The sequence below is a fragment of the Ylistrum balloti genome, unplaced genomic scaffold (assembly GCF_031769215.1).
Source record: "Ylistrum balloti isolate Yb309-2 unplaced genomic scaffold, AGI_CSIRO_Ybal_v1 Utg370574, whole genome shotgun sequence".
Lineage (NCBI taxonomy): Eukaryota > Metazoa > Mollusca > Bivalvia > Pectinida > Pectinidae > Ylistrum > Ylistrum balloti.
In genome coordinates, this window is record NW_026782359.1 from 59,047 (window position 1) to 203,225 (window position 144,179).

At 34.9% G+C, this 144,179-nt stretch overlaps 8 protein-coding genes across 9 annotated transcripts; 1 reads left to right on the forward strand and 7 right to left on the reverse strand.

Moving 5' to 3' along the window:
- Positions 1-271: 271 nt before the first annotated feature.
- On the reverse strand, positions 272-11,671 carry LOC132556509 (uncharacterized). The gene is made up of 6 exons (XM_060220919.1): positions 11,538-11,671; positions 10,405-10,520; positions 9,713-10,052; positions 8,745-8,939; positions 7,085-7,665; positions 272-2,039 (listed from the first exon to the last, which is right to left on the reverse strand). The coding sequence occupies exons 2-6, from the start codon at positions 10,497-10,499 to the stop codon at positions 1,478-1,480; spliced, it is 1,773 nt and encodes a 590-aa protein (XP_060076902.1). The 5' UTR covers positions 10,500-10,520; positions 11,538-11,671; the 3' UTR covers positions 272-1,477.
- An 8,134-nt stretch (positions 11,672-19,805) lies between these two features.
- On the reverse strand, positions 19,806-25,483 carry LOC132556515 (neuropeptide Y receptor type 2-like). 2 transcript variants are annotated; one of them, XM_060220930.1, is made up of 3 exons: positions 25,101-25,483; positions 24,243-24,341; positions 19,806-21,721 (listed from the first exon to the last, which is right to left on the reverse strand). In XM_060220930.1, the coding sequence occupies exon 3, from the start codon at positions 21,678-21,680 to the stop codon at positions 20,544-20,546; it is 1,137 nt and encodes a 378-aa protein (XP_060076913.1). In that variant the 5' UTR covers positions 21,681-21,721; positions 24,243-24,341; positions 25,101-25,483; the 3' UTR covers positions 19,806-20,543. The 2 variants fall into 2 exon arrangements, with proteins under 2 accessions (XP_060076913.1, XP_060076912.1); XM_060220929.1 differs by lacking the exon at positions 24,243-24,341.
- A 17,309-nt stretch (positions 25,484-42,792) lies between these two features.
- On the reverse strand, positions 42,793-71,143 carry LOC132556514 (soluble scavenger receptor cysteine-rich domain-containing protein SSC5D-like). Its single transcript, XM_060220928.1, has 9 exons — positions 70,323-71,143; positions 54,610-56,267; positions 52,569-52,739; positions 49,556-49,715; positions 47,959-48,102; positions 47,629-47,746; positions 46,310-46,467; positions 45,693-45,787; positions 42,793-44,970 (listed from the first exon to the last, which is right to left on the reverse strand). Exons 1-9 carry the CDS (start codon positions 70,582-70,584, stop codon positions 44,842-44,844), a joined length of 2,895 nt encoding a protein of 964 aa, XP_060076911.1. The 5' UTR covers positions 70,585-71,143; the 3' UTR covers positions 42,793-44,841.
- Positions 71,144-89,672: 18,529 nt separating this feature from the next.
- Positions 89,673-99,130, reverse strand: LOC132556516 (perlucin-like). Its single transcript, XM_060220931.1, has 5 exons — positions 99,067-99,130; positions 97,847-97,935; positions 93,149-93,242; positions 90,792-91,017; positions 89,673-89,737 (listed from the first exon to the last, which is right to left on the reverse strand). Exons 1-5 carry the CDS (start codon positions 99,128-99,130, stop codon positions 89,704-89,706), a joined length of 507 nt encoding a protein of 168 aa, XP_060076914.1. The 3' UTR covers positions 89,673-89,703.
- Positions 99,131-100,921: 1,791 nt separating this feature from the next.
- Positions 100,922-105,342, reverse strand: LOC132556518 (perlucin-like). The gene is made up of 5 exons (XM_060220932.1): positions 105,291-105,342; positions 102,359-102,453; positions 101,946-102,039; positions 101,279-101,507; positions 100,922-100,970 (listed from the first exon to the last, which is right to left on the reverse strand). The coding sequence occupies exons 1-5, from the start codon at positions 105,340-105,342 to the stop codon at positions 100,922-100,924; spliced, it is 519 nt and encodes a 172-aa protein (XP_060076915.1).
- A 2,322-nt stretch (positions 105,343-107,664) lies between these two features.
- Positions 107,665-108,271, reverse strand: LOC132556537 (adult enhancer factor 1-like). The gene has a single exon (XM_060220950.1). It carries the CDS (start codon positions 108,199-108,201, stop codon positions 107,692-107,694), a length of 510 nt encoding a protein of 169 aa, XP_060076933.1. The 5' UTR covers positions 108,202-108,271; the 3' UTR covers positions 107,665-107,691.
- Positions 108,234-114,380, reverse strand: LOC132556520 (zinc finger protein 184-like; the record flags this gene model as incomplete). The annotated part of the gene is made up of 4 exons (XM_060220934.1): positions 108,234-108,241; positions 108,417-112,102; positions 113,228-113,280; positions 114,333-114,380. Coding segments are annotated over 4 exons (3,795 nt in total), but the record flags the coding sequence as incomplete, so codon positions are not given.
- A 9,351-nt stretch (positions 114,381-123,731) lies between these two features.
- Positions 123,732-140,145, forward strand: LOC132556498 (ectonucleoside triphosphate diphosphohydrolase 7-like). Its single transcript, XM_060220906.1, has 10 exons — positions 123,732-123,881; positions 132,156-132,553; positions 133,050-133,200; positions 133,464-133,627; positions 134,341-134,468; positions 135,001-135,215; positions 135,847-136,174; positions 136,437-136,519; positions 136,935-137,096; positions 137,454-140,145. Exons 1-10 carry the CDS (start codon positions 123,874-123,876, stop codon positions 137,686-137,688), a joined length of 1,872 nt encoding a protein of 623 aa, XP_060076889.1. The 5' UTR covers positions 123,732-123,873; the 3' UTR covers positions 137,689-140,145.
- Positions 140,146-144,179: the final 4,034 nt, after the last annotated feature.

Sequence of the window (144,179 nt, forward strand, 5' to 3'; positions counted from 1 at the left end):
TTTTGCAAGTTCTTTAAAATCTTACATATTCTTGAAGTAGTTCTGTATAAACGGTGCATCCCAACCCCAAAGGCGGGAGGAGATATGGAAAATTAAGTTCATGAAAGTCCTTCTTCCCTACAAAGATATTGCCCATGTTTGGTCTGAAACAATTTTTATGAATATTTATTCTGACCTCTGCTTGACCGCAAGAGCTGGACCCAATATGAAAATAATATCAGAAATTGTTTGTCATATTTGAAATTCTTTATTAAATGACTGAATAGCTAGATTAGACCCTTGGGTCTCCAGTTTCTTATTACTTTTGATACCACAAAACAAACCAAATATCATCACCCTGTACCTCCTGATTATGAGTAAGAGAGTAAGAATCCAAGACTCAAGACTCAATGTCACTTATTTTAATAAACTTGATAGACAACAATCAGAGCTTACATATAAATTATCAAGAATCTAGACCTTGTAGAACTTATGAAGTTTTCTTCTTTTCAACTTTGTTACTAAAGTGATTCATGTGGAAAATGTTTTTCTGATGTTTTCACAAAATGTATCCATAACTGAAACAGATTAATCTGTTTTTGAGTTATAGCAAATTTGGTAAAAACGGATATGATATCATGTTGGCCATTTTGATATTGCATTATGCCATTATGTTAAAATGGCAGCCACGTGTAGCACAACATTCTTCTCACACATAGTTTTTATCATATTGTTTCTATTTTACAAAGAACAGATGAAAGATTCAAATTGTCATACAACCTTAATAGTAAATGGTACATCAAATTTACATCCTTAGTGCAACAATTTTCCCAAAAAGGTAAAGAAAAAATAAAGAGGTTAAACAAATTTGACTTTTGACCGACCAGCAAGGACTTTTTTTTACCTTTTTGTTATAATATAAAGACACTAGACATTAGCCACCCAGCGTTTTTACAAATAATACAATTACATGATTTTTGAGGTATCCCCTTTTTAAGATTTCATCCTATGACGACATGGCAGCCATTATGATTTTTTTCCAATTTCGAAAATAGAAGTTCTTATAACACAACCAGTAGCAGATTAGTGTGTGATGTTTTAATGACTACATGGTCACCTTCATCAGACAAATGTCCAGTGTGGAGCTACTAGCACTGACGTACCAAGCATACGAGATGGTAAGGAACCAAGCAACATATTCGCTTCTACTATAATCCTATGTACACTAAAGTTGAAACAATGTGACAAGATGGTAAACAGATTATAGACCAAACAATACACAAGATTGTAATAATGTACTGTAGTCAATTCGGCTATGCTTTGTTTAACACTTGGTCATAGATGTGCGAGAGTCTGTGGCCCTCCTTGCCCCTGTTTAGTACTGGCCCGTTAGTATTAGGAATTCCCTCTGGATTGTTGTTTCGTAATACCGTCAGACATTTCCAGTGAACTACCAAGATTTTTTGTGTGTTTAGTTTACTGCTTCAATCACAATCTTTCAAGAATTTTCACCGTTTTCATCATTCATAACTGGTGAATTGTTTGGATGGTACCTACAATCTGAACTATCTGTTTGCATATTTAAAGATTGTTCATTTGCTTCCTCTGAGGGCATATTTGTATGTACTTGTGTGTATAAGTTTGTGTTGTCCTTTGAGGGTTTCTGTGCCGTTTCCTCTGCGTGCATAGATTTGTTACTCTCTGTGAATACATGTGATGCTTTCTCTCTGGGTATGTGTGAAGCTCCTTGTTGAGAATTGTGTTTTGCTTCCTTAGTGTTTGTGATTGTGTTGGTGTGATTGCATATTGGTGTTTGAGGTGGTGAAGAAGAACTGCCTATTGTTGCTGTCTGTATCACTTCCATTATTTTATCAAGTTTGTCATTCAGTTTCTGTTCAATTTGAGAGAGTCTTTCATCTAAATGGGTCTGGAGTCGGAGTTCAAACTCCCCCATACAGCTTTTCACCACTGTCCTCAATGTGTCCGGTGTAAATTTCTGGCCTCCTGTATCATCATTCTGTGACCTTTGACCTGCCTCCCCAGTGTCTTCTTCAGACCGACTGTAATATAAAAGTGAACAGCACTAAATTCAAACAAATATCAAACCACTGCTATGCTGGAAAGTACATGAAAATGGATTACATCACAGCATCACATACCAATAAACATTGATACCATGTCCATGACCAGGCCTAACTTTGAAATTACAGTTGGATACCCTTTCCCTGACTGACCTACTCATGAATGGTATCAAAGATAAAACTGTACACGGTCTTTGATGTGACCTACATTCAATGATAAATGTTAAAGCTCCTCCTTTACTCAACCTACTATTGAAAGTAAACATTGATACCTTGTCCCTGAATTGACAACCTTTTAGAGGTAAACATTGATACCTTGTCCCTGAACTGACCACCTTTTAGAGGGTAAACATTGATACCTTGTCCCTGAATTGACAACCTTTTAGAGGTAAACATTGATACCTTGTCCCTGAACTGACCACCTTTTAGAGGTAAACATTGACACCTTGTCCCTGAACTGACAACCTTTTAGAGGGTAAACATTGATACCTTGTCCCTGAACTGACCACCTTTTAGAGGTAAACATTGATACCATGTCCCTTAATTGACAACCTTTTAGAGGTAAACATTGATACCTTGTCCCTGAACTGACCACCTTTTAGAGGTAAACATTGATACCTTGTCCCTGAACTGACAAACTTTTAGAGGGTAAACATTGATACTTTGTCCCTGAACTGACCACCTTTTAGAGGGTAAACATTGATACCTTGTCCCTGAATTGACAACCTTTTAGAGGTAAACATTGATACCTTGTCCCTGAACTGACAACATTTTAGAGGTAAACATTGATACCTTGTCCCTGAATTGACAACCTTTTAGAGGCAAACATTGATACCTTGTCCCTGAATTGACAACCTTTTAGAGGTAAACATTGATACCTTGTCCCTGAACTGACCACCTTTTAGAGGCAAACATTGATACCTTGTCCCTGAATTGACAACCTTTCAGAGGGTAAACATTGATACCTTGTCCCTGAACTGACCACCTTTTAGAGGCAAACATTGATACCTTGTCCCTGAACTGACAAACTTTTAGAGGGTAAACATTGATACCTTGTCCCTGAATTGACAACCTTTCAGAGGGTAAACATCGATACCTTGTCCCTGAATTGACAACCTTTTAGAGGTAAACATTGATACCTTGTCCCTGAATTGACAACCTTTTAGAGGCAAACATTGATACCTTGTCCCTGAATTGACAACCTTTTAGAGGTAAACATTGATACCTTGTCCCTGAACTGACCACCTTTTAGAGGCAAACATTGATACCTTGTCCCTGAATTGACAACCTTTCAGAGGGTAAACATTGATACCTTGTCCCTGAACTGACAACCTTTTAGAGGGTAAACATTGATACCTTGTCCCTGAACTGACCACCTTTTAGAGGATAAACATCGATACCTTGTCCCTGAACTGACCTTTTAAAGGGTAAACATCGATACCTTGTCCCTGAACTGACAACCTTTTAGAGGGTAAACATTGATACCTTGTCCCTGAATTGACAACCTTTCAGAGGGTAAACATTGATACCTTGTCCCTGAACTGACCACCTTTTAGAGGGTAAACATTGATACCATGTCCCTGAACTGACAACCTTTTAGAGGGTAAACATTGATACCATATCCCTGAACTGACAACATTTTAGAGGATAAACATCGATACCTTGTCCCTGAACTGACCACCTTTTAGAGGATAAACATCGATACCTTGTCCCTGAACTGACAACCTTTTAGAGGTAAACATTGATACCTTGTCCCTGAATTGACAACCTTTTAGAGGCAAACATTGATACCTTGTCCCTGAATTGACAACCTTTTAGAGGTAAACATTGATACCTTGTCCCTGAACTGACCACCTTTTAGAGGCAAACATTGATACCTTGTCCCTGAATTGACAACCTTTCAGAGGGTAAACATTGATACCTTGTCCCTGAACTGACCACCTTTTAGAGGCAAACATTGACACCTTGTCCCTGAACTGACAAACTTTTAGAGGGTAAACATTGATACCTTGTCCCTGAATTGACAACCTTTCAGAGGGTAAACATTGATACCTTGTCCCTGAATTGACAACCTTTTAGAGGTAAACATTGATACCTTGTCCCTGAATTGACAACCTTTTAGAGGCAAACATTGATACCTTGTCCCTGAATTGACAACCTTTTAGAGGTAAACATTGATACCTTGTCCCTGAACTGACCACCTTTTAGAGGCAAACATTGATACCTTGTCCCTGAATTGACAACCTTTCAGAGGGTAAACATTGATACCTTGTCCCTGAACTGACAACCTTTTAGAGGGTAAACATTGATACCTTGTCCCTGAACTGACCACCTTTTAGAGGATAAACATCGATACCTTGTCCCTGAACTGACCTTTTAGAGGGTAAACATTGATACCTTGTCCCTGAACTGACAACCTTTTAGAGGGTAAACATTGATACCTTGTCCCTGAATTGACAACCTTTCAGAGGGTAAACATTGATACCTTGTCCCTGAACTGACCACCTTTTAGAGGGTAAACATTGATACCATGTCCCTGAACTGACAACCTTTTAGAGGGTAAACATTGATACCATATCCCTGAACTGACAACATTTTAGAGGATAAACATCGATACCTTGTCCCTGAACTGACCACCTTTTAGAGGATAAACATCGATACCTTGTCCCTGAACTGACAACCTTTTAGAGGTAAACATTGATACCTTGTCCCTGAATTGACAACCTTTTAGAGGCAAACATTGATACCTTGTCCCTGAATTGACAACCTTTTAGAGGTAAACATTGATACCTTGTCCCTGAACTGACCACCTTTTAGAGGCAAACATTGATACCTTGTCCCTGAATTGACAACCTTTCAGAGGGTAAACATTGATACCTTGTCCCTGAACTGACCACCTTTTAGAGGCAAACATTGATACCTTGTCCCTGAACTGACAAACTTTTAGAGGGTAAACATTGATACCTTGTCCCTGAATTGACAACCTTTCAGAGGGTAAACATTGATACCTTGTCCCTGAATTGACAACCTTTTAGAGGTAAACATTGATACCTTGTCCCTGAATTGACAACCTTTTAGAGGCAAACATTGATACCTTGTCCCTGAATTGACAACCTTTTAGAGGTAAACATTGATACCTTGTCCCTGAACTGACCACCTTTTAGAGGCAAACATTGATACCTTGTCCCTGAATTGACAACCTTTCAGAGGGTAAACATTGATACCTTGTCCCTGAACTGACCACCTTTTAGAGGATAAACATTGATACCTTGTCCCTGAACTGACCTTTTAGAGGGTAAACATTGATACCTTGTCCCTGAACTGACAACCTTTTAGAGGGTAAACATTGATACCTTGTCCCTGAATTGACAACCTTTCAGAGGGTAAACATTGATACCTTGTCCCTGAACTGACCACCTTTTAGAGGGTAAATATTGATACCATGTCCCTGAACTGACAACCTTTTAGAGGGTAAACATTGATACCATATCCCTGAACTGACAACATTTTAGAGGATAAACATCAATACCTTGTCCCTGAACTGACCACCTTTTAGAGGATAAACATCGATACCTTGTCCCTGAACTGACCACCTTTTAGAGGATAAACATTGATACCTTGTCCCTGAACTGACAAACTTTTAGAGGATAAACATTAATACCTTGTCCCCGACATGACCTGCTTTTGAAGGTACACATCGATACTCAGACTTGTCTTACATTAGAATATACACATAGTTACCATGACTCTGACCTGACCTACATTAGAAGGTACAAATTGATACCATGACTCTTACCTGACCTACATTAGAAGGTACACATTGATACCTTCACTCTGACTTGACCTACATTAGAAGGTACACATTGATACCATGACTCTGATCTGACCTACATTAGAAGGTACAAATTGATACCATGACTCTGACCTGACCTACATTAGAAGGTACAAATTGATACCATGACTCTGACCTGACCTACATTAGAAGGTACACATTGATACATTGACTCTGACCTGACCTACATTAGAAGGTACAAATTGATACCATGACTCTTACCTGACCTACATTAGAAGGTACACATTGATACCTTCACTCTGACTTGACCTACATTAGAAGGTACACATTGATACCTTCACTCTGACTTGACCTACATTAGAAGGTACACATTGATACATTGACTCTGACCTGACCTACATTAGAAGGTACACATTGATACCTTAACTCTGACTTGACCTACATTAGAAGGTACACATTGATACCTTCACTCTGACTTGACCTACATTAGAAGGTACACATTGATACATTGACTCTGACCTGACCTACATTAGAAGGTACACATTGATACCATGACTCTGACCTGACCTACATTAGAAGGTACACATTGATACCTTCACTCTGACTTGACCTACATTAGAAGGTACACATTGATACATTGACTCTGACCTGACCTACATTAGAAGGTACACATTGATACCATGACTCTGACCTGACCTACATTAGAAGGTACACATTGATACCTTCACTCTGACTTGACCTACATTAGAAGGTACACATTGATACATTGACTCTGACCTGACCTACATTAGAAGGTACACATTGATACCATGACTCTTACCTGACCTACATTAGAAGGTACACATTGATACCTTCACTCTGACTTGACCTACATTAGAAGGCACATATTGACACACTGCCCCTGACTTGTCTTACATTAGAAGGCACATATTGACATCCTGACTCTGACTTGGCCTTCCTCAGAATTTGCAATTAGATTTCCTGACTCTGACATGATATGTGTTAGAATGTACACGTTGATAACCTGTCCCTGATCTAACACTGAGGGTATACATGAAGGTAAACACTGATATCCTTTCCCTGACATACATCTGAAGGTAGACACTGATATCCTATCCCTGACATACATTTGAAGGTAAACGCTAATACCCTGTCATTGAGCTACCTTTCAGCGTTAACACTGATACCCTGTACCAGACTTGAGGCTCTTGCTCTCACTCATTTGACATACCTTTGAGAGTTGTTCAACAGGCTTTGATCAGTTCTGCTCTCCGGAGTTTCGTTGTTCCCATCAAGATGAACTGTTCTGGTCTGAGACACTTTGCCACATATGTTTTTTAACATCTGGTACATATCTCCTTCTTCCACCCTATCATTAGAGTTCTCAGGGAATGATCCTACTGCAGAATCTCTTGATCCAGATACATTCAGTGACGGTATTGCGAACATATTTGCCTGATTTGCTGACGTTGAATCAGTTTGATGATGTGTTTCTGTTTTATCATTAGTAACTAAGGGTTTATTTAAATCGTCATTATTATTCCGGAATCCTAATCTAGATGTTCCCGCTTCAGAAATATTCCTTGAATCTGAGTGGTTACCTACCAGAGGAGTATCCCTAAACCCTAACTGGCCAGATTGTGTGGTGTCTCTTTGGATGCCCTGTGAACCAGACTGGGTTGTAGTAGACATGTTAGAGAACATGGACATGAGACCCATTAGCTCCATCATTCCTGGTCGAGGGGAGCCAGCAGATGCCTGTGATGTTTGACCAAGCATTCCTTGAAGACCTGACACAGCACTTTTTTTGTTCTGAGAATAAAGGACAAAACTTGTGTCAAACAAAGTAAGAAAATCCAGATCTGTGCAATTAATGTGACATGGGAATATCTAGCTTAGTTGACCAGTGAAAAAACACAAAATAGGGCAGGTGACCCAGGGTTTTCCATAATTTTGTTAGTTGTAGGCTGTGTAGTGAAAGTAGGAGGCTTGCCTGCCGTGTACGTGTGCGGAACTTTATTACGGAACTGGATTGGTGTAGGCGGCCAAATGATCAAAGTAGCTGTGTCAAATTGGCCGGCAACAAGCTCTTATGGAAAACCCAGTGACACCATATCATTCCTTGACTGAATAGGGAATCAACCACAGTTATCTGGGTGAAATACAAGCTCCTTACCACTACATCATTCAACCATTCAAGGCTGATTACTAATTTGTTGCCCTAGCTTATGACCGAGATCCATGATTACAATATATGTATAACAAGTAATATGATGTAAAATTCACTGATCTAAAAAGAAAATAATTCAAAATAATGAGGAATGATAGTGTGATAAAACATGACTAAATGCTTTTAATATCTATGGTAAAGATAAGTACAAAAATACTTAGTTATTACAGAACAGATATGAGTGTTACAAATGTTAAGGGAGATAACTCCTACAAAAAAGGATAAATTTTTTCTGCAGAAGGATAGTTAACCTACAAGACATTACATAATATTACATAATACATCTTTGGTTATCGTTTGATAGTTAAACAACAATACAGATTGGTGTCAAGTAAGGGGTATGTAAATTTAAGGATGAGTTCACATATAAATTACATGTATATGTATATGGTCAGTTGGGTAGTGCAGTGGTAACAAAGTTGCTGTTCACTTAGGCAACCTTGGATCTGAAAAAAATTTTGGCTCATTTCCCCAAACAAAATGGTTTTCCTCAAGTTCTCTGACTTTCCTATAAAAGTTTGGTTTTTATTTAAACAATGTACATATAAAAGCCAGGAGAGGAAAATCTCGAAAAGGGAAGAAATATGAAGTGATATTGTAGGCTTGTATCAAATTAACACTTTCTAAGATTTCAAAGTTATAAAAAGCTAATTTACTTTACCAGTTGGAATTGTTCCACTGATCTCATGAGCTGTTGTGCTGCTGGTGACATTGTATCTGTGTCCACAAAACTTTTGACTTTATCCATGTTGAAGGACGATGAAACCTCTACATTATCAACATCCTCTGCCTCTGGGTTAAGGATCAGCACAATGTTGTAGATATTGAACCTCTTCATGTTACTGGTGCTAGGAAACTATAATGGAAGAAACTACAGGTGTACACAAGTATAACAATAGAATATATAAATGATTAGTTATGTCGTATTAATGAATCAAGTTAGCCTTCACAGAATAACAGGTGTTTCATATATAATTATGTTTTGGTTATGGTTCAAAGTATCCTCTCGAGAATTAACAGGGGGTATTACTATATATGTACAAATCTTTGACCGTGATAACATCTAATTGATTGATTCTTCTGAACATCGAGGGTAGAATAAGCCAGCTTTTTATATTTAAACAAATAAATATTAAATAATCCCTAATTATCTTCTTCTAGGGAAGTACAAGGGGAGAATCTGAGATATAACTATGACAATTATAACAGCATATTAACATTGTAACACTATGACCCAGAAATGCACTATACAATTTTTTGACAAAGTCAGTATTATTGATAGAAAGACTTCAGAATTTTCCATTCAAACTAGATTTATATAGTCAAAGAATGAGGGCACGGTCACTACAGCATTGACCTACAATGAAGATCCATTAAGGTGTGATGCTCCCTATCTGTTGCGGTTTGTGTTTCTCAGAAAACTAATAAACAGATTAGGCACGGCTGTCATGGTTGGTCAATACATTTTCTCCAATTGTTTTAGATGGCTATCGACAGGCATTCCATATATTATTCAGTAAGGTAGCTACCAGGTACCACAAAGAGTCCCCACCTCAAAATCACCCTTACTGTTCCTAGGACAATCAATCTAGCAAACAAACAAATATTAATATAAGCAGTAAATCATACCTTGAGTGTAAATCCAAATAAGGTCTCTCTGAGTCGGACACGACAACTAAACATGTCACTCTGGTTTTCTCCACCTTCTGCGTCTAAGCAAGGCATACGCTTGCCCCTTGATGTTGTCATGTACCCCTCACAGGTGTCATAAACCTCCAGTGACCTGGATTGACTGATAATGTCCACCCCTAGAACACTGACTCGGTACTGTGGTTTACTAGTTATGGAGAGTGTACAAGGTTCCCTGGAGTCTCCAGTCAGCTGGTCATTACTGGCACATTCCAAGGTCAAACAGCTGTCCATGAAGTTATTAGGGGGGATGTAATCTGTCCCACTGGTCTCCAATGATCTGTAAAACAATATTCAGTTTGAACCTGATCTATTCAATCATTTAACCTGACAACAAAACTGATACATATTCTAAACCTTTGACCACCCATTAAAATACAATGAAACTTTGCTGTAGAGATTATCAGTAAAATTTCCAAAAACTTAACAATTTCAATTTAACTCATTAAACCTGTACTACATAGAAGAAGCCATAATACCAAATACCAATAAAGATGCCAATGGTGACTACATGCCCATTTATCACCATTCCTCAGAGAGGTGAACTAAAGATGTATCAGTATACAAATAATATCATTTCATAGTTTTAAAGATCAGGTTCTATGTTTATTTTCATTGCTCTAACTACATACCCATCTATACTATCAAACAGGTAAGAGACAACACAAGCTGGGTCCTTGTCAAACTCCCAGGATGGAAGGACTGTGCAGTAGTCTACACCAGCCATGGACACTTCAACACCAACACTCTTCATAAAGTAAAGAAAAAATGGGATTTGCATAGTCAAATATATAATATATAAATATATAAGAGTATACAGTATGTATACACATGCATAGAGATAAGGATAAATATATTTGTACTCTTGTAGTAGAACTGGACTGGGCTAGCCTACTGAAAAGGAAATTGTTGCAAGCTTAGAAGGAATTGTTGATTAAACAAGCACAAATCTAGAGAAAGTTAAGAGAAAAATGTTGTATCTTTACATCAATGTATGATCAATAACTATTGCGATATTGTAAACTATATAAAACATTACCTGAATACTAACCATTGCAGGGGTTGCTAGTATTTGATGTTTTTATATAGGAAGAAATTCTAACGATAAGTCTATGACTAAGACAAGAAAAAATCATGGATATTTATTCAGAACCCTTTGGACTACATCATGTGCAAACATGTCAGGTGTATATACAGAGTGGACACTGTATATACACTATATCACTACCTTTATAAACTTGTAGAAATGTTATAATTTGTCTCTATGCTTGTTTGGTTTACTTAATTGACACATAGATTTTAGTTTGAATTCTTCAACTATCAAAACAATCAGTCTTTGATTTTCTGTGTTTATGAAACTCTGTGATGTAAATAGGATGTCTAGATCTGCTCTGCATTAAAAATATATACAACAACATGGAGATATTGAGTGGAAAATCTTGACAACATAAAAGCAACATTTCGACATTCAGGATAAATATATATGTATACATTATTGTATTCTTTATTCTATTTTTTTTCTTTTTTAACAGGTGGACGCAATTTTATGTATCATCACATAGTCAACTCTAATAGATAGTATTGCATTATCAATGTGTACTAGAATTTCATAGGAGACCAAGAACACGTAAAATTGTGAACTGAATATTCTGCGAAGAAAATGGAACATGCAGCCCCGCCCCCGCAGTCTAAGCTTATCCCAGAAAACTATACCAGATGTACAACATATATTTCGCCCATGCTATGTGACCTTGCGCATTGTTACCTTGTGGTGACAGTGTGGTATTTATGGAGTTCCGTCAGTATCCTTCGTGATGGTTATTACTAGCCTATTGCGATCACGACAAATCATCTACATTTATGATAAAGCGAAACGTGATTCCTTGGTCTAGTCATGCTTTCATTTTATTGTTGACACTTTTACCACATAAAAGAGTTCGGTCAGGGGCATGTAAGCCTGTTTTCGCAAACAGTATTGATTATCTCCCTTTGGTCGTATTTTCCAAGGTAGCAATACACAGTTTCTGAGTGTGAATGTACGTGGGTGGTATTTTTAATTTATTATTTTACCCTATTATAACGTTGTTTTTTAAATGACAACAAATAAATCCTTGCTAAATTTGCAATGTCATTTTGAAGCGGACAACTTGGGGCTTCAGAATAATATTTTAGCATGGTGTTAGAGATTACCATTTGAGCAGTCTCCCTCCTGTGTTTACGCAGCAAAAACTAGGTAGAGAAAATTCCCTTTATTATTGTCAGCACGTGTTCATGCTGTGAAGCCGATCTGAGCTGCAGTTTGCTGAAACGTAAGAAGTTTGTTACCACGACATTGGTATTTATTTTCAAACAGGTGTTCAGAGCTAAATTCCTCCTATGAAGTTGTAGTTTTGGATTGAAATTTGTCGGGTTTTTCCCCGCATAAGCATTTGTAGAGTTGGTAACCGTGGCAATCAAAAGTGAAATGTAAAAAGGGATTTTTTTTGGTGGATACAATTTTACATTTCTCTACTGTTACCGTAATTTTCATGTAGTTTAGTACGAGCGAAAACGCACCTTTGTGAAAACAACGTTATATTCCGAAATTACTTTAAAACGTCGTCTGCTTTCAGCATTACAGTCGAGGTCATACATGTTTATAACGTAACAAGATGGATCCGCCAACATAATGGCCAAATCAAACTACCAGCAAGAGAAAACATAGTCATTCTGCTCTCTGGATAGGAATGCGACCACACAAACTAATGCAACAGTGATCAGTGGATCCATACACACAGACAAAAGGTAGGAATCCTGCCTGAAACCGATGTACAAACCAACTTATGCCATTTGGCAACGGGATCAGCAATTACTCTGAGCAATGTCTTTTAGCCACCATCCATGTAAAAGATCATCACAGAAATTTACAATTTGGAAAGGATATCGCTTGTATAAATCGATTCAAAGCTAGGTCTGAAACTCCCACAAAAACCTCCCAAACAGCAGTCACTACACATTCTTCTCCGAAGCGCCCTAGGTCTGAAACTCCCACAAAAACCTCCCAAACAGCAGTCACTCCACATTCTACTCCGAAGCGCCCTAGGTCTGAAACTCCCACTAAAACCCCCCAAACAGCAGTCACTCCACATTCTACTCCGAAGCGCCCTAGGTCTGAAACTCACACAAAAACCTCCCAAACAGCAGTCACTCCACATTCTACTCCGAAGCGCCCTAGGTCTGAAACTCCCACAAAAACCTCCCAAACAGCAGTCACTCCACATTCTACTCCGAAGCGCCCTAGGTCTGAAACTCACACAAAAACCTCCCGAACAGCAGTCACTCCACATTCTACTCCGAAGCGCCCTAGGTCTGAAACTCCCGAATCGACTTCAAAACATGACGGGACTTCGCCTGCTTTATCCATCGACTCTTTTTCATCCCACGGCTGGGCCAGCTAAAGCATAATTGGGAACCTAGAGTATACAATTCGATAAGATATAGACACAATTAACGCGAAAACGCCAAGTTGATGAATTTTCACATACAAAACATTGTGAAAACCACTGATATCTTATGTATTTTCCTACTCCATCTGGACAACCTGTCTCCCAGCCATAACTTTCACGCGAAACTTGGGATGAGGGAAACCGCATCTCCCTTTTCAAATACCAAGATGAAATAGTGGAACGTACAATAAATGGAACGTTAAATCAGCTTAATTTCCTGATGGGCGTGAGATAATAGTGATGCTGGAAATCAACTTCAACCTTGTAATCTGCATTGTAAACGTATAAATTCCCTACCGTCTGGAAAGACTTTTAAAGAGGAATTCAATGCCGTGATCTATGAACTGGAGGAGTGTCTGGACAAATACACGTTTTCACTTGCAGTCTTAATCAGTGGTGATTTCAATGCCTCAGTGTATAGAAACCCTGCAAATGATAGAGCTCAACATTCTCAAAGAATTCGATGATCTCGTACTTCATGTCCACGCCTAACTGGAACGGGGCAACTGTAATCAGTAGTATCGAAATGGTATCCGCGACAATCTAAAAACTACAAACATTATACCAGATATCAACCCAAACCACGAAAGGAAAAAACCTAAAAGACTGAGATCAAAACGAAAACGTAAAATTAAAAGAATAAAACAGAAATAAGTAAAACAAGGTAGCGTGTGCTAGTAAGATAGAAATAAGTAAAACAAGGTAGCGTGTGCTAGTAAGATAGAAATAAGTAAAACAAGGTAGCGTGTGCTAGTAAGATAGAAATAAGTAAAACAAGGTAGCTTGTGCTAGTAAGATAGAAATAAGTAAAACAAGGTAGCGTGTGCTAGTAAGATAGAAATAAGTAAAACAAGGTAGCGTGTGCTAGTAAGATAGAAATAAGTAAAACAAGGTAGCGTGTGCTAGTAAGATAGAAATAAGTAAAACAAGGTAGCGTGTGCTAGTAAACTTGCCAGATAGGCCTGAGAGTGTGTTGGGCCACCACCAATCATGCTAACCAAGTGCTGGTCATGAAGAGCCGTTCCATGAGGGCTCAGAGGATGGCCACCACCAGGAAAAGGCGGAACAGATATCGAGAACAACATGAAGAGCAAAAACAATGGCAAGACATGCTACAATTCTATATGTTAATCCTTCGTAGGCATACTGGAATCCTCAAGACGGACGGGGATTCCTTGAAACGCCCCTGCTGATATACCAAAATGGAACATACAATCCACCAACCACGAGAAAGTACGTCATGTTAGGAAGAAAAAGTCGGATGACATCCTCGAAATTTATGGATGGAATTTTATCAACTCAGCATTACAAGCGTTACAATAGCCTTCTACTAAAGAGACCGGAGGATATATTTTTAAGATTTTTAATAAGACTTTTCAGAATGCAACATACCACCAGTTCACATGATCTTGAGTTACTTTCCGTAAAACTTGTCTGGTATGCTTGAAAATGTAGACTGTTTCAAAAATTAGAACGAGTGTATCATCAAACCTGGCGAGAGTATGGTCACAACCGATGGAAAGGCCCTCATAGTGTCGTATAGGCTTCATGACAGAAACATGCAGTTGATATGGACGAAAAAATGGTCCTTTGGAGGAAACAGCGTATTACCTGATGGGACCAGGCATTCAAGATCAAAGAAGAGAAAAAAAACTGGTTCATGACAAGACACTTAAGCCCACACATGGTGTGTATATATAGTCCCGTGACTGCACTGTGATAGTGAGACATTGGGTTACTCCCATTCAGAAATGGAAAACATCGAATATATTTGTCCATATTCTATATTGGTCGGTCACATCAAACAATGAATGCGTGATATTTTTCCCCAGAAAATTGCCAGTTAAAATCAAACCTTGGAATATTCATTAGCAGGTAAATAGTCATACAGAAAAGACATGAGAAGATTAGAGCTAGAACTTTAACCTTATGAGGTTGGGTCAAAGGTCATTGTACGATATGTTATAGAAGTGCAATATATTCCCCGAAACAGCTGTACAAATCAACACTAGTCTCATAACTCAACAAATCAACCTTTAGCTCATCTGAACTCGATAACAATTCAAGTGCTAGATTCAATGCATATCACATCATGGCAAAATAGTTGGAGTTGACAAAAACTCATTTTAAAGTCGTTCTTGATTAACTCATGTGCTGTTTTATTGTTAAATGATATCTCGTATATCAAAGGAGCACTAGTGCATAGTTCAACAGCGGAGGTGTGAGAACGTAACTTAGATAAATCATCCAATAATATTTCATGATTTTGTAGTTTGTGATTCAATTACCAAAGTGTTAATGTAGGAATGATCTGTGAATATTTCTACCCATTCTGTACATCTATTGGAACAATTGTCGTGTAAATAATTGAGAGTCACCAAACTATGTCTTACTGAATAGAGTCTGTTATTGTACATGAATATACTACATAAGTGGTACCAAACAATTCGAGAACCAGTACCGGAAAATGAGGCTAATCATATCTTGCTATCGTAGTCTGAAGGTGATTAAGGTACTGTAAATAATCTATATTTCGCGTGGGATTTATTTTCGCGTCAGTACGGGAGCAGTGCCAATCACGAATTCAAATTTCTCGTGACAACTTGGCATTCCTTTGTTTTCTTTGTTTTACAGACACTTCAGTTTTACGTGGAGATGCACTAGAAATTAAACATGATGGAGTCGAATAATGAGTAAACTGCATCATGCAGCTGTTTCGTCCTTATGTGTCTTTTGTACAAACTATTTATATTTCTCCACTTGGTGGATATGAATACTAATGTGAACGGTTTTCCCCGATTTCTGTATTCACTATGTGACATTAAAAAGATTGACAATAACTCGAAGATGAAGATCTATAAAAACCGTCCGGATCAACTCCTATAGAACGATCAAACGATCCTCTCTATTCAGGCGATCTATAAACAATAATTTACCTTTCTCTTAAAAGACGTGGTTTCTACTTACGGATATATACATACTAAGCAGATAGATATTGTTTTATGCAGCAATAACAACTCTTTGTGATTTTCTTTTGATGTATTTTCATATCTTTCAAGATTCCTAACAAATGAACATTGGCCCACAACACGAACAATGGCGTAACTAACAAGATATTCCCATTACGGGCACATGATGTCAGGAGCCTTCCGTATTTGCGGATTCCTAATCCTCTGTAGAGTTTGGTGAGGCATCTTTCCAATCAATAACTCTTAGGTAGCAGTTCATTTCCGGATTTTGCGATGTTTATGATAAGTTTTTTTATATTGATGTCTACTCAATTCTAATTATCTGTTCATATCGATCTTCAACTCCAGATTGTTATTGTGTTGTGACGATACCGTACATGAAGTTCCTGCTTAGAAAATTAGAAAATATGAACAAAAGTCATGGAGACTCCAGGAAAATAAAGGAGAATAAAACCAGGTGTTCCAGAAGAGTAAGCCTCTTCTGCTTCATCGACGACACCTGTCATGTCAGCATTGGTATATCCATGTAATGTCACTTTCTAGAACGAGAAAAAGGTATAGAACAACGTGACCAACGGGCAAACTAACGAGCATCATATCCCACAAAGAAACAGAATATTTCTCAATAAGATCACTATGAGGACCGTACAAATTACATCAAGTTGTAACTTTTGAAAACCTGTGTTATGCGTTTGTAAGTTGACATTTCTTGCACGAAAATCGTGAAAATTGGAACGGGCACTTGGATATCGAATGGAATCCAGAAATGGAAAATTCACAATAGGGAAATTCAAATTATTACGCGTATCATACAGTTTGGGGGAAAGCTGTTCATATTGGTGTCGTTTTAGGAAAAGATCGAAATCATCTGCTGATGCAGTAGAGTCTATTGTGTCCTTTGTTTCCAATTCTGGTGGGTATATACGATGGACGTGGTCAATAAATTTCTTGTTATTTAGAAACAATATATCATCTAATACTAAAAGATCCCGAGGTAAAGGCCAAAATAAGTTCGAACAAAAATGTTTGAATCTCAAGCGAAATTTGTCAGAAGTGTCCATATAACATGAAAGTTGTTTTTATGATAAAACACTTCTTACATGTGTTAGTTTTACTAGTAGTAAACCCATGTTAGTTCCGTAAATATAAAAATGTTCGAATATAATATGTACTAATCTGTGATATTCTAATTCTAGATCGACCAAACTTTGACGTTATATCGAGAGATTTACAGAATGTCGACCGTAATATCGTACCTAAAGATATCACAATGCACTCTTAAAATGTATCAGTAGATTACGCAATAGACACAGAAGCGAATAGCACATTCCAACAAAACCAAGAACGGACACAGTAATGCTAAATAATGAATCAAAGTGCAACAGACAGCTGTTCCTTTCCTCTAAGGTCACATGTGATGGAAGAAAATCATGTACTGCTAAGATTTAATAATTCATTTCTATATCTTGTGACACAAGTATCGGATAATCGAATTTCATTGCGTCAAGCTAAAAGCAGAAGCATTTCTAAATAAAATCATGATGATGACAAACACAACTATATCTTTCAGTGGTCGAATATCATTGATATTAATAAATTACTTTACTAACAATAAGCTGAAAACTCACAAAAGGGAATGTAATCCAATATTTTCAATTAGCTCATTAGCAGGCCGTGATTGCTGATTATATTTCAAATAAAGACCTATGAAGGTGAACGATGTGATATCCGAAGGGAATATTGAAAGACCTGACATTCCTTACTACCAACTGTGATTTAATTGATACAACTGGAGGAAGTCACGGTTTGACATCATTGGTATTATATATATACAATTTTGTTTATTCGAAATACCGAATTAATTTAAAACGTTGTCAATCAGTAGGTTAATCTTCCAATTTGACAAAGTGCTCGAGTTTGCGGTATTGTCTCACCAATATGTTTCAGTTGCTTGGCAAATTTGAGTTCAAGTTGTTATTGTTTCAAAAGAAAAAGAAAACAAACACAAAAACAAAAGAAAACAACCCGCCCCCAAAACAAAACCCAAGCAAACAAAACAAAGCATTGCCAATACGAAGACCTGCTCAAGATTCAGTACTTCGTATAGTGCTTTATGGTGAATGTAAGATCTCTCACGGTTCATAGGTCAAATAGTCAACCTTAAACATAAACTATCAACTTTTACCGCTGTCACTCAAGTTCGGGGCGGATTTTCCCATTCACACCCAGAGCGAAGTACGGTGACAGTTTTAACAGTACATACAACAGTAGAATGGCAATCAAATGACTGCTATAGAGACGTAAAGTAGTACCCGTGTATTTGATTACAAAGTGACTTATTTCCTAACTTATTGTTCGCTTGACTGCAGCAGCATCATTAATATTTTACAGCGTATCATATTGAGATGGAGGTTGAAGTACTGTAGACATTAGGCACTTATTATCAGGTGATGTGACGCCGGTTCCAGTGTTCTTCACCAGATATGGATTAATTACTACACTGAGAATCGGTAAATAAGCACACGCCAGCTTTAGGGCTCTTGGCACTACTTAACATCCCCAGTTATCTCATATTTATAGCTAAATTTCTCGTCTTATCTACCACTATCGAGATGGCAGGAATGAAATTGACCAGAATCTAGCTCGAGTAGTGGATTTGTGACATAAATAACTGCGTAATTTAGTAATGTTTGTAATGTTCTTTAAGTTCCCCTAAAAGGCATAACCAAATCCAGGTCTAACGCCCATCTACCCAGATTTTAGCCAACATCTGTAGACACATTAAACGGTATTTTTTAAAAAAAGTTCATCTTTGTATCATTGTTTTTGTGAGATTAATCTTGTGAAACATACGTTTCATTTCTTGAATGGTCAACCAGGAATTAAACCTGCTAATCTATTGTATGATGCGACCATCGCGATTAAGGTTTGATGAAAACAGCATATATCTATTGAGTAATGCGACCATGTACTGACAGAAGTCATCCCGATATATTTCACCACAAAACATCTATGGATAATCCGTTCTATGATTATATACTGCGTTATCGTATTCTAATGTCTGTATGTAATGTCTGTACAAATGTTTTTTAAAAATACGATTCTAATATCTTACCAAATCAGTAATTATTTCTATTTTTGACAGGGATTTTTAGATATTGACTCCAAATAAACAGATTTCACGTCAATGTCCTTCAAACTTCGTATTCTCTTAGATTTGATCTTTAAGCTGGTTTGTTTTGGAAAGGAAACCCAGAACGCTGTAGGAGGTAATGTAGCAGATAGATTTAACGAAGTGGACAGATATCGTATTAATTGAAGCGTTACTTAGATGTAATTGTTGTTTTCTCAATATATTGCTGAAATCTTCTATCAATATGCCTTGCAGTAGGTCATGAAAAAATGAAAGATAATTTATCAGCAAACTGATATAATATCGCCACCATAAGTATGAGAGTTGTCAAGAATACAAAAGAATTTTTTTTCAAAACTTTTTCATTTTCCCTTTACACCGTATCAACATTATCACCTATGTTTGCAACATAATGAAATGTTATTAACAACTAATACAGTAGCATGTTCAGAACGTTTCGATTTTATTAACATATATCAATGACACAGAGAAGCTAAACCCTTGGATTTCGAAGTTGTCCCCGAAACAAGGTCAATGCAAAATAGACACATTTAATAGGAAAAAAACAGACTGTTCATTAATAACGATACTTATAGCAAAAATACAAGCGGTAGCTCAATTTATATAACGGAAATAATTATAACATATATGTACATGTAGAGTATTGTACCAGATTGTGATTTGTCATCCTGGTTTTAATATCTAGTACATTTATTGTCATGACTAAACAAATATATATCCAATTTCTACGGACCACCAACACAAATGTGTCCTATATCATCGTACATTTCGGGGGAAACGGGTGGCATCCGCTGTAATGAAGATTTGTGATCAAACGACATTTTCTCACGATATACAATACATACTAACCATATCTAGGCGGAACTTGAGTACTACACTTCAACTGTACTAAAAACACTTTAATTATAGATAATTACATCCATTTTAGTGTTTATAGCCACATCCATTGATAAAACGTGTGTGCCTTGCACACAATACCACATAAGATGTACTTGTCACAGTTAACATAACATCCTGTTTATACCTGGCGAGTGTCTTAATCTAACGTTAAAACAAACTAAAACAAGTTAAATAACACAGTAATCGAAATGTGCAAAAGAAGTTTGTAACATCTGCATTGAGCAATTTGTCGAAGCTAAATTGGTTGCCTCCGATCAGATTCACTATCTAGTCATGTTTTCACTGTTGCTCGAGTTCTGGCTGTAACTTATGGCGCGGATACTTTGACGTATAGAGCTCCCTGTCCCACTTGTCGACACCGCGTTTTTGCACGCGAAACACTTGAAGATGGCGCGCCGTATTTTATCGTTAATGACACCATAAAGAAAAGGATTGACACATGCGTTTGCAAGGGCGATACAAACTGTAATAATGAGAGCAATTGAAGGAACCTGCATATTATCCATCATGCCATCGATGAGAATTATGACGAAAACAACGAAGATTGGGAGCCACATCAACATGAACAGGAACACAAGCAGTAGTAATGTTTTTATCAATTTCACGTCTCGTTGATCACGATTTTTTCGGGTCTTCAGGGAATTTGAATTTAGTACGTCGACTCTGTTGTGATTATGTAAAATAGCACGTCGTGACCCCACAAATTTGCGAATAATTTTGAAATAGTTCATACTCATGACAGCAATTGGAATGACAAAACCAAGCAAACAACTAAGAACAGTGAAGAAGATAGATGCACGGAACCCACTTGTCTTTGGCCACGACAAAGTACATATAGTGACGTAATCATGTCCGAACAGAAACGATCTGGTGTGAAAATACAACGCAAGTGGAATAAAGCACAACAAGCAGACGACCCACGTGATTATGATAATGGCGACTGCCACTTGTGGGGTCATCTTCTTGGAAGTTGTTTTATTAATACATATATGTCGGTCAATACTAATCACAGTCATAGTCCAGATCATGACCATGGCACAAGTAAACAGAAGGTAAACAAATACTTTGCACACAGCATTACCAAAAATCCAATCACCTGTTAAACGCGTGATTGCAATGAAAGGACTTCCGAATGAAAACAAAATGTCTGCCATTGCCAAATTGGCTATCATGCAGTTGGTAACGGTTCGAGTGCTCTTTGTTTGGAACATCTGGTAAAAGATCAGGATATTACCGAACATGGAAAATAGAAATAGGACAATGAATACCAATGCCTCTATGTAAGGTAGTCCCGACCATGGACGGTTGAATTCCGACATGAACGTGAAAAAGGAAGAGTTCCCAAAACCGTACTCGTGAATGCCGTAGAACCAGGACTTGTTGAAGTATGAGTCCCCCATGGTGATATCATCAGCGTCCTCATTCACTCATTGTTCATGATCTGGAGATATAAATTATTGATTAATAACATTTAAAATTAGCATTGAAGCAATCGATAACATGCAAATATATACATTAACATTACATTTTCAACATTACATTGCCTGTTACTATGGTGACGTTCACGTGGAACATGATAGTTATATATTATAGCAGGTAAAGGCAATTTGTCGAACTTCATTGAAACATAGGGCAAGTGCACGGCTATATTTAGGTCCTTAGCATTACTGACAAGTACTCAAAGGACAAATTAGCTTTAATGTTGAATTCATTATTTGGCTCTACTGTATCGAATTATTAGTTTTATTGAAAAGTGCAATTCACTTAATACTTTTTAATGATATCATTTCCTTGTATCAGCTATGTAAACAGAAAACTAAAACATACAGAAGTATATTGTCAATACTCATCAGCAAAGCTATTTATGACTTCTACGTAAGGTAGACGGAACGTTTGTCAACTTAGAATACAAAATTGCAAAAAAAGATATGATATTTGTATTGTTAATCATTAACAGATTCTGAAAGTTAATGAAATTAACCACGTGTTTAAAAGGAAACATACTGAAGGAACGTAAATCTTCAAATTCCCAACTTCCATTTATAGACAAAGGATTTTTTATCAAACTATTTTGATTAAGACTTTTGTTTAACCAATATGTATGTATCTGCTGTTTGACCGGTTCCTTAAAACACAGGAAGAAGTATTGGAAACTTGTTCATTGTGTCTAATGAAAGGATTAGACGTGAAAACATTTCTTGCTGTACTTGGTCCCTCCTCTTACATTAACGTCATTAACCATAAACAATCACAAAAGGTATAAAATGATAATGATGATAAACAAGAAAACCCAAGTGTAAAATACTGGAAGGGGAAAACAGAAACACCCTAACAAATACTTATTGAAATAGACAACATCATCAATACAAAAGTGACATTCAAGAAAAAACAAACCATCAGCACACTTATGGAAATTACCGTTGAGACACATGTGTGAATTAGAAAACGGGGCATCACAATTTACAAATATGAACTTTAAATTGGTGTGAAATAGAAAGCAAAGAAAACATCGTCAACACACAGAAAGATAAACATAATCTCGATGTTTACGTGAAGGAGGACAACTTGCCCAATATTTGAGACGTGGTCGCCGGATTAAATTAGGTCCAAATGCTACTAAAATCGATGAAAAGATTATTAAAATCCTAAGTTTGACGAGCTTTGAATAACGTACCTCTTCTTATTTTAAATGTCTATACATGTATGCTTATGACAGACCCGTAATTATTGTCGATTGGACCATCAGCAATAATCAAATTCTACGAGAGGGTTTACAGGTATAAGAATTTAGGGACTATTACTATCATTACACTAACAGTCTAACTGGATATTCACGCCACGAAAACGGGCATGCTGTTATAAATCGCCAGATAACTCTTTTTCGTCGGTATTACAACATCTACGATAGGAAAAATAATTCTGACGCAAACCTTGTAGCTGTCTAGCATACTGATTTCATTTCATTCTAGAAGCTATCCAGACAGTCATTCAAAACTGTTTTTTAGTTTAAGTCCTAAATCAAGATAAAGTCATTATTTTGAATTCCCTATCTCCGACATCCTACCAATATAGACAGACAAAACTCCTAGCAGACTTGACAAACCAGATGCACAAGCCATTCTACTGTAAGAATAGACCTAATTAATTAACATCCAAACATAAAATAATCATGTAGGCTGATTAACATTACATAAATATCTATACATGGCAAATTAATGTCTTTGGGAAATATTTCTGATTCCACAAGACCTTTCTAACTTCTCTGTCCAAGCGCCTGTCTACTTGTCCGAACCGATGTAAGAGGACGTTAACTAAGTTAATACTAAGGTAAATACGTTGCAGCTTGTTCAAGTTTACACAAACATTATTACGGAAAAAAGTCAAAGACTTGACATATATAGTTCATTACAGCTAAGTCGAAATCAAACAAATTGTATCAGAATCAATTTTATAAGATAAGGCTGTAATGCCAATGCCTAGCGTTGTTTTGACAACCAAAAATGGCTAGCATGACCAAGAGTTGACTTATGCTAGATGTGAATTATTATGGCAAAACTATGAATTCGAATTGCAAACATCACAGATCAAATACAGAGTTACATTATCAATAGCCTTAACATGTTTTTTTTCTTCTCTATTTCCTTCTCTTGCTTTGCATAAAATGTCTTAACCAATATTGTACAAAAGTCACTCCAGCGAATAGCAACTTTTAACACAAATTCAGATAAGATACAGCACAGTCAAACAATATATAAAATTTCATCATACAGTTGTTTCGTCCTTCTAGGAACTGACAGTGATGCAACGGGCCTAAATTGTAAAGATAGGAGGCGATTAAAGATAATCCTAAGTGATCGAAAGAAATTTAAAAATCTAGATGTGGAGGTGCACTAGTCCCATACTTAAAGTTAATTTCGTATATCATATCTCTGGTCATTTTTGAAAGAACGTAAAGTACATACGTATTTTCTAAATTGTTCCACTATTCGCATGAATTAAAACGTGGCATACAGGTTACGGCAAATATTGGGGACGAATCGTCCACCAGCAGTGTCTATCACCTGCAATCTCGAAAATTGTACAAAAGACACATAAGTGAATAGCTTCTTTGTATACAAATTTGAAAAAGACACAGTCGAGCCAAACAATGAATTAAACTGCATCATACTGTTATTTCGTCCTTCACGGTAAATTGATACGAGATGATCACCTACATAGCATGAAATTACTTATCATGTAGTGTTCTTTATGAAAAAGACTTTCATACCATCTTTTCCGTTGAACGTTGATAAATAATGTTACAGTGATGTCATACATTGTAATTGTATTTGACGTCAACATGGAGATCATTAATTAAAACGAAATGTACTTATTGCTAAAATAATGGACGTTTTCGTTTGATTTCACTTCAAATGTGATAAATAACAGTTAACGAGCACCTTTGATACTTTGACAGACAGTGTGAAGTTCGAGCACAACTTATACCACATATTCCATTCAAGAGAAAATATAGTTATTCATATGGAAAAGTGAATTAGTTTCTTACTTCTTCACTCCCTATAGGATACACGTCTCATATCCCACCTCTCACTGAAAGCTGTACACAAAAAAGTATGCTGGTATGTTACTAATAATATCACGATATAATTACATTACAAATGACAAAGCCTATTGTTTGTTACTTTTTTACACTCTGTTGTGGTTGGTTGTCTATGATGTGGTAATTTCACTGAGAATAGCATCAACGTCATTTTAAATCATACTTCATTAGTGAACTGAAATACAAAATGTTTTAACAATTATAAGCATTACCTACTTACCTGATGGCGAATCTTCAGACTTACAGCTGGGGTTATTCAGCTCAATCACTTCTTACACAAAATCCTGTTTTATATAATATTCAAAGTAATTAATAAGTTATCACCATCAAGAGTTGTTTGATAAAACAAAAACATCCGACGAAAGTATTTTGCCAGCAGAACTTTTTATCAGCAGTAGTTTACTTTTTTTCGGAAAATGCACAGCAAATATGTCGAAGTGTAATATATAGCTGTTTCCGCAGATCTTTTAAAAAAATAGTCCTCGGAACACCATAGGATATCTGATATCTACAGCAGTTTTATCCGTGTTCATGAGCAATATATTTCCTCGTCTCTTGATAAGAAATTTTCTCTGTAAACCAGGCATGTTTCAGATGTCTTGATATGAAGACAGCTAAACATTAGTGCTTGGTGCACGCAATTACTTAAGTATATAAGGATATCCTTTCAGTCCACTTAACCAACACATATCTGTGTCAATCTGGTAATGCCCTCGATAATCACATCTACTTACACCGCCAGGCGCAGAAAATCGCCTACCCATGTAGTCGTGTAAATCAATTGATTGAGCTGTAAATTATTACAGGTAATTTGTCATCTTAAGTTAATATTGGTGTTCAATATCTGCTTGTTATCAGCCACTGTAGCAAAAACGCTTGGGAATAGGACCAGTAGTAAATCTTACACTCAACAGCCAGACTGTTCACGTCATCCTCATCCCTAATAAAACTAAACTCGTTTCAAAATAGATATATTTTAAACAGATAAAAATTAGCGACTCAACTATCATTGTTTAAACAAGACTGTTATACCCAGCACGTCCTAGTCAAGGCTTACGAGTGCAGTTTTAATGATACGATATCTTGGTCGATAGTACAGATATATGGTGCTACCCGTGTCAGAGTACTGTATTGACACACGTTGATTATACCACTACTGGTCTTAATAAGTACCCTTCACAGTTATGTATTACACTGGATGGCAGAGTACTATCCGCCATCCCCGCTCATAGTGTTGATAACACATTAAGCATTGTCGCTTTGATACCTCCTTTTTGATAGATTAAACTGTGGATTGATATATACTTGAAATACTGCAACAACAACAAGAAAATGCCAACACGTCAACATAAGCGTAATCTAACCCCAAATTCATTAAAAGCAGGAGAAAATATGAGCAAAAGAAAGATTTACTTAGACACTCCTGAAAAAGTACAAGACGATTAAGTCTAGGTGTTCCAGAAGTCAGGTAAATATTGGTCAATCCAGGTAAGTGATGTCACGTTCTCAAATGAGAATACGGTATACCACAACAGAGCCAAAAGGTAAACTAACGAGCATCAAACACGTCCAGCTTTATATCGCACAAAGACATATATCCGCCAGATCCGCCAACAAACAAGACATTCCCATGGGAACAAACTGGGTCCCTCTCTTAATTGAATTGTCTTTTTTCCCATACGATTTAAATTGACGTAAAAGGCCATAATGACCTTTATTTTCAGTTTCAGATGTCTTATTTTTAAACAGCGAGAATTTTTCATTGACTATAGTTATCGTATGTAATTGAATCGGATCACAAATCTCACCGAAATTGGAAATGAAGGACATGATAGACTCGGCCTTTTCATACAACGAAATCACATGGACTGTTTTCCATCGAGCTGTAATGATATGCGGAACAATTTCAGTTTTTCTATGGGAATCTTCTATTTCTAGACAGCATCTCCAACATATAGTGTTATAGATCACGATTGTTGTGCAAAATGTCAGCATCTGACATATAAACTCACAACACAGGGTTTCGAGTGATGCAGTTTATGAGGAAGAACTACGGTGTTTGTGATGATCTTATCTGGAAATTTTCTATTTTCTTGTGCGATAAGAAAAAAAAAAGGCTATTCGCTTGGTGGTTAAGTTGTTTTTGGGAATCTGACATCAATCAGCAGAATGACAAAGGTTTACGTAGTCGTCAAAGCAGAAGACTATTACTTCTCCAGAACATATAGTCTTATTCTTCTGGAAGTGTTTCATGTGTTTCCCGTTAAATATGTCTTTAGTTGATGGTTTACCTTAGTTCTAGTTTGAACAAAGTGTTTGATGATACATCGGTCTTTTTGTTAGTAAGAATGTTATGGAAAGTAAGAAGCAACACCTGTTCAGACTATGCAAACGAACTTATGTTCTTTTAAACGTGAAATGTTGTAAAAGTGTATTTTCAAACCATTGAAAAATATACCATTTAGTGTCATCTACGTCAATCCTCTATAAACATGTCAATATTTGTAAAAAACTATGTGTATACCATAATGATCCTTTTTGTAGTTTACATAAATAAAATGTCTTCTATCGATTCCATCACAAATCGAACAATTCAATGCTGTAAAAACTAACGGATATAAAATATTATCCCTTCGAAAGCCTTATGTTAAAGTAAAAGGCAGCAGAACAAAACACCATCTAATCCTCGCCGCACATTTCTCCTCATTTGTAGCGTGTTAGCATGATCATGTTTGGCTTGCTTATTACAAAATGGTGATCTCTGACTACCTGAAACACTGGTGATAATATCGAATGGCGTTGCGTGGTCAAGACAACAAATACATCTAAAATGCGGTTGTAGAGAGCTGTAGCATGGAAAATGGTAAAAAAAAAAAAAAAAACTGTGGGAGGAAAGAGAAATACCTGTCTACGGAAAATATTTCAAGTTCAAATGCTGAAAAAAATGCTTTGGTTGTATAATGTCATAGCGTTAGACCTTATATGATCGGAACACACGTGTATACTAAAGTTATCCGAGTTGTCTTTCTTTCATTTGAGAAACATGATGAAATGATGACGTGTTTTTCACAGTATATATATCTTATATATCTGTTTCGGCCAGTTCTGCTTTTCTGAACGCGCCATCTTGACTTCGACTTGTCAAATGGATAATTAGGTAATGTGGTTTAAAGGACTATTCTTATATTTCCATGTATTTGCCAATACAGCTGTACACATCATAAAATTTGTGTTGAAATGTGATATCCACGAAGTCCACCAATTACGTTTAGACATAAGCTCCCTACATACACAAATGAGGTATATCTTCGGCTTATTGCTGGCTAAACAAGTAAATGTAAAATGTGTGAATAGATGCACTTTAACTCTATCAATAATTCGGAATTTGGTGTAAGGGGGTGTAACTCCCACTGCCTTGTGGATCTTGTCTGCTATATTGTGAAAAATGAATTAAATCAGGGGAATATAGAAGCAGTCCTTGGACATTTCTGGGAGACTCGAAGTGTCCGACGGCAGAATGCAAACGATTTAGGATGTACGAAAGTTATATGACCAACATTTATGTGATAAAACTTTTGTTACGGTGCAGATATTTGACAGAAACATTTATAAAAAGTGATTCAAAAGTAAATAGTTAAATCAAAGTGAAGAAATAGACACTAATTATTTTTCTTGCTACATTTCTTCTTTCACTACAGGTGTCCAATTTATTTAAAAAAATTTAGAATAACAATTTGTTTTTATAGTTGCTTTCTCTATCGTTAATGTTTAAAAAAGTGTTACTGACATAAATTCGTAATTTTCTGACATCCAACTTTTTAAAGATTTCTAATGGAGAATATTTTCTCGATAAAAAGAGAATAAGTTGATGTGTTGTATTTGTTTATCTATCACTGTTATAAAAAGCTAATCGTTGATAACTCTTTACATATTAGTGTATTTAAAAAGCAGCTATATCTAAGAAAGGATGTTTTTCTTTGGAGTATCCTAATATTGGTCAAGAGGTCCGGTGACATATGACACAGCGGTCGTGGTGGAGAAAAAATCAGTGTGCTGGGAAACGATTAAGTATTCACCGAATTCATCCATATATTTATAAAAGTACTAGACTCAAGGAATTAATAAGTAAATAAAAATGTAACAAAATTAAATGAAAAATAAGTCCCGGCTGAGCTTCGAACCCAAGACATAACCACGTTTCTTGTTTTAAACTATATAGCAACTGTACCGTAAATTTATCGACTGTTTCTCCACAGCAGTACTAACTTGCTACTTAAGAAAAGGTAGTTGATACATTAAACTTCTTGAGTACCTGCCGAGTCGTTTAGAAGTTTTTCAATACCGACTCTTTCAAACTCCGATATACTTTCATATCCTCGTGTGATCAGATCATCTAATTTAGCCAACATGTACTCGGATCCGTTGTTGTTAAGTCATTAAAATAATTGTTGTTATATAAATTCTTTATTTATCATTCATCTTTTCTTCAATTTTCACCAAAAGCCATTTTTCAAAGAAGAAGGAGCAAATGGAATAGTATACATTCGAGTTCTTAAAATCTAGGAAAGTGTTTTTTTAGATTCATGTGCTTATTCACGTAAAAATTTGAAATCTAACCTGGTCTTCAAGAAAAATACTTTAGAAAAAACCGTTAGCAACGGAAAAACGCTGAAAATGTTGACCGAATCGCAACATTCAATACGTATACGCTGTCAAGAACCTGGTCCACATGAAAATTTCTCGAATCTAACTTAAAAATACAACGATAGACAACAAATTACGTAAAAACTCAAAATACTGAGATATAGCGCCATGATTATTCTTATACTGAATTTCATGTTCTAGCCTCTTTCCAATCAAACCCAATTTCAATACCTCCAGTGCTAATGAGATGACAAAATAGAAATCAAAGAATGATCAACGGCGAAACTTCTTGTTTTCATTTTTTTTTTTTTTTTTGTGGATGCAGTTTCTTAGATCGGACTGTGTTACTTACACATTTTCTCATATCGATAAATGGAATATAGGGATACAAGCATTGCAAAGCAAATCCTTCTGGACCTTGTTGAAAAAAAAATCCAATGTTTCGGATAGGACATCTGAAGTGATTCTGTGAAGTCCGTGTACTGGTATCGAATTGACACGTGATTATTTATTCAAACTTGTGATCAAAGTTCCTGTACTTTTAGGCAATAATGCGTTCTAAATGATTTCTTAGTTGATAAATTTTGCGACGCCATGTCGACCTATTGAGAATCTCCTATCGAATAACTTTGAAGTATTATGTCGATAAAATATGAATAAGATCCACGGGAGGAAAATCTAATTACTAATTATATACTGTCCACTTAATACACACGGCCGTCTGAAAACGTGACGTCATAACACAACTTCAATAGCCTGTTCTTCATGATCATCAGATACACCCTCATGTGAATCTGTAACAACTGATGTGTTGTGTGCACTAAATTATTTACCTATCATATATTTAAAGGGTCCCGCTACACTATTCCGGCATTCTGTAGCTAATTACCTCTGACACCGAAGATTACAACACTAGAAACATGTCAGTCAAACTCAGTCAATTATCTTTCAAATCAAGTGTTATATGGTAGGAGGATCCTTAATACATGTGTAACCGTTCGAGCTGAAATAGATTATCATTTGTACAGATATCCTGCAGCTTTAAAATCTATTCATTACATGCATTGATATATTTGTTTTAAAGTCCTGACCATGACACCGACATATCCATCACAGTGTTAGTTGATTAATGGGTTATACCTTTGTGGAGGGATTGGGGTTCATTCCGCTAACCCTTTTGAACAAAAGTACTTTATATATTCGCCACCAGCGATTTTGGTAGGCGTGGGACGAGACATGATGTTGAGAATCCAATACGGACAACAGCAACGTGACTCTGTGGTAAAGATAGAGGTCATAGTGACTTGATTCTATCCTTAAGAACTTGTGAAATGAACTCTATAATTGATAGACCTTTAAAGTTGTTTTAGAGGTGTCAAATGATAAAAAAAATTAATTTCAAATCTACGAGACCGTATCATGATATTTTAGTTTTAATTCATAAACACTCGTCCGTCATACTGAAGTTTATCCCAACCGCTTCAAAACCGAACCTGATTGGTACATATATAGTATCTCTGAAGGAGATATGTTCTGATATAGAACTATCGTATTGCTATGGTGTAACCTTACCAAGGGCAGTTGTGTATCGCCAGATCATGAACTGCCAAAACCGTAGGAATATTACAAGTAATGTTGGAAATCTAAGGCTTAATACAGGATGGTAATTAAACTGATCAATATATGTATTGAGATTATTTAGTTGGCATTTGTGGCAATATGGATGCCAAACGAATAAAAGCAATGAATTTGACATTCTCCTGTTGGCATTCATGTCCCCATGAATGCCAACTGAATTTGCCATAGTACACCGGATACAAATTAAGGATAAGAAAACTACATCAACAGTCTATTGTAGATACTTGGGAGATTTTTCTGTCTTACACACGTAATATTTTCTCGGTCTGTGTAAAACGAAAATGAACATGTGATGTGTAAGAAATATATAACTTCTATTTAAAGAAGAACGACATAGTTGTAAACAGACATGATTGACACCATGAATGGTAAGATGTGTCGTATCTACTCCAGTTAACTGAAGCCAAGTGTTGTTTTCCCTTTGTTTTTGGTTCTATGTGGTTGATGCTTTAGACCACGCTACATAGGAAATGCAGCGCTGTGTAACGATTGTCCCCAGGACTGCTGAGTGGTACCCGTGAACATACAGAAAACACGACGGATATGAGTGACGGATAAACCCTGATTATTCAACACGATTATTGAGGCTACACGACTGATTACATTCTGATTGACAGTTATCTGCCCCTTTTAACCCCATCTCTGACCTCTCATTGAATTGAATGTGCCACCCATAGTAATTGGGTATCTCACTACATACCGCGACTGAAGTCACGGCTATATCTGAGGCGTGTTTTTTTACGCCAGTGTTTGCCCTTCATTACTCCCTAGCCTTATTATCATAAAGACTTATCACTAGAGATTACGTCTCATTATTTATCGGAATTTTAAAAAAAATCTGATGTCGCGATATTTGTAACATCAAACGAATACTTGCTTATGTTCCGAGGTTACGATACGCTCAGTTGTGTAAGGTTTAAATACACTTAGTTCACCGTTTTAACAGAAGACAGCGATGATCGAAGATCCTACCCTATCGGGGCGATGGATAGATATGTTTGGTCGTCAATCATCCACCCGACTTTATAAATAATCTGCACTTACATACATGTATGGCACACTGTGCACTAGATGACTTAGGTAATAACCGATATTCTTGTCTTCAGTAGTGAAATAGCACATTGCTACTTGGGAATAACATCTTCAGAGTCAATATTGACTTTTGTTGATTTCTCATTTAAATATATACCATTTGCCACGTTTGACAGGTGAAGTCCTGTACAATTGTTTTCGAGAGTTTTAGTCACAATCGCTGTCATGAATAAAAACAAATGAGTCCCCTTAATCATTTAGAACTTTTGATAAGATCTGTAATTTCATTTTAGTTTGCTTTTTAGATGTTCCTAGTTGTGATCTTCTGAGAAGGAGGCTGTGTCTTCTTGACCCGTTTTCTACTATTACGGGTCAGTGAGGAAAACTTGGCATCATACACACAAAACAACTTTGAAAATGAAATCAGTAATACGGATTTTGTAATTGTTTCGTAAACTGTCTCGGCTTTTATTTCACTTTAATTCTTTTTTTAAGATCCAAAATTGTTTCACTTTGTCATGTTTCCGTCGCCTATAATTTAAAAAAGTTATCTTAAAGTTATCTAAACTCATTGTAGACTACACCCACAGACGCCAAGCTAGGCAAATATTGCCAGGTTAGTTTTCCGCACATCACACGTCTTTAACAGTTGTACTTGATTGGAACATGTCCATGGCCCCAGACAGACCAAAGATACGCACTTAAAAACCCAGTAGTGGGTAAACGGTCATCCTTATCATTTATTTTTAATTTGATCATCATTCTTTTTCAAGCATAACGAAATTTCGATGTGTTACTTGTGTGTGTGTTTAAATACGACTGACATCCTTGCTGCGATTTGTTTTCAATATCAGAAAAAAGAGGCATATGTATTGTTTTTGTTTTGAAAATTTTGAAAAAAATAAGCATTTCATTACACGTATATAAGATATTGTTGACAAAGTGAGAATTAAATTTTTACAGTGCGTTTTAAAAATGAAATCTTTATGAACACTTTATTTCAAATATTGACACTTTGAGCAGAATTATCTGATGTGTGAAGTCCCGAATGGAGTTATAACAGCGTATAGAACCTGCACGACCCGTACTTTAATAAAATGACTAGAAGGAAAAACAACGATAATAGGGAACAATTACCATATGATATGCGTATATAACCGTCTTATCTATAGAAACGATCTAAAGCTCGTAAAAATCACTTAGTTTTTCTTGAATATGATATCTTAGAGCATATTAATTGTAATACAGAATTTCATACAACAATATTAAAAGCATGCTATATCCTCCGATTCATAAAAAGACACAGGAGGTTTAGTAACCGCAAAGTGCAAACGACACTCAAACCACAACCTATTTAAATATCCGGCGGGCATTATATCCGTCTGTTTGCTTCCAAATAAAAGAGTTGTCATATTAAGTTATGGATAAATCGTGTCCAGGAGCTGAAGAATTAAAAAGGCGAACCTCTTGATTTCGTAAAGCTCATAAATATGACAGAAAAGACAATGGGACAGAGATGTGATTCCCTCCTGGGCGGGGGACGGGTAACATATCCCGGCACAGATCGGGGACGTATAATATCCGGACAGATCAGGTCTACGTTACGGCCCCGGTCATAAACCTCCCTTATCGGGAGCATTCGACTGATACTATCGGCGGTACACTTGTCTTCTGTGACGAAGCAAGACAGTAGCCTCCACAAATCGTGCTGATTAATATAGCTTCTTTGAATAGTAATAATGGAGGATTTAGGGAGGGTTGATACCTTGGCATTCGTTACGGTACATTACTATCTCGACCTTTTACACTTGGAGCTTTCCGCTCACAAGGAAATTAAAATAGACACCAGCAGGGCTGGATATGTTTCAATGAGAACTAAAGGGAAAACAATCTAATTTGTTTTGTTATTTCTCTGTATCTTTTGACGTTTATGATCCTTGTATCTCAATCTCAAGAAAACGAGAAGGCATAATAAAGGGTGCAAGTCTATTACGGAACAGCTCTTGTGTGTCTTTCGATTACCTAGAAAGCTAGGTCTGTCAATGTACGACGGCAGTTGTAAACAGTGGAGTGTAGATCTAGTCGATACTGAAGATGTCGTTATCGTACCACGTGTTCTAATCAGTAATCACAGACAACTGGTACCACTCTCTATTGTTATCCTTTAGCTGTTAGGTCATGTCGACATAAGGTCGTGTTCCAACTCACTGAAAATCACGGATACTATTCTGTTTGAAGGGCTCGGTTTTTCCCTTGGTCAGCTAGGTACCATATCAATAATCAGAACAACAGGATCCCCTCCAACTGTTCTATATAGGAAAACAACAGAGAAAGTTAAAAAGAAAAAATAATAATAATAATAATAATAATTTCGTTTCTGATGGCGTAAGACTCTTTGCTCATCAGAAACTTTGTATTTGAAAGTTGTACACAGACAAACAGAGCCTTCCTAAACAAAGGTGTTCCTCAACACTGGCCATATCTGGACACTTTGCAAAACCGAGAACGTCTATAACAACGTTTAACTTTCTAATTCTAAAGAGAAACAATCCTGCTTTCCCAGCCTACCTCGTTCCAAAGAGACTTCAACGAAACGACTGGCATACTGTATCGACAGTGCCAAAGAGACTCCAGCAAAAAGACTGGCATACTGTATCGACAGTGCCAAAGAGACTTCAACGAAACGACTGGCATACTGTATCGACAATGCCAATTAAATAAATAATAAATAGATATGACAATAAAAAGAAACTAGGTAACATTATAATTGACGAAGACGGAATTTATGTATGACAGACATTTAGTTTACTCTTTTATCGGCAGATTCAGAATTTCATCAGTTAAAAGTAGAACAGCTATATTCATGAAATTGTTACATTTCTTGGTCTCACACAGAAACAGTAGGTCATCAGATCAGTAATTAACAACATTGTTTTACATATGCTAAAATGACACAATCCATTAAACGTGACTAACCGACACTGAAATACAGGTAGGAGCAAGGAGCCAACAGAGTCCCCTGCTGTTCTAAACAGCCCGCCCAGGTGTTGCACTGCCATGCCAAGACATTGTTGTATATAATCACACGATGACGTTGTCCCGTCAAAAACGCATTAATCACAGATACTTAAAACAATTAAAAACGTCCACGTAGCTCTTCTCAGGAGTAACTCAGTTCAGAACATTATGAATGTAACATTTTGTACTAGTGATTTTCCTTCAAGCACTAAACCTGTGTAAGTTTAGACCTTTCCATCTGAAAGAGCCCTATCTCTCCAGTGTCTTCAATTAAGTGTCTGCTCTATTAGTTGGCACAGTATTGTTTGTAATGGTGTGTATGAACTAACAATATTCCTAAGGCTATAGTAGAGACATTAGCAATGTGAATCACTGGCTTAGAATTATATTTCACTTACAATAAGTGATTTATTTTGAATTTGATCCTGATGTGAATCCCTAAATTACACAAACATGGGCCCCGTTATATGAATCATCAGATTGTGATGTAGCGAATTTCCATGGTCAACAATTTAACGATGTTTAGTGTTGATATTGAATAACACATGCCCAGATATTTTAGAAATAATTGCCTAGAATCGTGAAAATGGTTGAATTTCTGCCTTAACAATTTCATTATCGAGTTCGGCGGTAAGATACTCCAACAGGTTATTGGCATACCCTATAAAGGAAACCGCCACCCTCTCTTGGTCGAGTCCAGAATGCATTGTAGAGCTTACCATAACACATAAATCTTTAATTTGGTGTTGGAAATTATTTCTTACCTCAGTTCATTGCTATCTGTATTATCCAGAAACAGCTTTCATTATTAGCAGTTAATTTTGTAACATTAAAAATGTTGTTGACTATGCGTTACAGCCAGCATTGATGACTTGTTCAACAAATACTTCGCAGTATCAATGTCATCTATATAAAATTAACTCCTACTTCCTCTGTAATAAACGTAAAGTTTGTGTGAGTAGACACACAATGCTCTATATTGTCTTAATCAATTTGCAACTTCAGATTTATTAACAAAACACAAGAGGAGACACGATAATGTCTAGATATACGCTAAATTGGGGTATCCATAAGCATTTTGTGGTAAAAGATTTGGTGAAAGCTTAATTATGAGCAAAAATGTAGATTTAGTCTAATTTTGATAATTAAGAACAAGGTGGAGGAACAAGATCAGAATAAAAATGAAATACACATTTTTTTTTCTGTATTTAATTGTTAGGTTTAATTTAGTGTGTATATTTCTTTTGCTTCTCACAAGAATAATGTATACGGCTCGCTCGCTACCTTGGTGGTATGGCCATGTATTGTTTCGCTTCATTTGAGAAAACAAGAGATACAAATCTGTTAGGTTATTTGACTGCATCCGGTGAGACCAATGAGGTTTTGTTTCGTGCAAAATAATCACACAGGGTGATATAAATTACAGATTTGATCAGAGAGTGTGAAATAAGACCCTGGCTCGTTCATTCAGTATGTCTACCTTTGCGGTCACGAACAATCTTCAGACATGATTTTTACACGTATGTAAAACATGAATTCCTTTAATACTGTAAATCAAATCACGCTTTTGTTGGTCTAAAACCACAAATTGTCTAGTTTGAATAGCTACACGTCATCCGTCCCTTTAAAACTTCTGCGCTATCTAATACAACAAAAGTTCCTTCTGTTTTGTTACATGTACGATCCAAAACGATCACAACTACCCCTACAACCATCACCACCACCTTTGCTGCTGCTGCTACTACTACTACTACTACTATTACCACTACTACTGCTACTACTACTACTACTACCACTACTACTACTACTGCTACTACTACTACTACTACTACTACTACTACTACTACTATTACTATTACTGCTACTACTTGTACCAATACTACTATTTCTACTACTACTACTACTACTACTACTAATACTACTACTACTACTAATACTACTACTACTACTACTACTACCACTACCACTACTACTACTACTACTACTACTACTACTACTACTACTACTACTACTATTACTGCTACTACTTGTACCAATACTACTATTTCTACTACTACTACTACTACTATTACTACCACTACTACTACCACTACTACTACTACTAATACTACTACTACTACTACTACTACTACTACTACTACTATTACTGCTACTACTTGTACCAATACAACTGCTACTACTACTTCTACTACTACACTACTACTACCACTATTACGACTACTACTACCACTATTACTACTACTACTACTACTACTACTACTACTACTATTACTACTACTAATACTACCACTATTACTACACTACTACTACTACTACTACTACTACTACTACTACTACTACTACTACTACTACTACTACTACTACTACTACTACTATTACTGCTACTACTTGTACCAATACAACTGCTACTACTACTTCTACTACTACACTACTACTACCACTATTACGACTACTACTACCACTATTACTACTACTACTACTACTACTACTACTACTACTACTACTACTACTACTACTACTACTACTACTACTACTACTACTACTACTACTACTACTACTACTACCACTACTACTACACTACTACTACCACTATTACGACTACTACTACCACTATTACGACTACTACTACTACCACTACTACTACTACTACTACTACTACTACTACTACTACTACTACTACTTCTACTACTACACTACTACTACTACTACTACTACTACTACTACTACTACTACTACTACTACTACTAATACTACTACTACTGCTACTACTACTACTACTACTACTACTACTATTACTACTACTATTTCTACTACTATTTCTACTACTACTACTACTGCTAATACTACTACTACTTTTGCTACGAATACTACTACCAATATTACTACTACAACTACTACTATGAACACTACTACTTCTATTAAGATCACCAAGAGGGTTTTTACATTTGTTTATATTTCAAACTTAATTTTCCCATTTACGTGTGGTCCATGTTCTGGTTTTCCAGATGACAAAGGAGGCATTGCTGGGCAATCTGTGTGATGTTGTATGTAACCAACAGAGGTAAGCCCTGTGTTTTAGGATGATTGTTGATATGCATCATTACCTGGAAGTATATCATAAATCGCTAATCATCGTCAGAAGAAAGGATAGACGGAAACGTTTTTTTCCGGAAACAATAGGAAATGTCCTACTGTTTACACTGTTTGGATAGCATTTCTTGAGTAATCTGATCTTTAACAGGAATTCTCTCACGGTATCTTATTCAACCATAGAATTGTCCTGTTATGGTAGATCTTGTTAAAAATGAAATGACAAGCATCATACCTACAGAACAATATATAATGTTTGCTTGCAAAACTCTCATTAGTACCGACAATACGTGCTGAGACATAATATTTAAAATGCTTAAAGTCTTATTCCAATGATAACTTGATTTAAACGAACCAAAAATGTTCTGTATCGACAGTATTATTCCTCAAGTAGAACTGCAATTTCTACAATGATTATGAAACCATAATACTGATACCAGCATAGTCACACTTCTTTCTCGTTTTATTATGTAATGTTGTTATACATGAGAATATTGTCTGGTAAAGATACAAAGTTACTGAAGCTATGCCAAATTTCCAACCAATTGTACATATGTCAAATGTTGAAAGGTGACTGACATTATTCTAATGTATTTTGGAATCTTTAAATAATGCAAATCGACACACAAATGTCGAATGATGCATAAGTCTCTATGTTACTTAGTTATGAGATGGATGTGGTTTCCTATAAAATTAAAACTACTCTGAAGCTTATTGTAACCCGTGAATGTTTTAATTTATATAAAGAGTAAATTTCCATCAGTATTTTGAATTACGACATCTTGTTTTCAATCATGATTTCTTAAAACATATGTGATAATATTAACGAAGAAATAAAATGAAACGAAGGGAATCAATCCAATTGAATAGAGAGTTGTTTTGGAGGTGCTTGGTAATGATATTGTCTATACCTAGGTAATTGGTATATCTGTGGTGTGTCGTCGCGAGGGCTGGTCCCGACCCCACAGATTTTAATGCTAATGTACTTATAATTTGCTCTAATCAAATCAATATGCAACCGTTTAACAATCATAGATTGACGACCTCCAAGTTTTATGGTAATAAGTACATTCGATTAAATTTGACTGGATACGATACGTACATATGGCTAATATTTATATTGAATGGAGACAGATATGTTTCATTAGTCGTGAAAGAAGTCGTACTTAATTCGTGTCAGAATATTTACACAAATCTCTTTATTTTGGTTGCAAATAAGCTTGGTGCTTGTTTAAGAGAATTAATTCATGTATTCATTCGTTCGTTCGTTCGTTCGTTCCCATATCAAACGTTAAAAATTAGTGTTTACTTTAAAAATCACAATATTTGATTGGAATAATAACCCGACGAAGTACTTGTCTCTTTTAAGGCAGTAAGCGCCTAAAGAATAGACATTGTAGATAAAATAGCAAAAGAGCAAAAACTACTAAATATATTTGCTCGCTTTCCCCATTACAATAGTCATAGATCGCCAATGTAATTATGAGACTGTAATTGCAACTGGTCCTGCTGTTGTCAGCCATTCCATGTTTCAGCTTATCCTATTATTGAAACAACGAAAACAATACCAACATGATAACAAACTCTTACTTCAAACACAAATTTGATGAAACTATGGCAACAAAAGAAAAATTAATTACAAGGGAACTCCTTGAAAAGAAAACAAAGAAGATATAAACCAGGTGTTCCGGAAGGGTAAGCGTCTTCTGTCTCATCGACGACACCCGCCATGTAAATCTTAATCAATCTTAGTAAGTAATATCACTAAATGTACTGACTAGCAGCACACACTTCCAGTTTCATATCGCACACTTAAAACGAAACGGATATAATAGAAAATTAAATTATATATCAAGATATTCTTTTAAACGATACATAAAAATATAAACAAATCAAAACTTATTATTTATTTGTAGCACAAAATGCACGAAAGCAAGCAAATATATGGGACCAATTATATTTTTATACGGCTCCTGTAGGCCTTCGTTGTTAGCACGGAAAAACTAACCACGGAAAAACATAGCTTTAAGATGAAGCGATATATCCACATGATATTCAGAATTCAGCAACCCACGTGCAAGTAGTCCAAAATTTTCTCCCAACCAAGAGGGAATGAACATCACACACGTATGACATCGCTATGTGGAGGGCATTCTTCACCATTCTGAGTCAGCAACAGTTAGTCATGCCACACAGCTGAGACGCCGGATGAAATTATGTTTGAAGGAAAGTGGAAATGGGAGGAACTACAGAAACATTCTACATTTTAGATATCAATTAGTTCGACAAGTGTTTCCGTCAAGCTGTATCTATTGAGTTGACAGATATGTGACTAAAGACCACACCTGTCATATGGAGGTGATATTCGTCACTATTTCCGAGACAAAGTCAATCAACATCATAGTTATTACCACAAGGACAAATAGTTTTAAAAATGTATTTACATTTGACTATTTCTAATAAAATGGTTAGGGTAGTTGTTTTGGTGTTATTGTACATAATTAAGGGTATAATGGCTATCTAGATGATTTATTACACATCACCACTTTCGAGATCTTATCAATAGAAAGTTGTATGTTTACCTATGTTATGATATGATAAAACTACTTTCGACCTATAACATTGTTTTCGTGAATTATTTGAAGATATCATATAAATAGACCATTACCTGAATTTGACCTTGACGCCACAATGCAGGTCACAAAGGATAGGTGTACTGGGAACACTTTACAGAAGCAGGTGCTCGTTTCTGCACCCTTCATTTTATGTCTATATAAATCATTAGATTCTGTTTCTTATCTGGTCATACATACCGAATCTATAAAAAACATATAAAAAACAAGGTTATATCCCATTTGTTATCTTTATTATTATACTCAGTATAATAACTTTACAATCGTTTTAGTTATGTTATTTATGTGGCGACGAAATACTCCTACCATATACGTGTTGTGTAAGGCATGATGTTATCTCTTTTTTTCTTTTAAAATGTTTTCTAAATTTATCAAAGTGTTTTTAACGAGTAAATATTCATGAAAAATTCACCGTTCTCTTGAGGATGAAATAGAGTACGTGCTCTATACTGTCTTTGTAAAGTATTATCAGATATTGATGTGCTCTTCTGTAGACTAGTTCTCCTTGTACAGCTGTACATGCCTACATGCACGTATAACAACACATGTTCTATACCTCCTGTAAAGAATCACAAAGGACGTCTGTGCTGCTCACATCCATGTTCGTATCTTCCACCTCCATAGTTTCTGTACCGATGAACAAGTTTCAAAATTATAAACAGACATGCATTCCAGTTGCATGAAAATCGTTTTAAACTCCTCCCGTCATGTTTGAGATTTTCAATGTGCACGTTTCAAACTTCATCACCATTGAAGATTGTTGATCTTGCAAGCGTTTAAAGTCATGCAGCTTCCTGTTGCCGCTGCTTGTCATGAGACTGGTTTATATCTGGTATATTGACATCACGTGCTGTCTAGATGAGTTATCATGATCTGTCCTGGTATTTATTTCGTAACAAAGAGAGGTCGATTAAGGATTAAAACCATAACAAACAGCGATCCCCTGATTAACGATATGTGATATTTTATTGTAATGTTAACAAGTATCGGTAAAAATTAGAATAAACTGCTCTTCACACACCTCCAAAAAGCAAGCCATAAAGACATAGTCGGTACAGAATATCATATGTACACAATTATTTTATCATTATTTTTTGTAGCACAATAATTTGTTGGAAGTATTAAAGTATATTTTCATGTTTGTTTTAATATACAAAAGAATGTAACTGTTGGTTTGTCGGCAAAGGTCTGTAGACGTCTATATATACATTAGCTTACTCTCATACTGACAAAAGTTAAAAGGGACCCCGAGTGCTTTCATCCATGCTGAGGTACATAAAAATGTTATGTATGCATACGTTACGTAAATACCTTGTAAACTTTCGTCTGTGAATGTTACATCGCCACAGGTTTCTACCAGTCCTGTCGTCTCTGTCCTGACGCTGATATATCTTACCACTACAGAGGTTATACTCCAGCCTCAACACATTTCTCTTTTCTGCACATTTTTCTTAATCTATGTATGTGAAAATATGATGTGTTGGTCGATGACTATAATAAACCACCATGTTACATATCAATTAACCATGTATCTATTTTATCATACTAATTCCTGTTCATATTCCCGTTGTATTAGAACAAGATTAGAATAACCGCAGCATATTTCATCTTCTTCATACAGCGCATTGTTCTTACGTTGAATTCTCTTTGTCGATTTGATAATTCAATTCTTGCGCTTATTATCCCTTCTTTTAAAAAGCGTTTATTTGGTCATAAAGATCAAATTATTCTGTGTACGTATTGGTTTGCGTTCATTGATATTAAATTTGCCATGGTATGAACAATGGAATATCGCTGCGATTCTCACTGCATGATCACGTATCGTGGTCTTATTTCTGATATAGAAATCAAAAGAAATTTTAGCTTACAGTTTCATTTATTAGACAAGTTATACACATCAGTAATAAATAAATCCAAATAAAGCATGAAAAACACGTGCGTAATCAATATATACATACACAGTGGTTGTTAAGGAACCCGCTCGACATTTAAATGTCAGTTTACTTATTCTTTGTTCTACAATAGTTCATGGCAATACTGCTACTCATGAACGTGACACTTTCATGACATGATAATGTTTTGATTGTGAGAGACAATAATAACATAGGTAACACTAAAAATTCTTTACTTCATTGTTACAATGATTACGTCACACATTGTTTACATACATATATACATCAACACCGGGGTATGACAGTGGTACTAGAGTGCTATTGTCCACATGTTCTCTTGCGTTCAGAATTAATATCCTTACATTTAAGGAGTGATGACGGCTGTTAACTTATGCACGTCTAATTATAGGTGTGAAATGGTCGAAAAAGGGAAATTAAGTGGTAAGTTGTTTTAAGGCTTCCTGCTGCACTCATTGCCCTATATCTCTGTAAAGGTTTGGCTTAAATACTTGTATTTGCGGTTTACCAAAATATCATTAAGTCTTGAAAAAGGCTTGATTTCTTCAAAAATCTAGTACTTGACCAAAAATATATTCAGAAAAAGCTTTGCATGATGTCACTGTGTTATAAATTACCAGGAAAGAAACATTCTGACGACATATGCCAGGTTTTATTATCCCATTCTAGGACGCAGATATAACAATGTCATCTTATATATGATCATAAAGTATTTATAAAAAAAATATCTTGCAATGCTATATCTATATACTCGAAGGGTCACTAGCTCCTTACATTTCGGTGACAATGTAACTTCGTCCAACACATATAAAACAAACGCAGCTTCGAGGAGATGGTGTCTAATAGACTATATACAACATATACAATTTCAGTTAGTTCCCAGTTTTGGTCATAAATAATGAATTTTGAATTGAATTAAACTGAACTTACAAAACACCCCAAATAAAACTTGTCATGTTGATTAATAGAAATACAATACATGACGATCTGAAACTATTGAGGAAACATATATGAGAAAATTAGTTAGATCTTTATATCTTGATATGATATTTGCTTTAGTTGGTGAGTATGCTATTCCTCGCGCCATACACAGTCAATGGGTTACGTAATGATATGGACAGGTCATATAACCTAGTGTCATGGTTGGTAATACTGCACACAAAATACAATACTAGTTTCATATGAATTGTGAAAATATATTGTTGATATATAGATCACAGCATGTTTGCTTAAAATATTCAACGAGTAAATATTGCAATATTTGCAAAAATATATCTTAATTTGCATTAGAACCACAACTTTACATACTGTACATACTGTTTCACATTCACGTCATCTTTTATCACAGAAATATCAATAAAACACACTCACACAAAAGCAATACACATGACAACTCATCATACTAACTAATGGATTTCAATGGTAACCTCTCGTGCTGACGTCTCGTGGCTAGGTGTGGGTGTTTTTACCCGCCACAGCCTCCACACGGATGCCATTGGTGTGTACTCCACGTGGATGATTCACACTAAATATCAGCTCTATATCTGATGTAAGTAATGCTGTTGGGTTCTATGTTGGAAATAAGTTCCATACAATACAGCTGACATACACAAAATATGAAAGACATTTGGTATTATAAGCTGTGTACCTTATGTTTTTCACTATTATGGACCCTCCGATTATTGTTAGTAGTGTCGGTCACTGTTAACATCACACATGTATGTCGGCCGGCTTATCACGGACAAATGTGTTTCTACACCTGAGTGTTATAATCAACATAAACACTTCTCTAGTTAGTCAAATAATATTCAACATCTATTATACTAATTCTCACAAAGTCTGCCAATCCCAATCACGACTCATTTTATGAAACAGATGCAACATTATGGCATCAAGTAAGAATGATTCCTGAAGATATCAGTAACGATGCGTAGTTATTGGACCTCTCAAAACTTCTAATGGAGTTGAATATTTTGTTTTGTCCCTTGTGTCAGGATCAGTCTAGTAAACTCCCTAGTTTACATTGGTGTATTCTGGCATGGTATCCGGCATAGTCTAACTTGCATGTGATTACATTGTTATCGTAATTGAGTTCTGCTATCAGTAAAGAAGGATTTACCTCGATCTGAAATAAAAAGACACCAATATAACATAGCGCAAAGACATGATCTCTAAACTAAATACGCTTAAAAATCTTACTTTGACCTGCTTCATACACTTAAATTATGGTCAATGCTACACTTAAATTGATTGCGACACACAAACGACATAAGGATGATTGTTGTTCTGGTGTATTAGATTGGATTGTCATCATTCTGTTTGGTTACATGCCATTTCTGAAACGTTACTTTAACTTATGATTCATTATAGCCATTAGTGCCAATCAAAGTATTTAAGATATTCAGGAAATTTGTACTTATAGATTTGTAATCTAGATCATGAATTCTCGCAAGAAACATTTATATTGTTTATTTATACACATCGTGAGTTTCGGTTTTCTTTTAAACCAAGAGATGGATATCATTTTCCAATGTAACAGGACTGACGACAATCTATAGTATCCACAGGGAGGTTAATGTGTTTCTAGCATGACGATATGTCTATAATCGCTGTAGATCTGTGATATTTAAAAGATACTATCTTTATTGCCCGAGAGGTTTTTTTTGACAGAAAACGATTTGCATACTTTTGTAAAAGCGTGAATTCTTGTCTGTGAAATTATTCTATTATGCAGGTAAGAAAGAAAATGTAAAATTAGGTAATGATTACAGCTTTAAAGACAGAAAAGTTGAATCAAGATGGAACCTTTGTTATGCCTTATATAAGGGCTGTGACTATCCTGTTTACCTTAAATACATATTCCCCAGTCTTCAGATCCGTTATATCTATCCACTGGCAGTCTATATCCGCCATGTAGTTATCAGAACAACCGACAGAAATACCTGTAAACATATATAGATATCAACTACATTTACAGAAAAAACAATAAATAGTTATATCACTGATGTTGTCTTTCAAATTCGGATTTAACTACAACAGCATATTAAACAATTACAGTGAAACGTTCCTCATGTAATGTATGGAACTTGTGACAATTTGACATTTCAATGGTTTCGTTGCAATCGAAATGAAATCTTATTTTACAGAATTTCTGCAAATGTACATTTATTGGCGCATTTAAATTTTAGCGCATTTTCGATTTTGTACAAATCAGCGCAATAATGAATTCGCTCTTTCGCAAAAATTGCTCTAATGCAATGATGTTTTAGTGCAATATCGTATCGCGAAAACTGCGAAGATTACCGCCAAACATTTACGTTCACAGTATCAATCGTGAAACCATAATGACCAATCGACAAATCCATTTTGTAATGATAAAAAATGACATCGATCTTTCTACTGTTATTGTATGTTACAATGTTTAATCATACGTGATTCAAAGAGGAATACAGATATTTCATTACCCTGCTGGCCGTAGTTTTGACACCTGTACTTTGGTCGAACCCCACGACCACATTCGGAGTCTTCGAGACAAAAGCTGGCCTTCAGACCCTCGGCCATAAGGTTACCGTTATGGTCCGTGATATCGTAGTGGGCGAATACCTCCATACTATGGTAGTGCCTGTCAAAAATCAGATGTGTTTGATATTTACTAAATATGAAAATTGAACACTAGATAACTTCTTTTTAAAAACAAGACAGGGGTGTTACAAGCAGTTAACACGGGAGTGAAAGAAAAAAGCATGCCTGAATGAACACGTGATCTGTTTTTATTATATCACATTCATCTCGTGACACGCACCTTGATCCGTTATTGATAGGTGCTCAATAGACAATGATTGACATTCTTATTCTTAAACGCGATCATTAAGGAAGGTCCTATCAAACCTGTTAAATTGATCCACATCGAACAAATCGTTAAGACGAAAACCAATCTACCCGTGGAAGATCAGGTTGAATATTGATACATGAGGTATTTACCAAACACGATGTTTTACAATGCGAAACATTGTCACATTTTCTATTATGTCCGAATCCCACGTGGATTTCACAATAGAAAATTCTCGCCTGCCACATATCATAATTGGTATTTGAATATGGTGACTTTAACATGAGACGATATGGCATATTCTGCAAATCATAATTATTATGTACTTAGTATATTGTATTGTTCTTTCTGATATCGATATTAACGTGCTTCGTTGTGACCTTACGTATATTCCCATTGATGTAGTATATGACAGAACCATCGATTATTGACCTTAATCCTAGATATTTGTTAGCGTGGTCTACATCCAAGAACGGGGCATATCAAAGCATAGATCACTTCCTCAAATCCATCGAATTCAATTTTCTTCTTATTATGATTTCTTCAATTTTGCAAATTCATGGAATTAAGGGTCAATATATTACTCATCGAAATTTTGATTGAACTTCCATAACTGGCCTGTTATCCAGGCCTGTCAGTCTTTGCCGGAAACAATAACAAGTGATCCACTAGAAATATATGTAAAGAACAGTCGAGCAATTATGACGTCAAAATAGAAGACATGCAATTTACCGATATTTTTACTTGTACATGTAAGTCTCACGTGCCTCTTTATAGCATGATTTATTATTGATAACATATACGTCAACTCATCCCTGATGTTAATGTTGTGTAATTTCAGCACATTTAACAGACGTCATTTTCTCTCATCTCAGTTTCAAGTGTGTCTTATATTTAAGGCATACACCACTTCCGCCTGTGATTCATGGAAGCGTAAAATGATATTTTACTTACTGATGACATGCGTGCCATTCCCATTCATGGCGTCTCTTGGTCGGATTGAAGTCAGCCGTTCCGCGATTGCTTACAACACTGGAAAATCTCAAGAGTCGTCTCGAACTTCTTCGCCATCCTATCAAACATAATGAAATACGGTGATTGTGCAACTATATTGAACTTATTTCAAACATTGATGAGTAAAAATGTGTGCAAACTAATTTCTTTGAAATCACAGGAAAAACAAATTATTTAGATCTTTAAATATCAAAGGCATTACGTACTCACGGAAATAAAAAGTTACTAGTAGTCTATAATTGTAAATATCCAGACAAACATGAAACCTACCATACGGATTATTTCTTTGTAAAGCGTAAGCGGAGGAAGATAAACACTGTTCCTCCATTGCGCATGTCAAATAAAAAAGTGCTCTATCCTGCAGGAATGCAGTAGTCTCCAACATATATGTACTCGGCTCAAGATCAGGTAATTCTACAATAGTTGAAAGAAACAAACATTTTATAATTATTATTTATTATTATTTATCTATACTGTAAATAAACTGAACGTTTCACTGTTGACGACATTATTACATATGTATTAAATCATTGCCTGCAATAAATATATTATATGGAATAAAACTAAAAACATAAAAACCATACTGTTTTAATATGTTTTCTAGTCGTTTAATCAATTGCAGCACCTGTTTCATACTCTGTGTGTGGCAAGGCTTCATACAACAATATACTAACACGTAGATTTGGCAAATTAACAACAGTGTTAAGTTGGCAGTGAATAACATCAACCGGAACCTTTCCAATAAAGCAATATTATAAGTAATGAACAAGAGAAAATTATAATGTGTCTTTTTAGTGCTTAACATACTATATTCCAGCCTTTATTTCACAAACGTTCCCATTTAATTGCCTGCAATATCAATCTGTAAATTTTACGACCTGTGATAGGCGATAATCGAGCCCAGATGTTCCCGATTACTGTGGAGGTCAATATAAAACCTTCTGGTTTCGGAACACTGCAGAAATCTGATATTTCCTTTTAAATGAACTGCATACAGACCCTTTTGTAAGCTAAATGCAATTTCAGCTTTACCTCAGTGCAAACTAATATAACAACTACGCTCGTTCGCTGTTCATTTCATTTATAATATACATGATTGTCAAAATTTTGTAAAAGCGACAGAAGTAGCTCACATTGCTCAAGGTCCATAGTATGAAATATACTGTTTAAGTCAAAAGTGACTGATCCTGGTGACCTTAGGTTATATTAAGGTTTTATGTTTCATCTGTATTCCTATTATGGCATTTCTTATCTTGATCGAAGTATTCTTTATTAGTTTTTCATGTATCATTTTTTACATAAATATGCTAATGTAAAGTAAATATGTAAAGGTATTTCATTCAGAAAGAAAAATTATGCTATTATCGAGACTGAATATTCTCTTGAGAAATTTCAAAAATCAAAATAAAATTTAAATCAGTATTAAACTGCATGAAAGATAAGATTATATATAACATTAAATACTTTTGTGTCAGTAAATTTATCAGGGTAGGCTATTTTGTATACTATTCTGTTCTAGCAATCATATTTGTATGATAATTTAAGTTTAGAATTTTGATACATTTAAACAGTTCGATATTGAAATTTTGTTCGATGTACCTTACACCTTCCTGGTATCCAGAACGGTGGAAAGGTTTGATACCTGATAAAGATTAATGACAACGTTTTATACAATTCTCTTGTCGACTTGGTAATGAGTTTGTACATGAATATATGTTTTAAGCTCAATTGTATCGATTGATGTAATTGTCTTTTTAAGCACATTATAGTACCTTACAAGTGACAACTTATGATCACTGGTTATGAGAATTAACTTCCTTACATAACATAGTAAAGGAAAACATTAACGTGAGGTTTTTATGCTCACCTTTTGCGCACACGATCCCTGCTACAGAGTCGGCCCTCCTACACCTCATGCCTCCTCCCTCATGTTCCATCCACTGGCATTCATTCAAGTTCTCCTCCTTTCCTGTGCATCTCACAGAGTAGAAATATTTATTCAAATTTCTTCCTCCGAACACAGAAGTCTGATTAAAATAGAACAAATATCTTTGAATTTTCATCATTTCATTCCAATTACATCAGCTAAGCATACCTTTTTCAATAGCAAGATACGAATCAAAAATGTTTCAGCATATCGAAAGGGACTTAAGATACCCTGACTCAGTTTTCATGTATTTGAAAATATGGGTATATCAAAGAGATAATTTTTGCAGATAAAAATACGCATAATGTAACATATATAGAATTTACGATTTTGACATATGTGTAGTATAATTTGAATTTGGGTTCTATTTGAAGTGCCTTGTAAATAACTGGGTGTGATTTTATCGATGAAGATTCATATTTCACAAAAAGAAATGTGTATGGTTTCCCTAAGATCGAGTGAATGCGGAGTCACAAATAACTGTATAAATATCAATAAGCATTTTTCAAAGTATATAACAATATTGTTTTTCTTTTCTAAAAAGAAACACAAAGATGTAAAAAAAATTCAACATTGTGAGTCAGATGAATACAGGTCATTTAAATGTTAAAGCGAAATAATAAAAAAAGACCAAAGAGAAGCTGGACCAATGCTGTCGGTCTTTTAGATAAGGTTTAAAAAGAAGTCATCCTTCTTAAAACTACCAAGTAAAGAACAAGAGACTGACGATCACCAATGCAAAAGACATTATTCATTCAAACTGGGTCGTCTAGGATCAAAGACAAGAGTTCTACTGATCCAGCTCATCACCAGTACATGTCATGCCCTCTGACGAGAAGTACTCGTACATGTATTTTAACTGTTGGTGTAATTACTTAAGCAAATCTACTTTATTAGAGGATTGTGAAGTGCTTTATCACACGACTGTCTGACATAAGAGTTCAGAGCTAAATGCACTGTTTAGCATGTCTGGTTATTTCGATGACCTTGTCAGTGTTTAAATCAGAAATTTTAATAAATTTGTCATGTTCCTGTCTATAAACAATGAATTTAAGATAAGAACACTACCCGAACATGATCATGCTTATTTTGATATGTTAGCGCGATGATCTCGTATCAGTCCAAAGGCTTCTAAAGAGTGTGATATCAAAATAGTTATATCACGATCTTTTTATCACACATTTTGGTGACGTCACAATTGAACTGATTACCTGATATCAAACCCAAGCGGATAAAGAAATAATACATGTTTAAATTCGCCTGAGAATATGATAAATTCATTTAAGTAAAATCTTTGTCCAAAAATAATATAATCAAAAGATGTAAGGAAATAAAAACAAAAATGACAGTATACAAAAGGAAATATTTCATGTACCTCTCTATGATATTAACATACTGTCTAACCAAGGTCGTGAAAGCTAATTATATTTTACTATCTGAAGTATAATTGATAGGTACGTTAGGAAAACAGGTACAACCAACTGTTAGAAAGCGTTTAGCTTATAAATTAGTCTTTATATCTATTATGTGAAAAGTAGGCAATATATTTATATATTGTATTGATAGGCCATTCCACATAGATAATTAACCACGTTGGTCTACAACTGACTCACAGAAGGTTTGTAAAATCGGTATCATTTTGATAAACCGAGGTCATTATACAAATATTTAGAATGCGTCATCAATTAGTCATTATAACGTACACCTGAACAGAACTATTTATGATCACAAGAACAAGTTTTCCCTCTTGAAGAGTTACTCTTTGGCACATCTGAAGTGCCAGTTTTGCTTTGTAATTTTAGACAACTTAGAGTAAAATGTCCTGTAGGCAAGATACATGTACGGTCAATTACGGAAGTATGAGTCAAATGGTTATTGATAATAATGACACTATAGAAAAAGAAACAAACATATGATCATGTCAACGCAAAGTTGACGTCAATAGCAAAGAGATAAATATAAATTTTGAGTTTACAGTCAAGTCATCATCATGGATCTAGTTGAAAGAAAGAAAGAAACAAATAAATAAATAAAACGAAGTGAACCATGGGAAACTAGGAAATAGGATCAATAAGAGGAAAGTAAACTTGAAAAAAGCAAAACGTCGTTGGGAGGGAAGAGTTGATGAGGAGAAAAAAAGAAGCTTAAACAACGGGCGACAAAGTGGCATCAATGATGAGAAAACAGCGCGAGCAAGATAAAAAAATTATCTTAAAAAACATGATTAGGAACCGAGAAGGCATAAAGGAAACGACAAATAACATCAGAAACACCATATTGAAAGGAAGACCAAGCCTTCTTCAAAAGGTCAAAAGAAAAGAGATATAAAGGAAAGGCGGCAGTAGTGTACAAGTATTCTGGAGGGTAAAGTAATTTCTCTAACACTACAAGTCGCACCTGTCATGGCGTCTATTACGATCGCAATCTGTATGTTTATATACATATCGAAATACATTAAGTTTTTGCGTGATAAGATAAAATCTTGTGCAAGCTGCAGACAAGTAGTTGAGCTCTAATTAACAATGATATTATTGTGTTTTGATTTCTACCTTAACGAGAATTTCTGTGAACGTCTGTAATTATATTTTTGCATAAAGATTCAAAATGGCATTTAAGGTTTGTTGGTATTTGCTAATACATGGGCTTTCCGTTTCTAACTTTAGTTGGTGAATTCGGTTTTGAGATGGAGGGTTCTGTTGGAATGGTCAATGAACGAAAAAGAAAATACAGTCTTCACTACAGGAACAGAAAAACTGAGACTTTTTTGTGTCTCAATGGATGTCCAAAAGAGACATTTCAGATAGAAAAGTACATTAACGTCATTACAGTGTCCAGTTGGATTTTCAGTGGATCTGTATTTACCTGGCATCCTAGTAAAAGTACATCAAAAGTACATCAAAATAAGAATAGATGATAGTGACGACAAAATTAGTAACAGTGACTGAAAACTTACTGTTGTGTTTTGTTGTGCGAATCCTATCCCGAGATGTTTACACGTAACAATAGCTTCCTTAAATGTCCATTGGTCACCACAAATGACCCCGTACTCTGTCTGTCCATTGGGTAACACCTCCAGTCTTCCATCTGTTCCTCGTCGTCCTCCAGCTAAACGCACCAGGATTTTCTACAATCAAATTTTTAGTAGTAATGAAAAAGACGAAATGAGAAAAATACTCTTATTTTATTATAAGAGTCCTTTATCAGGCTATCCTTCTTGCGAATCGTCCTCTTGGTACATTTTTAAATGTATCAAAGGGCAACCTAATTATTCAAGCAACACTTATAAGATCGATACAAATGCTTCCGACAAAAATATTAAGGATGTAAATGAAAGTTATCCAGGTTTCTCATATCAAATGATCTGTTGATATTCAAGATTTGACATAAGATGTTTGTAATATATACTTTTGGTTATATGTCTATGAATCAAATGGTTATCGCGAGATCGCTCCACATTTTAACAGCTGCCAGTGACAACCACGAAAACACAGAAAACGTAAAGGACCATTTCACGTATCTAGTGAAATATAAGAAAGCATATTCCTATATCAGATGCCAGTGATAGGACTGGTTTATTATGTGCAAAATAAACATTCATCCGTGCGCCCCACGTCCATTTGAAGCCATTCGTCCGGATAAAAAACTGAGGCGTCAGATTGAGATATATATGTGGTCTTAATGGTTTGCTTGAGTGCATAATGAAATTATGAGTAATGTTAGTGTTAAATAACAAACTTACAAAGATATCCAGCGAGTGTAACGAAAATGGAGGTAAGATGTTCCCACAGTAATTGTCAAATATGTGCACAAACTGCAATTGAGTCTTGTAAAAAGGAGAAATTAACGAGTGAGATAGCCTAAATATAGTTATGTTCTAAATAAAAACAACGCTATTGTCAATCATTTCGGTGTATGAATTTCACCATCTAAACACAAAAGGTAAAAAGTAATTCAGGGTCAAAACCCCTCTTCTCGTAACAAGATATCATATATCTACACAAAAGATGGATGGCGTAGGGACGGTGAGGTAGGACGCTATAAGTCTAACCACGGTCACCGCGATCTTATCATGTATCCAGTAAACAATGGGCAGTAAGAGGAGAGTCCAGCACCTGATACTGGGCTTCAGACAACTCATTTGATAACATTATATCTAACGACAACACAGCCATAATCTCACCAATAACAGACTCTTATTACAAACTGTAGACGGCTTGAAAGCGATAGCGTTTTAATTGTTGAAAGAAGTTTGATTCAATTATATTTGTCTTAAATAATATGACATTTGTCCGCAATGGTTTAGTGCGATCCTTGTCAACATGCATGCTTTTGTTGTGGTCACATGATACGGGCTGCCTCTGCTGAATCTGCTGTTAGTGGATATCTGTAGCATGATTAGTATATACATGTACTAGTGGTCAGAGTACTCATAATCGTTCCCACAAAAGCACCGTCATATAAAATTAATATTCCCTATATAAACGAGTGTGGGTGGTCAAACGTGAGCATTGTGTGTGTCTTAAATCGTGTATTCACATCATGTAATACCCAGACGAACTCTTAATCTCAACTATATCTATACTCACAATATATTCATATAATTAGTCACAGCTCTACCACGGAGTCTGAAGGTTCATAGCGTTCTCAAATAACATTCAAGCAATGATATTCTCAAAACATTTCGCATTGTTTATTTTTGAAGATTCGCTTTTGATCAGATTTTATGTAGTTAATGTGCCTAGATAACACATAGCATTGCCTAAAATAAGATAATGTTGTCTGTTGCTACAGATAGCAAAGCACTAGATTCTTAATTGGAAAAGGTATAACTTGGTATTTACAAACAAATCAAACGACAACCACAAAATTATAGTTTTATAGCTTTTTGCTATTACGTGCATTCACAATTACTATCTTTCAGTTGAAGTACTTTGTAGCCTATCCACAGAAGGACAATTTGCTAGTCGTTAACACTACAGCACATATATACTCACGTTTGCAGGAGTTCTGTGCCTGCCGTGGTGATGCCTGTGTCTATGGCCACTACTTCCGTTCCTATACCGTTCCATACCATTAGGGTATATCCGGTTGTCGTCCGTCAAATTGTTTCTTGAGTCTTGTCTTTGTGATTCGCTAACTCGTTGGCGTGTCGCACCTCCATACCCCGTATTTGAATTTGATTCCACGCTGTTGATACCATTGAAGCTAGGAGCTTGTGTAACTGCGGTATCTGCCTTCATTTCATCTTCCCTTGATGGTGTTGATGTCGTTGTAGTTGTTGTCGTGGTTGTTGTGGTGGAAGGAGCTGGTATCGCCTCGCCAAATACTGCTTTGCGCATTGCAATATATTGAGCTAAAGTTTTCCGTTCTGCTCTTGTTCCTGGTTTAGCTACCAAGATTTTGCCGTTACTAAGCTTCAACACCCATCGCTTTAGGACCCTGTCCATGGTCCATCTATTGACCGTAAGATTCGGTCTCGTTGCCTCTTCCCTAGATGCTAAATTGTCAATAGCAGCTCGTCGTGTTGTCGGTCTAGGTAATGCTGAAGTCGGCTTAGGTGTTGTTGTTGGTTTAGGCGTCGTGGTTGTTGTCGGCCTTGGGGTCGTTGTTGTTGCTGTTGTTGGCTTAGGTGTAGGAGGTTTTGGTGTTGCGTCATGGATTACAGGCACGATGGAATTATCAAGAACATTGCTGATCACAGTATCGATGGAATTAGCATTCGTGTTTTCAATAGAATTGCTGACAGCTTGCACTTGAATCTCGTTGTTGTCAGCCGCTGGGGTAGGTGCAATAGGCCTTGGCGTTGCTGTCACTGGTTTAGGTGTTGTCGGAGGCGGGCTAGGTTTGACTGTAATTGGTTCTGGTGTAGTCGGTTTTGGTGTTGTGGTAGTTGTAGTTGTTGGTTTTGGTGTTGTGGTAGTTGTAGTCGTTGGTTTTGGTGTTGTGGTTGTTGTAGTTGTTGGTTTTGGTGTTGTGGTTGTTGTAGTTGTTGGTTTTGGTGTTGTGGTAGTTGTAGTCGTTGGTTTTGGTGTTGTGGTAGTTGTAGTTGTTGGTTTTGGTGTTGTGGTTGTTGTGGTTGTTGGTTGCGGTGTAGTGGTAGTAGTTGTAGTTGTTGGTTTTGATGTTGTGGTAGTTGTGGTTGTTGGTTTTGGTGTTGTGGTTGGCTTTGGTGTTGTAGTTGTTAGTTGCGGTGTAGTGGTAGTAGTTGGTGTGGTGGTAGTTGGTCTAGCAGTTGGAGCGTGAGTAGCGGATATGATAATCCTATCGTGGGAAATCTCGTTATCAATCCCATGCACAATATGATGATTCTGATCCCTATCGGAAATTGAAGAACCAGGATTGATATCAGGGAGAATGACGTAGCCAGTATCCCGGCCGTCCATGAGTGCAGCAGGACCAGTATCGACGGCGCTTCGGGATGGCTTCGGAGTGGTGGTTGTGGTTGTAAGCCTAGTAGTGGTTGGTTTTGGAGTTGTTACCTTTGTAGTGGTAGAGGTAGTCGTGGTAATATGGTCTCGACATTTTACTCCAGCAGACGTGTATCGGCCCGCGCAGAACCTGTGCCTTGTACCCCGTCCATACCCAGGATACCTACACTGCGTAAGGTGGATCTCGTTTCCCCGACAGTGCATATACGACATCCACTTAAAACCTGAAACAGAGACAAAGAGCTGTGTGATATCAGTATATTGAGGAAATATATTTGATAGACTCATATAGGATATCTTTCTCAGAAACATCATCTTGTCAAAATATTTCTTATTGATTGCTATTTTTCATACCGTATATCAAGACTACCGAGGTCATATTGATGTTTCGGTTGACCTCGAGAATCTGGTAATACCATACAGTATAATTTTCCTTCTTCATCACATTGTATTACGATTTGGATAAAAAAAAGAAACAACACTTAAATTTTGTCACTCGGTCAAATCTGGACACAATTTTATACTATTGCTAAATATACGCGGAATATTTTGATATAGAATTCATACTTCAGACACATTTATTCCATATTGTACGATATTAATGTCCCAGATAATTTAAACTGTTCGATAATTTGTACCACTGGCAAGGATATTGATATTTTCGGTTTAGAAATATCTAATTTCATTCCCCTATTGATCGCCCCCATTTTATGTTTTCAGTAACACGTGGTTGTTTATGATCACCAATAGGTAAGATATTGGCTTACTGTAGAAAGTAGTTCTCATCACCCTAACATTACTATTTTCTTCATGTGGGTGCTATCACAGGGAGGATGGGATAGGTGGGGTTACTGTGCGTGACTTAGAACAAGAAACTAAGAACTGGTACAAAAGTCTGTTTAGCAAAGCTTACTGAGCACAATAATTTCCTCAATAAAGATTGCTTAAAAGCTTTGTCAGTCGGTATAATGTAGATGTCATCTTTTCCGAGATATTCTGACAGGGTGACAGTCCGGAAAGGCAGACGGTCAACATTGTCATAATCAGAGAGAACTGTCAATGGAGGCATGAATGTCGAAATCAGGATGACACTCAGGTAGCCATATAATGTGACAGAGTCGGTATTGAAAGATAGGCAGCCGTCAAAAGACAATTGAAAATATCAAATTACATTGTTTTACCGCTGATAAGTGGTAAATATTCCTGTTAGGTTTCTGTTTGAATACAAATTTAGTGATATTTTATCAAAAATCTATAATTATACAGATTAAATATAACTAATTTTTTTTAATGCCAACGGATTTCGTAAGAACGATAGTTGTGAAAGTATACAATGAGTCAACAGTACGATGTCAATATAAGGAACATTCAAGTGCTGGACATTAATATATTTTACAGCTTTAGATACACATCAATTTGTACTGCTATATTGTTAACACAACATGAATGAGGGTTTATGATTGGTTACGACTATAATCCCACCTATCTTTCATTTGATTGGAGAGCTAAATAATGACTGATAGGGCAGTTTATAGCAGGGCTGAAGTATGACTGGTATGTGCTGGAGTGCTTTGTAACCTGTGTTAGTACTAAGCTCCATTAGTCACAATCGTACCACATCAATGCCAAACTTCCATTTCATCGCACCACATTTAGCAAATGATGATTGAGTTGATAAATTAAATCTACATTGCATTTATATCGTGAATCAAATCGCGTTCGAAACTCCAGTTAGCTAATTTGTGTAAGGTGAACTTGGTTAAGCGTATTGCTAATTATCTGGCTGACTTATTTGATGATGTATGATATTATAGTTATATGATAAATAATTGATTTCACAAGCATATTATCTTACATTGATACCAAAACCTACAGCAGGATGCATATACGATTTCAAATAATGGTCATTTAATTTAATTCGAAACGTTCACATATTAAAAGCATAATACATCTTCAAAAAGCTTTATTCTTTAAGAGATTAATGACCGAAGTGCTTAATAATATGTGTTTTAAATTATGATTTAGATAGAATTACACAGCACTAAACGTGATGTTAGTTATGGATGACTAAAGATGAATACCATGAGAATACCAGTTTTCTAGAACTCTATCTTAATGGCCCACATTCTGCAGATATTGTACGACATGGAAACAAATAAATGTTGATAAATATATAAGTAATTATTGTAACAATTGAATAGAATTACATTACAAACCTGTCGATTAATGATCATATACATTAATTGATAATAACAAACGATCAATATACATGCTATGAGATGTATTTCTTTCTGATATGAAATTGCATCATACATTACTTATCATTACACACTAGAAATGTAGTAGACTGTATATGAAAATACCGTATTCATTATTCAAATAAAAAAAACCAAGACTTATCTTCAAGGTTTTTTTCGGTCCATTTACCTGTAAGAGCAAATATCATTTTTCTACTGCATTTTTCGGATCAACATTAACAGCTAGATAAAACTAATTCGCTATCGTGACACGATTTGTGTAGCGCTGATAATAATCACTGACGAGCGTATACAACAGACGCCAATTATTGCTGATATTAACATTGACAGGGTTTAATTATGACATAACATATGTCTTTTCAGTGAACAATATCCGATGTTCCACTCTTGATTGTGAGATAATGATGTGTTTTATTCAAACCATATCCTAATTGTTTTCATTTACTGTATTGCAGAAGGTTCTATTTAAACATAAGATTCGTGTTTGCACAAATTACGGTCTCCAGATGTCCATCAGAAATGCACACACTTGTGAGATATCAATTAGCTGCTCTGCTGGTAGGTACTTAGGTTCTTTGATCAAACAGGTGCCCCTTGTAACACTTTCGTGTAGCTCATTACAAATAGAAGGAAATCCACCCTTATTTGACAGCACATTCTTTGATTGTCAATTGAGCATACTCAGATAAATTAACAGGAAGTGGATGTTACATACCAAGGGGTTACGATTGTAGCGATAGCCAACCACATGGCCATATACATGGTCGATATCTAGCGTCAGAATACAAGTACTGGTGGTAAGGGTATTCACCATTACTCTCAAATACTGTTAAACTGTCAGAAAATCAATATCTGATTCAAGTGACTTTTTGTATCGATACTTACACTTGTTCGACCATTGACAGAATGTTCAATTCTTACGGATTCTAATGCATGCAGAACATATTTTGTGTATCTGTATTTAAATATGTTTTACAGTTTAAGGAGACAGAAACACTTACGTAGAGTAATACATTTTATTATATAAACGGATTCAAACAAATTTCATGTACAATACTTCTGTCCATCCTTACGAACAAATACGTATTCACTTACGAGGTAAAGAATGTGTATCCTGTATGGTGATAGACGCTATAAGAAACGTACCGAAATCTAATAAGGTAAATTTGCACCATTGAATAACATTCCATTCTGATACTATGTAGACGAAAGATTTATTTTGACACTTATATTCGTTCAAATACATTTACGATCTCCAGACATGCATTTGTTCATTGTTTGTCGTCTATGTAGCAGGTAAGGTGAGCATGGAGATTAAGGGGGGATTACGTCAGTACATTAAGTGTGGATAAGGTTATAAGTTATACATATGCCAGAAGTTGCATAGGGCGGGAAATTGTGTTGTGTTTCTTCAACCTGGTAGAGAAAACCTTCGACTCTACCCAACCGGTCGTTAGTGACCTCTCCATTATGACACAGTAGGACCTTACCACTGATGTATTGCCATGGTACCCTTAAACTAAAGGGTTAATCGGATATAAATGTATTAAAGGGGAAAGCAGCAATGCTCTGATGAGATGCGACACGAGAACTGTTTATATGTACATTGTCACCAAATTAAGTCGTATCAACTGGCGATTAAGTTTTGAACAATGATATATTTTATCAGTATACCGGCATGCAAAACTGTCTAAGATTACGGAATGATATGGACATAATCAAAATGTGATGAACTGCGTGACCAGATCCCTTCTTTGTGCCCTTGTGAGAGGAAGTGTATTTGTATGTAGTATGTTACTATCCTATACGTGATAATGTACACAAAACCATTAAAACCCAACATTCCGAAATATATGTTAAGTCGCACGTTAGTTTCTGATTTATCTTTGGTTCAATAGAATCACACTAATGAATTAAAAAGGACCGATTTGCTTCACAAATCAGAACTAATTTGTCTCTACTTAAACTAACTGGTTTTCTAATCGCTGAATTACACCCATATAAGCACCGAGATATTAGATCTGATTCTCAACATCAATCACATAGAAACTACGCTATGCCTTCAAACTGTACCACGGCTTTGAGACCTGGCCACCTAAATGGATTCCTTCAAACGTAAATGAATGCTCATTGGTCTAACATGGGCTTCAAAGGGCTAGGGTCAACCTGATGTCAACCCTACCAATTTACACCTTTAGAGGAAATTAAGGAGCTGAAAGGTATTGTGATTAGCTACTTGTGCGAGTGGCTACAAATCTTTGTCGCACGCATCATTGACAACAAATCACTTGGCAACATGAAAATAAACTACTGATGGGCCGTAAAATAAACGTCTCGAATACCTGCCGAATACTTTAGATTGTCAAAAGAAGCCTTTTGTTGCACAAACACAAATCAAACACGAGATGATTAAATCAAATGTGTTTTTTCTTACTTTGAAATAAAACAACAAATGTTTCATGTAAAAGGGCATTAAAACGTTAATTGTTTCTACAATTACTTTGAAAGTATCACGTATTTCTTGCTAATGTTTGCGGTTGTTTGTGTCTAGACTCTGGGTGTTGACATATTCCTTTTCTCTGTATTAGGACATACAGGATAAATTTATTTCGCTGACACACAAATCACGTAACCACTGTCCGACAAATAAGAGCTACATATACAAATAAGAATACTATCATGACTTATTTGTCATAGTTTGTTATTTTCCTAGATTTGACAATAAGTAACAAGTCGCCATTCCTTTACTACTGAAGTAAGCGATGTCATATAGTTTACATGTACTTATATCCATTATGAATTATGCATTCGGTTATTCAACTTCGACAGAATATGAAATATCGAATAATTAAAATGGACAGTAGTTACTTTTGATTGTGTTGAATTGTTTTGATTTAGTGAAAAGAAATCGTTTACATCATTACAAGTGAACATGGTGTAGGTTGCAAAACAGATATCACTTCATGTGCCTACAGCACTGTTTTCCTCAAGCTGGTATATATATATGTATATATATTTAAAGATAAATCCTCACATTTGAATACGTCAGATGAGGTAGTATTATCTGTCAGCTACAGCTGTGTTTGTTTAACATGGCAGAAATATTATGACATGTTTTCGTACGGATTCATGTGGTATCATTTTGATGTGTTAACTTAGTAAACCATATCGTCATTTAGAAGAGGAAACGAACGTCCCGCAGTAAACATAACCATCATTAAACTCCATATAGGTTACAAGCGATGGTCGTATGTAACCGTCCCGGATACAGAAACATGATCAGAATGCTATCAAACACAAAATATCTTTTGTGCTTTGTGTATTATTGACATAATTAATACAAACAGTGCTTACAAAAGCTCACAGCAGACTCTGTACACGCATGTTTATACATTAAAATTTAACAGTTGGTTATAAAACAAAGAGTGTACATTAAACATAGGATCGTTATTTACGCGGTATTGATATCTATATTCCTAAATCCATGGATTCTGGATGATTAATGTGGTGACCATCCCGTCTGATAGAATTGTACATAAGGCGCTCCAGTGAATATTACTTTCTTGTTACACACACTATGACACAATTATCATACTGCGTCATACGAATGTTTTGTATCTAGGGGTCTGAAGTATCGACACAAGATGTTCCTGAAGTAATTACGGGTGTAAATTACCAGACTGCCAGGAAGAAGTTAACGTCAGGAAGTAAAAATCATCGGAATCATGGAAATTGCTTGGGACACGTCACGGTGGTGATTAGGTTTTGAACAGATTGGCTCTGGTACACGTCATAATATCATGTCAGAATCAGTAAAGTGTTTCTGTCGTTCCTTTGCTAATTGGTATGTTTCTTGCAATATAAACGCCCATAGGATGTTGACCTAGCAAGCGTTCTCTTGTTATGATGTTAGTAGTGAATATTGTTTTCCTGGATCGTCTAGACTCTTGTTTTCATTTCCATCTAACGATATGTACTATGACCTTCAGATATAGATATTTCATCAATTTCGTTTCTTTACACCGTACAATACAATGATATATATTTGCTATAGGACATAGCAATATTTATGTACGTGGAAACTGTATCATAAGATTGAAGTCGACTTCTTAATACTGAAATTTTGTGGTTTTCACAAAATCGTCACAAACCAGCACTTCATATCAGTTTTACATAACGTAAAACTGAGCAAATTATTTGTCACGAAAAACTTACACGTGCATATCCTCATCTGTAACGTCATCACTGAATCACACAAAGAAAACACAATGAAACAATTTCATTACGAAAACATAATCATGTCATTATGTCATGATTTGAGTATTCGTAGTTTAAACTCCCGACATTGCAGTTATTATGAATAAACCCATTCTCATGTTATTATGATATCATACACAGGAAGTCCCTGATAATAATGAAAACACGCCAATAATGTCTGGTTTCACTTGTATGTCCTATGAAAGGTTTCACGTTACAAACGGCATACAACAGCGTTAATATCATATTTACACAGTGTGCACACTGAATTAAAGCAGATATAGGATTACAATATCATTACTTTTTATCATCAGAGAACAAATAATATTCCGGAGAATTATATCATTCCTTACCCTGTTTTTCGATGAAAGGTTGCTACGCAGCAGGCTATGCCTCGAGTGATAAGATACAGATGGTCACACAATAGTTTACAACTCTGATGCGAAGGTCATCCTCCATATTTTCAATTACATGGTGACGTTAGGATAAAGTCCATTATGTTATTTCCACATCTGGTTTTGTAAATGCTGGCACACTTCGTTGTTATATTACACTGTACCATTATATGGTTTTAAATATACAAATTCAAATGTTGGCGTGATTTTATATGATTTATGTTGCATTCATTTAAAATATAAACATGAATTAAGTGTACGAATGACGCCCATCTGCAGCACATGGACACATAAACAACATGGTTTTGAAATGATGTTCACTTATACTCTGATTTCATTTTGCTGTGAGTTCTTCCTACCTACGTGGGGATCAGTACTGGATTAAAATGTCCATTAGTATGCTACCGTAAAGCTAACACATTGTCGTGTTTGAAAGTTTGACGTAAAAGCATTGATTACGGTCAGTTAAAAGGGGGAAATAAAGAACGAATGAGATAATAAAAAAGGAAAAAAACGTCTTGACGTATAAACAATCTCAACATTAAAAACCTTGCCAATAAACAAAAAATCCACAAAGTGTTCCGACTTAAAGTGAGGGCCCAATAGGGTATAAATAGTTTACTGGTAGTGGTAGAGATAATGAGATTGTTACAGGAGCATGCATTTAAAATACCAATTAAAGAATAATGAAATTAATCAGTGTGTAGATGATGTCACTATCCATGTGACAATAGTACACTTTCATTTTCAGTTTCGTGACGTATTCATTTTTCTGGGTTTTCCTGCTATCGCATGGAACGCAGTTTTTTTCTGTAAGGTTTCGTTATGTGATCTCCTACAGACCTACTAACATTCCGCGATAAACTCAAGTCTGTCAGTCACAATTATGTACTGATAGGAAACTACAAAACCCACCAAACCCACTTAAAATGTGTCTGTATACGTGTTTACTCACCACGTACAGTACTATGGAAACACACAGCCAGTTTTTATTAAAAACACATCGTCTCTCAAACCCCTCCAGCCTTTATTATTTGATCGTTAGTTGCAATTATAATTTAATGTTAATTATACCCTAGATTACATTTCAATGATGATACTTCCCAGTATTGCACCCGATGATAGTTTCAGAGAACGTTTAGGCTAATTTTATTCTACTTACCTACAACATAAGCAGAAAACGACATATTAAACTGTCTTAATTGGCAATGCATAATTTGACAACGAGAGACTAAATATTCACAGTGAAATGAATGACACAGTCTAGATACTACCCTTGAACTAGTTACTGCATCTATTTAATGCCTGAGAGAACCCCAAAGATAGCAATGTCATTTAGTATACGTTCTAAATTGTTCGCTGAAACATTATTGCGACATTGGAGGAATTCACATTTAAATAATGAATGACTAGGAATAATTTTCCCATTACACGGTTGTACTTTTGTATTGCATGATATCACATAACCCATAGAGATACTTGAAACCATAACTGTAACCTACAAGGTAAGAAACAGTTGTTTGTAGATGAATATTATTAGAACATATGGAAATTGTATTGTTTTGTAAGGATGTAGTATCAAAAACATCACGAAGGAGTTAGTTTAATAATATGATATAATTAGGAATGCAGAAGTAGAGCATAAGGATCTTTTACATTGCAAAGGTTATGCAGTAACCTGTTGTGATGTCTATAATTTCTAAGTGATTAAGCAGACTTATTGAAATCCAAAGATCGCCACCACATGAGGTGTTATAACCCTGTAAAATGTTAATGGCAAATACGCACCTGTAATCTGTAATTTGTTATGTAACGCCTGCACATCACGTCATTCCTAACTCGGTACATGCCCACGTTTTACTACATATTTTGAAGAGTGCATATTTGTAAGATGTTAGATAACGACGAGATTCCGCACGTGGTTCTGAAGACGTCCACTTAACATTGCATTGGTTCGGAGCCATTATGGTTTCACTGCAGCATTTACGTGATTTTAACAGAAAGGATACAATCATCAGAGAGGTAGAACTAGTAATTATTTCTAATGGCTATCTTTCTTCAAACTGTCTGGTCCAAATCAACCATTTCCACAAATAATTGGTTTACGACATAAATGCAAATTATGCAAACTACGCACCTTTACCTCAAATATTTTGCTGACTTGTTATTTTAAGAGTTGTTATATAACATAATTACGCATGTTCTCATTTATATATTTTTATGATGTGTGTGAAACTGAAATAGATAAAAATCTTTAATTGAGGAAATTGTTAAAGCGAAATGGTACCTCTATCTCTTCCTCACTGTTTCAGCTACGATAACGCACACCTGTTGATTTATGTGGTGTGAGAGAGGGTTGCAAGCTTCGATGGTCACTTGAAAGAACGTGTTTAAGACTATAAGATCCGGTAGGCCTACTGACTTTCAGAACGCTTTCATCATTGAAATTACTTTTCGCTCTCAGTATTACAAACTTGGAAGGTTAATGGAATTGTATCCTTAAGTAATTTCAGGATGCTGATGTAAGGTAGTATTAAGCCTTGAAGCATTGAACGATACATATATAAACTACATTTTTGAAAACTTCACTAAATATGCTGGTTTAAGTTCACAATGCTTGTGCAAAAAGGATATGTTAAAGCTATTGTGAAAAGGATGGCTATCTACCATACAAATGACCTACTGGCCCAGGGTTTAGAACAAAGGAACCCCTGCGTGCTGTTTTCTCACACAGATGATGAATGGGCAGCATTGTTCAAATATGTAACCGACACACAGTCTCATATTGTTTATATGTACATTCTCCACGTAAGCCATTCACATTTTGTCACAAGTCTAGTGAGTATGACGTCTAACAGTACTAGATTTCCGAGTTAAAAATGTCTGACATAGTTATATTTTGGCGTTATTCTTTTCCGGGATCTGGTTTTATATAAATATTTCTAAAATACTGTTTCTTTTATCTTCAGCATTATGTGTAATAACACCAATGACCATGTAAGAATAGCATTAATACCAACATGTCAGCAGAATATACAAAACAGGTAAAACATTGAACAAAACAACGTTTTACACAGAGATCATCGAAAAAGTACTAAGAGGATAAAATCAAGTGTTCCGGAAGGGTCTGTGTCTTCAGCTTTATCAACGACATATGCAAGTAAATAACATCATTTTGTGAAAACGAAATCACCAGGCCAACCAACATTGCGAGAACAAATCTAAGGAGATCATTTCCCAATGATATCACAGTTGCGATCATAAAACTTCCCTAAATTTCGTTAAACGTCCATCTCTCAAAACCCTGTGGTGTCATTCTGTTTGTCAACTGCGGGTATTTTGAATGAAGAATCGTGATATTAGGACCAACGCCTCGATTATTTAATTGATTGTGGCATGACAAACCTATAGGATTGGAGGCTTGGATATTACTAGAAACTATAACTAGAAACAGAATCTTAACGCTAGGGAACAATTCGAAAATCACTTTATCATACAGGTTAGTAGAAAGCTGTTAATGTTGTACCAAACAGAAAAGTTAGCTACCTTTCTCAGACATCCACTTTAAAAAGGTCTGGCGTTCAAATCTCCACATTTAGTTTAAGTCGGAAGGGATAAAATATATATGAGATAAGCTAGACTTGTATTACACAATTTGACCTTGTTGTAATCATGGTATAAGTCTTGTATATATATACATGTCTTGATATATGTTTAAAAGTCAATGCTAGTTATATTTCCCCTAACCATGTCGAAAAAAGATGAAAGGCTTCACAGTAATATAGAAATGGTGTTACAAAAATAACATCGGCATTATTAAACAGTTAGCTACATCTTTTTTCTTTGAAGACAAGCGGTGTGTTCGGATGCTGATGTATTGTTATAAATGTGGTTTCTTTGTTTGCACTTACAATAATATAAAGGAATTCTTCTATTGTCTGATTTTGTATCTGGAAATGCTTGAGAAAATCTGGTTATGTATGCTAGGTCACTACAAATCTGTAACATCCTTGATGAACATAGATTCAGGTATATTTCACGTTTTGTTGAGTTATGACTTAATGAAATATACATATTAAGTCATTCTAGTTCATACTTTGGAATATATATTGTGTTTGTCTTTTTTTCCTTTGTTGATCTTCGTTTTCCTGTTCATGGACACAAGTCCCAAAGTGACACTATCTTTCACTAGAAAATTAATGACTTTTAAAAAACTGACGTTTTATGTTGAAACTAATATATCAACTAAATATTTAATTGATTCTTTGGGTTTAAGTGTCACGTAACTGTATTTATCTTTTTTAATCAACTGTATGTAATGATAATTAGGATATCTAGTACAAATGATATTTGGTGTATAAAGACAAAGGAATTGCTTAGTTTCTAATACAACAATGCGATATATGTATTTTTAAAACGCATAAAAACAGAGATAATTTAATTTAGCGTATATTGTAAATTGCCTTTGTCTAGAATATGAATTATGTAAATAAAGCCAAAAGACTATCATTTGTTGAAATGTTAAAATATGAGAGCCTCTTCAACCATTAATGTATTAGTTTACGCTATATCTTAAGTATATGGTAAATTTTACCGACCTCGGTATTGGCAAGTCTTCGTTTGTAACTGATACTCTCGTTGATAAATTAATTGTATAGGCTAGTATAAGGTGTAGGCTAGACCCATTGTACATCTCATCTCTTCGCTACATTAAATACGTGGTCCCCTATAATTTTACATTTACACAGGTTTAGCGATGAAACAGTGCGAGTAAAAGCAGTGTCGCTGAATTACTGATTATCAATGATTGACGGTGATGCTCCTCATCAAATTGTTATTTTGCTGTATAAAAGATTGTGCAAAAAATGCACTTGTATAGCACCTTCCTATGCAAATTTAGAGTTATTTACAGTAGAGTTAAAAGAATTAATCTCCATCATACATCCTTCTAGGATTCATTATAGATACTAAGGGCCTAAATTATTTAACCAACGAGTCGAGTGAGGAAAATCCACATTGGTCGTAATAAAACTAAAATATCAGACGAAGAAGATGCATTTACTGCCAAATTTAATCATTTTTGAATAGCGGTTTGTTTGATAATGATATTTATATTTTACTAGAGAAATATTGCAGACTAATATTGTGATCAGTTTCTATAACATTGTTATAGTGACCAGTAATATAGTGTACTGTAGTGACAGCTATTCTAGACCACAAACAGGAAATCCTTCTGACAAAAGTACGTTATAAATAACATGTGAATCTAATAAATTCATAAAAGCCTCTTTACTGATAAAGTTTTTCTACGGCAAAACATTTTAAATATCTTGCACCTTATCTGCCATGTTTCAAATAAACACCTCCCATAAATCCTCATAAAAAATATGTATGTATATACAAAAGGAAGAAAATAAAAATAATAAAAAAATAAACGACGCGGACATTTTTGCACGACAAATAAAATCATGAAGTAACTCTTCAAACTTGAACAGGACCAGTCAAAACAATTTATCTCGTCACTTTGCATACGAACATCTGCTAACCACATTCTCGTGTAACAGACACTCCGAAGAGACATCAAACATAAAGGAAGCATACCATAATAAGTAATAACTGTATCACAACTTACCAGAAGACTTCAAGACTACATGAAATGTATCTAGAACGTTCTCTATATATAATATTAGACTGGAAATTATCTTTTTATAAACTTGAAAAGCGATCGATTTATCGTTGTTAAAAAATGACAGCATCTTGTATCTTCAATTTCAACGTTTAAACAGAAAGCGATACAAGAAGAAGTTTTTAAAATGTGTCATTGTTCCTTCTATCAGTATTGTAATAAGCTATAGTCGAATGTTCCATAGCAAATGCAGAAGAGAAATGTATGGGAGTGACTGCATGTTCCATCGTTTGCCGTTCAAATGCCTTGCAAGTTTGACAGATGCTAAAAAATGAATGATTTATGAAGTTTTGACAGCTGCCTGGTTCTGGCTTACTGACGCTGTTATAACCGTCTACGTTTGTGACTTTGTAACCTGCTTTTTATCTTACATTGACTTGTGGTCTGACTCTTGGGTGTTAACTATCCCTGCACGTTAGGATATTACACTCACACAAAAGAAAGTTACACAGCTGACTGCGATCTAGATAAATTAAAATAAGAAATATACATTTTATACATTATGCATGTATTAAACATAAAAGTATAATTTCCTATCATCTGTTTCCGTTTTAGGTTTCATTCCATGGCGAGACCGTTATCATTTTATATGTGTTTTTTTGTTCGCCTAAAGTTTTATCGCGTATACAAGAATTAAAAGGCACAGTATGCATTGTTTAAACTTGAAGTCGGTCGATTTTAAGATATCCTAAATATGAATTTGTACAGTGGTAACGTGCAGTTAGGAAATAACAGATTATCAGAAATGATGTTCTTTGTTTCCTTAATGTTACCAACGTAAGTTTATCACATAAAGTAGTTTCGGTGACGATGATGAAGACGATATGTGAGAGGAGATAATGCTCAATGCATGTCTACATGGACATCGTCTAAAAAGTAGACATGTTCATTGTGCATATAGGGCCATTCTTTTTCTTCCCAGACATGAATATGATTTTAAATATTTTGCTTGATATACCTCAGATAAAAATACAACCAGCGTATTCATTTATGTTCAGGAGTCTCGAGTTTTGCTCTAGATACTTGTTAGAACAGCTGCTGAAATAATATATACCCCCGTAAAAACCCGAATAAATTATAATTCTCTTTACGAGGGAATTTCAACTATGAAGTTAGTTGTAAAGTATGGGTTTTAAATGTTAAATTCTCTTTCGACAATACCCGCCCACGGAAACGAGGAGTGCAGTATTTGTAGTAGGGATTCTACAGTCGGAGCACGTTTCACGGTGTATTTACACCTCCTGATGAAATGTGCTGCCACTGTGAATCTCCTGTTTACTCCAAGTTTACATTTTAATGTACTTAGTAAGCAAAATTTCTGAAGTGACACTTGTGTTCTTATTTTTTCTTGGTTATGTAAAGGTTATTTTTAGAGCAGAGGATTCGATTCCGTGGCTTTTACAAAGGACGTGCAGGAGAAATAATTAAAACAGCTATACAATATTTCATATACCGTAGTTTTAGGCTTATCATGTCTACATGAGCCAATTCTTAAACTCACAATAAATCTTATGAATACGATATGTAATTTATGTAGAAGTCCTAGGAAAAACAAGAATTACTATGCGATGTTACACTTTTGTTGAAATCATTAAGGAAAATATTGTATTAAATATTAACGGAAAAGGAAATATATATATAAATCTAAATTACAGTTCAATAGAAACTTCAGTTAAAACTTACGTCTTCCTTGTCCAAATCGACTTCTGGCGGTGGCTGCGATTGCACTGACAAATCCTAACTGGCGACATGCGACATTAGCGTCCCTAAGATCCCAGCTGTAGTCACAAATAGCTCCCCATCGATATCTATGGTAGATGAGAACTGTCCCCTCGGACGCCTTCCGACCCCCCAGGAGTCGTATGTCTCCATCCCTGAAGACTCCTCGAGACACACCGAACAACATCCCGTACATACATACTGCTAATAACACTGAATACCCCATGATGGTCTTGGTAATATTTATCACAAGAAATTAATATTCAATATCACCAAAAACAATCAGCTGGTATAGATATTTGTGACGAGCTGTTGCTCTCCCGGGAGCTCCTGTCTGATTGTCGTCTGCTCACACACTATCAGAATCGTCTCGTCACAGACATTTTTGTAAATTCAGGCGCGTGCACCATCTACTCCTTAAGACTATGAAAGCGCGCGTTAGTTGACCCATGTCAATGGCAAAGTTCAATGAAATTTAAAACTCATGAACCCCGGTTAGCAAATACAATGTCAGACAAGATAGGCGGTAGGACTGGCTGTGATGATATGACGTCCACTGAGAGATACGCCTGTTGATTCGCTGGTCCAACACAAAACCAGCTATGCCCACAGTCTCAATGGTATTTATATCTTTGCAAAAGTTAAATCTACAAAGGTATTAGTTGACGATAGGTTTGTCAGGCCTGCATAGCTTTTGAAGGTATCTGTGTTACCATTACCGACACACCAATGTACGGCCTTAATGCGATGTCCTCTTGTTGTGTCCCATTGGCATTCTCTGTATGTTCGTCTGTACCACTTAGAGATCTAGTCACTTGTTTCTGTGCATAAAAATGACAAAATAGTAAGCATACCTATTACGTCATCAGGCAGGCGAGATATGGCGATGTATGTGGTGAATGCATTACACATATAGTCGAGAGCAATGAGGCAAGAGTTTCATCAGAAATAATGTGTACATGTGCAGAATATATGCATCTTGTTTATTTACTACATTACTGGCAGAGAATCTGTTACTTTTCAAACCTTTGTCCTGAAACCTTCCTCAAAACAGGTGCTGGGGCATCAGATTCGGGCAGGCTGCACTTGTGTTTGCTGTAGGCGTCTTACTAAAGTGTATGGTTATCTTTCTGTTAAGAAACATATCATTTCTTATTCTTCTTGTCTAGTATTATTATTCTAGCTGGATGAAAACTAAAACAAATATTACGTACATCAACATTTTGAAATCTTACACTATTTCATCATACCTTACCCAACATGTTTACTCACGTGTGTCCTCGTCCTCTCCACTCACTATTCTCATAACCTTATAAGCTGTTTCAACACTATGTATGTGTGTAACATATACGTTCCGCTCTGTTGATATGAACTTTTGAAATTTGTATACAGAAATTTACATTGAAAAACAAACCTAGTATGTATGAACCATGAAAATGAATCATTTGTAGACAAACAAGTTTAAAATTTTGATTAAATTGAAATCAACCACTTGCATCGATCTTTTTCTACAACGATATCAACAAGAACAGCTTTACACCAAGTTGTACGATAATTATAATGATTTTATTTTCCCATTACTCGATAGCAAACAACGTGCATTCCCAAACCAATCGTGTTCAAGGACTGTCCAGTATAACGATTTTCGTGTATGATGCCGGCAACTGATAATCAAACTCATATCATTTAGTTTCGGGATTTTCAGGTTTATGAAGTTAATTTTACAATTGTCATAAACATCTCGTTGGAAATTATTTCATTTCCTTGTGCGAAATGAAATTGGTATAATTTGACACACGATAGTGCTTCTAGTGGTTCCGTTTTCTTTAACCTTGTACTAATGTGGAAACGTGGCACTTCATACTTGGATTGACCAAGATTAACAATACGAGTGACGTTAGAGAAGCAAAATACGCTTTTTCTTCCAGACCACGTTGTCTTATTTTCTGTGATCTTTTCAGTAGTCTCCGCATAAGTCTTTTTCTTTCTTTATACTTTATATAGTTTGAATTCAGATTCTGTGGCATGTCGGTATATCACTTATTTTGGAATTGTGAATTTCTTCTGTCACTTCAGCTACTTAAGCCCTTAGTATCACCGATGAGTCCTAGAAAGCAGAAATAGCTGAACTATGTGGTTTTCTTTACTGACCTATACTGTATCTATTTCTATTGATGAAAGATGCTGATAACTTGAATGACTGTTGTTCAACCTTAAAATAACAATGAACATGTTCCTAAATACCATTAAATCCGACGACGAGTCAGAAAAAACCCACAAAGTATAAAACACACGATGGATCCTACTGTTGTACAAAATAAAGAGCTCATGGAAAACAAATATGGTCGGGCAGATGACCACATATCTTTTCACTGCCGTTCGTGGAGTCGAACAACAGTCGCTTAAGTGAAAATGAAAAAAACTTGTTTGTGAGTTATCTCTGTGCTATCTGATCACCAGGCATATTAAGCAATCATTATATTCCTGCACATTTGGTAAACTAAGTAATTGCTGAATGCTTGAAATATTTAATATATCAAATCAACATTATGTTATGGGGACGGCATCATGTAATTGTGTTTTGCCGTATGTTGGACAATAGCAGGTGAATATACGAAATTACAGAACTACAGATTATTGAACAACGGTGATACTTTCTTTTCTCTGCAGAACATGTTAGTATGTGAGAGATCTGTGCTATACACCTAGACTGTGCACAGCGATATAAAGTATGAGGCCATTGTACACTCCTTGCACTGTACTAATTAGTACGTGTCAACCGACATAATCTATAGTGCACAAGTATAACACGACAACGAGATAGGCGTGGCTGATGATAGAGTATGTCTTCATAAGAATCCACTTTATACATTTATAATGGACACGTGTTGTGTTATACTCTGTAGATAATGTGTGCCTTAGACACTTGAAGAAATGCAACTGCACCATTTGAACTGGGAACTTATGTAGACTTCCTTCTAGTCATTTCGACAGAAGGATATATTGTGTCCTTGCCTGCTGTAGGGGCGATGCATACTGTCTTGTATACAGACGGTGTCTGCTGTTGAAGGTGCTTTTTGTCTGTTGTTGACGTTGTTTATTTGGCATTGCAATTCTGTCTATAGGACAAGCAATTCTATTTGTAGAGTAAGCGATTCTATAGTCTATAGGGCCAACAATCCGTCTGTAGGACGAACAAGTCTAGTAGTCGCCCACAGATTTGTCTGATGCTAACAACTCGTATCTATTTAAGTACGGGAAGGTCAACCACCCCAACATTCCGTCTCAGCTCAAATACAGTACCAGATATTTCAGAAGAGTTGTTTAAGTAGCGATTATACATCAAGTATCTAGAGGATATCGAGAGCTATTAAAACTCCACACATAAATGTCCGATGTGGGGCCATATCTCACACAAACAAGGTATAGTTAACGTAGGCATTTGGGAGCAAACCCAGCAGTCTAGACACAGAAGTGTCGTGTGGGCGTGGGCGTCATACCGTGTTTGATGCCCAAATTATAGAATGAACCAAAACAACATCCTTGATTATTTTTTGTTGAGTTGAAGAATTGAACAATGTTTCAAATACTGTTTTCTTCAGTGATTAAAGTTAAACAATTCCAATTCTTACGATGCTCTTGTGTTATGCCAAAAGATTACCGTCTGAAAACTGAAGATGTTATGTTCTTGTGTTTGTCCTTTTTACCGTTTAAACTTTTAAACGTAATTTGACCTTTTAATAGTACTGTATTAGTGTTACATATTGTTTGTTATCATGCTATTGTGTATTATGTTAAATTTTGCTTTTTTGTCTCAGTCTATGAATCCGTTAGATATTGTTTTCATTTTACTTGGTATAGTACTAAAATTTGGCATGCACTAAGTAAGCAATACCACAATATCTATCGAGTCGGAGACACACTAATGTCTCTGTTCTTGACAGTGAGCTGACATTATTCGTGTGAAAGTATTCTTACACAACCACTCAAGTTCGAGACATGCATGAGAAAGAAATTTGTTCTGTTTAACGATGAATCATTCCATAAAAATATTCATATGAGAAATCTAAGAAATCAAACTACATGGGAGCTGAAACTAGACCCTTGGCAACTGTACCAGGAAACGGGTGTTAACCTGGACGTGGGAGCATGTCATAAATTGAACGAAGGTTCAAATACAAATTGATAGGAATCTCTCTTACCTGGGAGTGAAGGGTACAAAGTGTGGGGTCTCGCTGTCGGCTTGTTTGATGTACGTATAGAATACCAATGACATGGTCCGAAACGTTTAGGATTTTTATCAATTTGTAACTGAATAAACATGACGTTAATGTAATAGATACAGCATATGCATCTAAGATTATTTGTGTACATTATACGTCCTAATCAAGTTATCTCAATGTGTAAATATACAAATATCTCCGTTTTCTGATTAATAGATAGACGAATTCTTAACGTAGCTTGGAAATAATTGTATTATAAATCACTGCAACAAAATAAAAATACCTTCTAATTTTATACATGTGACTAACAAGTTGATAGCACTACAGTGTATACTCTATGACAGACATGAATTATTCAACGATAGCCGCAGCACTCACGATGTGCCCTAAACGGTTCTATTTCAGGAGTTAATAATGTAAATCTTATTTGATTTTTTCTATCGAAGATTTTTACAATAGACACAGAAGTGAATAGCACCATTTAATGATTAAGAGTGAGACACAGTAGAGCCAAACAATGAATACTGCTGTTTAGTCCTTCCATGACTCTTCAGTGATGCTAAGTCTAGCATACGACAGCGGAAAATTCAAAATGATCGAAAGAAAACTCAAATCTAGATGGGGAGGTGGAACAGCCCGATTATCAAACAAATTTTGTAATTTTCATATATCGGATATATTTAGAGCAACGTCAAAGTACATGTGTTTATCCTGAACCGTGCCACAATACGAATGAATTAAAACGTTTTCAGCATTTGATAATAGCCATGAATAAAGTAGTAACACAGAATCAGCCCCTGATAATACAATGTGTGTCTGATTTATAGGCATGAATGTGTGGTATTTCCGTTTTATCGTCCTTTTTCACCAATGAGGATAAACACGATAAGCACTGTGATCAAGGTACAGTGAATATTGACCTGCGCTGATATATGTTACCTGTTTTTGACATTTTATAAAAGCAACGGGATATGATACTTATTGCACTTTGTATCATTGTAAAATAAAATACGAGTCGACATCTAACCAAAGAACAATGGGGTAGATACGATCTAATATGACGTCACAGCAACAAAGCATTGGAGTGACCGTTGAGACCATACAGAATGTGTTCGCGAACTTGGAGTTACGACACGGCGACAGCTGATCCCACTAGGCAACAATAGTAAAGGATAAGATAAATCTATTATGTCGGTGTATATATCACAGAGTTCTCATCTCCAGACAATTCATATATTAACCCGTTGATGTCATCCCGGTATTACCATGATATACATAATAAGTCTTCTGTTTTCAAATGTTGTAAATATTTTTAATTCTCGATGGTTCAAATTATCGCGAGATTTCCAATCTCTTTAAGCATTTTCCTTCATGAACGTGCTGAAACGTACCACCGATTGCTCGCCTTATAAAGTAAGCTAACGTTGTGGGATTGGGGTCGGGGGGTTGAGGGGTTCAGATTGGGAGACATACCAAATTTGTAGGTCATTTTGTAAATTTTGAAATATAACACGCTACACCATTGCTAGTGAAGTGCCGAATGTTAGTGTCAGTTATTACTATCATATATGTATTATCTTGTTATCTAGAATCAATTTCGGATATGAAAGGACTATGTTTGCGAGACAACACATCATTATCAGCTACCCCTGCGTGTGACACGCACATTGAATAGCCGTGATCTTAAGAGACGCCTAAATGTAGGTCCAATTTCCCACAATTTTAGTTTAAACAAAGTTAGAAAGCAGACTTAAGAGTGCGTCTTGTAAATGACATAACAGTAGCTGTAAAACTATTTCGAGTATTGAAGAAAATCCCACGGCTTTACAGTACAGGAAAGAAGGTTCCTCACACACAGGACATAGGATGCTATATTTCCTATACTTATTTAAATCGTACAAGGTCATGACGTGGGTCGATTTCAGCGAATTGTATAACGACAGGAGATGTGTTTTATGGCTGTAGATTTCGACAGCTGTTTAGAGTTAATAAGAAAGGCACAAGAAGGATACAGAGAAATATGTCCAGTTTGTTGAATACTTTCTTTTAATGGCTTCCAGTGTTAGCATGATTTGTGTTTAGGGTTCTCTGTGAGCGACGTAAAAAGAAATGCACCTAATATATTTAACTTTTTTGTGTGCCAATGTCCTACGTATTCGACACCTCGACACTTAAAGTATACTTATAGCGACAACTCGATCACGAGAGAAAAAGAAAAAACTCTAAAGTTAAAATATCTTCTTACTGAACGCAGGTGGTCATTAGATATGTTCGGGTAAGCAATATTTCCTACCGGTGTTTGTTAAAAACAACCATGTTTACGAAGTAGAAATCAGAAAAAAGTAAATGAAAACTGATATTCAAATTCATAAATTACCATTTGAGCGTAGCCAGAACAATTTTACAAAAGTATAATTCCAAACGTTAATATTCGAAGACAAGTGTACGTCACAATACAACAGTAGGAAGTGTGAGGACGTTCACAGCTCAAACTCAACAACAGAAGACAGACTCGGTCATTAAGTTAAAGGGCACCATCAGCAAACATATATATCTATTTACATGTGTCACCATTTCAGTTTCGTTTTATAAGCACTTAAAAATCTTGCTTTTGTTGACCAAATATACAAAAATGTAGAAAATGTGTAGGATTTAAACATACGACACAAAAGTTTGGTAGTAGTGATTAGTTTCATTTAACCTTTACATACATTTCATTTAAATCAGCGTACAAAAAGGATGCCATGTATTTCCCAGCGAAAGTAAAGGCATAACACCTACACTAGCGGTATGTGGTTGACTGGTCTAATGTTGGGTGTGTTCTTTCAAACAAGATTCCTAGCAGCAGCGAAACAATGAAACATGTGTTACTGCTGTTTAATTGTAACTATAAATAACTCTAATGGTTTATGATTTTCCGTTTGTGATCTGGTATACAGACACATGTTATCAGAGATATACATTTCGTCATCATGATTCTATGAACCGGACACTTCTTTCTTTCTATTGAAAATGAAAACGAGACTATCGTTTTTTGCATAAATGTATGAATTGACAAATAGAGAATAAAAATTGTATTATGTGTGAATCCATGATAAAGGGAAGGTGCCAAATGGGAAAGTGTGTCTCATTTAGACAATCACATAATTACAATTACTACTAACAGTGTACAATTACAAGGTGGATCAAATGACTTCCGTTTGCTGTAGATCTAATCATTGGTCTTGACGATAACACATGTATTCCCATCCCTTACGGATATCTTCTTAAAAGGTCAGGAATAGGTACAGATAACCCTGGAATACAAGTTGACAACTTCGTGAGAACGTTCATGCTCCGAGATTTTGGGAATACTTGGCGATCCCTGTTAACAGAAGTTCAGATCATTATTTTTAGCAATCAACCAAGAAAACAAATCGCTGACCTACTAAGGTAAAAGTAGTTAAGGGTTTTGTGTATTTGGGTTTTATTTTATTGGTGTATGAGTTAACACAATGAGTCCATCGCAGAACAATAGATAAGACACACAGAAGGTAAAGAAAAATATTGAATGTATCTCGACATTTCGTGCTTTCGTTGAAACATTCTGACGATGCTTGTATTCGTTGTTTTTTTCAAAAGCAAATATTCTTAATTTATTCTTAATTGCAAATGAACATATTTTCGAATAAAATTTCCTGTGGCAATTAAAACTGCTTCCTAGTTATGCGTCTCATTTTCAAGAAAAATAAGAATTTTGATTATCGACAAAATTACAGGTCAGTAAAATCACGTCATACGTGTTTTATAATTATTGTGTATCTAAATTAACTAATACTGACTTCACAATGACAGAATCAAAACATTATATACCCAATAAAAATTATAATTTGAAACAATGATATGATTTACCGTATTTATGTACGAAGTTGTCCATTTTGAATGCCCTGTTGCTACTTTTGTACTTCAGAGTATGGGATTGTCAATTTTCAAGTCACGAAAGGTATTATCATTTCCTTTTTACATCTAGTGTGACTGCCAAGACATAAAGGGATACTTGATCCGGTTTTGGTTTTATGTGCATAGCCAGAGCTGTTTTAACTTAATCTCTGCCCAGTTCTTCAGGCAGGCATCAAACATTTTAATCAACGATTATCATGTAATAAAAAAGATCCGTACTCTTCAGTCGTCCAGAACAGAATACTATAAACTCCCGTTTTGAACTCTGACCTTCCCTCTTTAGTAGTCAGAGTTTAATAATATGATGTCAGTGATATTGCTGACTTTTTAATTGTCTCTCCGTAATGTGATTTCCTGAGATCAACATTTTTTTCGGTAAGTGTGATTCTGTCTGTGTGTCCTTACCACCTGGTATATAGCGATTAGTGTCACATACCATTCTACTGACGGAGAATTAACGCCTATCGTGTTTCTTATAGGCGTTGACGGTCTGTTACTTCTTGCCAAGTGTTGAACATTACGATAAATATTTGGTTACCAAGCTCGACCTTTTATTTGTTAAGATCTTGCTAAATAGCATTGCATTGTTTTAATTTTAAAACGACCCTGCCGAACAAACGGATTGGTTTACCGCAAAACAAGATAAACAAGATATACCACTGCTCTAGAATTAATCAAACATGGATTTTAAAGAATTCCACAGACCTGGGATCAATCGTGTTCTTTTTTGTTGTTGTTATGAGCGATATTTTTCCACGACGGGAGGAACAGTGACACAATCAAACTATTTAGGAGTGTATTTCTAAAACGCTGCGCAAAAGATCAAATTTATTGAAGCTGAAACCTTTTCTTTTTTTAAGTTACAATATTTTTAATGAGCTTTTCACTCTCTCTTGGAAACAAATTTTCAACTCTCTTTGTCGACAAGCAAGAATAAATCTAAGACCTTGTGGAGTTGTATAATTTTCATTTGCACAAATATCATACGTTGTGTTTTAGGATGAGTTCCCACTCAGTTTCTTGTAATTTTCTGGACCGATAAAGTTATAAACTACACATTAATACCGTATTGATTAAATAACTAGGATAATAGATAGACAATTCAACATTTCTGGGTAGTAGTATGCCCAGGTCCAAGCTTAGGATATTCACATACACATATCGCATTTCATTTGATATCAAAGGACTATCAAGATTTCCATGTGAGATATCGAAATCTAAAAGACACGATTAAAGCATTTAATAATGACTTTGGGGATGTTTTAGGGTCGCAAGCACGCTTTCATTTAGAAATAGTTTTATTTCCTTTGTATGAAGTGTTAGATATGTTAGATGCTTGTTAGTATGATTGATGACTTCGTCGCTGATAACATTGCTTTCAACTGAGAAGTTTGAATTTATCAAAGTTTACATGGTGGGTGTCGTCGATTTATCCACTCTTTACCTTCAGCAACACTTGGTCTTATTCCCCGTTTTTAAGAGTCTTCATGAATATCGTTTTTTTCACAAATGGTATGCCGTTAATATTGAGTTTGAATTACATTGGTATTTTCGTGTTGTTTTTCACAAACTGTTTCACAAATGTTATAGCTTTAATCTTATTTTGAATATTCCTTGGAAATGAGATAGACCTCCTGTTCACTGACATGCTCTCAACATACATATTTCAGGAGATGAAAAACAGTACTTTCCGACAGACATTAATAAAAGTATTTATTTAGTATTTTTTCCAGTGATCTTTAGATATCAAAGCAAACATTCTTTCAGCCATTTTGCTTCCATTTCCTTGATTTAGTTGATTTAGTGTTGGAATGGAGGTACCGATGAATGTAAACTTTTACTGGTTCTTATTTATCTATTTATTTATTTTACTTTCTGTATTGGTGGTTTGGAAAAGTTCCCAAATAAAGACATTAAAAATTAGCTAAAAACAAAACTGCAACTGGAAATAGGGGGAAATGTAAACAACGAAAATTTTCAAAATGTCAACCGTTGAAAGTTAAGGTAGATATAGAAAAACATTAAGTTTGTCGGAAAAAATACATTTTTTTCTTCACACCAGATTATATCTACGTCAAGAAAAGAAACCTCACATTAAGTATGAAGTAGTGACAACATGCCAAAACGAAGAGTTCCGAGCATTATAACAAAGTTAACATATATTTTCTCTCTTCTGTATAATAGTTCATACACCACAAACCTTATGATGTCCGTGTACTTTACAGCTACAGTCTGCAGTGTCTACATCTGTCAAAGGAAAAGATGAAATAATCCTAGAGTCTATTATCAGTATTAGGCGCCTACTCATAATGATCCCGCCCAAATTTGGCAATGTACCAATTGCATATTAATCCGCTTTATGGTGAATTAAATACATGTTTCGTACACTTATTTTTAGTTAGCGATGAACCAATTGCACCAGGCTTTAATTCAGACACATATAGTCCATCCTATATATCAAGGAATTTTGTTTACAGATTAAAGCAATTAAGTACAAAATCTGTACGACATAACACGTATGGTTTACAGATTAAAGCAATTAAGTACAAAATCTGTACGACATAACACGTATGGTTTACAGATTAAAGCAATTAAGTACAAAATCTGTACGACATAACACGTATGGTTTACAGATTAAAGCAATTAAGTACAAAATCTGTACGACATAACACGTATGTTTACAGATTAAAGCAATTAAGTTTTAATAACGCGTCACAGATTAAAGCAATAAGTACAAAAATCATTTAAATCTGTATAACACGGTTTACAGATTAAAGCAATTAAGTACAAAATCTGTACGACATAACACGTATGGTTTACAGATTAAAGCAATTAAGTACAAAATCTGTACGACATAACACGTATGGTTTTAATATAGTCTAAGATATACTTAATCTATCAGTTATTAATTATGTTAAGTCTTTATCGGAATTAAAACAAAATGAAATGCTTGCACCTTGAAAAGATTTTAATACTAACATTTTAAAATGAGTACAATTTCTATATCTAGGACAGTGTTATTTCCCGGACACTGAAATAGACGGTTCAGAGGTCGAAGTTTTTCAAAGAACCTATATATTGGCGTTATCTGATCTTTGCCCGCAGGATTCTCTTTATAACTTAAAGATGAAAACATTTCGGATCCAAAATGATCCAAAAATTATCATGCACGATATGAGATTGACTCGCCAAAATCACTCACAACTTTCTTTCTCTTTCATGGAGGTAGGCCTATCAGACGTATTTACGAAGAGGGGCATGTTGTCTTAAGGACTATAGGTTGCTACAAGATGATACAAAATAGACTGTTGTTTGAAAGAAAATGGTAAAAAGCCATATCACAAAACAAAATCATGATCAGATTCACTGTATTTATATGTAACATTGCTTACATTGTATTTAGATCTGATATCCATTATCAACCATTTTAATGTACACTTATCAGTGCTGAACTGAAGTTTGTCTCTTGCTGCAGTATTGGATACATAATGATTTATTAATTTAAATGGATTGATGTTCAGCAGACGTATCTGTTGGTAAATACTGCATATTCACATTTATAATTTTCACGAAGTACTCTCCAGACAAGTTCATAATCATATGCTTATACAACCATTCATGTATATTTAAAGAGAAAACCACATAACTAGGGAAACAAGCGTTCCTTCAGTTTGGAATAGGGTCCGGTAGTCAACAGAGTAAAATAATCAAGTGTTCTTATAGAATAAATGTAATTGGAAGTAAGATTCGGGGTTGACCGAAAACAAATTCCAAAGTTGGTCGAAAACAAAGGTCCAATGTTGGTCGAAAACAAAAGGCCAAGGTTTGTCGAAACCAAAGGTCCAAGGTTGGTAGAAAACAAATGTCCAAGGTTGGTCGAAAACTAGGAAGGTATCTTCTTTATTACGTGATGATTGTTATACTAAAGCATGGTTAGCTTGTATTACGTATTTGGAAATATGGCATAGTGTGAAGTTAAACGTTCTGAAAACAAGGATAAGATATTCTACGCAAATTGGGTGGTGTCGCAATCTGGATCATATAATACGTTATAATTGGTTGGGTATACATCTTGAATCCTCCTCCTCCTTATCACTCTTAAATTAACAGCCTTCAAATCATCCTTATATATCTCAACGATATATCTTTTAAATATTCTTTCTCGATCCCTCACCGTCACACCTTTCAAACCTCCTCCTCGTTCCCTGTCGTTACAATATTCAAAACTCCTCCTCGATCCCTCTCGTTACATCATTCAAATCTCCCTCCTCGAATCTTCACCGTTACACAAATCAACTCCACCTTCTCGATCCTTGTCGTTACATCATTCAAATCCTCCACCGCAATACCTCACCGTGACATCCATCAACTCCACTTCCTCGTTCCCTGTCGTTACGTCATTTATATCTCCCTCCTCGTTCCCTGTCGTTACGTCATTTAAATATCTCTCCTCGATCCCTGTCCTTACATCATTCAAATGCCCCTCCTCGATCCCTGTTGTTACGTCATTCAAATCTCCCTCCTCGATCCCTGTCGTTACGTCATTCAAATCTCATTCCTCGATCCCTGTCTTTACATCATTCAAATCTCCCTCCTCGATTCCTCACCGTCACATCCTTCTAATACTCAAAGCTTTTACCGTTACACCCTACAAAACCATCTTCCCATTTACACTGATCAAACCTTCTTTTGACCTTTTCATCCTTGTGATGATTAATACTACTCTATGGTCAGTGTATCTTTAATATACTGAATATAGGGTTAACAAATAAGTACCCAGCGCTCGACATTACAAAGAAAAACATGTTTTAACAATTTTGTGAAACATATAAGGGATCAAACGTAGCATGACTCGCTTTCGTAACAGTTATTTCTATTCTGATTTATAGCTAAGGTTACTGAAAATAGAATTCCTATTTCTAGTTCTGTTATCGTTAAATCTCTTTGAAATATACACGGATTTGTAGCAACAAAGACAAATTAATAGAGGCTTGAAGGTGTATCAAATTATTCATTTAGTACAAATACACTGAAAGCGATATTAAATATATCATATGACCTAACTGTTCTGGAGTATTAGTTTAATGTACATTTCGTTATGTTAAACTTGGGCCACTTTCATTTTTATATAAAAATCTGGTTTACATAAACAAACTAGAATTGACTTTGCCAATATTGAGTTGATACTCGCTCTATTGAACGTGAGGCAAGTAAAAAACAGGCTTCGAAATTCACGTGACTTGTTACGGAATACATTGGAAGGTAATATTGATACGGGGCATGACAAATCCAACAAAGGTAAAACGCATGCCCTATGTTACAGGAAACTACTAGGTCACAGATTCTCATCTGCAAGGGCGTTTCAGGATAAGCTTTAAAAGATAACATTTTGACTTTGCCATTCGACCTATTATTCCATCCTCTTTGAATTTCTTTTATCTTTTCCATTCTAACGTATAGAATGTCAAATGTAGACAGTATACTTAAATCAAAAGGGGTAATATCTGGTGTCGTTTTAATCTGAAATCATCGTTAATTGCTTTCGTCTTTGTGACCTCATAGGTCAAGTGTTAAGTGAATATAATTGCAATTACCAGAAAACCTACCTCGTAAAGACAGCCACAACTTCAAAGGGCATTACTAAGTAAATTTTCCTAATGCAGCCAAATCGATCCCACCCAATATCAACCGCTGTTCAAGAGACTCCTTGGCACAAATGTGCCCTTATCAACACCTCGATCCAAACGATAAGTTGTCATAGGCCTTAACGTATTCAAGTTAACTGTAGTGATTACTCGATTACTCTGAAATCGATAGGTTGTTTCAAATTTATCATTGTCTTTTGATTTGTATTTTTTCTTTGGCCTAAAGAATGAAGAAGAACTGGAATATGTGCTTAAATGTAATAATTAAGACATTAATTCGTCAATAAATTCAGCTGATAATTTATTTACCTGAACGCCTTAATTTAAAAGGCGATAATACGATACAAAATAACGACCCAGATTGTATAATTAATTACAACTATCGATCATTCCCAATACTTCAATAATATCAATGTATAGTTTAACTTTGACCTACTTTGTACCTTTACGTAAAGAACACCCATTTAACCGGTATAGTATCTTAAGTAGCATTCCGATCCCAGAGACTTCTCTGTATGTTTGAATTACTGCTAATGTGCCAAGGGTATACTGTTTCTGATGGTACGTGACCTTTTATGTATACGAATTGTTAGTAGGCTTATACGGAGGCTAATAGATGTCCGCTTGCTATATGACGAGTTAAAACCGTTTTTAAATAGTATATAGGTCTTTAGCATGCTATGTTTTTCCCTTAAAGGACGAACATTATTGAAAGATACTAATTATTTAGGATGACGTACCGCTGTCGGTGTTCTTAATCATGGTACTCTGCAATTAGGTAAACGATTGCATTTAGCGTGGAAGCTTTTTTAATATAAAATAGTTCTTTGTTCAGCATGAATTGCTAACAGATGCAGTGTAATAAACTTTATTAAAAGAGCTAATTATTAAAAGGTTTCAGAATTTCAGCATTTAGATAACGAATAACTTCAGCTTCAAACATAGTGGTACAAATTTGGATGAAGAAAATATTGACTAGGACTTAATGCATTTCAATCTTGTCTTAGTAATGTTCTCGAAAGAATCATCTCGTCAAAATCAAAATATTTAATTGCAGTGTTTGTCGAGAAATGACAGATAAACGCACAGCACAAGATTTGAGACTCCCAGGCTGGTGAAGAGTATGATCTCCTTGTGCGATATTACCCTGCAGGGTGTTGGAACCTGCTACATAACTGCTAACCCCATTGCACGATTCGTAAGAGGCAACTTTTTAGGACTTGAATTTCTTTCTAAACAACTATCTTACTACCCATTGCCTCATTTCTGACCTTTAGTTAATTTTCCCCTTGTAATGAAAGGTTAAGGTTCTGTTTCCTCGGTGAGACATACCTGAATCTTTAAACATGATTGTTCCCATTTAACACCAAGATTGTGGTAATGTAATGTTTGTCCTTCAGCACCTTACTACTGGCTATCTTGATACTTATTTGTAGGATTTTAAAACAATATCGGACGTGTTCGGTACTACTTAGTTACCAGGTAGTTTCATTTTAATCTCTATAGAGAATGTGACATTACTTAATAGGTTTGAGTTACATGGCCTACCCTACAATCGTTTTTCCTCTTCTTTGTAGGGTCTCCATGTTACAATTGTGTTTTAATATTAATTTGAGTTTGAATGAAAATGTTCTTGACATGTGTTTTTCCTTTTACTGATTGTTTTATGGCGAATTTGAGTGTTTTCTTGGTTATACATATTTTATTTTCATGAAAAGGATAAGACGAAATAAGATGTGAATATCGATGTATGTTCCAGTTCTTTTTTACTTTTATTTACCATAGTATTACGTATAATTGCTTAATTCAATTGAATTTGATTTATCTTAAAATTTAAAATTTAAATACAGACTTGAAATACGTAACGGAAATTAAAGTTCCTCCTAAGCTTTATCATTTAGAGCTTGTATTGCTCACAAGTCCAGAAGGACGATACAGCTTAATTTATGTTTTGGCTAATTCCAAATTTGTATCAAGTCTTCAAAGTACTGATATTTGCCTGATAATCCATTTCGTGTTATCCAAAGTGACCGTGAATGTAGCGAAATTGAATTGAATATTTAACAAATATAGCAGAGAGAGATTACAAGTACATATGAACTACACGCTATCTGTTATCGATGAAATTGGTTGAGGTTAGTGCTGTTACCGTGGTGTGAAATAATCATTAAGTGATGCGGGACATGTATGAGGTCGAGCATCAAGACAAACACTTGGGTTTGGAACTTATGCTGAAGTTTTGGATGCCAAATCGACAATGGTGTCCGCCCTGATGGGAGAGCAGCCAATTTAATCTTAAACTGAACTTTAATTAATTTACAATAAAACTTTCCTATCTGTTATAAGTTTTCTTTGAGGAGGATATTAAATGTTTTAAAATGCATTTACAACTCGATTCATACCATTATAGGACTAATAACCAAAAAATTGGTGGAATTATCACGGACGAGAAACACAAAAACACAATATGATGAAAGTTTTATTCAATTTTGGCCATACCGTACATTTAGTTTCAATATTATATTGTAAGACACCTTTTCACTTGTTTCTCACAAAGTTCATTGTAGTACCATTGAACAAGTTCCACACAGCATTCTAGAATATATTCACAAATATTCCGAGGTGATAAAAGAACATTTCACGCATCAACAGTTCTCCTGGTCTGTTAGATGATAAGATGAATTGCTGGTAATCGACGATGCGATAGTCCAGAATGATACTCCGTATTATCTACCATGCGATTGGCTTTGCGTAACTATTTTATCCAGGTAGGTGCTATAGGTTATCTAAGGTGATACTGGAAAACGTTCTGCATTCCACTAAGAGACAAAGATACTCTCTCCTCGCTTTCTATAGCAGAGAACACCTATAAATGCTATTAGGCTAATCAGTTGTTAGTTAAAATATACCAGAACATTGCATTCAACAGTTAAAACATTTCAATTGAACGTGAAATCCAATCAATAGTTCTGTCTGGTCAGGATCGTGAAAGCAGCAAACGCAAGCAGCCGATAAACCGCACCACGTAGATATCAAAGGGCTGTGGTTACACGGATATGTTGTAGTATTTCCTGTAATCTGCCTCCTGGAACCGGTGTTCCGCTTTAACTGTCAATTAACATACAAGGCTGCACGTTCACATCTACTTATAGATGAAATATCAAGAGCTGGTTAAAAAGAGATTCCGAATGGCATCATTCATGACAATATTATCACTGGAATTTCCTCAGTGCAGCACTTCAAACAGTATCTTTGTAATATTTCTAATCATAAAAATACCTGACAAGAAAACAACAAAATATACACATGAAGAAAATGACGAACAATCTTAAATTGTGAAACGTCTTCCTGTGTTACAAGTGTTGCAATGCCATTAACATGGAATAGATAATGTTTTACATAATGTACGATTCTGCTCAAATATCATCGGACAAGTACAAGACAAAAGGTTCCTGAAGGGAAGGTGTTTTTTCCTTCTTGAAAACTGGTGTTTGTTCGTTTGAAGTCGTCGTGTTATCAATGACGCAGTGACGACTAAATCATGTGAAACACAAAAGTATATCATTTGAAAAAACGTGGCTGTGTTTGCTATGAACGCAACGTATAAGAAAATTGCTGCTGAAGTCATTACAAAGGTATATGAAAGACCCAAGTATTAAGGTGGGAAAGGAAAGAAGCAGTAAAATCTTCATCTGTTTAACTGGAAAAGCCTCAGAATAACCATAGCACCCTTCCCCTTGTTCTCCACCCCCATCGGTTGTCAAGCTTATCGTTATACCATCTGACAGAGTGAAGTGAAGTGAAATTACAGTGGGAGACACCCCACTTCACTTTCCTCCTGTGATCAGTTGAAAAAAAGAACAGAAAAATCACATTTTGTTTTGCTATGAAAAAAATGATTTCAAGCCTCCCTGTGTTCGAAAAAAAAACCCAACCTAATTAGTCTTCATGTGTTATGTACCTGTTTCCTAGTGATGAAACACACACACACACACACACACACACACACACACACACATATATATATATATATATTTATGACGGTTTGGAATGTCACATCATTTCGTTTTTGTAACATATTGTTCGATTGTACACTTCTCTGGTAATAAGGATGTACTAATCCTGAGGGCAGCTGGCACTCGAGCCAGATTTCTATTTCAGCATAATTAATGTTGTTTCAGGTAAATCGTAGATTTTGTTGACGTCACTTTCTACATACACATTCTGTAATATACAACGTTATGTATAGTGTACAAGTAAATTGCCGGTTTAAATCCCGAAAACATGAGATTTTCCCGCTAATTTGAAAGTACGTCATTCAGGGAAGCTATATGCCATTACTATACACCATTAACTGTGTTTACGTCACTGCTGTAGGTAGCCAGGAAGCTATTTGCTTACAAATTATATATATATATAAATATAATTTTATCAAATCACTGTCCCCTATAGTATCAATTAAATCTAACGAAACAGACACTTAAAATAAATCTAACGATCAAGAATCACACATCAGTATTTATGGTGAATACCCTTGCTGAGAGAGATTTCCTCACCATCGCTATTCACATGTATATTTAAATGTTGAACTGTGATCCGATTGAAAGGTTAATCTAAAATGAGTTATATCCACCTTCTATGTCCTTCCTCCCACCATGACCTTGCTGATGAAGATAGTATGTTCATGGTTGTATGAAGACCAATTCCATCCTTATCTCTGTGACCACGATAAGACAATGTTTGGTGGAGTTTTCTCTCGACGTTCGCCCTATCGGCGGTACTGATTACTAGATTTTGGCGATAGTGCACGCTCATAAAGGAACCACACACGAGTTTTTTTCGTTCTTGATTTAACAAATCACACAAATAGTCAATGATAGGTATCTTTCAATGTTTTTCACTCTGATTATTTGGACGATACCGCGCCACTGTCGACTATTATCACCACACACCTATGTGTTATCCTCCGTCCAATTAAGTCAAATTAGCACGCTATGTTAGGTCAATGTACCCATAACCTTGTTGGTTACTGTTAATCCCCAGCGTATTTAGTGAAGGAAATTTCAACTTATTTTGTGATGCACCTCTATGTTTATCATGCTGTCCAATGGAATCAGAGATAGTTAGTATTGACTGGGAATGTACGCGCAGTCGTTTCTAAAAAAAGGTTTGTTACGATATAGATCATGAAAAAAGCAAAATGTAAACTACATGTAAAACATCATCACATATACACACCAAAAATATATAACAAATAGAAAAGGAAAAGAATACAGCACAAACACATGAAATTATATATTTCCGAAAAACTCTGATGGAGAGAGAATAAATTTTGACTACCTCATCTCCAAGGGAGATTAAACCAGAAGAAGCACAAGCTTAACAGACTGAAATATAAAGAAAAGAAAACATCATCAACGCCAAACAAGAGGCCCAGAAGTGCTGATGTCAAAAAAAAAAAAAAAAAAAAATTCTGAAAATTTGGTTTATTTTGTTTAAAATCATTACAGTGTGATATGCAATATGAAAAGTTGTTTCTTAGCCTATGACAACACCGGAAGATATCTTCATTCTGAAAATAAAAATCATACTGTCATATAGGGCTCATGAATAAAAGATCAAATCATTGTTGTACATGTACATATAGCTAGGTTGAACATCCATATCGTTGTATTGCTATGTCATGACTATAGGCCAAATAAAACCATCGTGGTGAATTAGTCTAGCCATAAACAAAATGATAAGTGTGTTTAACATTTTTCCTTGTGTAAAACATTTTATCGCTGATATGGATCTTCAAACTTTTACTGTTACTGATAAAAACTAGAGAGACGAATCAATGTGAACATTTTACACAGCCGTCGACCTATTTTTCCGTGGTGTGACTTATAATGTAGCGCTTATCTCCATTACCAGATACGATTATCTAAATTTTTTAATTACAAAACAGTTGCTTGCAAGTAAAGGATAAAGTGTGTATGGACTTCCGGTAGACTTTCAGCCGTTCTATCCCTAACCTGTCATACGGTACACATCGTTCCCATACTCTCTGCCAGATCTACGCCCTAAGTTCAGAAAAAAGTTCTAGTCAAATCGACCTTTTTCCAGCGATAATCACCCCTAAGTGACATTCTAATTCATCTGAACACTAACAAAACACATCAAGTCGTTTGAGCTTTGTCTCATGTAAATTGCATGAAAGATATATGCTTCTATAAGGATTTCTGATGTAGTACATTCGTTCAGAGAATGTACCGGTTATCGTATCTAACATTAAGTTAAATCAATGCCTTTCTATATGTTAAATGACGTTAATATGTAGGAAAATTCAAAGAGAACGGAGATATTGGCTTCATGACTGGTAGGTCGACTAGACAAAAAATCAGAAAGGAAAAAAATGTTTTTAAAACTTTACAATGACCCAATTCTAAAAGGATAGAAATTCAGAATTCATTATATAATGAGGATATCTTTCCGCATCGTTAGATTAAATATCAAAAAAGCCAATGGCTAATTCTTCTGTGTTTACTTTTTGGCACATTGTATATATACAATATAATTATATATATAAACGTTCTCATTTTTAGAATGGAGTAGTTAATGTGGTTGTCCTAGTATTTACTTACGGCACCTCACAGACGAAGTTGTACAGGTTTTCACAGTTGTTGTCGTTCCATTGGAAATTACCGGAAAAATCAAACTCCAAGCAGTTTTCATTTCCATCAGCATTGTTAGGCTCCCTAGGTGCGAAGTTTTTATAAGACATAAATGAGTTATCGCTCGACCACATCCATTCTCCTTCTGTCAAGAGATCAGAGGCTCCAAGCCAGAAAATGCCAGGCTTGTAAGAAGCTGGGAAATAGAAAATAATACATGGACGATTACTTTGTCACATCGAAGAAGTGTTAACGCTTCAATCATACACTCAGTGTGGTGTTTCTGATAAAGATATTAATTTGGGTGTTTCTTATTGCGCAATCGGTATGATGTTTCTGATAGAGACACTACGTGTAGTATTTCTGATAGAGACACTCATTGTGGTATTTCTGATAGACATTCATTTGGGTGTTTCTAAAGGAGACACTCAGTGTGCTGTTTCTAATAGTGACATTCAGTGTGCTGTTTCTGATAGAGACACTATGTGTAGTGTTTCTGATTGAGACACTCATTGTGGAGTTTCTTATAGAGATAATCATTGTGGTGTTTCTAAAAGAGACACTCCGTGTACTGTTTCTGAAACAAACACTCAGCGTAGTGTTCTGATATACAGTAATTGAGGTGTTTGTAATAGACACTCAGTGTGGTGTTTCTGATACAAACACTTCGCGTTGTGCCTCAAATGGTGAATGTTGTATTTCTAATAGTGATACACAGTATAGTGATTTTGATAGAGACACTCTGTGTTGTGTTTCTCATGGAGACACTAAGTGTGGTGTTTCTGATAGAGATATTCGATTTTGTATTACCAATAGACATTTTTTGTTGCGAACCTGGTAGTTTTGTGTTTCTCTGATGAAGGCGCTCAGTGCCGTGTTTCTAACAGACACACTCGGTGTGTTATTTCTGATAGAGACAATCAGTGTATTGATTATAATGGAGACACTCAGTGTGGTGTTTTTTTTATAGAGACACACGGTGGAGTGATTCTGATAGTAACAATCAGTGTGGTGTTTCATAGCTCTACGATATTCTGATATACAACGCGATGCAGATATCAGCAGAGACTTCAAATGGTATATTTAACAAGCTATAAGGAATTACCAAAACACTTGTTCCAATACCGATACTTTATTTGTCTAGCGATATCAAGATGCCCAAAACACTCCTTATTTTCTTAGTTTACTTAAGCATTTGAAAATCTTATCTTTTTCTCGAAAGTTGACAATCTCGAATGAAGATTCTTGCACCGTTATCCCTGGTTTTAGCACAGAGTGCAACAAACCCTAACCAGAATATCTATAGACCCAACGTACTTGAAATCTAATTGAATCAACATTTTTGAGAGAATCAGTTTTTTTTTTTTTTTTTTTTGCTAAATCTAAAATAGACTAAATTAAAGATTAGATTAAGCAATATCGTGTTATAATTAGCCATTTAGAAAATCCGTAAAAGACAGTTCAAGAATGGGAAGAATTTGTCAATGAGGAACACCTACGTTCATATTATAAATTTGACTTGTTATGCAAGTGTCAAATGTTAAACGATTTTGGCACATTTTCAAAATGAACCACGGCTACTGTAACAGGTACATTAATGTTATCTCTTTAGCATTGACGAGAATGATACCGAGATACCGCATTATGTACGCTACACTAACACAAGCAATAGAAGCAGACAAACATAATCTATAAATTATGCCTTTTTTGCATGTCAATCTTTCTAGAACCTGCCTCAGCTTACATATCAACTGATATTTATCTCCCCATTTAATATAAAGTGTTTATTCATATGATGCTTAGGTGGAAATATAATTTTTCACACCTGGTCTTTAAAAGCTGAAATATGCCTCCACACATTATTTTTTATTAAATGATGGAACAGTTCGTATGATATATGTGCATGACAGTGATATATTGTTTTTGTTCAATATGGAGCAGTAAAACAGAAGATGACCTTTTAACCTTCTAGTTGATATATAATACAGGAATGTAGAACAGAGAAGATAACATTACAGATGATCACACAAATGCGACCCGTGAACATTTCGTTATTTAGATCATCTTGCAACTACACGGATAACTTCCGGTTGTTACAAAGGGTTCCAGTGACAGGGAGGTGTGGTCCGATGGCAGGTGAACGACAGCAATATGTAACCTCTAAGTAATTTTATGAATTGCTACTTGATTCGAAAATGAAAAAATAAATCACTTCGTGACTCTCGGTGATCGATTTTCCCGTTTAAGTATAAAAAAAAATAAAAATGTTCAAAATACTAGGTCTTCTCGTATAATTACTGAGTCTCTAAACACTAGTATGCACTTACTAGGTGTTTTCCTGGAGATGAAGCTCGCAATGAAATGTTGCTCGTGTTCGTCGCCAATCTCAGCTAAGTTTCCACCATAAACGTTACAGATCATCTACGGAAGATACGGTAAGTACACAGCAGTATGATCAACTGGTGACCCGATAACGATGAACATGTTTATCATTGACAGGCATCATACTTATATAATAGTGATAAATAATTTAGTTGAAATGAAACTTATAAAATATCAAAAAGAATTCGATGCAGAAGTATTGTGTGGTATAATTAGTATATATCGGCCTACACAAAAATTACTTTCTCAATCTCTCACCACCTAATTCATTTTGGGAAATTATTCTTTTGCCAATTTCAAGGAAATAGTACTTAAGACAACTAACAGAAATTAAAGGAATGCGAAGGAAATGAAACGTCATTAAGGCAGATCGGAGGTAATTCATAATGTAATGACACAACATAATAATACCATACACATAACTAACTTAACCGAACATGTTACAGGAATCCCGCCACGAACTCCAATTCTCCATAACGATAGTCCACCAACATATGTGATATCTGCCATGATGTTGCGGAAATGATATCTATTCATAGTCACGGAAACTTTGTTATAACAATAGGTAAAAACATTACAAGGTATTACTTTCACAACATTAATCATAGTCTTATTCACTTTCATTCAACCCCACAGGTGTTGGAACGTATTTAGAAACAGAAAAGTATAAAAAGTATTTAAAAGTATATATGCCACTAAAGAGAACAAGCATATCCAAGCCACATTTCAAATGATAATTAAAACATGTAAAAAGTGTCGAGAATATGCAATTTATGATGATAAATGGAAGTGTAGACTATGGAGAACACATAAACATACAATAAAGAACGCTTGTTTCAATCTAAGGAAAAGATCAATAGGCAGCAGAGGAAGAGAACACATTCTGCTATTTAAAGTTGGACGTGTTCGATGTTTGCTAGTTTGTCATGTGGTTCCGTTGTTATCTACCTTGTTTACATTTGAGAACGCGACATTAATCAGTTGGAGTAACCAAGATTTACATGGCAGAAGACACTTACTCTTCTTATCCCTATATCTTTAAGAAGTCTCCGTGTAAATCTAAATATGTCCTTTGTTCATGTTTTGCCATAGTGTCATCAATGTCGACAAATAGATGTTGCGTTTATTTCTTTTTCTCGATCTTGAATTCTACTGAAGATTCTGTTGGCATGTCGATATTTTCTTTGTTGTATCTATTCTTCAGCTTTACAATTACTTGATAAATATAGCAGTAGTGATAGGTCTTATAACATCTGTTGGCCATTATCGTTAAGGTCTACTCCTAAATAAGTAATGTCAGGTTATGAAATAAAAACAAAGTTAACAACAACGAACCCGCCAGGGATATTAATCGGCACTGAACATATTATTTAAATTTAAGTAGATATAAAGTTCCAACTTTCATAGGACACTTTATGATTCTAAATGCAACAATTCGAACAACTGACAGTTTATCAGCTAATTCAACAGGTATATATATATAGTCCTCTAGAATGAAACCATTACTGTCCATACATAAGGTTAATGTACACGTAATCGCCCAACTTAAATAGTCCACGTTCATCGCGACAGGTCACTCTATTCAGTCTATACTCAGCATGTTTTATACCACATATGTTAAACTGACAGAAAAATAAGAATGAATATATTTAACTCAGATGTTATATTTGTACTTCTTATGTATATGATTGTGAATACTGCAATAAAATATTGTAAGATGTGATAATGTTTCACAGTATTAGTTTGTACCTTTCGTAAATATTAATATATCCACAGCGTTTTAACACTGCCGGGCGTATGTGATTACATATTACTTTTTAACAGTGTTTTAATGTTACACTGCTGAATGAAATTCCATTGTGACATTTATATTACAGAAAAAAACACATTGTGGAATATATTGCAATTTTCATAACACGTGTGTGTATGCCAGACGATGAATTAACAATGGCGGGGATTATACAGGTAAGGATAGAAATGATTTCAAATGGGGTCAAAACAGTCTTCACGGACTCTAGCGATTTAAACACAATCCAGGTAAAACACATTTGGGATTTCTTTAATTCATTTGCCCTAGTTTATTACTTCACACAGACTTTTTTTGTATGTTGAAGTTCATAAGATCATCAACATTTTGTATCAAAATTTATTTTTCACCTTCCAGAGTTACATTAGATTGGTTTGAGTCATCGAAGTAACGTCCTGTAACAATTGTCCTTTGTACATTTGTATGGACTAGTCGCTGTATGTGCGGCTCGTCATGGCATGATTGATGGCCGTCATATGACTACAGTTGTCACCATGAGTGAGGTAGAATATGCGGAGACTTCTCTTAATTGAAAAATTTACTTTTAATTCCTCTATTTTAATAGTAAAAAAATCATCATTAATAATTCAGCAGTTGAAATTAGCAAATGACATGCATTGTTCCTGATTCGATGATTGTCATCCATTATTTAATTAGAATATTTTCTGTCTCTGCAATTATGTTTGCGTTTCATTTGTTATGAGTCATAATTACCTATGGTCATTTGGTAACGATGTTGTAGTACAATGGACGGGTATAACACTATCTTCCGTGATATGAAAATAAATGATATTAAGTTTCTGATCGTTCAGTGTTGGAAGGAGATCTATAATTTATCTATTTACAATGAGGAGAAAATAATATACACTATTTTCTAAAGCGATTTTGCAAATAATTCAAACACTGTATTTACCATAACATGAAGTTATTACGGTAATGGATTGAAGATTTAGTAATACAGAGCTACCAATGGAAGTCATGATTATAACACAAGCATGCCAGTGGTCTGTTTCCATTCATTCAATCAAACCTATTTTATTGTAGAAACATACAAAGGGATTGGGCACAAGTTCTCGCAACTTACTAGGCCCTCTCCTGTTTTCATGGATGGGAACACTGATATAATAGAAATCTGTGACTAGGATATTCGTACTTAGTGATAAGGATGTAGACCACCATATGCCAGTGTAAATTCGTGTTTAGCACTGAGGATAGTATATTAGCGCATTTATGGTCTCATTGTTGGTATTTTCAAATCCCTGGATCGAAAGATCGGGGGCATATTGTTTTGTGCTATTTGATTGCTGTCAATTTTAACCTTGCCCATAACTACTACACTGTAATAGGTAGTGCTTTCATATTTGGCATGTGTGTTCCTTGTGACATTTCCGGTGGTCCATTTTCCACCATGTTACCTTGGCCATGCTTTGACAAACACTTTTAACACTGGCAATAACTATTGCATCATAAGAGGGATCGTTTTATGTTTGGCATGTTTACTCCTTATAACAAGACCTTTCCGGTGGTACCAAATGTTTTGACAATGTGACCTTGACCGTGACGTTTGACCTACATTGGAAAGTAATAAAAATCATTACCCCAATGAAAACATAAGTGTTTCACAAAGTGTGCATGCAATCAACTGCCTTACACAGTATGGTTTTAAAGTCCCACTTCAGATTTTGTTGCGACCGGAGGCATAGCATTTCATAAACACAACAAGTTTCTTCTTTTTCTATTTGGAAGAGAAAGGTTGTTTCTTAGATGTTTTGAAGACGAGCATTTAAAAATAAAGACGAGAAATTATTCAGTGATTTTTAACCTGCTCTGGTTAAGGAATATTTTTGTTAAAATGTGTTACACAAAATACATAGCAAGAATCCCAGAAGTAAACACCTCGACATTACTAGAATTCTTACTCAGCAGTCTCTCCGTTGGAGTTTTAACGTACACAAGATGTGGTATTCACAATCAACATGTTGGTCTACAAAAATAGATTCTTCACCATATCAACAACCTTGTTTACACATGCCTGCAATATTTACACCATTTCAGTTTTTCTTCTTTTACAATGTGTGTTAAGGTTCTCATTTCCATACAAGTAGAAGGAATGACGTGATATTTCCCAAAACAATGATGTTTCGGATGAATAAAGCATGGCAACGAGATATTTGATAATTGAAAGAATAAACCATCGTGACCATCACCAAAACAATTGGTGTCATGAGAAGGAAGAATAATTGATATCGGCTATCCCATAATTTGTTAGTTACTTAAGTCAGTAAATACATATTTCAATGATGTAATGTGTACATCAGTAGATTAAGTGTTAGCGTTGTTGGGAAGGTTTACGACGCACTTGATTCAGCCCTCAGCATAAGTGTGATAACAGTTAAGCTATTGTACTGGTAATAAAAAGGATACCATTTAAAAGATTGTGACGGCCATCGTGACCATCACCGGAAAGTGGCGTTTAGAGACGGAAGAAAGAGTTGTTGATATTGACCATTGCATAGCTTACGTAGATTTAGTACACGTTTATAATTTGGAAGGTCATATTCATTGATGAATGTTATCATTATCATATTTTTTATTTCCTTTTCTCTCCAATACAATAGTCGTAAGCCACACTCGTTGAGACAAGGCATAGTCTGTTGTTCCATAGATGTAACCGTTTGTGGTGTGGGTTCATTTCCTGTTCCGTTCACATAAAGACGTTTTAGTTATAGTGTTTCCTATTACAGATAGGTATGTGGTGAAGGTAACAAGTGACCATAAGTGAAAGAAGTAATAGTTTATTCTGTAGAGACATATCTTTCCCATCTTGTATACTTACCGAGGCCTCGGCCCATGTAGCCTGTATATTGAAGTCCATATAGCAGGAAGACCCATGGACCAGGAAGCCACTTGGACACTCGCCAGAAACTGAAACGATGAATGAAAACCTGACAAGTGCAAAGCACGCGGTAGGAGCTTTAATGACGCAAACCTAACAGTCAGTGATAATATACAGCACCCGCCAGAAAATCAAAATACATGTAACCTTGTATTCCCCAAAACAAGGAGTGAACCCGAAGCTCACCGCGGTTATTTCGCGAAAATCATAAATATCAATTTTCTTCTATTTTATTGAATACATACATATATTCGCGAAAATAGTGAAAAATAGAAACCACGAAAATAAACAAACTTTACTATATGCCACAACTAACGAAAATCATTCAAATAAGGAGTAAAACTTCCCCAAGTAAGGAAACTCGCAAATTACTTAAACAAGGAGAGATTGAAATATACATGAAATATTAAAGAATTAAAGACACGCCATAGACATTCAAATAATAGGTGAAATCTACAACACTTACAAATTTTAGACACTCCCAAAACACTTAAACGAGTGAAACATACAAGGATTGCGACATACAACTCCAACGTATTTAAGACACTTGCATTACACAAGGAATGAACCTACGATACTAACGAATTAAAGACACTCCCAACCACGTAAACTAGGGGTGAAACCTAAAACACTAACAAATTTAAGACACTCGCAAGACACTCACAACAAGAATGGAATATACAACACAAACGAATCAAGACATTCTAGATACTTAAACAAGGAGTTAAACATACATTGCTTGTGAACACAAGACACATGAACAAGGAGTACAAATTACAAAAGACACACAAGTGAATGATACAAATTTACAAGCACAGTAAAGCCAAGAAATGGATTAATGAGCTGCTTCGTACAACTGTTTCGTCCTTATATGACTTGTCAGTAATGCTAAGGGTCTTAATTTGGAAACCTAGAAGGGGACTAAGGAATACAAAGATTGATTGAAAATCTGGATGGAAAGGTGCTCTAGTCCCATAATTCAATTAATTTCGAAACTTTCCTGTACAGTAATATACACCGCTTACGAATATAAAACACTGAAACAAGGTGTGAAACCTAACCTCGCTGATAATTAAAGAGGCAAGGTTTTATATAAAACACATACGATACAAGGGAGGCAAATCATTTATAAAACATGCTCGTGTCTGTTTTATAATTACCTTGTGTCATTACCGTTAACACTAGCAGCACACAGAATATGCCATGCACCGTAATGACAGCCATCTTGGATTTACATAGCTATCTATCCCCGAGATAAAATTCGTCTGACCTATATCTGGCTGTGTTTTATACTATGGCAGATCTAAGAGAGATAAGAGCACAGAAAGACAACTCAGTTCTATATATGTTGCGACTTCGTCGCTCATTGTAATTTAGCACTTTGTTACTTGATTTCGTTGTATGTATCGTTCACGTTAAAATCATACTAGTTGAAATTATGATGCATTTGTTTGCGCTAAATAATGACCTTTTACGTTATCTTTCCAAACAACGACTTTTCTTTTTGCCCTCGCCGATAAAACTGCAACACGACGACGAGAAAAACGGTATGTCATCAATTAACAAAACATCGAACTAAAATAATACTGGAAAATGATGTTAAACAGGCATAGTCTATGGAAAATAAACTGATATTTCTGAAATAGTAAATTTTCCTTAACCAACCTTAATGAGCCAAGTCACGAACATCCCTTCCACAACCAGAATACAGCTGAGAAAATGGTCCTTAAGTTAGATATTTGACAGTGTAGATGGCACGTAATACATGTTCCGTAATAAGCCTTGGATAACAGGCATTTACGTGAAATTAACCAAAGATATCTGTTTAGGGATAAAAATCATGTTCTTTCTTTTTATTGATATTTTAGACTGGAAGTTAACACGGCCATTGATCTCTAGGTATCAAATTGGCTTCCGATACATTGAATTAGTAGGACGATATCAAATATGCTCTGTAGAAGTGAAAAATATGAGAGAGAGAGAGAGAGAGAGAGAGAGAGAGAGAGAGAGAGAGAGAGAGAGGTGAAAAAAAGGTTTCATCAACCTGCATGTCTCGCACTGATGGCGTGATAATCTGAACCAACCGTCAAAAATCGAAGTAAATGCGACATGTAAAAACCGTACGTTAGCGAAGCAGAAATGTTACTTCTTAGAAGTGACTGGATATAGAAAGCATCATGCTTGCCATGTAGCTAAGTTGAAAATTGTTGGTTTGGTTTCATGTAGATATTGGGATAAAATGTATGTAGAAGAATATTCCGTCTTCTTGCTTTCTTAGTCTGGAGGGTCAATAACTTTCTTGTTATTCAAAGAAAAGCATTATGTAACAGTCCAGTAACAGAGATATACAGTTAATCCTATAAAGAGTAAAAAATAGTCTTTTGAGAGAAAAAAAAAAACTTGTAAGAAGTATATGGACATATTGACAAACTTTAAATTAACCCAATGCTACGAGGTTCTGTATGATACTAACAGCTGACGATTACTTTGTTTACTATCCTAAATGTTTAATTCTAAGTACTCATAAACTAAGGTACATTACATGCAATGACTTATTTTACTAAATATTTTACTTTTCAAACCTACAAGTTAGAATCGTCTTCTATCTCTTCATATACCATAAATTAGTTCTACACTACGAAGAAAAAAATATTCTGTAAGAATTTCTAAACAGAAAGCATTACAGGATAAAGTGATGTTGGTTTCAAAATGAAGATACGTTCATGCTTTAATTTTACATATAGCATACGTAAGATTGAATTACTTCCATCATCTGTATAATTGAAAGATATAAAAATCAACATTCTACAAAAAGTAGTATGTAGATAAAGACCTCCTAATATGTAACACGTGACATATACATGATGTATACTTTAAATACTACATTGTGACCCATTTAATAGTTTAATTCAATATACCAATACAAGACTTCTGATTCGCTTTTTATTGAAAATTATATATTTTACATGAAACAGCTATATCTGATAATAGAAGCACGTCGTGTCTACGGTCGTATCATCCAATTATTACACCTCCGCTGCCACTGTTACTGTTAGCAAATGCGCTGAAATAACAGAAAAGTCATGTTAATCATAATAGATAACAGCTGGTATGGAAACATATCACCAGAAATCATGAATCAGTTACACAATAACCATAACTTAAGGGCGCTTCTGCTGTTGATGGGAAAACTACATCGCGAAATGGGGGAATGTTTGCTGTATATTTTATCTTCTCTTCGCGTACTTGTTCTAGTAGTTCTCCTGTAACACTTGTATTTTATGAGAGTAGATTCGATTTGTGAATTCGATTACCGGTTTTGTTAACTCTCTTGTCTATCTGTTATTTGAAAGAGACAATAACCGTCCTTACGATGCCTCGCACACGAAGTGGTGTTTGCGATCACACACAGACGCGCGCCATTGGAAATTGTTATTGAAAACCATAGCTAGACATCTCTTCTGGGCTGATTGAGTGTCCGGTTCTCCTGAGGCCCAGGCCTCGTACCCCACAGGAATGGACTCTCCTTCCCACATCCATCGCCCGCCTGTCATTATGGTAGTCCCTCCCGTCCAAAACATTCCGTCCTTACTGAACGTAGCTGTTAACATTGTGCGTGTGACACAAACAGAATATACTCAATAGATTTGTTATATATTGTCTTACTTATATTTTGATTAGACATAAGAATGATTTAATTAGCCATATGTATTACAATCTGGTGCTTTGTACAGTTTGTATTTTATGTATAATTGTGTTATTGCAATATAATAAAGATAATAAAAGTAATATAATTCATGAATGTTACTTTAATATATATATATATAAATAATACAAGTTAGAAATGTAGGCATTGGTAATCGTAACAAAGAATTACAGTTATGAAATGAAAATGACAACACTTCCTGACATGAATAAACAGGGTTTAAACATTACTTTGTGATACTGAATATATATGATTTTGTAACAAACAAATTTTGTCACAGTCTAGGTGTTGCGCTCTTGTAGAACAAGATATATAGTACACAAATTCCATTACCACTGCCCTCCCTTGCCAGGTGGTTCCCGATGAACGTTTGTTCCTCCGCAGTGTCTATGGATAACAGATCAGTTTTCAGCAGACGACAATAAAACTGATTAAAAACAAATATCGGCGTCAAAACAAAGTTATAAATTTGAATTATAAATAAACAAAGTACACAATAACATCTGTTTCAATAACAAAGCAATAAATGTAGGCTATTGATCACGTGACAGAACTTTATATCAGCAACATAAAACCAGAAGAAATCTTATATCAAATGACAGCAACAGTTGATAAGTCGATAAGAAAATATTCAGAGACTTTACTCTCAATACATCCTGTACAATATATCAAAGCAAGTATGAAGTAAAATTGGCACAACTATGAAAAGGATGGAAAATGTTATACATTGATAAATGAAATCGAACCTCCGCTTCGCTCCATGTGGCCCTCATGTTGAAAAACAAGTAGCAAGATGTTTGATGTACAATGGAACCGTCCGGACACACAGACAGACAAGGACCTGCATTTATACGTCGAGATTTATGTAAATGTATAATGTACAAGTAGACAGCAGACTGCCATTAAAAACGAAATTTACGTCACAATGTTTTATTGCACCAGAAGTATAAGCAACAAGTAAAGTCGAAACTCGTAATTTAATGTTACTAGTTTGAAATGGCGGTAAAAAAGAAACAAAAAAAATTCTACTTTCGCTTTTTCATGTTTATTCACCCAAACAACAAATCATGTAATTACAACACCATTCAAAATACAGCTGAACTTGCGTCGTTCCGTCCCGCCTACGTTTACACTACCCTTACTGGCCAAGAACATATTGGTAATTTATTTTACGGAAAGACAATAAAACGAACATCAAATATGCTTTTGATACGCTACTACAAACGATGTATTAAGCTACAGATGATATTGATATGTCATTATTATGAATAAATAAACGCGGCACTAAAAAGTGTTTACCTGTTATAGAAAACATTGTACAAACACTAGACTCAACAAATTACGCACAGATATAGACTCTGTCAATGACAAATACTTTCGGCACTTCATTGTCAAAGCAATAAATCTAACAAAGCGACTGATCACAGTCCTCTAGTAAAATAATCTAAAAAAAAATAGTTTCTTCCGGAATTGTGGGGATTAGATTCCGTCAAAAAGTTCGTGCTGGTTTGACGGCATCGTTTTGATCGTTCCTAAAGATGCACGCAACCAAACTACACGTTTTCCTGTCTTGTATAAACACGCCCCTTGTTTAACGTGCTACAGAATGATGACACTAATTAAGAAGCCAACCTTTAATTGGATAATTAAACTGGTTATTAATCGCTAGAGAACAAGTGCTGTGTGTACGATTGACCGATACGCTGTACTAAGCAAAAAGTTACGCACAGATGACGTTATGTGTATACATGTATTGACCGACTTCGTCAGAAGACGTGCCGATGTTTTGACAAACGTTAATTTCGAGTGAATGACTTTTCCCTTGCTTTACAATTAAAGGGACTGTAAAATCACTTCGACTCAACCAAAATTTCGCCTCAATGAAATTCGAGTCATCCGAACTAAAGTTACAAAGATATAAAAGAAAAAATCGACACTTGAAAATTATTTCAACTCAAACGGAATTTCAACTCAAGCAATTTCAAGACAACGATTTCAACTGTACTTAATCGATGTTATGCGCCATGTAAATCGAGATTTCTCAAATTAAAGCAACGCTATCAAAATTAGAAGCTATGAAATAACATTCATCTAACATGTATGAAATAATAATGGCTGCCTTGAAATTTCATCGCCCATGCTGTAAGTTTATTCAAAAGCTGTAGGCATTTTTCACGGAATCGTAATACTGGAACCAAACCCGTAAAATGGAGTACAATATGACTTGTAAACACAGCAAATTTGAAAAGCAGGGTTTTAACAATCTAGATAAAGTAACCCACGATAGGGAGATCAAATTCATTATGCTTATAATACAGCTTATTGTAAGACTGTCTCTACTGTGTCATTGATGCCCATTTTTTATGTCTATTTACGATGGTTAATAAATTTCCTGATATTCAAAGACAACTTGCATCTGCAAGTTAAACATATCTTTTTCATCTATATCGGTAAGTTTTTCGAGAAATTCTATATCGTATGAGAACAGTCAGTCAAGGCAGAGGTTAGTACCCATAGGTATGCCAATAGTTTATTTAATATTACCGCTTAACGATTTGTCATAAGAACATTTCAATCCTTCAAAATCATCATTCTGTTACTTTTTTGTGAAGTATAAAGTATCACAATAAACGGAAGTAACACATTTGGATAAAAGTCAAACAATAGGACGAGGTTTAGGTTTGAATGGAGAAAGAGGACAGAATCATGGACATCACAGTACTTTAGTGTTGTGGAACTCTTCAGAACCGCTCTATAATTCAATTACTAGCGAGGGATGTCTGTATCACTAACAATGTCTGGTAACCTGAATGATTATAACGATGATGCATAATTAGGTAGACTTTTAAAAGTGTGTGATGTCCTTGGATATCGAAGTAAGCCCAATCCCTTCCTTACGTAGAAAATGAAATAAGTGTTTACAGGCAAGAATCACTAATCAGATGCCTTATCTGAAAAAATATCGCATTTTGTATAAAAACGATCAGTGTGGTCTGTGGTCTCGACATCCTGGTAAAACCCGTTAGGATGCTGCTAATATTAATTTTAAACTCTACACTGCTGAATCCTTTAATAATTGACTATTTCACTTTGAAAATCAAAGTCAAATGCTTCCGTTTCATCCACTCTCTACCATGCTTTTCCATGGAAGCCACAGGTATCTAGGAATTCACATCTTAATTACTTTGAGGAGTCTCTACGTTTGTTATATTATTTTGTTTATAAGTGTTATCGAACTATTTCCACGGATTATGTTTTGCTGATATTAAATACACTGTAAAGGAGCAGCACGATGGGCTTGACAAAAATTACCAGAGTGGATGCTGTCTATAATACCCTCCCAGAACTCTTCGTCTTCAGCATTTTCTCCAGACACCTTTTTTTCAAATGTCACAGCGTTTATAATTCTTTTGTCCGTATTTGGCTCTCACTGTTGTTATACAGTGTGAAGAACACCAACATTCGTTGAAATTATCAAGATACAGCGTTCCGTTACGTGTATATAAATATTTGATGATGTTAACCTACAAATTATTTGCTCTCCAGGTCTCCGCAGAGAACGTCATTATTGTCAAAATAAGTATAGACGAAGGGAGATAACTCTAGCACCAAAATACTGTTATGATGTAAAGAACAGCAACATAAATATAATCATAAATCATGGCTACAATTACTCACTCAAAAGAACTGTCCATAGAGTTAGTGGACGAAGTAAGCGTAAACCCGCCATCTTGTGTATTTTAATCTATGAACAGATTCCAGACCTCGCTCCAACGTCTTTCTCGGTAGTCTGATACAAGTTGTTTTCGTGGGTCAAATGGATCTCGAACGTGGGTCAAGGTTTTATCTGTCTTGACATACATGCAGACAACTGATCATTTGTCATAGAACTCTCATGGTGGGATTTATCGCCTAACGAACAGCTAGGTTTATTTGAGGCGAGGTTTCCTTGTAGTAGACGTTGACTACCTCACTGAACCTACGGGAGCCCCGTCACATCACACCCTGAATTAGAGTAAAGTGTCTTTCTAAAGTACACAACCATGTCAGCATAGACAAGTCTATTTCTCAACTTCCTGGTAAATACAACATGTTATGTGTAAAGCGTCGAACTGTGCACCTGTGATACTTCACACACACAAGACATCTGCACAGTGCTCATATGCCACAGTGGTTGTATATAATCAAACTGAAATGATAGATGCTAAAACATTTATTTTGTACAAAAGTAAAACATGAACATGTACCCGTCACTGAGCTAACATCATGAATGTAGCATGTATTCCCATCTTATTAGACGTCCCTGTGTAAATAAAATTTGTGAACACATTTTGTATATCTACAGCATAGATTATACAACAATATACATAATACAAAAGTTTAAATCGATTGATTTGTTATCTGAACACAATAGAATGTACAACACTGGAGCCAATAGGCAAAACATCTCCGAGGGTGGCACCAAATATTTCATTTATGGCAAAAATGTTGACTTTGTGTCATGGTAAAAGATCAGATCTAAATGCTCTGATAAACAGAATGAACAATTAACAATACTGTTTTGGCGTCTTTTCCTTAAACTGTATGGTCTTCACTTTCCTAAACAGCGTAAACTATAAAAACACATATTTACATAATGATTATTGCTCCGATATAAGTAAATTTACAGTGTATAATTTCACAAAAAGCCAAGAATAACTTCCACTGCAAGTACAAAAAAAACAAATAATGAAAAAACACAAACTGCAAATAAGGTACATGCTTAAAAAAGTTCATTACATATCCATATTGTACATATGTTGTAACATGTTTCTAAACCCAGAATATGAAATTAAATGCTCTGTAAAATTGGTCATTAATAACTGTGTGTGTACACTAAAGGTACATTGTAGAAACATACACATTTTGGCTAACTTAAAAAAATGAAGTCTGTATTCATGGAATTTCGTGCAAGTGATGACAATTGAAACCAAGATTACCATGTATCGACTGTTGTCATACATATATGCTCAATTTAGAATGGATTGAACAAATATCAATAAGGAAATGTAAATAACATCCATCAACATAAAAAAAGTAGACTTGGAACACTTTTTGGTGTGAAAATCAATGAGCACATTCAACAAAATTATGTGCCAATAAAATGAATGTTTATTTTAAACATAATGACAGGTACTGAGCACATTCTTAAATCCATCATCGCAGTTTGGCTAATATAACACCTATGGCACAAAAAATATACAACTTGAAAACAATACATTTATATTGAGACATTCTAAATAAATGATTACCAAATAAACATATGTATAATGCCGTCCGTCAAACGACTCTCATCGGTCAAGTATTTACACCAAAATATGTGTCATCAATTTGCTCCCCTTAAATAAATGATTTGTAGAATTTTCAATACTAGATATAAAAAAGTGTAAAAAGAATATCAAAAATATTGATGTGGTCATGAATATCAAAATAATGATGACGTAAGCAGACTGGATACTTGTTAAAATCAGTCACCTGCCTTTCAGACAATAAAGTTGCAAGTATTAGGTGCCTGTTTGTATTATTCAATGCACGGACGACTGGAAAAGTTGAAGGGTTTGAAGATATTCATTAATTATAAAAGTGTAACATTAGACTGTAGAACTTTCGTCATTTTTTCTTTCATGAAAAACCGAGAATGGTAACACTAAATTGGAGGTGAAGAAGATGTGGACAATTATCTATGAAATACACAAAGTTTGCCACATTTATATCAGTCACTGACATTTGGTATTAATAAACCCAAACAGAGCAAACTCTGCTTTAAAATGTGATATAAAAATTGTTTGTCCCTCAATTTGATGGATAGAGTCATTTTATATAAAATAAAGAATATTTCATTATCTTGTAGAAATGATGCCTTAAATGAAATGAAGCTCTATGTATAAAGTTCATGTAGTTTTCAAGCACAAATTGATATCTTCATTCAATTACTAGTTTATGTACACTTTCTACAGTTAGACTTCGTTAAAACACAATCTTGAATGATATCTCATACAGTATGTCTAAATATATATTTACACTAAGTTGAAATGTCTTTCTATGTAGCTGCATTGATCTGAATATCCTGTTCGAGTTCTGCACCTTGGACATGACTTTTTAAGTGTTTATTAAGAGCCTGCTTGTCTTCTAGAGATTCTCCACACACGAAACACTTGAAGGTCGTCTCTGCGATATGAAGAAGTTTATGACGCTGTAGACTGCTGAGAAATGTGAAACTTTTCTTACAAATTTCACATCCATACGGCTTTTCCCCCGTGTGGATACGCCGGTGATTGGTCAGAGTTGACTTGTGATTGAAGGCCTTAGGACAAAGGTCACACTTGAAAGGCCGGGCGTCAGAATGGACTTTCATGTGAGATTTGAGATCCTGTTTTTTCAAAAATACTTTCTCACAAACAGAACAGATCAGAGGCATAGCAGGGCTTGAGGACTTCCGCCGTTTTGCTTTAATTGGATTTCCAGTGATAGCATCAGTGTTTAACTTGTATGTATCGTCTATCAGTGGTTTAATTGGGTATGAAGTGTTTCCATTTAATTGCTGGTACATTCCGTTTTTCACACTGAACACATTCTCTTGTCCTACTGAGCTCCCAATTGAGAGATCACAAATTTCACTTGTGCTTTCATCACCATCATATTCATACGTCAAATCATTTGAATCAAAATAATTGTCATTTCCCTTCTGTGTTTCGTTATTTGCATCTACCTTCATCGATGTATTTATTTCATTTCCATCCCCAGAAAATTCATGAGGAGTCTCACCTGCCCTGACACAAACCTCACTTAAGTTAGAATTTTCTACAGTAGAAGAAGAATCTGCATTAAGCTTTGAGTCACCATCTTGAATTTCAGCTGAATTTGCAAAATCTCTATGAAGTCCGTGTTTTTGAAGAACATGATGATATAAAGAGTTCTTATCGGGAAATGTGGCTTCACACCTTGGATACCGACAGCTACAGCTGCTATCAGTGTGGGTGGATGCATGTCTATTAAGACTGTTAATATGACTAAAACGTCTTTTACAAATGTCACACTGGTAGGGCTGCTCCCCTGTGTGCGTCCTGAGGTGTTTCTTCATGTTGAAACTGTAGCTAAATGATTTCTCACAGATTTCACACTTGAATGGCTTCTCGCCAGTATGCACACGCATGTGAGACTTGAGGTAGTACTTTTTCTTGAAGGATTTTCCACATTCCAGACAAACATGGATGTCCGGTTCTTGTGCCTGCTCACTTTTCCGTACATCCCTTGTATGATCATCAACAGCTTCTCTGTATACCTGAGTTTTTGTTGGGTGTAGGATATTCTCATGAACTGATGCTTTAACATTTTCATTTTCTTGCATTTTTTTCAATAGCTGAAGTTGTTGTGCCTCAAGGTAGGAGTTCATGAGATAAGCAGACATCATCATACTTGGATCCATTGCAGGCATATTTCGTAGTGGAAATGCCGGGAACCCTAGTCCTCTTGGTAATTGCCAAGGCATAAACATACTTGTTGTATCTATATTTCCAGCAGCTTCAGCTTGCTTTGGTTCTTCACCATCCTCAAAGGACTGAGAGGTCGTATCCTCCTGTGTGTTGTTCAAAGAATTATCAGCATTGTCATAGAAATCATCACTTTCGTTTAAAATATCTTTGTCTCCCCCCTCCTGCATTTGTTGACTTTCACACGCATTTTCATTGCAAGGCTTAATTGGGGACTGATCACTGAAATCCGAACATAAAACAGGCGTCCCTGAATTGTCTGTACTTCTTTGTTTTGTCACATGTAATTCTTTTGTGAGTTTAGAGATACTTTTGGGTGGTGAAACACTGTATAGTGGTGCCATCAATTTGCCATCCTGCAGTGAAGTAACATTTTCTTCCAAATCCTCTTGGCTAAATTCACTATCAAAAATGCCATGTGATTTAGACATGTGTATCTGTAAAGCAAAGTTGTGAGCAAAGAACTTGTCACAAAGTTTGCACGGGAAAGGTGACTGTCCGACATGAAGGTACATGTGCCTATTTAAACTGTTCTTCTGGGCAAACTTTCGCTGGCAATGAGGACATTCATATGGTCGCTCACCAGTATGGATTCGCACATGTTTTGTCAAGTTAAAACTGTGAGTAAATCCTCGTCTACATATTGGACATTTGAATGGTTTATCCCCAAAATGCACCCGCATGTGGGATTCCAGGTAGTATTTTATGGGAAAAGATTTGTTACATTGTCCACAAATGAATGGTTTTCCTTCTTTGTGTTCTTTGATATGGTCTTGCTGTTCAGTCTTTAACTCAAATGATTTGGGACAAATGCTGCATTTGTAGACTTTGTCCATGTGGGTTTCAATGTGTGATTTAAACTGGTCTTTATCAGCGAACATCCTGTAACAAAACTCACAAAAATCTGTCTTGTCTTTAAAGTGAATAAGCAGATGTTTGTTAAGGGCCAATGTTGATGTAAATGTGCTCTCACAATAAGGACACTTGTTAAATTCCATAACATCTTCCATTTCATCCTGACTGTGTGAAGTATGTGAAGAATTTTCTCCAAAATGCTGGTGAACCATGTCTATTGATGAAGGGGACAAACGATACTGATGATATTGTTTTGAATGATAGAGCAGGTCTAATCGATCATCAAATGTCATTGGACATTTTTTGCATTTGTGTGTTCTATCTTGAGGTTCCTGATTCCAACTCATATCTATTGGACTGTCTTGGCTTTCCATTTCCTTCAGCTCATATTTTTGCTTAGAGCTATCTGCTGGTGTTTTGTCTAGAGCCTGCACATTCTTGTTTGTAGACAGATCTAAAGCACAGTCTGAGTCTTCCAAAACATCTGTTGTGTGATTCAAAGTGGTCCTTTTGTAGTCGTCTTCAACAGACTCCTGTTTAATTTGAAAACTGAGTGGCACAGAACAAGTTTTCATACTTAGGTCCAATGCAGTCTCCTCCATAAAGCAGCCATTTCTTTCTTCATCTGACACGTGTCTTAATCCTTCAGGAGATGTAGAAACTGGTATATAGTTGCTGAAGGAAGTTGGCTTCAATGACAAGTCCATCCCTTGATCAACATCAGATTCTAAATTAGGCTTCAGATCTGGCGGAATAGTTTCAATCTGTCCAGCATTGAAATAAGGGACATCAGCCTGATGAAAGTCTTTCCTATGTGATACGTCATTAGATGGAGTCATTCGATTGCTGTATCGATCCTGGACATCCAATGGCTGTGGTTGAGTTATGTTCCATGAATCGTTTAGATCAGAGTCTACTCCTGGGGTAGAATCTGCTGACTCATCATCACTTTTGAACTCTTGTTTAAAAACATTACCATGCTTCTTCATATGCCTATTAAGGCTACCCTTCAAAGTGTAACTTCTATGACAAATGTCACATTCAAATGCTGGTGCTTTGCTTACAGCTGAGGCTTCAAATGCAGAAACATGAGACTGCATGTGTATGAGAAAACCTCTTTTGTCATTAAACTCTCTGTTACATGTTTGACATTTGTTTTCCCCATCTGTAGTGTGTGTAATCAGGTGATTCCTCAGGCTCTGTTTGTCATAAAAATCCTGATCACAAATTTTGCATTTCTGATGTGAAAATCCTGTATGGAGCGTAACGTGACGATTCAAGCTGTTTTTGTGACTGAACTTTTTCCCGCAAAAGTTGCACAAGTATGGCTTCTCTCCTGTGTGTGTCCTGCGGTGCTTTGTTAAATTGAAACTGAAATGAAAGCCACGATTGCAAATGTCACAAGTAAACTGTTTTTGATCCGAATGTGTCCTTGTGTGATATTTCAAATGTCCTTTTTCATGAAATCCTTTTCCACACTGATTGCATACATATGGTAGGTTTTTTGGATTTGTGTGTTGGGTTGTCTCAGGCTGATGAGGACTTGAATCTCCATCATACAAAACTTGATTCACTTCTGTTGATGATTTCTGGTTGCGACTGGTTTCCTGATGATGGCCATTTTTCTGATTAACATCATCTTCTTCGCATGCAGGAAATGACATCTTACAAAGTATGTTTGACTCATTTTGCAGAGCATGTGATGACAAGCCTACATCCAAATCCTCTTCATCTTCACTAATTATTTCCTCTCCACTATCATCCTGATCATCGTGTATGTTCTCTGCAGAAGAGATAGCATCATGTACATCATCTTTGCTATAGTTGATTCTTGTCTTCGGGATGTCACTTTGCTGTTCTGTATCTAATTCATCAGACCCTATATGTTTGTAAACATCTCCCTGTGTTGGCGAGGAGTCTAAACTGAAGATGTAATCATAAGTGGAAGGGTTTGTCATATTAAATTCACATCGTTTACTTAATGAGAGAGGCTTCTCATCTGTTCCAAGATGTTCAGTTTCTTCATGATGACGTTTCAAAACTTGAGCTTCAGCCATTTTAACAAAGACATCCAAACCTCCTCTCAATGGACCTAGAGGAAACAACCTGAAAGTAAAGAAAATAAAATTATTTGAATTTTTATGTCTCACCTGTCTTGCTTTGTAACAATGATAATTCAGAAGCAACCTGTGTAATACATGTCTTATTTTTCTCACCAAAAATATCAAATCTCCTGAAAGACTTCATAAAATATAACCACCATAGAGAAATGTTGTTATGTTTAAATATTGGTGGAACATAAACCATATAATGAAAATTTTGGTAAATTCTTCACTCCTCAAAATCCACTCAAATCAATTGTATGTGACCCATAATATATTAATCTTCCCCAGAAGTGAAAACTTGTCTGACATTTTACATTGCATTTTTCAGTATTTTACGAGAAACTGATATAAAGTGAATAGATGAAGCCATGAAGAGTTTGCAGTCCTTCAATTTTTTTTGTCCCAAAAATGCACAACAAAGAAAAATAATTTATGCACTCTTGTTGGTAGGTTCAGATGTCTATTCTACAAGGTAACTACAAAGGCTGATTGATAAGTTGTGAGGCTTGTATTGAAGAAGTTAAGCAGGGATGTCCTTTTTCTACTCTACTATTCCCGGACTATTAAAGGCTGTGAGCTTGAAGGCTGGTGTCATTTGGTCAGTTTATGTCAAAGAGGTAGCACTCTAAGTTAACAAGGCAAGTGACTTTTGCACAATGGAAAAAATTGCTGACAGAGCAGTGATTCAATATCTGCATAAGAAAGGTCTAGCATGTAATAATATCCATACTGATATGGTACCAACACTAGGGAATGATGTCCCTTCATATACTACAGTGAAAAGGTGGGTGGCGGAATTTAAGCATGGCAGACAGAGCCTTGGAGATGACGCCTGTACTGGAAGGTTGTCACTGTTGCAACCCCAGAAATGGTCAATAAATTCCATTCCTATGGCTGACAAGCGAGTTACCGAGAGAGATATATAGCTAGTACAGTTGAGATTTCACAGGAAAGAGTACATTCCATTCTTTCAGAAGATCTTGTAATGAGAAAGACTTCTGACTGTTGATCAGAAGCACACCAGGTGGACTTTGTTGCAGGCTAATCTGAACCATTTAGAGGCAGATCCTGCTAACTGTCTAGAGAGGTATGCGAATATGGATGGAACATGGGTCCATCATTTTACCTTTGAGGCCAAACAACAGTCTTAACAATGGAAGCACCCTTGTTCACCTCTGCCTACAATGTTGATCTAATTACAGACCAAGTTTGGTTAAAGTTGGGCTTACTACTATACTTCCTTAGCAATAGATCTGAAGGCAAAACTTCAAAATGTTAAATGTTGTTACAAAAAAATACCACCACATTTTTATTTACATGTAACATCTAATGAGTCTATTACCACTGAACTTTAAAGTAAAACAGCTGAGATTGTGTATATCAAGCTTACAAGCAGAGGCACACACTCGATCCAATCATTCAAACTTCATTTCTAAAATATGTTACAACAGTTACTTGTGAGGTCATCAATAATTTCTACATAATCTCTCTCCAACTCAGAAATCTTGAGAATATATCAAGACAATGATTTTTGTCCTGCATTCCTGACTGGAGTGATATAAAGGGATTAAAGAATCTCTTTCTTTTTCAGGGCAGTAGTCTATTAAAAATATTTATTCATCAATAATCTTCCTTAAGCAAATAATTGATAATCATCTTCATTCCTGAAAATAACCACTGACCCATCTAAAATGAGTTTGTTATATTTTTATTTTTGTAAACCATATTTTTAAGTTCTATAATTTAAAATTTTTGGTATATAATTTTCAAAGGATTTCTTTTAGACAAGTCCATAACACTAGTTTATAACAAGAGGCCCATGGGCCTTAACGGTCATCTGACAAAAAGCAAGCCAAACACTAACAACAGTGAGTCTGCCGTTAAAACAGTAGGCTTTATTCATTTAGATAAACTTGGTAGCCCATCCTCCCAGCATCCTACAGGCCTAATATCAGCACTCTGAGCCGTTTGGTTACTGAGAAGAAGTCGTGATCTTGAAAGTGGGTCAAGGTCATTCACTTGAATACATTTGGTAACTCTTCCTCAAAGCATCCTACAGGCCCAATATCAGCACTCTAATCATTTTGGTTATTGAGAAGTAATTTGCATATTTTAACATATTTAACCCCTGTGACCTTGAAAGTGGGTCAAAGTCATTCATTTGAACAAATTTGGTAGCATGTCATCCCAACATCCTACAGGCCCAATATCAGCACTCTAATCATTTTGGTTATTGAAAAGTCATTTGCATATTTTAACATATTTAACCCCTGTGACCTTGAAAGTGGGTCGAGGTCATTCATTTGAACAAACTTGGTAGCCCTTCCTCCAAACATCCTACAGGCCCAATATCAGTACTCTTGGACTTTTGCTTATTGAGAAGAAGTTGTTTGTATATTTTAACATATTTGACCCCTGTGACCTTGAAAGTGGGTCAAGGTAATTCATTAGAACACACTTGGTAGCCCTTCATCCCAGCATCCTACAGATCCAATATCAGCATTCTGAGCCTTTTGGTTGTTGAGAAGAATTTGTTCAAAAATTTCAACATATTTGACCTCTGTGACCTTGAAAGTGGGTCGAGGTCATTCATTTGAACAAACTTGGTAGCCTTTCCTCTAAGCATCCTACAGGCCCAATATCAGCACTCATGGACTTTTGCTTATTGAGTAGAAGTCGTTTGTATATTTTAACATATTTGACCCATGTGACCTTGAAAGTGGGTCAAGGTCATTCATTTGAACAAACTTTGTAGGGCTCTATGCCAGCATGCTATGGGCCAAGTATTAGCCCCCTAGGCCTTCTAGTATTTGAGAAGAAGTTTTTTGAATGAAAAGTTTATGGACGACGAAAGGTGGACGGCGGACGACAACAGACGAAGCATGATGGCTATAGGTCATCTCGACCATTCAGGTCAGATGACCTAAACATTTTGATGAGTCCTGATAGAGTGTGTCCTCAAAATTTGAGCAAGTCTTTTGGGGAAAACATATGTGAAGGACTCGAATATGTGAGTCTCAAAAATCACTGATACTATATTTAATATTTCTCCTCACTGACACAGTAGTGGATTCCAAGACACAAAAAATGGCCATTCATGTCTGGCACTGTTACCCCATGTCACTTTCTGGTGTGGGGGGGATTACCTTAAAATGTCTGAATCTTCTCATTAAAACATTTTTCAAAAACTATTTTTTCACAAACTATTTTTAGAAAATTTCACTTTCAGAAATAAAAAAACCCAGATTATCTGATTTTTTCAATAATTAATCTATCTATTAATTAAATTATCACCTCATTCTTGCCCCACTAATTCATTTATTATCTCTCTTAACCTTTTAATTCTCATAAATTTCATGTAATCATTTATAGCTGGTAGTGAAGTTTTTAATTTTTACTTCAAATTTGAAGTAGGAAAGGCCAATTTACATCATTTTTTTTTCCTTGTTCTTTCTGCTTTTTTCTTAAATTAGAGTTATGCCATTTAATAACTTTAATTTCTTATATTATAGATATCACATACTTAACAGGATTGTCCTCATATACACACTACAGAAACTTTTGAGATCTCATACACGCTCAGCAAAGCAAAAGGACTAAGCACTATATTTAAAAGAAGCAGAGATGTCTGATAGTGTCAGATGGATCTGAGTATGTTTAACACCTGGGGCACAAAACAACACCTGGAATATACCCCTATTTCATCATTAACATATCAGTTAACAATAATTATAAACATACTTTTTAAACATTAAACAGGAAATTCTAATATTCTTCTTTATCATACACACAATCATATATTTTTTATTATACATTTTTACAATTTTTTTTATAATTTTTTTTTTATGTAGTGGGATTTATCCACCAATGATAGAGCATCTGGCATCCATGTTTATGCCCACATCGCCATCTCCACTAACCCTAAGGTCAGGTGGAATGTCTATAGCATTAACATTTATTATCATGTTTGAAAACTGTTCAATCGCGCGTACTCACCACTGTATAAAATGATGTGGGCTGGTTCAATATATAAATAGTTTCAACATTCTACTGTATATTGTTTGTTTGGGATGTTGATCAGCACAGAGTAAATTACTATGTTATATGAATGAAAACTTTGATTATCAGTGAACAATGACTCTCTTTCTTTTATATTTCAATTTATGAAGTTCATCAGTACAGTAGATTTTAACTTTTCGCATATCTGTTCAATGATAATTAGATCAATTTGAGGAATGTTATATTACAGGCTGTTAAAAAAGTTTAGAGGAACCAAATGATACTTTCTGATTTATAGTTCTAATTCAATGAAAGAGATTAAAATAAAAAAATATGAAGTTTAGACAGAAACACAAGAATTAAAATGTCTTTAAAGTTCAATATGATACCAATATTGATTTTGTGGGAAAATATTACAATGTCATAATTTGACCATCACAATGACATTATGATAATGAATTATAATCTGACTGAGAGTCATCCCTAACTTTCAGAGAAACAGAGTAGTATACTTGAACTGGCAATACAGTGTCAATGTCTTATTTGAAATTTGAATGCATACATATCTATTTGACCTGAAATGTCAATGCATCATTTCAATTATGTGTATTTATTTTCCTCAACATGAAAAATTGGAATAAGCAATTTTGCACTAATTATATAATGTACTTCTTCAATGACTGTCACAGTTTGAACATTATGTCATCTTAATATTGTAAAGAGACAAGGAATAAATTATAAAGAATTATGTAACATAATGTATAAAAAAAACCCACATGAATATATGTAAACTGTACAGATGGTTGAAACTTACCTTTATATGACTTCCTCATGTCCCAATGCAGTATATATATACCTTCACAGAATGTCTTCAGAAGTCAAAGCTTAACCTACAAGTATCAATTAATCAAATATAGGTCATACAGTTGCATTACATCATAAAAATTATCATAACTTTCAACATTAAACCTTACACAGTCAAACAACAAAGGTGTTAAGTGATATAATGTACTGACAGAAAATACACTTGCTGTTAATGGCATTTTAATTTTCACTATGGCAGGAATGATTTCCCTGTTTAATCCGCCAAGGGTTGGAGGAGGGTTGGGTGGGGGGAGGGAGGGTAAGTGTGTTTCTAGCCACTGACATATAATGTTTTTGACTCATCCTATATGATGTATGATGATATGGGACAGGAAGAGGAGAAGGAAGAATGCTCTAGTTATTTAAATCACATCATTCATTTCCTGGTCAGAATAGAAAAGTATAGCTTACAGAACTAGTTTTTCTAATTTTTCAAATTTTTGTGGAATATCCTGTCTCTTTGGAAATGAATACATATTGAATCATTTAAGAAATTACATCAAATCAAGGACAGATTTATTGTATTTCCCTGGTGAGTTTTCTCTGACCATTGAGGATCACATCATCATAATCATTAAAATTTAACTAACTGTAATGTTTTCTTTGCGACTAGGAGAATGCTTGGCTGGAGGTGGAATACAGCTTTTATTGTTTACCATATAAGTAAAGTATTAAACCATAAAGCACAAATTATGTTTTACCTACATTCAATATTTACAGTGAATCATTGAAATATTTATCATTACCAGGTAAACTATAAAAAAATGAATATGTATACATACAGTATATATTACAAATATCAAGATATCAACACCTACCCTATCTGTAACTATAAGTTTGTTGTAAGTCACTTTCCAAAATCTATCATACACAATGAAAGTTAATTTCTATTATGTGATAATAGGATAAGATATCACATTCCAACATAATTGCTGTTTTAAGTGTAAACAAATCATTTTTACCATGTAAAAGTATATTAATTATCCTAAAAATCTTACACAAATTCTGAATATCCCATCGATTTCCTACCTTGAGCTTCACTTGTAATGAAATTGCCTTATCTTCTTCTCTTCACGTTCATGTTGTAGTGTTCATGTGTTAGGTATTAAATATAATCATATGTACATGTAGGATATTGACAACTTGTATATTGTATTGTGTATGAAGATTTCATTAATATATGCATTTATGTGCTTTAAGTGTCTTTCAAGTGCTCATCTGAGTAGTTTTAATTGTAAATTATATTGGTCATTAAACTGGAGAATGTCTTTGTTGATTGTGATGACAATAAACCTAGTGTCAGATGTGCTCAGGTGAGGGATTCACACCTGTATACACCTGAGTAACTCCTGACAAGTGGTCACCCTAATATCACATTGTTTATTCAATTGGACATGCTAATTAAAAGTCCTAAGACGTAAACACCTATCAATCAATATTTACACACAGATAAATAATAGGTTACTTTACAGTCAGAAATAAAACCAACCTCATAAAAAAACTGTACATTCAGTCAAGTTCATAGATCTATCAACGAAAGCAATTTGCATTAATACATTATAACATAAAGTGTTTATTTTCATTGGTTTGACTCTATGATAAAGACAAAAAGGAATCAAATAATTGCATGAAAAAAATAAACAAGAATTAAAAAACAAATTGGGAATTTATCAATCAAAGCTAAATGATTAATAATATTTAGAATTACCAGCAAATTGCCTATGATAGATGAAAACCAATATTGCATGAGTGAAACTGTCAAAAATGTACAGATGAATGTGATAAACAAAAGAAAAAATCATAACAAAATGCATCATATATAAGTCTGATTTTCCTAGCCTAAAGGATCTTAATTATCATTAGGAAGATATGCTTATGCCTATTTATGCTGCCATTAGAAATATACAATGTGCACCTGCAAGAACATATCTTTGCATTTTACGTGCCCAGATGTCAACTGCTAATGAACTATGTACCTGTAAGTACATTTTTAAGCCAGGATATGATTAATATATAATCTTAAATGAATTTTCATTTACCAACACATTTAATGAAAAAAGTGTTGCTTATGTATACTTAGAAGTTTTTCAGTTTTGCAAGCCTTGGCATGTACAAATTGAAAAATAAAAGGTCCATCAAATCTCATATCAAATGAAAATAAATTCTTTTTATCACATAACTGTGAAAAGTAACATTTTGACAATTGCCATTATTGACATTTTGAAGTAAAACATGTGGATGACAAAATCAAATGAAGGCAGCCATTTTGAAATTGTGATGTTGAAGCATTGTCCATATTGACATCATAACCAATTTCTGACTGCTGCTGGCACAGCCATGAAGAACGTTCCACAGTATATTACAGTAGTGACATAACCAATATTACAAGAGCGAATTCATCGGATATGAGGACGATTATGAAGGCTATATGTTTGTGGATGTTTACAAACATTATCCGAATATAATACAGTGTATTTGGATTCAAAACAATTTAGAAATTATTCTAAAATTGTATTCTATTGTAAATTCAATTCCTATCAAATCGGTTGCATTTTGTATAGTTGTTGTTTACAAACCCGTTAGTATGGTCAGATATAGATAGTCACCATGGCGATTATTATAAATAGCTCTTTAATAAATAGCGATAAATCAACATGTGCCCGGTCTATAACCTGCCTGTAGCCGTATAACTAGTAAGTGTTGCCATGTGTTTACCATTTTCTGATATGTTAGTAAAGTTAAAACGTTTTGTTAATATAAATAGAAATGTTGGTATATAAATACTGTAAACTTCATTATATGCATAACATTGGAACACCGTTTCACTGGCAAAGCATACTGACCGAAAAGCTAGTTGTTCCTGCCCCTTTCAATATCCACATTTTTCTTTTGTTCGCTGACCGGAAGTTTACAACGGAACAATAATAAAAGAAATGAAGCTGTGCATATCCGGAAATTTCATTCATTCTGAATTCTGCATGGATTTATCATTGCAAGATTTAATTCTGACAATGAGTTTTGATTATATGAACCACCTATCTCACGGCTCCCAATGAGATGAAGCTTTCTACTTTCAAAAGCAAATAAATTTGGTCCCAAAAAGAAATGTTTATACTGTGTCATGCATAATTTTTAAAAAGTTTCTATAAATGGTACGGTGTCCATCTATTTTGTATTGGTAATTCCATATCTGGAATAAACTTCAGTCATCTCCTTCGATAAATTCATGCTTGAAAATAAGAAACAACAAAATAATGTTTGATAAAATTAATTGAGCACGCGCAAACTATCACGACGTCATACGTGAATATATTTAAAGATTGCATGGCCATTGTCATTGGTCTTTAGGAAATGTAGAGATCACAGGTTACACTATTTTGCAGGTCTCAATGTTTTGACATGAATATCACACGGGTAGGCTAGTACACTGAATCATTTTTTACCTCTCGGCTACAGGTGGGTTTGATTACCTTGCGAGCTTCGGATTTTCCAGTATAGGAAATTTTTGGCATCCAGAATCTGTGGCGCCATTTCTTCAGACGGGAGTGACTTGTGTTAATTCAGCGGAAGTCTCATTCGATATAGCAATATTATCATCGGTCCTACTTTTCCATTATGTGTTTTTCCAAGTTAAATGAAATAGGTTTCTATTTCAATTATGTGTCTTTTCACTTCAGCGTAAAAGATTTTTTTCTTTTATAATGTGTTCGGGCTCTAATTAGTATTATAGTAAACACCAAATGTTTTGATAATAAACAGGTTAGTCCAAATCTATTGAAGACAATGGGTAAAGAAGGCAAAATGAATTCTGCTTTACTCAAATAAATTGAACGACAAAAGGATTAAATTTCAAAACGGATAACATCTACTTTATTTAATCTCAAAAATTTAGTCTTCTTAAAACACGTATTTACTTTTTGAAGTACATTTAAAAAATATAATGTACAACAAATGCGTTGTTTTAGCCGTCAATGCTGGACTACATGGTAGAGCTCTATTGATTTACGTCTCATTGTTCTAGGATAACAATTAACAATGACACCGAACATTGTGTGATCATGATATGAAGAGATTGCTTAACCTCGAGACCATTATATGATATGTATATTTGCACGTTTATTGGCCTGCATGTGGAAGTTAATGGTGCTGTTTATGTATACATGTGTTGCCATGTAATTTTAACGCTTCCCCTGAAGATATATCCTGCTAGTGTGTTTTTCACAGGTGAAACTGTCCGTCTTGCCGCCTTATCCAGGTGAATTCCCAATCCTATCAACTAATAAGTGTCTTGTTACGACCTGTAATCCCCTCTGACCGACAGGTTCCTGGCGAAAGGGAGATGTGTTAAAATTTTATAAATTTATAATTCAATTTCAATAAAATATTACCTTAAGAAGAAATAGAATTAAATGTTAAAACGGCCTGCCACACTCAGCCAAGACCGTCAAAAGGACTTAGCACAGGAGGAGGGAGGTGAAAGACGTTAAGAAAAAGTACATGTACTGAGTGTGCGACCATTAAGAGGAGGATGGATCCAAATTGAGTGACCACATGGCAAAACATAATCGTTGAAATTATAACCACAGAAACTTAGACGTTCCAGATTGACCCCGCCCTTCATACTGATTTCGATGTTAATTAGTTTATTTACGTTTGTAAAGGTATATATCACAAGTGTGGAAAATATATAGTTTTTCTCAGCTGCAAACAGCAGCGTATGTGATACAGTTATTCCATAGAAGATCAGGGGCCAAGCTAGCCCAGCAGAAATGTGTAAGCCCAGGCGAGGGGTCTGAATTTGATGATTTCAAAGATTTTTAGAATCGTTTTCTGAGACAGATTTTTTTTTTATTTATTTAACAACAAACTTCAACCCCTGATATTTATTTTCAACCTTAGTTTTGTAATTTTGTCCGACATACTTCATTCACGGATTATTTTTTATGTGTAAGCCAGGGCTTTTTCTTTCCCTGAAGATGCAGCGACACAAATTGCATTTTTTACGAGACGAAATACCGTTAAAAGAGGATCGCTTGGTGTTCGATGGGAATCCGCACGACGGAACGACAGCAAGCTCTTACTCTCAATAAGACTACTAATAGTCCTTTAAACATAAGTCTCCGTGTATCGATAAAACGTATAAATCGAAATATCCGAATATAAACATGGAACAGGGAAATATAACCCACAGGGTTTAATATTATATCATAAAATGAAACATGAAATAAACAATGATTTATTATATAATCACATATCTTCTTTTTCTTATATTTTTGTTATTTTTTTTCTTCTTTCATTGTGAATATAAAAACACCGAGGGCGGGCTGCTTTCAAAATCACGAAACAAATAGGTTTTTGATTAAATGACCTCACGCTTTACACTTTTTTCAGTCTTTCACCTCCCTCCTCCTGTGCCTTTGAAGATTCGCATTGGTAGCAAATGCTTTAGAGCAATAGGTGCACGTATGTAATTTTGTAGCATCATGACAGCTGCACATGTGTCTTTGCAAAGTGGTCTTGCTAAAACATTTCTTTCCGCAACAGGTGTATTTCCCTAGTCATTGATGCCGTTTTTCGTGTACCACAAGATTTGATCTACTGGCAAACAGTTTATCGCATTCTCTTCACAATTGTACACCTCTCTGTTCATCTGTAAAAAGTTTCAGGTAGAAGTCTGTGCTATGTATTACATCAAAACAGCCATGATTTCAAGTTATGAACAATACATCGTTTCCCGATCAAATATTGTGTACGATACGATACTGGAACGAAAACCATTGTATACGATACGATTTTTACAATAATATTTAAATATTTTAAATTAAGCGCCCTTTTCACACAATCGGGTTATGAAATTACAAAATATCACAATATTAACAATTAGGGATGTGACTTTAGTTTATATCTTACAAGAAAAGAGCCAGATGATCAATTTCGTTATAATATTGTGTACGCTAAAATACTGACGGTCAACCCGGAAGCTCAGTTGATCGGGTTTAACTAGAAAACTGCACAATTACGTCGTAAATGGTTTTCTCCATAAAATATACTGCCATTTTAGTCTTCTTTGCGCCAGTTTTTAATTAAAAAGGAAGCAGAGTACCTGATTAAAATAACAAAACTGTCCCGAAGTGGATGACGCCATTTTGAATTTGTGTGTGTACCTTGCTTTATTGTCACGTGGCTTCTACACATTGGTACTGTACTTAACGAGAGTAGAGACGTCCCTGGGTAAAACTGCATGTGTTAGACCCGGGGTACAAGACAACACCTTCAATATATCCCTCAATGAAGATAAACACAAGCAATGATTACATTATTGAAACAATCATGATTTTTTTACAGTTCATTCAGTAATCAATTACCATTACGTTTTCTTGCTGAGCCTTCTTGGTCCCTTCCGACCGCTCTCCAACGACATAAACACACTAACGCGGGACAACATAATTATATGACATCTCCGCCAAATGTTACATTAGAGACATTGCGAATTTATTTAACAGTCAGATCATGTGATGAAATGTTATTCTTAATGACTTGATGTTGCAGTCATTGGCATAGATATTTCAGTTCTTATTTTTTGTAATGTCAAATAATGTGATAATCTGATGGTAAACGTTTCGCTTCAATACAGTGGGCGAAAAAATTCAGCAGTAGGTGACCAACGATCTAGCAGCCTTAAAAAGAATTGGGGAGATAATTCAGTTTCCACTTCCGTTACTCGACACGTCTACTTCCTGTAGAAGCGGGCGGCTTTTTATCGTTTCCATGACAGATGGATGATCTTTATATCTTTAATACGTTTGCAGCTTCACAAAACCTCTTGAAATGTAACTATGATTCATTGTGAGTGGTCCAGGAGAACCTTTCCATACAGGTTCTTGGTGGATACCTGAACCTCGAGTTTCCATGGCCAGGTAAGGAGACATGACAAGACGAAGATCATGAACACGGTGATTTAATGTTGCATGCACCAACACGCTTATTTTGAATTAAAATATATGTTTTGGACAATGGTTATAAAATTCATACTGTTTGTCTTAAACATTTGTATCCTGTAAAATTAATTAGTATCTTCCTTAATTACAAGTACTCTAGTGGAATCACAGAAGTTCCGCCCCAAAAGTTTTCCCCCATGTCATTACCTGATGACTTCGATTCATATTGTCCCAATCTACAGGTCATTACATCCCAAATTCACCACCGTATCACCCTACATTTTATATTTTGTACCCAAACTATATAGCATCAGATATAAATTTCAAGTGTAATATCATTATACTAGTTGTGTATCTGTATACAATTATATAATTATTACTGACATTACATGGAAGTCAGTGAAGTTAACGTTTTCAACATATTTGCTTCATTCAAAGGCAAGTCCATCCTATTTGGTGTCATTCACGCCTTGTGTGATCTGCAGAAAAGCATCCCTTTGATGAAGATTCATGCCACGTGCACTTTCAGCATGTTTCTGTGCAAAAAATTATAACACAAAATAGATGTGAGTTTCATGGTGAAAGCAAGTGAGATACAAGGTATTTTTTTGATGATCTAAGGATATTCATGTCTAACCATCAGAACATTTGGATAAAGGGATGCAAGTACCAAAAATTGCAATAACGAAATTCAACCAACTCAAAAATCTTTTGTTTTACCAACTCACTAGATTTGTTGTCCATTTTTTTGATGTGCACACCATGATCATGACCAAGAATATGTCAGTGTTTTACATTTTCCCAATATAGGTATAGCCAGATTTGCAGATACTCCAGTACCTGTTTTTTTACCTCCATAGGATGCTTATATATACACGTCTATATTACTTCTTGAATGTGTTATCTGCATTAAGGTCATGGCTTTTGAAACTAGTTATTAACTAGTAATTTTTATTATGTTGTCAATGACAAGAAAATCTATTTCTGTCATATAAACATTGTTTGCTGTCCTGCATTCAGATAACAACATGTTAATCAAGCTTGTAAGTTGTGTACATATTATACAGAGGTTATACATTTTGTCTGTAATATTTCTATCATTTGACCATTGAATATTACATACACAACAATTTGCTACATTCAACAGTACAGGATGCAGATATCTATATCTGTTTTGTTTTTACTGCATGTATTTTATGATGGATATCTATCAATAAATTATGGGTGTTAGAATTATTTGATTAAAAAAGATAAAAACAATAGATATCAACAAAAAATAATGTAAAACTTACAACAGTTACTTGTCCTTGATACCTTAAGACAGAAATCTTCAAATGTGTCCATACATTTTAAGTACAACAGGGATTAAACAGTATATAATATACATGTAACATTTTGATAAATTTCTATGTACAACGGAATGTTTATAACATGTAACAGCATTTTGATTATTTTATGGATACAACAGAAGGTATAGAACATGAAAAAGTACTTATGAAAGAATTTGAATTTACACATAGAGGTCTGTAGGAAAAAAAGGGCATTATAGATTTAAGGAAATATATGATGGGGCATTATGGAAATTTGAAGTGGGGTGATATGAATTAATCTTGGGACATTTGTAGTAGCATGGGATGCAACTATTTGCCCTCGAGTGTTGAATTAGTATCCTAATCGATGTTTCACACTACAACATTTCATCCCAAAGACAAATCTTTTTGCATCAACTGTCATTACATATACATATTTTGTTTGTACGTCTTTTACTTCTTTCTGTTATCACTTTGCAGTAGACATTAAAACTCAGTCAGCCCAGAATACAGTTCTTAACTTGTGTCCTGATATAATAAATTCAAAAGTTTTTAGAGAATTATTATGCACATGTAACTATCTAGTTGAACACAACCCCTCTAAATCCAATGACTTATGTCACGTGACCATGTCACAAAAAACATGTGATGGTCAATATGATAAATACCTACTTACCTATGCTTTATACACAAATTGCCAGTGGTGCTGGATTGTGCCAGATCTGTTGATATAAAATATGGAAATGTTTTATTTGTCAAAAGGCAATCTAAGTAATATGATAAGCAATATAAGTACATAAATATACATTGTATACCTACTTATTACCTTTGTCTTTATAAATTTTTGTTCAGATATTAAATGCATGCTGTTTTCTACTTATCACTTCTCAAGTTTATTGTTAAAATACAATGTAACATGCATGTTATAAGTTAAAATAATTTGTTTACTTCTCAAAGTTCATGAACAGTATATTTTTAGGTACATGTAAAGTCAATGTAGATTGTGCATGATAATTAATAATTTCAATGATTTAGTCCAATAACAGCAATGAATCCAAACACAAATTGGCAAACGGTGTATGTGCTGAATTTTTTTCCAATCTGACTTATGTCTGAATTATATATGAATTTAATTATTTGAGGACAAAAATTGATATATGAAAAAATAGTAAAAATAATGCTAAGTTAAATCAGCTGTCCATGGAATTTTAGCAAAAATTTGCATATTTTAACCATGATATTTAGAGCTGTATAAATATATATAAATCCTGGACACATGGAAAAATATAATGTATTGCCACCTTTGTCCTTGAAATGGGAAGCACAATAATACATTGTACATTTGTTTTAGAATATTGTATGCAATAATACATTGTACATTTGTTTTAGAATATTGTATGCAATAATACATTGTAGATTTGTTTTAGAATATTGCACTATCATTATCTTTCTTGGTCATGGTATACACTGTTTGTACCTAACTACAATTTTTGTATTATAGGTAATGATACAGGAATCATAGTGATTTGGTTGATATGGGGTAGCTGAAATAATTCTCCTAATCATGAATAGTTAATCTGAGGCATAATTATCTCCCTTGGATTTATGAAATTCATGAACTCTGTACAAGAACAAGATTTTCTTCCTCCTTTCTTTACTTAAATACCTCATGATAGGAATAATTTTTGGAATAATTTATAATATTTAAGAAGAAAAATTGCAATTATTTAAATAATATCTGACCCTTTAATATCAGTGTCCCAAATTAGTATACTGGTAAATTTCATGACAAATGATATGAAAAAAAATAATAACATGGCCAACAGTCTCTGAAATGTCAGTCTGATGCTTCTATAATCTCATGATTTTTGTATATTGTACTAGATCTATATTCTAAGTAACTACATTGTTTTTCCAGCTTATATATAGTAGATGAATTCAGAAGCATGTAAGTATTAATTGTACAGCTACTGGGAGGTTGCTACTACTTACAAAAGTTACATAATTAAAAGCTGCATGTTGATACATGTATCAAAATTGTATTGATGATAATCATTTATCACACCCAATGCTAGAACTAATAAGGCTATAACTATAGGCTAAATTTTACAAGAACTTTTGTTACCGTTTTTTTTTTTTTTTTTTTTTTTTTTTTTGCTTTTTTGTTTTTTTTTTTTGAGGGAGAATGGATTCGATTTTAAAAAATTTCAATGAGTACCTGATTTGATCTTTTAAATTTTTACCTGTAAATATTATATATATGTACAACAGAAAATTGTGTTTCTCAATTATTTCTTATTTATTCAATTTAATAGTTTATCACCCTGTTATAATCACAGAGTAAATTGAAGGCAAAAGTCAAATTAGAAACATTAAATTGTACATAATTATAATGTTATCCATGGATTGTGCTTTCAGCAATTCCACTCTTCTCAGTTTTAATGAATGCTTTATAAATAAACAAGAAACATAAGAATTTTGGGTCTTCAGGTCTTAGTACAATGGTTATGTTTATAAGCATGTGATGGAGTAGTAGTTATTGTGTATGTGATAAGATTTCCTAGCTTGCATGGTTTAAGGAACAATGGAAGAAGCGTTCTTCATTTTCATCTGCAAGATATTTTTACACATCCATTGTTTCTAGGTATATTGTTCAAGTCAATTATTTTCAAAATATGAAACTGCCTTGGAGCAAACAGATCCATGGATTATGCAACAATGTATGCTTAATATTCCAAACAATTTCACAAAATGTAATGTACCTACTAATTTTACATCTCATGCTCTTTAATACGATGAAGCATGCAGATGTCATAGACAATTCTACAGTTAAAAGTGACATAGATGGTTCTACAGTTAAAAGTGGCATAGATGGTTCTACAGTTCAAAGTGGCATAGATGGTTCTACAGTTCAAAGTGGCATAAATGGTTCTAAAGTTCAAAGTGGCATAGATGGTTCTACAGTTCAGAGTGGCATAGATGGTTCTACAGTTCAAAGTGGAATAGATGGTTCTACAGTTCAAAGTGGCAGAGATGGTTCTACAGTTAAAAGTGGCATAGATGGTTCTACAGTTCAAAGTGGAATAGATGGTTCTACAGTTCAAAGTGGAATAGATGGTTCTACAGTTCAAAGTGGCAGAGATGGTTCTACAGTTCAAAGTGGAATAGATGGTTCTACAGTTCAAAGTGGCAGAGATGGTTCTAAAGTTCAAAGTGGAATAGATGGTTCTACAGTTCAAAGTGGCAGAGATGGTTCTAAAGTTCAAAGTGGAATAGATGGTTCTAAAGTTCAAAGTGGAATAGATGGTTCTACAGTTCAAAGTGGAATAGATGGTTCTACAGTTCAAAGTGGCATAGATGGTTCTACAGTTCAAAGTGGCATAGATGGTTCTACAGTTCAAAGTGGCAGAGATGGTTCTACAGTTCAAAGTGGAATAGATGGTTCTACAGTTAAAAGTGGCATAGATGGTTCTACAGTTCAAAGTGGCATATATGGTTCTACAGTTCAAAGTGGCATAGATGGTTCTACAGTTCATAGTTGGGAGAGACGGTTCTATAGCTTACAGTTGTCATAGATAGTTCTATAGCTTACAGTTGTCATAGATAGTTCTATAGCTTACAGTTGTCATAGATGGTTCTATAGCTTACAGTTGTCATAGATGGTTCTATAGCTTACAGTTGTCATAGATGGTTCTATAGCTTACAGTTGTCATAGATGGTTCTATAGCTTACAGTTGTCATAGATGGTTCTATAGCTTACAGTTGTCATAGATGGTTCTATAGCTTACAGTTGTCATAGATGGTTCTATAGCTTACAGTTGTCATAGATGGTTCTATAGCTTACAGTTGTCATAGATGGTTCTATAGCTTACAGTTGTCATAGATGGTTCTATAGCTTACAGTTGTCATAGATGGTTCTATAGCTTCTATAGCTTACAGTTGTCATAGATAGTTCTATAGCTTACAGTTGTCATAGATAGTTCTATAGCTTACAGTTGTCATAGATGGTTCTATAGCTTACAGTTGTCATAGATGGTTCTATAGCTTACAGTTGTCATAGATGGTTCTATAGCTTACAGTTGTCATAGATGGTTCTATAGCTTACAGTTGTCATAGATAGTTCTATAGCTTACAGTTGTCATAGATGGTTCTATAGCTTACAGTTGTCATAGATAGTTCTATAGCTTACAGTTGTCATAGATAGTTCTATAGCTTACAGTTGTCATACAGCATACTACAGTTTATTGTTATCATAGATAGTTAGTTGTCATAGATAGTTCTGCAACTTATAGTTTTCATATATGGTTCTACAGTTCATAGTTGTCAAAGACTATTCTTTATCTTATTCTTGTCATATATGGCTCAGCAGCTTATAATTGTCATTGACGGTTCTGCAGCTTATACTTGTCATAGACAGTTCTATAGCTTATAGATGTTATTGATGGTTCTGCAGCTTATACTTGTCATAGACAGTTCTATAGCTTATAGATGTTATTGATGGTTCTGCAGCTTATACTTGTCATAGACAGTTCTATAGCTTATAGATGTTATTGATGGTTCTGCAGCTTATATTTGTCATTGATGGTTCTGCAGCTTATATTTGTCATTGATGGTTCTACAGCTTATATATTTCATTGATGGTTCTGCAGCTTATATTTGTCATTGATGGTTCTACAGCTTATATTTGTCATTGATGGTTCTACAGCTTATATTTGTCATTGATGGTTCTACAGCTTATATTTGTCATTGATGGTTCTACAGCTTATATTTGTCATTGATGGTTCTGCAGCTTATATTTGTCATTGATGGTTCTACAGCTTATAGATTTCATTGATGGTTCTACAACTTTTATTTGTCATTGATGGTTCTACAGCTTTTATTTGTCATTGATGGTTCTGCAGCTTATATTTGTCATTGATGGTTCTGCAGCTTATAGATTTCATTGATGGTTCTACAGCTTATATTTGTCATTGATGGTTCTGCAGCTTATATTTGTCATTGATGGTTCTGCAGCTTATATTTGTCATTGATGGTTCTGCAGCTTATATTTGTCATTGATGGTTCTACAGCTTATATATTTCATTGATGGTTCTGCAGCTTATATTTGTCATTGATGGTTCTACAGCTTATATTTGTCATTGATGGTTCTACAGCTTATATTTGTCATTGATGGTTCTGCAGCTTATATTTGTCATTGATGGTTCTACAGCTTATAGATTTCATTGATGGTTCTGCAGCTTATATTTGTCATTGATGGTTCTGCAGCTTATATTTGTCATTGATGGTTCTACAGCTTATAGATTTCATTGATGGTTCTACAGCTTTTATTTGTCATTGATGGTTCTACAGCTTTTATTTGTCATTGATGGTTCTGCAGCTTATATTTGTCATTGATGGTTCTGCAGCTTATAGATTTCATTGATGGTTCTACAGCTTATATTTGTCATTGATGGTTCTGCAGCTTATATTTGTCATTGATGGTTCTGCAGCTTATATTTGTCATTGATGGTTTTGCAGCTTATATTTGTCATTGATGGTTCTGCAGCTTATATTTGTCATTGATGGTTCTGCAGCTTATATTTGTCATTGATGATTCTACAGCTTATATTTGTCATTGATGGTTCTACAGCTTATAGATTTCATTGATGGTTCTGCAGCTTATATTTGTCATTGATGGTTCTACAGCTTTTATTTGTCATTGATGGTTCTACAGCTTATAGATATCATTGATGGTTCTACAGCTTATATTTGTCATTGATGGTTCTGCAGCTTATATTTGTCATTGATGGTTTTGCAGCTTATATTTGTCATTGATGGTTCTGCAGCTTATATTTGTCATTGATGGTTCTGCAGCTTATATTTGTCATTGATGATTCTACAGCTTATATTTGTCATTGATGGTTCTACAGCTTATAGATTTCATTGATGGTTCTGCAGCTTATATTTGTCATTGATGGTTCTACAGCTTTTATTTGTCATTGATGGTTTTGCAGCTTATATTTGTCATTGATGGTTTTGCAGCTTATATTTGTCATTGATGGTTCTGCAGCTTATATTTGTCATTGATGGTTCTACAGCTTATATTTGTCATTGATGGTTCTGCAGCTTATATTTGTCATTGATGGTTTTGCAGCTTATAATTGTCATTGATGGTTTTGCAGCTTATATTTGTCATTGATGGTTCTGCAGCTTATAATTGTCATTGATGGTTTTGCAGCTTATACTTGACATAGACAGTTCTATAGCTTTTAGTTGTGATAGATGTTTCTGCAGCTCATTGTTTTCTTAGACTGCAACTGGTGCATAATTTATTAATACAATATATGGCTTATTGATATATTTATAGCTTCATGTGATTGACTTAGCCCTTGGACTCTGGTGTAGTGATGGGATATTCCAGAGATATAGCTACTAAATACAACATGGAATCATCTTAAGAATATCCGTGTACCAAATCACTGTAGTACATTTAATTCATTCCAAAATATTTACAAAGTACTCTTAAAATTATGTGTTTTAGTAGTTAAGTACAATCTTACATTTGACTTGATATTATGGTAATGAAGAAAACATAATTACCAGTCTTTGTCCATATATTGAAACTGTACCTTATTTATCCACAATTAAACCCTTTCTTCATTTTTGCAGAATCATTAATGATAGAGTAATAATTAGCTAAAAGTAAATACGAAGCTTTAACTGTCGGGGAGGTGGCCATTTGAGGATAAATATGGTAGATACATACTCTGGGTTATTATTTTTTTTATATCAGTCATGTGTTGTATGTTGGTCAATTCACCTCTCTAATTCTGAGAGAATGATGGAAAAATACTTTCAACAAAAACTGAAAAGAATTAACAAAAACAGATCTAAACAGACAGTCAGGTCAGATTATTATATATAAATTATATATAAACCAGTTGTATGGTCAATTGTTTTTCAGAATTACACTCAACCTGCCTAATTTTATAACGTCACAATGGGGGAGGATTCAACACAGCTTCTCAGCACGGCAGATCACTGCAGCCATTCTTTCCTTTGTTCTTTTGGGAGTGTTCCTGTTTGCTTTTATCCAAGTGTACATGGTTGGTTCTACAGGACATCAGAGTAGTACGGACACACATGGGTTTCATCAACGGTCTGCCACCACATATGGTGGTGACATACGTCCAGTCTTGGGGCCAGATGTGAGATATGCTATTGTGATAGACTGCGGCAGCAGTGGAAGTCGTGTCTATGTTTACTTTTGGCCTCCTCACTCTGGAAATGCTAGAGATCTGCTAAACATTCAACAATTAATGGGGCAAGATGGGAAACCTGTGGTCAAGAAAATCACACCTGGTATGAACCAATCTTACTTCTATTGACCGAGACATTACCATCTTTTATAGATATCATTGTATTTTAAAAAAGATCTATAACTAATATATTAGTAATTTGGAAATAGTTCCTAAGTTTAATTACATCAATAGATGGAAGGTAAATGAAAATATTCAGTTCAAATTTTGATTAGATACATGTAATTTTATTTATTTAAAAAGTGACAAATGTACATGTCAAATTGCTTAGTCTTAACACAGGAGGCAATTTTATAGGAAGCATATTGAGTGTTCTGTTTTCTTTCTCTCCTATCCAATTATGAACCAATATATATTGCTTTACCTCAGGGACATACTTTCATTATGAATTACTAAGTAGAGTCAACAACCTTAGTGCTTCAAGGTCAAGGTCATCACTGTTAATAAAATTGTTAAACACTCATACTTTAAACTTAAAAAAAAATTTTGAAATAGAGAGCGTTCATGTTTAAAGACATTATCTTGATTTAATCATTCAGGATTGGATAAATTTGAAGACAAGCCTGAAGAAGCAAATGAATATATCCGCCCATTGTTGAAGTTTGCAGCCTCCTATATCCCAAAAGAACAACAAAAAGAGACATTACTTTTTATTCTTGCCACTGCTGGCATGCGCATGATCTCTCCAAAGTAAGTAAATTTTTAGATCAAAGAAAAACTTTTAACATTCTGTCCACACAACGTGTGAATACCACACAAGTGAAAAAGAGTCTTCATAATTTGAAAAATTAATGTCAGATACAGAAAGACATTTTATTAACTTATACATATATATTTGATAATTAAGTCAGCTTGTTTGTCTAGGTTATTGCTAACCACACTCACATTAGAAATTCAGGCTTTATAAAGGGTCAAACAAGGAGTTACATCAATGGTGATGTTTGTTTTTACAGAGCACAGAAAGCCATATTTAATGATCTGAAGACAGACATTGCCGAAGAATTTCCATTTGTAATATCAGACAGCAATTTAGAGGTTATAAGCGGAAAACTGGAAGGTGTATATGCCTGGATTGCTGTTAATTATGCACTTAGAAAATTTGACCACGGCGAGGAAGGTAATCAACACTAACACTTGGTGTCCATCTACAATTTTTGTTACTGATCAAGTACAGCGTTTCTTATTCTCAGGTAACAATTTGTACAGAGAAGGTATAACATCGATGTCATTGATATAATATCAAATTTGTTTGATAATTTTTTAAGTCCTGATATTTTTTGAAAGGTATTATCAATTTTTAAAATCATATTCATCTATGATGACAACCTGGTACAATTAAATACAATTGTATAACACTTTTCACAACAGAGACTATCACTAGATGTTTTTTGGCATATGTGTAATGTGATATTTATGACAATATACTTGTCAAAAATACTTTTCTTGTAGAAACACATAAAATATTGATTCTGTGTTTTCTAAAATGTCAGGGACCCTTGATATCGGTGTAAAACTGTTTGCCTGTCTTCTTGACTGTCAGGAACGTTGATAACAGTATAAAACTTGTCAAAAGTCTCAATACAACCAAGTTGCATTGTTTTTCATCAATGTCAGACTTTCACGGTTTTCACCATTATATTGTATGACACATATTGAGCTAATAAATTATTGTTTAGAAAGAAATTAGTAACATCTTTTGATGATCTACCCTTCATTGGATAATTTGGTTTTGATACCAAATAGCAAAATTTTTGAGTAGTGAAGTGATTCTGCTATATGGCATATTGCTTCAGATGCTTCGTAATGTTAATAAGATTTCTTTTATTTCAGAGCACCCTCTGGTGGCAGTAGAGGTTCCTGGAGAGTCAGCCAAAAAGACACATATCCGCAGGCGGACAGTTGGAATGATAGATATGGGGGGAGGCTCTATGCAAATCGCCTTTGAAATCACATCTAAGGTTTGTGATTACTGCTAGCATTTTAAAATGTACTGTTTTCAATGATCAAAAGAGCAACAAAGGAAGTTCCAAAATAATCAATATCCAAGAACAAAAGATATGTTTCATTTCAAAATCTGATAATGGAAAAAATCAACTGATAAAAAATCTCTATGATACTTTATGTTAATTTTGCTTACCTTATCCCCCATGGGAGATTTGAAAATTAACTCCACTGAAAAATCATGAAATTCCTTGAAATCATGCCATGTAACAACCTCAAACACATCAACAAAACCTTCATGTTAAGCTCTTAATATTCTTTGACATCATGTACACTCATTGAAAGTAATGAATACCTACGGGATCTGGATACTTTCCTCTTGCCATGAAAATGAAAAAAGTCACATTTCAAAGACTTTCAGGAACGTCTTCTGAAATCTTCTTTAGATTACTGATTGGAAGAGAAAGAAAAAATTGTGTATTATTCATCTTAGACAAAGAAATGAAAAAATAAACAAGTCATTGATGTTATTTATTGTTTTCACTTCAGTCTGCTACAATTCCTGCACACAGACTTGTCGAATTCAACCTCGGCTGTCAGCAAAATGATTTTGATCACACATACAGAGTGTATGTATCTACCTTTTTGGGATTTGGTGCTAATGAAGCACGGGATCGCTATGAACAGATGCTGACAGCAAACGCTGATCACTCAAATGTTACAGAGAGGCGGGGAGAGAGTGCTGAAAACTCCACTGTAAACAGGTAAACTTTGAACCTGTCACATAGAAACTCAGATACAAAAACTGTGTACATGATATTTATAACACAAACAACTCAATACACATTTAATATAATCTGATAAATTGATCATCATCTGACTCTAGGATTGGTCAGAAGAAGGAGCAGATACTATCACAGTCCATATACAAATATACTTGAAAGACAGAATTTTGTATGATATATATACTACTTGAATACAGAAAAACCTCTGGTAATGTCATTTATGCCCATCTCACATTGTAGAGTGAGCATTATAAATGTTTTGTTTTCCTACCCTTACAATAGTTCATGCTGATATTCATACATTTGTCTTTTCAAACTTTGTGCGTGTTTGAGTCGATTACCCTAAAGTATATTGGCTAGAGATCCAGCCATATCATAATTTGTGTCCTCAATGAAAGAAGTAAGAAGTACATTAAATGGATGTCATGGATCTCTCACAGATTTGCAGGAAATTTGCTTTTAGTTCTATTTTTTCTTCAAGTTTAATTTCTCGGAAACTTCTTCTTTTCTGTAAACTTTAATTATGGTTTTACAAAAATATTCAAGATTTCCTATAAAATGTATGTAATTTTAGATAATATCATGGGTACAATGTTCGTTGTAATTACAGCCACCTCAATCATCACCATGGTAAACGTGTTCTACCAGACCCTTGCCTTCCCCCAGGCTTACTCTTTGAAAAAGATGATGACGAAGAACACACCCATTTTTTCCATGGGACAGGGGATTACCTAGCATGTCAGAAGGCTGTCTATTCTCTCCTCAATCTCTCAGCCCCGTGTGAACAGGAGGTTTGTTCTATGAACGGGGTTCACCAGCCTGAGATTTCCTTCCAGAAGACAGAGTTTTACGGCTTCTCAGAGTTCTGGTACACCATGCAGGATGTATTCAGTAAGGGAGGCCTGTATGACAAGGAAGAATTTCAAAAAGAGGCTCAGGTAAATAGACCAATAGAGAATACATTTGTCATATGATACGCAGTTTCCAAGTTTGTCTCCAGGTCAGGAAAACCCCATTGCTTGTTTCCTGGTGTAAACGGTAATTAGGAATGAAACAACCTGTATCTTTATCATAAGAAATGAAAAAAAAAATTAATGAAAAATTGTCATCAATCAAATGCTATATAAATCACACACATAGATACAGATTTTCTTTTGCACTATTTTAGCATTTTCATTTATATACTCTGTTTTCTTGTAGAAATTTTGCAGTACAAAGTGGACGACCCTCCAGTCTCGTGTAGAACAGAAATTGTATCCTAATGCAGATGATCAACGAATGAAGTAAGAGCATTTAGATCACAACAGAAACTTTCTATCGATACAGTAATTATCCTCAGGTGTTTAAAATATGTGAATATGCTTCAGTTATCTTATGTGACACTGATTGTCATGGCCTATGATGAGGGAAAGAAATATCAGTGTACTTGTACATCTGTATCCTAATTGTTATCTTTAAACATTCTGTAAGTATTTGTGTTGTGACTAAGTAGATATGGTAGATAAGGTAACCTATTTTCTGTTTAGAAAGGTATTTAAATTCCACTTGCATAGGATCAAATGATAATTTTTCAATTTTCAGTGTCATGTGCAAGTGTATGGCAAATTTCTGTTTAGAGACAGTAACTATTATTTTCCTATGTAAATGTTTTTTCTATTTATTTATTTCATTTATTTATTAATTTATTTATTTATGCAGGACAGAGTGTTTCAAGTCTGCATGGATGACTACTGTTCTCCACCATGGCCTCAAGTTTCCAGTGACCTACCACCAACTCCGTTCTGTTAACCTTATAAACAATAGGGATATCCAGTGGACGCTAGGAGCCCTCATTCATCGTACTCGGTACCTACCACTCAGGTGAGACCATCTGCTTCTTTACGGTCAAGGAAATTTGCTGTATTTAGAATCAAGAAACAGAGAGTGTTACTAGACTTTACAGTTTTCAGTGGGTTTCCTTCTCACTATGGGATAAAGCTAGTTATTTTCATCACCTGACTGTTTTGTTTGCAGTAAGTGGGACATTGGGTTTTTTTTCGCAGAAAAACAACCATAGAAAAGTACACATTTTCAGTATTGTCCTGTACCTAGGTAGGCTTCAGGTACAGTGCAGAAATACTCATATTTCTATTTAGAAATAACACATATTTGACAATTTTAATCAATGTTAATCAAAATAAGCATTAATCATGTGCTACAAAAATTATATCTTTTCAGGGATATAGAAAAATTTGAAACTCAGCATGCACAGTTGTCCAGTGTAAAGAATTCCTGGTCGCTTTACAACAGCTATGTGATAATTTTATGTATTGTGGTTGTGGTGATGGCAATCCTGTTATACATGCACCGCCTTCAGTTTCGACTGTTTCCTACAAGAAAAGATCTGAAGAAAGTGCCATCACTTCCCTTCTTCAACAATGATGAGGATCATTCTGGTTATCAGTATGCTTGACTGTCAGGAACTCCGATGATATTGAAAAACTGGTTACCAGTATGCTTGACTATCAGAAACTCTTGATAACAGTGTAAATCTGGTTACCAGTATTGTTGACTATCAGAAACTCCGATAATGGTGTTTAAAAACCTCAATCTTACAATAACATAGGACATAGTTAACTGAGAAAATATGACACAAAACTTCCATGAACACTGTAATACATTTCAGGTACATTTTGGCCTACCACAGAATAATAGCTCAAATGTTGTCATAACATTTAATCTTGTAATTGTAATCATATGATATATGTAAGCATAACACTATCACAGAAAAACTAACAATGTTTTTGTTATCAACTAAATATGAGAAACTATTAATTGTACAATTAACTGGGGAATACCTAGACCAGCATTACATAGTCATGAACCCGCTAAACCATTTTCAATTTCTGATCACCATACAGGATAACCTGTCTAAAAAACACTAAATTTTGTAAACACATGAAAAATCCATCTCGGAACAATTATCTGTATTCATTTAAGAAATCATGTATTTTTGAAACCTGATGTAAACGATCTGTGATGAGGATGATGACTGTATCAGGGTGTATATTTTTTTTATTTGTAGAGAGATGATAAAAAACTTTGTACTTTTGTCGTCCTACAGTTAGCAATTAGAGTTTTGATGAGACAGAATTAAATTATCTGTGTAAGTAAAATGTAAAGTGAAAGCAAGATGAATTAAACATTGACAACACTCCATTTGAACTGACATCTGTAATGAGTATCCTGAACTGTGTAGTAAGATTGTATTTATGGGGAAGGAGATATCATTATGAATGATCACTTTAGTGAAATTATGAAAACAACTGGGTACCAGTATATTGATTATATAGAATTATTTGACAGGTGCTACTGACATGTTTGATATTTCAAAATACTGGTTTATCATTTATCAATCTATTTTTTAAAGTTAATTGATTTTGTTATCCGAGGAAAACAAAAGTTGTCATAAAGAATTACATTGAGTTTTTCCATAGATTATGTTATCTCACAACTACTCTAGCCCCTTTTCAGAGTAATAACACCTATATCAGACATTTTTTATTTAAAAACAGTTGTAATAGGATCTAGCGCTGATTGACCGAAGGTTCTCTAGGTGTCTATGGTGAGGTCACAACATAATGATATTATATGCATTGTGACATGGGTGGGGTGGCAGAATTCACAATAACCAACCATGTGGATAGCCTTTCATTGGCATTTCTTCTGCTAGCAACAGTTTGAATCTCTGAGAAAATCGTTTGCTTTTTAAGTTCTTTATTTCAACAGTAGTGAGAAAATGGCTTCAAAGTTTTCATAGTGTTTTCTTGTAATTCATATATTTTTGTATATTTCATTTCTTTTGAAAAACAGCGCAAGAGTCAAAGAAATTTTTTATAAGTCTCAAATGTTTCCTTAACTCAACCAAAGTTCTCCAATGGAAAAAGATAACATCTTTAGTGACTTCTTCAATAGAAACTATATAGATTAAGTGGTTTACATCATGTGTTTGTGATGTATTTTAATAACATAGGCATATAATGCCAGTATATCCTACATATAAAAGGCAAATAATGTCACTGTATCTTTATATATCAGCATATCCTACAGATACACTGTATATGTGTATATGTCCTACAGATACACTGTATATGTCCTACAGATACACTGTATGTGTGTATATATCCTACAGATACACTGTATGTGTGTATATATCCTACAGATACACTGTATATGTGTATATATCCTACAAATACACTGTATGTGTCTATATATCCTACAGATACACTGTATGTGTGTATATATCCTACAGATACACTGTATGTGTCTATATATCCTACAGATACACTGTATGTGTCTATATATCCTACAGTTACACTCTATGTGTGTATATATCCTACAGATACTGTATATGTGCATATATCCTACAGATACACTGTATGTGTGTATATATCCTACAGATACACTGTATATGTGTATATATCCTACAGATACACTGTATATGTGTATATATCTTACAGATACACTGTATATGTGCATATATCCTACAGATACACTGTATATGTGCATATATCCTACAGATACACTGTATATGTGTATATATCCTACAGATACACTGTATATGTGTATATGTCCTACAGATACACTGTATATGTCCTACAGATACACTGTATGTGTGTATATGTCCTACAGATACACTGTATATATCCTACAGATACACTGTATGTGTCTATATATCCTACAGATACACTGTATGTGTGTATATATCCTACAGATACACTGTATATGTGTATATATCCTACAGATACACTGTATATGTGTATATATCCTACAGATACACTGTATTTACATTAAAACACAATGGATTAACATTGTTACTTGGTGATGTTCCTTTAAGTGTTTTTTATGTTGCTATACTTATATCATTTTCATATAGATGTGTAATGATTTTTGATATTTACGTAATTTACGTATTTAAGTTAGTTGTTGAAATACATTATATTATGATAATGAAGATTCATATCACATTTGAATGTATGTGTATATATAGTCAAAGGGTTTGAACTTTATCTTTTTATATTATAAAATTATGCAAAAATTGTATTAGATATCTATAACTGACTTAACGTCATTGTGGGATTTTTCAAACTTTTTGTGGTATACATGTATATCTAACTATGGCCTGAATAAGTTTATGGTGTTCTGTTGAGATGTTCGTACATTATGTAGACAAGGTACAGTCATCACAGAAAGTGATTTATGTACAAAGTCTGTATTTCATTGTATTTTGATAACTCTTAGCTGTCTCTGCCATTACACAAAGACTATTTTTAACTTGGGTTGGTAACATTTCAATCAATGCAGATTTTTCAGATGTGAACAGTGACAGCCTTCATTGACAATGACAGTCTCCAATTATTTTACATTCCTCTTATAATCGTTTTTCACTTGTAATATATGACTTTTCCAACTCAGCTTACCTGTATGAAGGGAAATCCTGTTTGTTTTTCACAAACCCATGAACTTGTTCAGTATTATATAAAGTCCCAGTGCTTTCAATGTGTTAATGTTAGTATGGTAAATTTTCTATATGATATTTCTATAAATGACAATATCTTAGGATATTTCTGTTGTATAATTCTTAGTGTGGTCTATCATTCAGTGTTTTAAGAAAATCTTGTCAACCGAATATTTTGAATTACTTCACAAATTAAAACTGAAATTGGCCACCTTTATTTTCATCTTTTTGATATAGGAATACAGAGATTCCCATTGTCAGTCTTGGGTTTCCACTAAATAGTCACCAAATGACTCCATAGCTCGCAGATGAAAATACCTTGATCAGTTTATTTTGTACTTCATGGCTCAAAGGTAGTGGTCACCAATATCATCTCTAGAAAGGTAATTAATTTCTTAGTTTTTGGTTTATTTTTCACTTCATGTTTGTGACATAAGACATTATTTTCACATGTTAAAAAAAAAATCTATGTAAATCAGAACAACAGGCTTTTTGTCTTTACTTTAGACATCTATTCCTAAAACATGAACATACAGGTAATTAGGTTGTTACTGTAATGTGTTTGATATCCTGTGTATACAATGGAATGGCTATGATGGGAGATTTTGTGGAAGTTTATGAATTTTTTTTTTAATCGGATGGAATTTGTCTACTTTTGGTTAGAGCATCAGTGGTCAGATAGAAGGTCCCTATAGGGGAAAGAGGAGTAAAAACTTTGGCTTATATTTGGTTTCACTTATTTCAATTTTACATGAAATGAAGAATTCCCATGCAAAGATGGTTAAATGAAGGACATTGCATTCCTGCTGCAGAGGATCCTCACAGAGAAAAATATCTGTCAAAAGTTTAAAGTTACTCATTATCGGAATTGCCAGAAGTATTTCTTTGGCACACCATATCTTATTTTCTCCTGATGAATTTGGCATTCATTTTGTGTTTCCTATCTCGTATGCTTCTGATTGTAGTTCCTGTTTATAGAAAGTTTTAGATATATCTTCAGGAAGATCTATGGGAACAAGGTATATGATTAAAATATTTTTTTAAGAGGTCTTTCATTCCAACAAATGTAACATCCTTTTAAGTGTGCCTATTGTGTCCCCAGGGCTGTAGGTGATATGTGTGTGTGTGATTGACCAAGTGCTTGTTTTCTTAAAGTGCAAAAATATGGGATGATAATAAATGAATAAAACTGATTCATCGTTTTATAATTTTTTATTTAAATGTGAAAATATAAAGCTATGCATGGAGCTGTCGCTGGGATTTCTCAATTGAATGCGATCAATTTCTTAAAATAGATGATTATAGTAAAATTGCATGTATTTACAATTATAGTGACACTTTTGTGATTAACAATGTTCCTCTTTTAAGGTTTTGACAGTTTCATGCAACAATTTCACATTCAAATACTACACAAAATAGTACACTTAGATTCTCAAATATAGATATAAAAAACATGCCTTTTGTTCCATATACAGCACTTTTTTGTTTTTTAACATAAATCCATCATAAAAGGTATGCTTAAGTTTAATATTAAAACTGACATTTATGTTTTGTACTTTTTTGGTTGAAAACATTGAGTGAAAATGAACCATTTTTGATTAGGTCTAAAATAGTGTTGGACAAATATTTTTGCATATTTTGAAAAAGTAAGAGGGGTAGAAATTGCACCTTGCCAGAAAAATCTGAAAAAATGTTTAAGGTAAATAGATCAGATGCACTATAAAATTTTGAAACCTAAGATCTCTGAACACACTGTTAACCAAACACAGTAACCAGTCCAAACCATACAGATCTCTAAACTGTGACTACATCAAAACAATCATTAAATATCATAATTTTAAACCATTGCTGGCATGAAACCAGGCTTCACATTATTGAAATATTTCTCCTATAAAGTAAATGATTAACTGACTGTCATCAAAATCAGAGAGGAGTACAAGGCCCACTGCCAAGAAGATAATTTTCATATATATTAAACGTGTTACCCATACTTTACTGATGGATATTATTCTATATCAAGCTTGTAACACATACTTTACAGATGGATATCAAACATGTTACCCATACTTTACAGATGGATATTATTCTATATCAAGCTTGTTACCCATACTTTACTGATGGATATTATTTTATATCAAACTTGTTACCCATACTTTACAGATGGATATTATTCTGTATCAAACTTGTTACCCATACTTTACAGATGGATATTATTCTATATCAGTCTTGTTACCCATACTTTACAGATGGATATTATTCTATATCAAACTTGTTACCCATACTTTACAGATGGATATTATTCTATATCAGGCTTGTTACCCATACTTTACAGATGGATATTATTCTATATCAGTCTTGTTACCCATACTTTACAGATGGATATTATTCTATATCAAACTTGTTACCCATACTTTACAGATGGATATTATTCTATATTAGTGTTGTTACCCATACTTTACAGATGGATATCAAGCTTGTTACACATACTTTACAGATGGATATTATTCTATATCAAACTTGTTACCCATACTTTACAGATGGATATCAAACATGTTACCCATACTTTACAGATGGATACTATTCTATATCAAACTTGTTACCCATACTTTACAGATGGATATTATTCTATATCAAACTTGTTACCCATACTTTACAGATGGATATCAAACATGTTACCCATACTTTACAGATGGATATTATTCTATATCAAACTTGTTACCCATACTTTACAGATGGATATTATTCTATATCAGTCTTGTTACCCATACTTTACAGATGGATATTATTCTATATCAAACTTGTTACCCATACTTTACAGATGGATATTATTCTATATTAGTGTTGTTACCCATACTTTACAGATGGATATCAAACTTGTTACCCATACTTTACAGATGAATATTATTCTATATCAGGCTTGTTACCCATACTTTACAGATGGATATCAAACTTGTTACCCATACTTTACAGATGGATATTATTCTATATCAGGTTTGTTACCCATACTTTACAGATGGATATTATTCTATATCAGTCTTGTTACCCATACTTTACAGATGGATATTATTTTATATCAAGCTTGTTACCCATACTTTACAGATGGATATCAAACTTGTTACCCATACTTTACAGATGGATATTATTCTATATTAGTCTTGTTACCCATACTTTACAGATGGATATTATTCTATATTAAACTTGTTACCCATACTTTACAGATGGATATTATTCTATATCAGTCTTGTTACCCATACTTTACAGATGGATATTATTCTATATCAGGCTTGTTACTCATACTTTACAGATGGATATCAAACTTGTCACCCATACTTTACAAATGAATATTATTCTATATCAGTCTAGTTACCCATACTTTACAGATTAATATTATTCTATATCAGTCTTGTTACCCATACTTTACAGATGGATATTATTCTATATCAAGC

Bases quoted from the DNA above. Each gene is read 5' to 3' on its own strand.
- LOC132556509 (XM_060220919.1), bottom strand. From the start codon at position 10,499: ATGGCTGGTGTAGACTACTGCACAGTCCTTCCATCCTGGGAGTTTGAC. The intron at 10,053-10,404 runs GTATGTAGTTAG...ATTGTTTTACAG, and splicing joins CTGTTTGATAGTATAGATGG to ATCATTGGAGACCAGTGGGA. The intron at 8,940-9,712 runs GTATGATTTACT...CTTCCATTATAG, and splicing joins TATTTGGATTTACACTCAAG to TTTCCTAGCACCAGTAACAT.
- LOC132556515 (XM_060220929.1), bottom strand. From the start codon at position 21,680: ATGGGGGACTCATACTTCAACAAGTCCTGGTTCTACGGCATTCACGAG.
- LOC132556514 (XM_060220928.1), bottom strand. From the start codon at position 70,584: ATGGGGTATTCAGTGTTATTAGCAGTATGTATGTACGGGATGTTGTTC. The intron at 47,747-47,958 runs GTAGGTTTCATG...TATGTTTGATAG, and splicing joins ACAAAGAAATAATCCGTATG to GATGGCGAAGAAGTTCGAGA. The intron at 44,971-45,692 runs GTAAACAGGATA...TTTTTATTTCAG, and splicing joins CTGGGGAATATGTATTTAAG to ATCGAGGTAAATCCTTCTTT.
- LOC132556516 (XM_060220931.1), bottom strand. From the start codon at position 99,130: ATGGCTGTCATTACGGTGCATGGCATATTCTGTGTGCTGCTAGTGTTA. The intron at 93,243-97,846 runs GTAAGTATACAA...TATCTTCCGTAG, and splicing joins CTACATGGGCCGAGGCCTCG to ATGATCTGTAACGTTTATGG. The intron at 91,018-93,148 runs GTAAGTGCATAC...TCTATTTCCCAG, and splicing joins CATCTCCAGGAAAACACCTA to CTTCTTACAAGCCTGGCATT.
- LOC132556518 (XM_060220932.1), bottom strand. From the start codon at position 105,342: ATGGCGGGTTTACGCTTACTTCGTCCACTAACTCTATGGACAGTTCTT. The intron at 102,454-105,290 runs GTGAGTAATTGT...GTATAAATGCAG, and splicing joins TCTATGGACAGTTCTTTTGA to GTCCTTGTCTGTCTGTGTGT. The intron at 100,971-101,278 runs GTAAGGACGGTT...CTGTTATTTCAG, and splicing joins CACTTCGTGTGCGAGGCATC to CGCATTTGCTAACAGTAACA.
- LOC132556537 (XM_060220950.1), bottom strand. From the start codon at position 108,201: ATGTACCAGCAATTAAATGGAAACACTTCATACCCAATTAAACCACTG.
- LOC132556498 (XM_060220906.1), top strand. The intron at 132,554-133,049 runs GTATGAACCAAT...TTAATCATTCAG, and splicing joins GGTCAAGAAAATCACACCTG to GATTGGATAAATTTGAAGAC. The intron at 133,628-134,340 runs GTAATCAACACT...CTTTTATTTCAG, and splicing joins ATTTGACCACGGCGAGGAAG to AGCACCCTCTGGTGGCAGTA.